Source organism: Papio anubis, chromosome 1, assembly GCF_008728515.1.
Source record: "Papio anubis isolate 15944 chromosome 1, Panubis1.0, whole genome shotgun sequence".
Lineage (NCBI taxonomy): Eukaryota > Metazoa > Chordata > Mammalia > Primates > Cercopithecidae > Papio > Papio anubis.
In genome coordinates, this window is record NC_044976.1 from 200,142,050 (window position 1) to 200,256,279 (window position 114,230).

The 114,230-nt window shown below is 46.1% G+C and overlaps 1 protein-coding gene and 1 long non-coding RNA gene across 4 annotated transcripts; one reads left to right on the forward strand and one right to left on the reverse strand.

Moving 5' to 3' along the window:
* Window positions 1–25,904: 25,904 nt before the first annotated feature.
* On the forward strand, window positions 25,905–78,420 carry CAPN9 (calpain 9). Of its 3 annotated transcripts, XM_003893778.4 has the most exons (20): window positions 25,910–26,353; window positions 32,984–33,053; window positions 37,143–37,261; window positions 40,317–40,450; window positions 45,165–45,333; window positions 46,526–46,609; window positions 49,349–49,434; window positions 51,895–51,972; window positions 55,985–56,145; window positions 57,155–57,312; window positions 57,476–57,684; window positions 62,967–63,003; window positions 64,512–64,592; window positions 67,102–67,159; window positions 68,808–68,872; window positions 69,370–69,438; window positions 69,787–69,865; window positions 72,110–72,226; window positions 75,094–75,152; window positions 78,002–78,420. In XM_003893778.4, exons 1-20 carry the CDS (start codon window positions 26,141–26,143, stop codon window positions 78,026–78,028), a joined length of 2,073 nt encoding a protein of 690 aa, XP_003893827.1. In that variant the 5' UTR covers window positions 25,910–26,140; the 3' UTR covers window positions 78,029–78,420. The 3 variants fall into 3 exon arrangements, with proteins under 3 accessions (XP_031515101.1, XP_003893827.1, XP_009196053.1); XM_009197789.3 differs by lacking the exon at window positions 75,094–75,152 and having other exon boundaries at window positions 25,911–26,353; XM_031659241.1 differs by lacking the exons at window positions 75,094–75,152; window positions 78,002–78,420 and having other exon boundaries at window positions 25,905–26,353; window positions 72,110–72,435.
* LOC103880763 lies at window positions 69,520–72,147 on the reverse strand. Its single transcript, XR_641967.2, has 2 exons — window positions 72,060–72,147; window positions 69,520–69,859 (listed from the first exon to the last, which is right to left on the reverse strand). It is a non-coding gene; the product is annotated as an uncharacterized LOC103880763 (long non-coding RNA).
* Window positions 78,421–114,230: the final 35,810 nt, after the last annotated feature.

The window sequence follows — 114,230 nt, forward strand, 5'->3', positions numbered from 1 at the left end:
CCTCTGTCAGTGTCAACATTAGCTGACATAATTAGCGAATCCAGTTTCAGGTACTTATAAAAAGTGGTGTTATCAAGCAAAAAGGGATTGCTGCCTGATGCACTAGAAGTCAATGCAATGACTCTGGGGTTTTGACAAAAGAGAAAGCTTTATATTGCAACAGGGGTCAAGCTCAAACCTGTCTCCCTGAGATGGCTTTAAGGTAGGGCGTAATTTTATTAGAAAAGGTTTAGGGGGTGAATTTTGGGATTGTAGGTGATTGGTGAAAGGAAAGGGGAGGCCTAGGAAGTCCTCTGGCTCGCACAGTTTTCTCTTCATGCTGCCTCATGAGTCCCATGAGAAAATTTCAGAGGATTAATATGAAACACATGGTAGAAATTCAGGCCGTGACTTCAGCAAGCTCACTGTGTGCAAACTCCAGTTGGCCATGGTGGTTCCAACTGATTTCTGCTAGTTTTACTCACAAGCAGAGGGAGTTTCAGCATTTGAGCAAGTTGTTTCTTACCTGCAAACTCAAGAATTTCTGTTAGTTACTGGCTACTTTAATTCTTTAGGGCACAATTTCAGTAATAATAAACTGTGGGAGGCTGACTACACCCCCCTATTCCCTGCCCCTTTCTCCTTTGTCTACATCCACAGAGAAAAGAAATTGAGAAAACTAAACACTCACTTTCCTACTAAGAGCAGGAGGAGGCAGCCAATTGCCTAAGTAGATGTGGTGGGTCCCCGGTGAAACCCCACCTCCAAGCTGAAGAGAGTTTAAAGCCTGAAAGCCAAGCTACAAGTTAAATCCTTGAATGGGATTGAGAACTTGTCCTCCTGTTTGGTGTGCTTTCCTCTGATTGATCCCCACCCTTCACCTATTTTACATATATCTGTCCTTTCCTAACTGATTTTCTGCACTATCATGCCCACATTTGAGTAGTGTCTTTGCTTTATTTAACCTTTTTTGCACACTCATAAACCAATCGACACGTACTCCCCATTCTGAGTCCATAAAAAGCCCCAGACCCAACCACATGGGGGACTTTCCCACCTTCTGGTAGACAGACCACCCCTGCGTCCCCTCCGCCCTGAAAGCTGTTTTTTGGTCAAAAAAATTCTTCTCCACCACCCTCACCCTTCAGTGCTCAGCACATCCTCATTCATTTTGGGTGTGGGACAAGAACTCAGGAACTGGTATACAAGCCAGACCTGGCCCAGGGGGGCCAACTGGGCAAGGCTCCTCTAGTAGCAGGTAGTGTGCCCCAAGTAAGGCCTCCAGCATCACCAGCCAGAGGTCCCCGACTGGCAATGGGACCAAGAAAAATCCTGCATCACTACTCTCCTCTGTAACGATCAGTGGTCAAGTAAGATAGTTCTGACCAATGAGACATAAGCAGAAATCTGTTGAGGGCTTTTAGGAGAGCTTTTCCTGTCCTTTTATCAGCAGAGTCAGTGGCTCAGACACTAACTCTTCTTCCTCCTTCAAATGTTGATGTAATGTCTGGAGACAAAACAGCCATTTTGCAACTATGAGGCAATAAGTGTAAGGACCAAAAGCCAACAAGCAAAAAATGATAGGAAACACCTGGGTTTTTGCTTGGCATATAGAGCTATTTAAACTAGTACAAATGATTGCCTCTCTCTGCACTACTGTGTGGGCACTATTTGCAGCATTTTTAGCCAGAGTAAATTGGTGCTGCAGAGAGTGGGGCACTGCTGTAAAGATATCAAAAAATGTGGAAGCAACTTTTGAACTGGGTAGCAGGTAGAAGTTGGAACAGTTTGGAGGGCTCAGAAGACAGGAAGATGTGGGAAAGTTTGGAACTTCCTAGAGACTTGTTGAATGGTTTTGACCAAAATGTTGATAGAGATGCGGACAATGAAGTTCAGTCTGAAGTGGTCTCAGATGGAAATGAGGAACTTATTAGGAACTGGAGCAAATGTCACTCTTGCTATGCTTTAGCAAAGAGACTGGCAGCATTTTACCCCTGCCTTTAGGATCTGGGGAACTTTGAACTTGAGAGAAATGATCTGAAATAGGAGCTTATGTTTAAAAAGGAAGCCAGAGCACAAAAGTTTGGAATATTTGCATCCTGATGATGGCATAGAAAATAAAGAACCATTTTCTTGGGAGAAATTCAAGCCACCTGCACAAATTTGCATAACCAATAAGGAGTCAAATGTTAATCACCAAGACAATGGGGAAAATGTCTCCAGGGCATGTCAGAGACCTTCACCACAGCCCCTCTCATCACAGGCCTGTAGGCCTAAGAGGGAAAAATGGTTTTGTGGGCAGGCCCAGGGCCCTCCTGCTCTATGCAGCCCCTGGACTTGGTGTCCTATGTTCCAACCCCTCCAGCTTTAGCCATGGCTAAAAGGGGCCAAGGTACAGCTCAGGCCATTGCTTCAGAGGGTGCAAGCCCCAAGCCTTGGTAGCTTCCACGTGGTGTTGGGCCTGTGGCCACACAGAAGACAAAAATTGAGGTTTGGGAACATAGATTTCAGAGTATGTATGGAAACGCCTGGATGTCCAGGCAGAAGTCTACTGCAAGGGTGAAGCTCCCATGAAGAACTTCTGCTAGGGCAATGTAGAAGGGAAATGTGGGGTTGCAGTGCCCACACAGAGTTGCCACTGGGGTGCTGCCTAGTGGAGCTGTGAGAAGATGGCTGCCATCCTCCAGATGCCAGAATGGTAGATCCTCCAACAGCTTGCACCATGCACCTGGAAAAGCCACAGACATTCAATGCCAGCCTGTGAAAGCAGCCGGGAAGGAGGCTGTGCCCTGCAAAACCACAGGGGTGGAGCTGCCCAAGGCCATGGGACCCCACCTCTTGCACCAGTGTGACCTGGATGTGAGACATGGAGTCAAAGGTGATCATTTTGGAGCTTTAAGACTGAATGACTGCTCCACTGAACTTTGGATTTACATGGGGCCTGTAGCCCCTTTGTTTTGGCTAATTTATCCAAATACCTGTAACCCCTTTGAATCTTGGAAGTAACTAAATTGCTTTTGATTTTAAAGGCTCCTAGGTGGAAGGGACTTGCCTTGTCTCAGATGAGATTTTGAACTTGGACTTTTGGGTTAATGTTGGAATGAATTAATCCTTTGGGGGACTGTTGGGAAGGCATGATTGGTTTTGAAATCTGAAAAAGCATGAGATTTGGGAATGGCCAGTGGAGAATGATATGGTTTAGCTCTGTGTCCCCACCCAAATCTCATCTCGAATTGTAATCTCCACATGTCAAGGGAGGCAGCTGTAATCCCCATGCGTCAAGAGAGGGAGGTAACTGGATCATGGGGATGATTTTCCCTATGCTGTTCTCATGATAGTGAGTTCACACAAGATCGGATGGTTTTATAAATGCCTGACAGTTCCTTCTTCACACACACTTTTCTGTCTCCTCCAGCCTTGCAAAGAGGTGTCTCCTTCCCCTTCCACCATGATTATAAGTTTCCTGAGGTTTCCCAAGCCATGAAGAACTGTGAGTCAATTAAACTTTTTTCCTTCATAAATTACCAAGTCTCAGGTATTTCTTTATAGCAGTGTGAAAATGGACTAATACAGGCAGCTATGTGCAACTGAAAACATTCTTAAATAGTACCACCTTTATTCTCACTCAGAGGCCAGAAGAACATTATTCAAGAATTCAATTATATTAAGCACAGTATATTTCTTGTTCAATTTTGGTTGCCTCTTTGTAATAGGTTTTGCTTTTTACAATTGTTTTAGTTGTTTTGTTTTTAGGGGAGTCATCAAAGTGCAGAGTATAATATTTTCCTAAGGCCAGAGCTTGTCTACTATACCCAGATGAGGCTAGTAACGGTAAGCATGACTGAATACCAAAGCTAGTGTCATGCTTTGCTTTCCTGTTAGTTTTTATTTTATCATCTAATATGCTCCATCTGTAATTAGTCCTGTGGTATGAGTCCGGGTGATTGTTCTGCTTCTGTTTTCAGTAAGACAGGAAAATGGTTATCTTCTTTGTGTCCACTACCAAGAGGTTTTATCATTCTTAATTTAAGTCCACAGGGTGTTGAGCTCCTCTAAGAAAACTGTATATGAGCCTGGTGTACACAGAGCTTTGTATGACAGCTGTGATCCTGAAAAAACTGGGTGGAAAGAAAAACTTCCAATGTACCTTCCAGGAGCTCTGTATTTATGGTAGTTCATGGTCAACCTGGCAACTAAAGGGTACTCTTACTAAATAAAGAATAGAATGAACATTTATCTGTTCCAAGGATCGGCAAACTACAGCCCATGGGCCAAATCTGGGCTGGACCACCATCTGTTTGTGTAAATAGGTTTTATTGCAACACAGCCATGCTAATTAGTTTATGAATAGTCCAGGATGCTTTTGTGCTACAACAGCACAGTTAAGTTGTTGCAACAGAGAACATATGAACTGCAAAGCCTGAGATATTTATTACATGTCCCTTTATAGAAAAAGCTTGCTAACCGCTACTCTGTTCTGTTAATTCAGATTGTCCGTGACAGAGGAGTTAGCTCTAGACTTATACATTGTCCTTTCTTTTAAAAATTAGCTTTAGAAATACCTACTGTATTTACAGCACTTATTTAACATACAATTTTATTATTCTATTCCTATATGAAGGGATGACTATGCTGGGAATTCTGAATACAATGACACCAAAATAATTAGACAATATGTTTTATCCAATCCATAATGATTATAGGTAGAAATAGTCACTTTGTCACCAACCAAAAATTGATTAAAAAGAATATTGCTGCTGGTTGGGCACAGTGGCTCACGCCTGTAATTCCAGCATTTTGGGAGGCTGAGGTGGGTGAATCGCTTGAGCCCAGGAATTTGAGACCAGCTTGGGCAACATGGCAAAACCCCATCCATACAAAATATACAAAGAATTATCTAGGTTTGGTGGCATGTGCCTTTAGTGCCAGCTTCCCCAGGAGGCTGGGGTGGGAAGATCACCTGGGCCCAGGAGGTCAAAGCTGCAGTGAGCCATGATCATGCCACTATACTCCAGTCTGGGTGACAGAGTTAGACATTGTCTCAAACAAACAAAAAGAATATTGCTGGCAAAATTTAGATACGCAAAATTTGAGCCTGAGACATTGGACTTGACTATAGTAGGGGAAAAATAAAACAAAAGGAAACTTTGGATCTGGCCATAAAAGAAAACTTGCAGTGGCAGAAGCTATACGCAGTAAAATCTGAAGAGGACAAAAGTTAATTGATTAATCAGCTCTTTATTATAAGCTTTAAATTGAAAAGAATCTATCCTGATGAAAATTACTTTTCAGAAATAAAAATAGAAAATGTTTCATTAATTAACTTTTAGAAAAATAAAAATGATTTAACTACACTACATAAAAATTGATTAAGGTATTAAATTGATTTAATGGATTTTATTCTGGAAAACACTTTTTTGATGAAAATTCATCAGCAGCCACATAAATCTGAGTAAAATACTGTTATGTAAAATGCGAATTCTCCAATGCCCTCAGTTTGTTTTGACGGGGGATGCCTGCCTAGTTCAGGGATGACCTGGGAAGGCCTAGGGTGCTATTTCCATGTCAGTAGAGGGAGGGATCATGAAGTAGAGACAGAAAGTACCGTTTCCAAGTCTGTTATCTCCATTCAGACTTATTTGCCCTTATACTACTGCAGCAACATGTCAGTGGTCCGAACTCTGTGTGTTTGCTTTGGCACTCAGGGTTGGGAAAAGTCTACATTGAAGAGTTCTGCTCATCATTTAATAAGTTTAGATAAGAAATAGCTATCCAAATGGAAAAATGTTGTCATCCTTTTCCCACCAAAACCCCATAGTTGCAATGATATAAATATTGCCCTTGTGGGACTGAAATGCTATCTCTTGCGAAAACTGAGTTCTAGAAATAATGTTTATTTAATGTTCAGTTCTTCTACAGAAAACATTGCAAAGAAATTTGGAAAGAGAAATATCAGTTAATGCCTTTTAACTGCAAAGAGAAGTAGAGAATTCAGAGTGGATCCAAGAGGGCAGTCATGGTAGGATTGCTAAGAAAGGCTTCCAACCAGAGCTAGTAGGGCAGTAGTCATTGGGATTTCTGTCACCATTAGGGCCACCTGCCAGCCACTGCACAGAGACCTAAATGACTGAACATCAATGTGAAGAGAAGTGCCCACAACAACGGCTTTGCTCATCTTAATGACAAGAAGGATCAACTGCCTTATAAATGGTTCAGTGGAAATGGTCAATTCAAAATGTCTGGGTTAGTATTTCTTCTGGGGACAAGGCAGTGTGTGCTATTTAGACCACAAAACTGGAATGACTTCACTTGGCATCATGGCAGCCAGAGCCAACTTTGAACGGATCCCTGGATCTTCCAGGTGAATGGAATTTCACAAGCACAATAATAAACAAGCTATTGATGACTATGTGCCAGGAGTTGTGTTAGACACTTTATATGCAATGTTCTATTTTATTCTTTCTAAGACACAGACAGTGTTATTTTTCCCCATTTTATTTATGAAGATGACAAAGAACAGAGAAGACAGATCTCAGTTAGTTATGGAGCCAAGATTTGAATCCAAGCATTTTATCTTCAGGTACCGTGTTTTTAAACCAACAAACCTGCTGGAAAAAATGTCTGAATGTCATTCCACTCCTTCCACATCTCCTTCACCCATAGGTGCCATTTTTGTCATCCTAATCCTCTAATCCTCCAAATTTAAAAACTAAAAGAACAACAACAAAAAAGATTTGACCTAAGGACCTAAGATGTCACTCTACTGGCTAAGGTGGGAGAGGGCTCTATTTAGTTTGCATTTACTATGTTTTTTTTTAAAAAAGTAGCTTAATGGATGACTTATATCAGTTCATTACATCCTTAATCAATAGTAGGAAATCTAATGGGTGAATGAATCTCTTCAATCATCCTTTCCAAGCATCTCTCCTCCAAAACTCAGCGAAGAGTCTTATTCAAACTGGGAGAATCATGATCTGGAGAGGAATAACACTCGAGTGCCTTTTGTCTCATTCTTCCTCCTGTCTGCAGATTTGTCTCAACCCAGCAGGGCCTCCCAAAGAAGCCAGATGCTATGTCCCCCCAACCATTTGCTTCCCACCCCACGCCACTCTTTCATATCTCGCAATGCTTCCTAAGAAGACATCTGGGCTAGCTGAGTGACAAATAAAGAATTTGGATAAAATACTGAAAGTTCTCCCTTCTCCCTTTCTCCTAAGCGGTCATGTGAATGGTGACCTGGAGTCAAAGTTACTGTCTCTGTTTTCTACACTGAGGATATGAATGGTGGGACGTTCAGGAATGGTGGCAGGAAATTAGCACCACAGTGGCCCTTGGAGAACTCTAAAATCACACCAGGGGTGCTCAGGGATGACCCTGATGCCTAGAAAGGACTCTCTCTCCTCCTAAAATGTTGAGGCAAGAGAAAAACACAACTCCCTCCAGCTTCCTGCTCCAGACATTAATGACTCCACTCTCGTCAGGAATTGTTACTTATGCCTTAACCCGTGGGTGCCCCCCGCCCCAAGCCAGGGCAGAGAGATTGTCTCAAGACACCAAGCATCCAGATTGTGAATCCCAGATGTCCTCCCAGGAGGCAAATATCCAACTGCCCTCACTGAGCTAGTCCAGATCCTAACCCAAAACTGTCAATCAGACTCAACAAATATTTACTGAGCACATATAAATAGACTGCAGTTACAGAGGAGATTAGAAAATTGAGAGGGAATATCAGGTACAGATTTACGCCATAAAGTGTGAAAACCTAAGTAATATGCGTAATATCTAGCAAAATTTAAGTGACAAATACAGCTTCCAGAAGAAATCAAGACCCTAAGTAAGTAACTAAGGAGGACATATATAGTTCAGTCAGCGCTCTGTCCCCTAAAAGGCACCATGCCTGGAATGGGAAAATGACTTCTAGGGAACCAGTAATTCTCATCTTCTATGAGTAATTATTGATAACTACTCTATATAACGTTCTGACATGGGAGACATAAATTATATGACAATTTCCTGCCTTCAAGAACCTCAGTCATACTGAAGAGGTAATATTGTAACCACCCAATTAGCTCATCTTCCCCACTGCCCAGATAGAGCTGATTTATCAAGACAGGAGAGTTGCAATAGAGAAGAGTTTTATACACATAGAGCTGGCTGAACAGGACACCAGAGTTTTATTACTACTCAGATCAGCCTCCTCAAAAATGTGGAGGCAAGGGTTTTTAAAAGATAGTTTGGTAGGCAGGCGGCTAGAGAACAGATGCTGCTGATTGGTTGGAGATGCAATCATAGGGATGTGGAGAAAATGGTCCTCATATGCTGAGTCTGCTTCTAGGTGGGGGGCCACAGGCATGGGTCACAGGTTGAGATGAAGTCATCTGGTCATCAGACATACAAAAGTCTGAAAAAGAATCTGAAAAGGCCAAACTTAGGGTCTACAGTAGTGATGTTAATTATAGGAGTAATTCAGAAAGTTGCAAATCTTGTGACCTCCAGAATAATGGCTGGTGATTGTTTAACTATGTCTACATCTCAGGAGAATTCAGGCCCTTCTCATCCTTTTGACCTGGTGGCCTTTCATTAGTTTTACAAAGGTGACTTAGTTTTGGGAAGGTCTATTATCATTTAAACTATAAACTAAATTTCTCCTAAAGTTAGCTTGACCCATGCCCAAAAATGACCAAGGACAGTTTAGAGGTTAAAACGCAAGAAGGAGATGGTTAGGTCAGATCTCCTCCGCTGTCATAATTTGCTCACTGTTACAATTTTCGCTAAGGAGGTTTCAATATTTATACCTGTTAAGATATAACTGGCAAAATGATAGCCACAATAATAAAATGCTGCCACTTAGAACTTTTGAGGTATGGGTTACCCTTTCAAGCATTTTGCATCTATGGCCTCATTTTCATGCTTTGTAACAGTGTCCACAGCAGTGTACAGAGAAGGGGAGACAGGGTTTGTGTGTACTCTTTGCACCATAGCTCTTTCAGCACATGCATTAGTTTTGCTCTAGCCTCACATCCTCTTTCACTAATGCCAGGAAACACATCTGACACATTTTTATACTCCCTGCAATTCCTGTCTCATGGGCTGTAGTGAGGATTGAGTTAGTTAACGCATGAAAGCAGAGCCTGCCAGGCAGTGAGTTAGTTAACATTCGGAGCAGAGCCTGCTAGGCAGTGAGCCCTGGGAGAGCATTAGTTGCTTTATCACTCGTGAAAAGCCTTCTGGAAATGTGGTTGTCCACTAGTAGACTGGGCAAAGAGAGTCAGGTACTCACACCGTTAACTCAGTCAGGGTAACAGCAAACAGAACTGCAAAGGCCACCTGACCCTCTCCCCTGACTCAGAAAGCCTGAGGCATCTGCCTGGTGCAGTTTCTCCACCATCTGCATGCAGGGCACCACCATGCCCTTTGACCCCCACCTTCCACTCTCTCTCTGGACTTTCATCCATGCTCAGCAACAGCCTGTTGGCGCCAAATGGCCTCCAACCCCAATTGTTCTTACTAGCTCCCGGGCAGTGTTCCCAACACCTAGTAGCCACTGTAAGGACAAATGCAACTTGAAAACAAGAGGCTTAATTCTCCCAGTTGAAAATGAGGGAAGAGATTTCCTTCCCTTCTTTATTCTCAGAGCATTTACCTTAGAAAACTTGTAATTATAAGCACTTTCTCCTCTCTTTCAAATGCATGTAACTTTTTTTTGAAGATCAGATAGGCCTTTTGTCAGCTTGATGACTCAGGCATGTCTCAGGGACCCGGGAGCCATCTCCTTGAAAGGCAAACATCAAGGGAGAGACAGTGGCTCCAGCTCCCAGTGTCTGTGGGAGGGTGAGAGCCTGCCTTTAATGGGCACCTGCCTCCAAGTTGCAAAACTGCCTCCCATCACAAAGATGTAAGAAACTTGTTTTTCTCTAGAGAAAGCCCATTAGCTAATACAAATGGTCACCTCAGTTACCAGGTAAAGTTAGAATGAACAGCGTGTGACAAATAGTGTTGTCAAGTTCTCTTACTACTTATGTCACCCAGTGTAATGCCTACCTGACATAGCTGAATTTCTACTCTCCTCTAACCTATCTTCTGTATCTTATCTTTAAGAAACAGGAAGACGGGCTGGACACGGTGGCTCAAGCCTGTAATCCTAGCACTTTGGGAGGCTGAGGCGGGAGGATCAGGAAGTCAGGAGATCGAGATCATCCTGGCTAACACAGTGAAACACCATCTCTACTAAAACTACAAAAAATTAGCCAGGCGTGGTGGTGCATGCCTATGGTCCCAGCTACTCAGGAGGCTCCTGACCTTGTGATCCTCCCCCGGCCCAGCTAATTTTTGTATTTTTAGTAGAGATAGGGTTTCATCTTATTGACCAGGCTGGTCTCAAACTCCTGACCTCAGGTCATCCACCTGCCTCAGCCTCCCACAATGCTGGGATAACAGCTGTGAGCTATCATGCTTAGCTACTTTTTTTTTTTTTTTTTTTTTTTTTTGTATTTTTAGTAGAGATGGGTTTTTACCATGTTGGCTAGGCTAGCCTCGAACTAATGATCTCAAGTGATCCGTCCACCTCGGCCTCCCAAATTGCTGGGGTTTTGGGCGTGAGCAAGGGTGCCCAGCCAAGATACCCTATATTTTAACCCCCTTGCCTCTCACTAGACAAGAAGTTGATTTGCGGCCATGCTCCCGCTTCTCCATTCCTTGGTCATTGAATAAAGTCTGCGCTGCTTGGCCCTCGCTTTGGGTTTCATATATTGGCTTCACGACGCCGCCTTTAGGGGAAAAGCTGACTCAGTTGGTAACAGTTACTGTCCGTCTTGAAAACGTGTGTGGAACGAGCTGTGTCTGCTTAGCTCCATAAACAGGTGAGATTCCTTCCTGTCTTGGCTGTCTCTTAGCAGGTTGCTTGTGGTGTGTAACACTTTCTGGTTTAAAGTGTTTTTCAGTAATGAGAGTGTTTTCTTTCTTTGCTACCTTTGTAGAGAGGATTTCTGGGTTGGGAGATTTTGTTTTCTGTTATACTTCTCCAACAGTGCCCACAGCTGTTGAAGAAGGAAAATAACTTTCATCTGAGGACTGTGAGCCTTTTCAAATTATTAGGCCCAGATAGGCATTAAAATGAGACGGCAATCACATCCTACATGCCCCTTTTGAGCTATGTATTCATCCACTGAAACTGCTTGCTATTGCTAAGAGTAGTTATGAATTAACCTAATAATGCCTCACTGGACAATGTAACCCACACGCTATTGCTTAACAATGTATAGCCAATCACTAATCAATGTTATTTCTGAAAACCAATGAGAATTCCTGACAGAACTTTGTATCAGGCCACTCCCTGACTCCTCCCTTTTTGTTCCTTTAAAAACCTTGTGACAAAAGCCAAATGGAGCTCATATCCAAGGTCACTTGTGTCTGAGGCTTCCAGGCAGCTGTCCTTATTCTGGCTCGAGTAATATTTGTAAACCACACTTTGTGCTTCAGGCTGTCCCATTTAGGTTCACACTGTTTACCTAGTGCAGGGATGGCTTCTAGGGGTCCCACAGGCTTCCCAACCCGACTCTCTGCTTCCCCTCCAGTCCCCTTCCATCTGTTATCACACAGAACACAGCCAGTTATTTCTTCATTATGAATCCATGAGAGTTCCTCCCAGAGGAAAACTCCACAAGGCTGCCCATTGCAGTAAGAGGAAACTCCTGAATCCTTGCAGTGTGCAGTCATTTACACAACCTGGCTGCTGTCCTTCTCTCTACAGCCTTGTACCATGCACCTCATTGTCCTCCGTGTTCCAGCTGTGCTGACTTCCTCTGTGTCCTGTTAACACAGAAACTCGGCCAGACACGGTTGCTAACGTCTGTAATCCCAGCACTTTGGGAGGCCAAGGCAGGTGGATCACTTGAGGTCAGGAGCTCAAGACCAGCCTGGCCAACATGGTGAAACCCCGTCTCTACTTAAAATACAAAAAATTAGCCGGGTATGGTGCCACGCGCCTGTAATCCCAGTTACTCGGGAGGCTGAGGCAGGAGAATCTCTTGAACCTGGGCGGCAGAGGTTGCAGTGAACCACGATCACACCACTGCACTCTAAACTGGGTGACAGAATGAGACTCCATCTAAAAAAAAACAAACAACAACAACAACAAAAACACAGAAACTCAAAGCTTCCTAGGGCACAACTCTTGCTGTTCCCTCTATCCAGCATCTTTGTGCAGCAGCTCCTCATCACTCATATCTCAGTTCAAATTTCACCCGTCTGATCACCCCCAAAGAAGAGCCCTGCCCCGCAACCCTATCTCACCTTATTCCACTGCACCACCCCATCTTCTCTATAGTGACTATCATCCCATGAAATTATATTACTTATGTGCTGGTTTATGTGCAGCGAGCATTATTTTTTGTTGTTACTTTGTTGGTTTGTTTGTAGAGACGGAATTTTGCTATGTTGCTCAGGCTGGTCTCAAATTCTGGGCCTCAAGCAATCATTCCACCATGGCCTCCCAAAGAGCTGGAATTATACGCATGAGCCACCGCACCTGGACACAGTGAGCATTTGGAGGGTTGATCTTGTTCATTGCAATATTTCCACACCTAGAACTGTGTCTGGCCAGAGGTGGGTCTCAAAACTCTCTGTGCCCACCAAGAGCAGGGTGGGGCTGGGATGGAATCAACCCCGGCTTTCGTGGTGAACTACAGTTGATCCTTTAACAACACTGGGGTTAGAGGCACTGACTCCCTTTGCAGTTGAAAATCCAAGAATGACTTGACTCTCCCCAAACTCAACTCCTAATAGCCCACTGTTGATCGGAAGCTTTACCGATAATGTAATGTTGATTAACACATATTTTTATGTTGTGGTTATTATATACTGTGTTCCCACAATAAAGTAAGCTAGAGAAAAGAAAATGTTATTAAGAAAATCGTAACAAAGAGAAAATATATTTACTCTCCATTAAGTGGGAGTGGATCATCATCAAGGCCTTCATCCTCATCATCTTCAGGTTGAATAGGGTTAGGAGGAAAAGGAGGAATTGGTCTTGCTGTCTCAAGGGTGGCAGAGGTGGAATAAAATCCGAGAAGTGGACCCGCATAGTTCAGATCTGTGTTGTTCAAGGGCCAACGGTATTTGAGGACTACACTGTATTAGCACAGTGAATGCAGACAGGCACCTACAACCATCCCAGGCGCAGAGGACAAGCTTAAATAACTGATCTGTTAAAAGTCGGTCCCTCCCAGTCATGGTGGCTCACACCTGTAATCCCAGCACTTTGGAAGGCCGAGGCAGGCAGATCACCTGAGGTCGGGCGTTCAAAACCAACCCGACCAACATGGAGAAACCCCGTCTCTACTAAAGATACAAAAATTAGCTGGGCGTGGTGGAACATGCCTGTAGTCCCAGTTACTCGGGAGGCTGAGGCAGGAGAATCGCTTAAACCCAGGAGGCAGAGGTTGCGGTGGGCCAAGATTGCACCATTGCACTCCAGCCTGGGCAACAAGATCTAAACTCTGTCTCAAAAACAAAAACAAAAACAAAAACAAAGTCAGTCCCTTTTTGCAAAACTCCTTTCTGATTGAAATGATACAGTATTACTATCAGCTCTGAAACTCAGTGTTTCCAAATACACTTTTCCACTTTTGCCTAGCAAAGTAACATCAAAGGGTGAAGCTTATGAAAGCAAGTGCTCATCAGAAATGCCACAGGGAGACTCCAGTGAGAGCCTTTGTTTGAGGTCAATTTTTACTGGACGAATGACTAAGTTACTTGTTTGCCTTTGTCTACACCCTGACAGTTATCTCATTTGCTACAACTTAACAAGTCATGCCAAAATGTCATCCTTGCTTATTGTGTGAAAACAGAATGTACTTGAAGGACAGAATTTTCCTCTGGAGAACTTGGCAATGAAGTTCATTGAGTTGGGATGAGCTAATCCAATCATATATTACAAGAGACACACAAACGGATTTCCACAACTGTTTTCACCCTAGTCTGTGCCTGGTCATTACATTTGATTTGATGGGGCCATTTGAGGACCGCTGCAAGGACTGCAGTAGTCTTCATCTCAGCTGGTCTACCAGTTAGCCACTTCCACATGACTGTCTTCTGCGTGGAGACCATTTCAGGGGCTTGTTCTGCCAGTCATTCAGGGACCACTACCCAAGGGCCCGGGCCCAGACAACAGTCCAGCCTCCACCTTTGTGATGCACAGAGGCCCAACTCAAGCCTCTTGAAGCTTCTCATCTGCTCTCTTAGGTTGGCACATGTATTTTATCTTTCTCTTTTATAGATGACCCTTTAACAAGTGGGGGTCCCTGGCACATATTGGAGTTTGTGTGTCATTGTGTATGTGTTATATTTGCAGAAAGTGAATGCAACCCAGTGTCCACCAACAGATAAATAGAAAGACAAAATATGACATATCCATACGTTGGAATATTATTCAGGCAAAATAGAAAGGACATTCTGACATATGCTACACCATGGATGGACCTTGAAGACAGTATGCTAAGTAAGATAAACCAGTCACGAGACAAGTGCTGTATGATTCCACTTATACAGGGTACCTAGAATAGTCAGATTCATAGAGACAGAAAACAGAATGGTGGCTTCCAGGGGCTGGGGGAGGGGAGAATGGGGAGATTTTGCTTAATGGGCACAGAATTTCAGTTGGGGAAGATGAAAAGATTTGTGGAGATGCATGGTGTGATGAGTCCACAACAATGCAAATATACTTGATGCCCATGAACTGAGCACTTCGAAATGGGTGTTGTAAATTTTATGTTATATGTATTTTACCATAATTTTTATATACGCATATATAAATACATAGATGGTGTGTGTGTGTGTGTGTGTGTGTGTGTGTGTGTGTGTGTGTGTTTCATCCCTATGTACAGGGAAAGACTGCTTCCGGTGAAACATTTAATTCATAGCTGGTGAATATAACCGGCTGTGTTTATCCCTGCAGGAAAGGGTCTGTGTTTATCCCTGAAGGAGAGCGTAGCTCATTGCCCCCGCGTTGCTCATGGAGGACTGTGCTTGATACTTTATAGGCCTCCCGCCCTCCTGCAGGAGAGCACTGTCAACATCACAACTGGCTGGCAGGGCCACTGCCTTTAAGGGCCTCTCTGAACACTTCCTTCCACCACCTCCCAGAGCGTGGAAATCTTCTCGCCCCAACTGCAGGGGAAGAAGCGGGCACAGTGCTGTCTCTCCTTCCTCCTCCTTCTCGCTCCTTCTTAGAGCGGGTGAGCAACCTGGTTTCACCTTCCAAAGTGTTATTAGTTACCTCAAGAAGGGTCATCAACTTCTCAGGAGATCCTCAAACTCAATGATTTCCAAGTCACGTTTAATATTTCTACACTTTTATTTTAAAATTACAGTGTAAATTAATACAATCTTTGGTAAAATCTCGATACAGAAGTATGTAAAGTGGCTTTTTTGTTCTCCTCTGCCCCCCTGCCCAACCCCACTTGGAGGAGGCTTGCCCCCCTTCTTAGCATCGGTCCCTCGGCTGACTCACCTGGCGGCCCCTCCTTCGGAGTGCACTTGTCACCGTGCTCCACCTCCTGGGAGGCTGACTACACAGATGGTGTCACGGGGCTCCCTGGCTTCCCTGGCTCCCACTCCACAGCTTCTCCTTCCCCTTAGGATGGCCTTAGGTGACTGCATCCTCCCCCATCAGCTCCCATCCCACCCTCCTTCCTGGAATTCTTCTTCACCCCCTCAGAGCTGGAGATTCTAGGGGTGCCCTGTTGCTTCCAGCTCCCACAACTGCTCAATCTGTCATGGTTTTCCTGCCCACATCTTTGTAAATAATTCATCGATTAAGCACTCCTCCGATTGCCCCATTCAAGTGTCTTCTCAGGACCCTGACTTCACTGTTTAAAAGAAAATAGTCCCACCCATCATTTAGGTGGGATTTGGGAAAGAATGTCAAAACACAAAGGTGATGTCTTAAATCCAAAGAGTTTGCACGTCTTTGCTATATTTCTTGATGCAGTTGAAAACACAGAGGCTGATTAATAATACTCAGGTCCTAAAAATTATTTTCTGTTTCCAAGCTTGTGAAACACATTTATGTTTAAGGCAAAGTTTGTGTGTGTGTGTGTGTTTGTTTTTTAACACAGTTTATCCCTTATCATTTTGATCTTGAACATAAGAATGATTTCATCCAGGCACGGTGGCTTACGCCTGTAATCCCAGCACTTTGGGAGGCCGAGGCGGGCAGATCACAAGGTCAAGAGATCGAGATCATCCTGGCTAACATGGTGAAACCCCATCTCTACTAAAAATACAAAAAGCTGGGTGTGGTGGCAGGTGCCTGTAGTCCCAGCTACTTGGGAGGCTGAGGCAGGAGAATGGCGTGAACCCAGGAGGCGGAGCTTGCAGTGAGCCGAGATTGTGCCACTGCACTCCAGCCTGGGCAACGATGTGAGACTCTGTCTCAAAAAAAGAAAAAAAAAGAATTATTTCAAACACTTTTGTTTCTGTAGTATTCTTGCAACATCTGGGGCATGAACACAGTTCTCAGACATAAATGGGGACTGAGCAAAGAAGAAATAGGTTATTCTGGGTGTTCAGGATTTCATTAAATGTTTTCACTACCTCAGCTTTTTTTCCCCCTAAGTAGTCAGCGACATGGTGGTATCCTATCTAATCCAATTCTTCTAGCAGCACTCTGGGGCAAAATTTCAAAGCTCCAAAGCTCAGTTTCCTGCTAGGCTGGGCTTCAATCTCTTAAAAGGGTAGAGGTGGTCACAACTGATGCTTCCCTGGACTCTGCGGGAGGCATCTGTCCCTTTTCAGCACCTGGATCCCTGTTGTTCTTGAGTGGAGGCTGGAAGCTCTGTGAATTGGAAGCTCTGTTCTCCTTGGGCTGAGAGGCGGGTACCTGCTAAGCCAACCACCCTGGAGCTGGAATCTGGAGCACCGAGGTTCGAATGCTGAAGACAGCTGACTTTCAAGCACAGGCATTTCTGACCCTGGTGCAAGACCATTTCTGCTCCTGCTCCCCAATCTCCCCTAGCTCCTGCGCATTTCCACACCTGGTTCTTAGCTTCCCAGTCCATTTTTTGAGCTCCCCAAACCCTTCATCAAAGACCTTTCTGCCTAATTTGCACTAATCAGACTGCATTGCTCGCAACGAAAACCCTGACATAGGCAGGAGTCATCTGTACAAAGTGCCATGCATAGGTGACTGCTAAGAATAATACTTAGAAGCTGTTTCGTATTATTATTATTATTTTGAGATGGAGTTACGCTTTTGCCCCCAAGGCTGGAGTGCCATGATGTGATCTCGGCTCACTGCAACCTCCGCCTCCCAGGTTCAAGCGATTCCCCTGCCCCAGCTTCCTGAGTAGCTGAGAATACAGGTGCTCACCACCACGCCTGGCTAATTTTTGTGTTTTTAGTAGAGATGGGGTTTTACCATGTTGGCCAGGCTGGTCTTGAACTCCTGACCTCAGGGGATCCACCTGCCTCGGCCTCCCAAAGTGCTGAGATTACCTGCTTGAGTCACCGCACCCAGCCTGTTTATTATTATTATCATTGTTGCTATTAAAATTTAAATCTCCCTTTTAGTACTACAACTTTACGAAACACTGTAGGAGGCAAAACGAGGAACAGAGCTTATTTATTTTTTTAAGATAGCTTTGAGATGTAATTCATATACTGTACATGCAATTCACCTACTTAAAGTGTACAATTCAATGATTTTTAGTTTATTTAGAGTTGTGCAACCACCACCACAGTCAATTTTAGAAGATTTCATAATCTCAAAAAGAAAGCCTTTAGCCATCACCCCCACCCCTCCCACTTTACCCCACCCCCAACCTTAAGCAACCACTAGTCTACTTCCTGCCTCCATAGATGTCCTTGTTCTGGACTTTCTATGAATGGAGTCACATAGTATGTTGTCCTTTGTGACTTGCTTCTTTCAGTTAGCGTAATGTTTTCAAGATTCATCCAAGGTGTAGCGTTAGTACTGCATTCCTTTTCATGGCTGAATAATGTTCCACTACGTGGATATACCACGCATTATTTATCCATTCATCAGCTGATGGACAATTAGTTGTTTTCACCTCTGGCTGTTATGAATAATGCTGTTGTAAGCATTCGTGAATACGTTTTGTGTGGACATCTGTTTTCAGTTCTCTTGACAGATACCCGGGAGTGAAACTGCTGACTCCTACGGTAACTCTGTGTTAAATTGTTTGAGGACCTGTCAGACTCTTTTCCACATTGGCTGCACCATTTGACATTCTCACCAGTTCATACTTTAAAAAATTACCCACGTTAAACAAGAAATGATGTTTATAAATCAGTCATCATAATTGAACCTCATACCATGGTAGTCTCATGTGTAAAAAGTGCTATAAAAAATAAGTGCTTATTATGTTACTTTATGTCTTCACAGCTATGATTGTCAGTGGTCTTATAAACTATTTTTTCCTAGAGACCCAAGCTAATAAATCTCTTCTGAAAGTTGAATCATAAAAATTGCTATGACACTTTGTGAAAGCCATAAGCTCAAAAGAGACAAATAGTTCTCTTCCTGAGCCTTCTATCCACACAAACATTAGGTATGCTTGCTGGCTAATGCTGCCTTGCCAAAGCGGGAGGCTGTGTCATTTATAAGAATCAGAAAATGGTGCATTAAAAAGAGAAAATGGAGAGTGGGAAAGGATGAGACGCATGAAGAGATGCTGAAAATAAACCTTTACCACAAAAAGATGGGAATTCAATTAGATGTATGTCCCATAACTAAATACACAACTATAGATGTAGGAGATAAATCAAATGAGATATTTTAAATTAAATTATTTTAATAAACCCAGTAATATTGTACATAGACAATATAAAAATCTCTGTAGCCAAAAGACTTTTTAAAAAATTACATCTCCTTCTGCTATAGAAAAACTTCACACACCTCCAGCAGCAAAGAATCTTATTTCTCAGTGGTAAGGCATGTTAGGGATACTCTTGCTACTATGTAACAGACTTTATCAATGTTCCCTATAATTAAAAATAACAAGGCCAGGTGCAGTGGCTCACTTCTGTAACCCCAGCACTTTGGGAGGCCAAGGCAGGAGAATCATTTGAAGCTAGGAGTTCAAGACCAGAGTGGGCAACATACTGAGACTCCCTCCTCTACAATTTTTTTTTTTTTTTAATTAGCTGGGTATGACTGTAGTCCCAGCTACTCGGGAGGCTAAGGCAGGGGGATGGCTTGAGCCCAGGAGTTGGAAACCACAGTGAGCTATGGTCATGCCGCTGCACTCCAGCAGTGTCTCTAAAATACTAATAATAAATATCCAATCACAATTTCCACTATTGGGTGGCGGGTGGCTGAGAATTAAGAGTCACCTTGTCCACCAGAGTGTTGCCCTGAGCAGGGCAGGAGATGGTGTGGCAGAGTCTGCAGAGCTGAGACCCCAAAGCTGGGGACCACTGAGAAGAGCGACTGAGTTTCTGAGATTTGGCAAGCACAGAGAAACCAGGTGGAGGGCTCATCATTAACGGGAAATGCTGGAGCCAGGCTGAGCTTCCCGGGTAATTATGGTGCATTGCCCCGATAGGAAAATGAAACACAAGTTACGCTGCTAGCTGTAACCCCTCCATAGCAAATACCATACGGAAAGAAGCAGGTTCCCAGAGACACCTCAACCAAGAGATCCCAGAGAGCCAGAGGTCCCTGCTCCAGTGGCAGGTTTGGTAAGATTCACCCTGACCTAGATGCCACTATCGGAAGGAGGAAGGAGGAGGAAGATCACTTATTTGGGGAAAAGTGGACCTGATACCGGAAAGGGGTCCTGATACAGACCCCAGGAGAGGGTTCTTGTACCTCGCACAAAAAAGAATTCAGGACAAGTCTATAGATCGGAAGCAAGTTTATTGGAGATATAAAGAAACAAAAGAATGGCCACTCCATAGGTAGAGCAGCAGTATGGGCTGCTCAACTGAGTATACTTAGGGTTATTTCTTGGTCCTATGCTAAACAAAGGGTGGATTATTCATGAGTTTTCCAGGAAAGGGGCGGAGACTTCCCTGAAACGTGGTCGCCCACAAGCCTGTGCGCCTCCAAGCTGGGACCTCTTGAGTCAGACAGCTGAGGCCAAAGACTGGGCATCACCCTGTGGAACAGTGGGTGTGGGAGAGATTTGGGCTGGGTGCTCTGTTGCCTTTCAGGAGATGGTTCTCACCCTATGGTATGATGCCTGATCACGGCTCATTCCCACCGAAGAAAAGCTTTGTGGTGCTTCATGAATGAGTGCCTGCTAGGACAGGGGTGAAATGAAGAGTGCTCCGGGGATGGACAAGTCCCCAGATGAAGAAAGTGAGACCCTCGCCTGGTGTCAGGCTTACCAATGACCATGGGAGGGGATGGATAGGGAAGCAAGGTCTGGGTGAAGATCTAGCTCTCAACTTCTAGGAAATGGGGGTGGCCTTCAGGACAGGTAAACTCCTTTGCAAACACACAGACATCTTGTGAGGAGAGATACACGGGGAGGGGAAGGCAGAGCCCACCTAGGCCAAAACATCATTGTGGGCTTTAAGTTTCAAACTAGACTTTTAAAAGTCAACAGCAGGCCGGGCGCGGTGGCTCAAGCCTGTAATCCCAGCACTTTGGGAGGCCGAGACGGGTGGATCACAAGGTCAGGAGATCGAGACCATCCTGGCTAACACGGTGAAACCCCGTCTCTACTAAAAAAAATACAAAAAACTAGCTGGGTGTGGTGGCGGGCGCCTGTAGTCCCAGCTACTCGGGAGGCTGAGGCGGGAGAATGGTGTAAACCCAGGAGGCGGAGCTTGCAGTGAGCTGAGATCAGGCCACTGCACTCCAGCCTGGGCGACAGAGCGAGACTCCGTCTCAATAAAAATAAAAAATAAAAAATAAAAATAAAAAGGTGTATAGAAAAGTCTCCCCACATTCCTCTACCCCCATCTACTCCACCTACCTCCAGAAAGCAGAACCACTATTACTAGTAGATCTTTGTGTAGTTTCTGAGAGATTTTTATGCAGATATAAATAAATATTTTTTGCCTTCTTTCTCCACAAATGCTGGCATACCCTACATGCCATTCTGTCTTTTGAATTTTCTTTTTTTTCAGACAGAGTCTCTCACTCTTGCCAGGCTGGAGTGTAGTAGTGCCATCTCGGCTCACTGCAACCTCCACCCCCCGGGTTCAAGCAATTCTCCTGCCTCTGCCTCCCAAGTAGCTGGAATTACAGGTGTCCGCCACCACGCCCGGCTAATTTTTTGTATTTTTAGTAGAGACAGGGTTTCACTATGTTGGCCAGGCTGGTCTCGATCTCCTGACCTCGTGATTTGCCTGCCCCAGCCTCCCAAAGTGTTGGGATTACAGGCGTCAGCCACTGCGCCTGGCCACTTCAGCTTTTCAGTTGAACACTGTGTCCCAGGGACCTTCCCACATCAGTGTATGCAGAGTTTCCTTGTTCCGTTTTATGGCTGTATACTGTTCCACTTCGTGATTAGCTGGACCATAATTTTCTTTACCATTCCCCCAATAGAGGACACTAAGTGCTTTCCAACTTGTTCTTTTAAACATAAACAATGCCACCATGAAATGAACAACCTGGTATACCTTTCACTTTTTGGGATGCGGCTCTATCGTCAGAATAAACATAAATTTCTAGAAAGGAAATATCTGGATCAGAGTGGGTGCATTGGTAGCTCTGAGAGGTATTCACAAATAGTTCTCCAAAAAGGAGACACCAATTTACACTCCCACCAGCAAGTAGGAGGGTGTTTTACTTTTTCTTTCTGAGATGGAGTCTCACTCGTCGTCCAGTCTGGAGTGCTGTGGCTCGATCTCAGTTCACTGCAGCCTCTGCCTCCCAGGTTCAAGCAATTCTCCTGCCTCAGCCTCCCAAGCAGCTGGGATTACAGGCGCCCCCCCCATGCCTGGCTCATTTTTTGTATTTTTAGTAGAGTCAACGTTTCACCATGTTGGCCAGGCTGCCCTTGAACTCCTGACCTCAGGTGACCCATCTGCCTCGGCCTCCCAAAGTGCTGGGATTACAGGTGTGAGCCACCGCGCCCGGCTGTCTTACTCTTAACATATCCAAAGTGTTCCACTTTTCTTCCAAGTCTGCCTCTCCTCCTCCTGTCACCACCATTACCCATTTGCTCAAGTCTGAAAGCAGGACGCCACCCTCACATCTCCATCCTTGCGCCCCAGCAGAACACCCTGACAGTACTTCTCCTAGAAGAATCTGTCCCCGTCCCGCCTTCACTCCGGTTACATCTGGAGTTAGCCTCAGCCCCTCTCACCTGGACACCTGTGCAGGTCCCCTGCCTCTCCACTCTCCCCCCTCCTCGCCAGCCCACCCCGTCCTCTACACTGCAAGCCAAGGGGCCACAAACACTGCAGCCAGGCAGGCTCACTCTCAGCCCATCATAGGGGTGGAAAATAGGACACTCCCCTCTGCAGGATCCAGGCCGTTTGGTATATCCCTCAAAACCTGGGCCCTGCTGTAAGGCCCGGACCGGCTGGAGTTCTAGGGGTCGTCTCCCTGCATCCATGTGAAACTTCCGAGCGTTTGTCCTTGGGGTTTTGCCTCATGGCATCCCAGAGCCACGCAGGCACTAGGTTCACACCCTGCCGCCCTGCGAGATGAACAAGAAGGAGAGCAACAAAGGGAGATTGCTGCAGGCCTGAGTGTGGAGGAGAGAGAAAGAACAGCACAGGAAAGAGAGGCCAGGAAGGCCCCAGCTGCAGGCTCAGGTTCACTTCGTGTAGAAATTGCTCCAGCAGATTGCTCTGCTAAAGAGAGGAAAATACACTTGACGTACGGTCCCTGCTTGGCTCAAAGCTGCGTGTGTCTCTAGGCTGGTGACAAGCGGGCAGAGCTTATTAAAAGCAGTGCACATGGTTCTCTGCCCAAGCTCAGAGCCCTTTCCCTTTCCCAGTGTGGGTGAGGAAGTGTGCAAGGCCTAGTAGGCCTCAGACTGTGTGGCTGCAGTTTCTGTAACTGTTGTTCATCCTGAGAAGCGAAGGTTTGGAAAACGAAACGGAGAGACCCAAGAACGCTATCGGCTTGGGGCATTGGTTCAATGTTTACTCGGCAAATGTGCATCGTGCTCCTGCCCTGCGCTGGGCTGAGCTGGGAGCAGGATTAGACACTAAGACAAAGTCACAGAGAAGTCCGGTGCCACGAGCTCTGCAGGAAAGATGCGCCCAGGGCTCTGTGGGCCGACTTTGGGCAGGAAGAATGATGAGGATGTAAATCCTGAGGATGCGCTGGCTCCCGCAGACATTCTCAGAATCCCAGAGAGCCAAGGGGCAGGAGGAATTCCAGCTGTGGTTCTGGAGGATTGTTAAACCTTTTTGGTGTGTTTCCTACTCTGAGGCATGTTTGCTTTACTCACAATGACGATGCGATTCTCTGATTACCTAGCAACTATAATAAAGCTCTAAAGGAAAAGACAGGTTCTTCCAATGCATAGAGAGTCCCAGGTGGAAGGACAAGACCCCAGCCTGGAGAGGAGTTTCTATCGGGAGGAGAATGAGAACGTAAATCCCTGAAGCTGGGAGTGGGTCCGGTGCTGGACCCACTCTGGACAGTGCTGAAATGTACTTCAAGGTCCTTTCTCAGTTGCTGGAGCATTTGAAGGGGATGTTCTCAGAGATCTGGGCTGGTAATCGTTTCCCTGCCGAGGTTTCACCAGATGGCCCTTATGTTGCCACACCTGTCTCCCCAGGTTGCGCTCCTTAATCACTTCGAACCAGAGCCATCTGCCAGGGCAGCGGGCAATGCGATGCTCGTGGGCAGCTCCATCATCTCTAGCCAAGAATCATTTGGATGGGCCAGAACTGCACTCTGGTCCCAGCCAGAGGACCCCAAGTTCCAAAGTCCCTCATTGTGCAAACAAAGAGACACAAGTTGAGGCAAGTCAGGCTCAGAAGGAGACCATGAAAGTCAGCATCTGTGGGAGGGGCAGGGGGTGCAGAGACGATAGGGGAAAGGGAGGAACCAGCAACGCCTGATCCCCTCCATGTGCCCGACTCTGCAAGTGGCTTTGTTTCCACAAACCTGCCATGCCTCTAGGAGGCAGCACCGATTGTCCCGATTCACAGCTCGGAAGCAGGGACAGACAGCATGGATAACTCGCTCAAGATCACTTCAGGCAAAACTGGGAATTTGTCTTAGTTCATTCAGGCTGCTATAACAAAACAGCACAGACAGGGTGGCTTATAAGCAACAGAAATGTGTTGCTCACAGTTCTGGAAGCTGGAAGTCCAAGATCAAGGCGCTGGCAGATTCCATGCCTGGTAAGGGTCTACTTTGTGGTTCCTGTGTCTTCACATGGTGGAAGGGAGGAGGGGGTTCTCTGGACCTAATCTTTCATTATGGCACCAATCCCATTCATGAGGGCTCCACCCTTCTGGCCTAATCACCCCCTAAAGGTCCCACTTTCTAATACCATTACTTTGCAGGGTATGGGTTCAACATACAAATCTTGGGGGGAATACAAGCAATCAGGCCATAGCAGAGTGAAAGCCAAATATCCCCAACTCTAATGTCTACCCCTCCCCTGTAAAACCATATGCAGGATCTACTAGAGAGAATGTGTGTCAGACTGAGTGCACATTCCTGGGAACTGAGAGCTTATATAAAAATTCACATCATGGCCTTTTAACTGCACCCATTAACTCAAGACCCCTTGTCTCCAAACCCCAACTTTGACTAGTTAGAGAATCACACAGAAATCATTATAAAGTGCTTAGAACATCAGGGTTTTCACACGGTGACTAATACTTTTGTTTACTTATTTTTATTGATACATAATATTTGTACGTATTGCTGGGGTACATGTGCTATTTTGTTACATGTGCAGAATGTGTGACATCAAGTTGGGGTATTTAGGCAATCTATCCCCTCCAGTATTTATCATTTCTTTTCTTTTATCTTTCTTTCTTTTTTATTTTTATTTATTTATTTATTTTTTTGACACAGTCTCTCTATGTCACCCAGACTAAAATGCAGTGGCACGATCTCAGTTCACTGCAACCTCCACCTCCCAGGTTCAAGGGATTCTCCTGCCTCAGCCTCCCGAGTAGCTGGGATTACAAGCGTCCACCACCACACCTGGCTGATTTTTTGTATTTTTAGTAGAGACAGGGTTTCATCATGTTGGCCAGACTGGTCTCGATCTCCTGACCTCAGGTGATCCACCCTCCTTGGCCTCCCAAAATGCTAGGATTACAGGTGTGAGTCACCACACCCAGCCTGTATTAATCATTTCTATAGGCAAACACATTTATCAAACCACCTCCATCCTCTAACATTTGTTTTTTCTCAGATGTGAGATCCTATTTGCGGGACTGTAACAACAAGGAACTTTATTAGAGAACTAGAGAGGCACATGTGCCCTAGAGGAGGAGCAGATGTCCTCTGTGAGTTGTCCTCTATCAGGGGTCAGGTTGGAAGAAATCTGGCCCCCACCTGCCTTTGTAAATAAAGCTTTATTGGAACACAGCCACACCCATTCATCTGTGTCACATCTATGGCTGCTCTGTCACTACAACAGCAAAGTTGAGCAGTTGCAGTACAGACTTTGTATGGCCCACAAAGCTGAAAATATTCATGGTCTGGGCCTTTACAGAAAAAGTTTGCTGACCCCAGCTCTTACTCACTATGGGATTGCCTGTGCAGGAGCTGTGCCAGCTGTGTTCACATAATACATCCTGTTTTCATTCAACAAGCTCCCTTCCGACTACAAAATTCTGCCATTCTCTGATGTAGGAGATGTGACTCAAGGCCACACCGTGCACTTCTCCATAAAGCCACCTCCTGGACCAGTTGGGTTTCTTGCTCTTTTTCCTTCTGAAGCAATCCTCTCTCTCCCACTAGGCCCCCTGAGTGCACTACGCAGAGGTGCCGCCTCTGAGTGGAACGTGCCAGGCCCCAGAGCTGCCTCTGGGTCTGCAGGAGCACAGAGTAGACAGAGGGCTCTCTCTGCTGTTTTCCATCAGGGCGTGTCCCATCTCAGTCTAACAGGGAGGTGCCCAGAAAACAGGTGGAGGTGAGGGCCACTCAGCCCAGGAGCCCTCTGAGCTGTTCCTTCTTGACCGGCACACACAGCTCGCTCCTTCACTTCCTTTTCCATCCACTGCCGGGCCCAAGCCGGCCTTCCAGGGAGCAGCTATGCCTTACCTCTACCGGGCCCCAGGGCCCCAGGCACACCCGGTTCCCAAGGACGCCCGGACCACCCACTCCTCAGGCCAGAGCTTTGAGCAACTGAGGCAGGAGTGCCTGCAGAGAGGCACCCTTTTTGAGGATGCAGACTTTCCGGCCAGCAATTCCTCCCTGTTCTACAGCGAGAGGCCGCAGGTCCCCTTTGTGTGGAAACGACCAGGGGTGAGTGGGGCGACCAGGGGAAGGAGCACAGATGACGCTGAGGCTCAGAAGCTCGCGCAGGAAGTGGAAACGGGAGCTGGGAGGGGCCGGCTATGCTCAGCGCAACTGAGGTGCATCACCCCAGTCTACTGTGGAAAGCTTCGAAGTTTGGAGGCAGAAAATGATATACAGGCCTGGGATACTCTGCGGTGGGGGCCTGGGGCATCTGGCTGTACTCCCTCCCCTGCCTCAAGCTCTCTGACTCCCACTGAGGCTGAGGACCTGGAGTCAGAGCGGGTCTTGTCAGCAGGTGATAGGCACGAATCAAAACCTTATTCACAAGGACAGGCCCCCACCCTGTGTGTGTGGTAACACTGAGATCACGTATGTACAGTGCTCTGTGGCTTCTGGCCCAGAGCTGAGGGTGCTCAGTGTGGATGGATGTTTAGCTCAGCAAGGTCTCAGCAACTGTGTGACAGATGGAATACAAGGGAAGCAGGAATCTTCTCCCCAGAATCATGCATCCCCCATTCCCAGAGATCAGGGTGAACAGTGCCCCACCTCTGACAGTCTGGAGGTGTCTCCCCAAGAGGTACCAGCTGGTCACTGGGTCCCAAGAGGTGCCAGCTTGTGCCTGAAACACCATGTCAATATTTGCGGTGCTGGATTAGTCAGGGCTCTACCTCTGACCCGGTGCCAGCTGGGCTGGCTTCCATTCCCTCCGGGTGGGTACGGGCCTGGGAGTGGCTACCGTGGGGTCAGGTGGCTTTTGGGCAAGGAGGGGCAGTACAAGGGATGCTGGTCCTACAGGTGAGATCCTGAGTGCCCGTCTTATCCTGCCAATTTGTCTTATGCATATAGTCATATCACTTAATTTCCCTGAGCCCCAGTCTCCTCACCTGTAAAATGGAAACAATAATGACTAACGCAGGCCAATGTCTAGCACACAGAAGGTTTCCAGTACATTACAGCTATTGTCACATTATTACTATCACTGATACTATTATTATCATTATGATGATGATTAGCTCTGAGTCTCATCTTACATATGAGTAGCAGAGGACTCACCATAACTACCTCCTCTCTATCTCCCAACATTAAAATAATGTTGATGATTTAAGGTTTTTTTTAATGCACATTCACAAAACCTCTGGGCTCTTCATGGGCAGGGCCAAAGTAAACCTAAGCGGCTGTTTCCGAAGTGGTAAGCGTTTTATTGTTGTTTCCTGCGGTAGGCAGTGTGGGGTGCGTGTGTGTGCATGCACTTGTGTGTGTAGGAATTTGACTATGTGTGTGCATGTGTGTGACTGTGCGCACACGTGCGTGGATATGCTTATGCATATGTGTGTGGGGGGGGCAGGGTGACTGCAGGCATAGGTACACAGGTGCCTTGATCTTCACCCACCAGGTAGTTGATCCCACAAGGTGCCATGTTCGTGGGGAAATCACAGTGAGCATTCAGTGGCCCTATCAGAGTTGGAGTGAAAGCTCCCAGGCACCTTCCTCACCACACCACAACCCAAAGCCACGCTGTGATTGGTTTTGGTTCTCTGCGTATGGCCAATTGCAGTGTGAGGTCAGGGCACTGGCAGATCATGTGGGGTTGCACTTTACAGACAGGATTAGTAGATCATGCTTTGCTAAGTAAGAAAAAGGACATTTCCAAAATAAAAAAGCAGAAGTTACAAGACATAAAACAGTGACCTCTGACCCTCTGCCCGTGACTGTTAGGTCTCCCTGGGCTTATTTCTGGCCTCAACACATGAACAAATGGGCGCGTGGGCAGCTGCCCAGGCTGCAGGCTATGGGTGCATTTTTAACTATGGGCGGAAATTTCCCTGCAGTTGATGTCAGGAGTCCTGAGAAGTAGAGTTCCAGAGAAACTGATTTCCTGGGCTCCCGGTGAGCAGAGCCCCTGACTGGAAGCAGCAGCTCTTTCTGTTTGATCCAGGGTGTTGTATAAATGTTCATGTTCTCTACAGGCGCTTGATATGAAAAGGTTGGAAGCATTTTTTCTCTTCCTTAAAATGGGGACAATAACGCAACTTACGGGGTCCTCATGAGGGTCAGCTGCGTTAGCATGAGTAGAGCACTTAGCAAAGAGCCTGGTGTGTAAAGAATCAGTGCCAGTCCTTGTTATTTCTACTGCTGTCATTGCAACCTAACACCACTGCCTCCTGACTCTAGGAGGGTCCCCGTCCTCGCAGTCTGTCTTGATGTCACTTAGTTTAAAGTATAATCTGTACTCTACAACTCACCTACTTTTTGTCAAAGTTAGAATTCTCCAAGATAAAAGCTGGGCACACAAGCCAGCATGGAGGGCATCTTTGTCTCCCCCTTTAGAGTCTCCCCTCCTGGGACCAGGGCCACCAAGGCCTGCCCAGTGACTCTAGAGTCCCAGATCTCCGCTCCAAGGGGCTGTCTTCCTTAGTGTTATCTCCTCTGGCATTGCCCCAAATGCTGGGTGAGGCCTTCATTCATAGGCCAGGGCCCTTGATACACACAAGCCCCTGCCAAGATGCACCCTGACCTGCCACCCAGCCCATGCCCCTGTACCAGCCCTCTGTCCCTTCCTCATCCCACTGTCTCCACCCAGGGCAGACCCTTTCCTGATCTTAACCCAGGTCTACTATGTTGCTGTTGTTCCCACGGACTCATTTTCAGAATCTGTTCTGCCTTTTCCTTTGTCTGCAACTGAGATTGTCCCTTTGGTCTGGTCCTCATTCCCGCACCCCTATCTGTTTCTTAATTAGGGGAGTTAGGGGCTTTACGTTGTATCTTACAGATTTCTGTAAAATCAGGAGCAAAAGGGCTGAGGATGAGCATGGAGATTCTCTCTGCAGCATGAGTCACAGGGGGTCGGGGGCAGCGGGCCATAGGGAAATCACAAGCGTTACCAAGTTCCCTGCAGACCTCTGTGGCTTGGGCATCGTTTGCAGTGGGGCTCAGCACTACGCGGTGCATGTCTCAGCAGCCCGTGGGACCGTGGGGCTGAGGGCCCTCCTCCCCAGCACCACCTTCTTGTCAAACACAGCTGTGCTTGGGGAGGGTGGGCAGAGCACAAAGCCAAGGGGACATTGGAGGGCAGTGGACAGCCAGGCTTGCCCTCCAGGGAGCCCAGGGCAAGGAGTGCACTGAGGGGGTGACTCAGGGAACTGGCCGGGAGGGGCTGGGAGGCAGAGAGGTGATAGGCTCAACCTGGAGAGAAGGTGACATCACCCCCAGGTCTCATGCAAGGAGCTGTGTACCTGAGGGTAAGCGGATGCACAGAAAGAAGAGGAGGGAGTATCGGGTGGGATCTCCCAGCCTGCAATGTGGAGACAGCCTACCATCGTCCTAGTACCAGGACTCTACCTTGTCATGTAACCCCATCTGTTTTTGGCCAGGCAATTCCTCTCCCAATTCTCAGTGTAAATCCAGGACACCTCCCTGAAAGTGCCCACACCCCTCTAGCCCGTGTGAACAATGCTCCCCAGTGCACAGGCATCTGTGCACACGTGTGGGAGCGTGCACAGGCACAGACCTCTACCTGCATGGTGGGCTTGCTGTTCCCTGTGCTGCTCCCCTGACCCCCAGGAGGGGTTGTCAGTTGTTCTGGGACAGCCCCAAAGGCCCCATGGCCTCCATAGTGCCAGGCACATGACAGGGATGAGCAGACAGCTATGAACAGCAGCGTCTGGCATCTCCAGACCTTGCTAGAAACAGTGACCCACAGAGGAATCGGTCACACATCCAGTCAGCTCCCCAGTTTATACCCGATGACTAATTTGTGTTTACTTGGAGAGAGTTTCTGAGTTTTCTCCTTTTGTATTTTTCTCCTCGTTGGGTGCGATTTGGTTTAAAACAAAAACAAAAACAAACCTCTCCTGAACAAAACAACCAATTGCAAGACAGGAGCTGGAGGCGGCGGCAGCTGCAGGCACAGTTGGTGCGGTTGGCTGGGCCAGGCCTGCAGAAGGCTGGGGGAGGGGAGGGACAGGAAGGATGGGAAGGAGGCGGGCATCCGGGAACAGCCCTGCCCCAGGAGCCGGTACAGCCTGCTGGGCAGGCATCTGTGGCTTTTGGAGTCCATTTTATGTCCACTTGAGGAGTGAGTAGCAGTGGCAGTGGGGGCATTGCTCGCCAGGGCAATCCCCTGGCAGGGACTGGGCAATCAAGACAGGGAGGGCTTGGGGGAATCCTGGGGTTCCCTTTGGGCAGGCACATTCTGCAACAAGTCCAGAATGTCTAAGCTGGCGACAGATGAGGATGTAGCCGTGAGAAGTTAAATGGTCCACCCTGAGACCCACTGCTGAGTGGGGCAGGCTATTGCTAGGACTCTACTGAGGCCCACTAACATGGTCCTGGTTTGCATTGTCCTTATGGGCTCAGCTCAGAGCCACCCGCAAACTCCTGCGCTAGCTGAGGTGCAGGAGGAAGAACAGCAGTGTACCTCCTACAGATGAGAGAGGTCTACCAGGACCCCAGAACTGAGCGCTGCCCCCCACCTTCACTCCCTTTCCAGCCACCGTGGAGATCAGAGTCATTTAATGAAAAGGCTCCAAGGCTACCTGGAGCTGGGGGTGGGAATGCAAAGACGTGTGAGACCTGGCAGAGGAGAGGCCAGCATTTAGGGGGTCCTTACTTCTGCTGGGCCTGGTGCATCTAAAAACACACCGTGTTTTTCAGAAATTCTCCTGGCCAAGCTTTCTTGAATATTCTAGACACTAATGCCGCACATAGCTCTCCCTGGGCAGGCACCCCTGGTGTCTGTCACTCCTCCAGGCTGTCACATCCTGGGAGATGCAAAGAGAGCACCAGCACTTGAAGCTTCTGCTCTTGGTCCTGATAATTCCCTTGACTTCAGAGAAATTTCTATCCTGCCTGTGATTCTTAGGGACACAAGATCAGAGGAGAAGCAGGGTCCTGAGAAGCCTGAGGAAGACAATTCAAAGTAGAGGTCTCTCGGGGAAAGTGGCGCAGCTTGAGCTCCCCACGCGGCGTCCGCCCAGACACTGCTGGAACCTTCCACCTCCAGCCCAGGCCCCTCCTCAGTCCTGGTGCCTGGAAAAGTGGGGAGAGGGGGGAAAAATCCTTCACTCCTCTGCAAGCCCCGGCCCAGTTAACTCACCACACCTGCAGGGTGAGCCAGAACGTGCCTCCCTGTCACAGGATTGGCTGTTTCCTCTTCCGGGACGGGCCCGGCTTCCTCCCTCCTTCCCTTTGTTTAGGTCTGTGCTCCTCTGCGTCCCCTAGAGACGCCTCCCCTGCAGCCTGCGGTAGCTAGCCTTGCCCCATCCCACCCCTTCCCTCTCCATCCTCGCTCTTTTCTCTCCTGGTTTATGGTTTGTCTCCTCCTCAGATGCAATTTGCAAAACTCTCCTGAACAAAACAACCACTTCTGGGAGGTGGTGGCAGCTGCAGGCACAGTGGGCACCGTGGGTGAGGCCAGGCCTGAGGCCGGCTGGGGGAGGGGCGGGGCAGGAGATGGGAGGGGCGGGGCTTCCGCGAGCACGGTCCACCGCATCCAGGGCACCTCCAAGAGGGCGGGGGCTTTCCCTCTCTCTTTGCTGCCATCCAATGCCAGGAATGAAGCCCAGCAACCCAAATGGTGGAAAAATATATGCATTTCGTAAGATTATTTTCTACCCTTTTTTGTTCATGAAATATCCCTCCATATTGTATATGTATATATTAATATGTATTAACGATTAGATTAATATAATGTATGTGCTTATGTGCAATATAGAATAATATATATATGTATATATAATGCACTTCGGTGAAACCATGTGAGAGATGCGTGGATATCTCTCTTTATATGGTATAGATACATATAATTTCACCTAACTGCATATCTAAAAAAAAGAAACACTGGGCAGGGTGGCATGTGTCTGTTACCTTAATACCTTGGGATGCCAAGGCAAGAGGATCACTTGAGGCCAGGAGTTTGAGACCAGCCTGGGCAACATAGCGAGACCCCCATCTCTACAAAAAAAAAAAAATTATAAATTAACTGGGCGTGGTGACTCATGCCTGTAGTCCCAGTTACTTGGGAGGCTGAGGTGGGAGGATTGCTTGAGCCCAGAAGGTCAAGGCTGTAATGAGCTATGATCACGTTACTGCACTCCAGCCTGGGTGATAGAGCAAGACTCTGTCTCTAAACCTATATATATTTGGAATCCACTGGCAGGGAAGGATTAAATTAAAAACTGGAGAAGCTGGGTGGGTGGGGAGTGTGTTTAGTCCAAGGCCCCAGCCTGTGGTGCATGCATTACTCAGCTCGTTGAAGCCCACAGAGGTCACAGAGCTCACAGCTGGGGTAGCCCTGGACTCCTAGCCCAGTGCCTGAGTGAGCACAGGAATCCTCAGCGTGTGGCTGATGTCCCACTTTGTGGCCAGGTGTGGCCTGAGTCTCTTGGGCTAGTGGTTGGTGCTGAGTGCTGCTCAGTAGGCAGGACTCCCCAGGGGAGGAGATTACCAAAGATGAGCCCAGGCTTGTCCAGAGCATAGAGAGGTGGCAGCCTTTTCCATTCCCGTGGCCCTCCTCAGGGAAAAGAATCAAGCATGACAAAAGCCCTCTGCACCAAGAAAGCAGAGACCCTGAGCCCGCCTTTCATGGTGGCTTGCAGCATGGCAGGTCTCAGTCTAATAACACTCTCTTTCCTCCAGGAAATCGTGAAAAACCCGGAATTCATTCTTGGAGGAGCCACCAGGACTGATATCTGCCAGGGAGAGCTTGGTGAGTGTGAGTGGATGGAGCATGGCGAGAGGGAGGTTAGGTCGCTGGGACAGGTGAGCAACCGCAGCATGGGGTCCCTGAGGACCCAAGAGGCATGGGGTTGGGGGAACAACACTGCTTCAGCCTCTGCTTCCAATCGTTCCCTCTGAATGGAGTCCAGTGGCCTCAAGCCCCTGTACCCCTGTTCCTCTAGAGTCAGACGTGCCTGTGATGTGGGGCTCTCAGCCCCAGAGTTTCCAGAGGAGAGTGACACCCAGCAGCATTGGTCGGGCTCTCCTACACCACCACGGTAGCTAACACCTGCACACATGAACTCAGTCACCTGCCAGGCACTCTCCCTAGCACACATGGCCTCATTCCATCTTCCCAACCCACCCTCCTAACGTCACAGATGAGAAAACGGAGGCTGAGGAAGGCTCAGTAACTTGTCCAAGGTCACAGAGGTGGCAGACAGGCAATCAGGATGTGAACCCAGACCTTCCAGCAGTAGAGCCCTTGCTGCTAACCATTATACACACTGCCTCTTGAGGAGCACACCCTGGGGAGCCGCTCCCCAGCAATCCAGTCTGCCTCCTGCAATGGACCTGAGTGCGCCTCAAGTCACTCAAATTGGGTCTTGCATTTTAGGATTTAATCCAAATGGGCTGGGTTTACCTTTAGTCTATCTATGAAAGAGCAAGAGAGAGAGAGAGAGAGACTTTCTTTTAAAAAACACCAGTGAAATCAGCCGAGAGAGCAAACCACTGCAAGCTTGTGTGGACCCTGACTTACTTATAGCTGAGGTTGCCACTGTGGTCTATTGGTTAAGAAAGGCCATGCTGGAACCTCCAGGCTGAGCAACTGAGCTACCCTAAACACAAGATCCAAAGTCACAAACCTAGACTGATAATAGCTAATTAGCTAGACAGAGAGACAATTGAGAGAGAGAGAAGCAGATGGATAGACAGAAACATAGATAAGAAATAGATGATAGGTAGAAAATGGGTGCATAATTAGATAGATAAAAAGATTGATAGGTTGATTGATTGACTGATAGACCGTACAAAATAAATAGATAATAATAGATAGATGATAGTAAATAATGATAGGAAGGTAGGTGGGTAAATACATGGATGGATAGGTATAGATAGATGGTGGATGACAGACAGAATTACAGTTGAGCCTTTAACAACTTGAGTTTGAACTGTGCAGGACCACTTCTTAGTGGATTTTTTTCAGCCAAACACAGATAGAAAATACAATATTCCAGGCCAAGTGTGATGGCTAACACCTGTAATCTCAGCACTTTGGGAGGCCGAGGCAGGAGAATCGCTTGAGCCCAGCAGTTCAAAACCAGTCTGGGCAACATAGTGAGGCCTCATCTCTACTAAAAATTAAAATAGAAAAATTAGCCAGGCTTGGTGGTGCGTGACCATAGTCCCAGCTACTTGGGAGGCTGAGGTGGGAAGATTCCTTGAGCCTGGGAAGTTGAGGCTGCAGTGAGCTGAGATCGTGCTACCACACTCCAGCCTGGACAACAGACTAAGACACTGTCTCAAACAAACAAAAAGGAAAAAAAGGAAGGACAGAAGGAAGGGAGAGGCAGGGAGGGAGGGAGTGAGGAAAAGAGGAAGGAAGGAAGGAAATATACTATTCCAGGGTTTGAAACCCGCATACACAGAGGGCTGACTTGATGGGCAGATTCCACAGGGCTTACTGTGGGACTTGAGTATGCACATATTTTGGTATACACCGGGGTCCTGGAACCAATCCCCCATGTGTGCCATATTCTAGATACAATGTAGACTTTTCACAATGTTTATGTTCAGGTGGTCCTTCTCCAGGAGATCCTCCCTGACACTACCTACCTCTCCCACTCCTGCTCTGCCTCCCTTCTCCTCGACCCCGTAGTCCTCCATTGCTATCTAATAGAAAATCATTCTCCTGGCTCCTTGTTTTTCAAAGTTTTGGTTTGTCACGTTGGCATAAACATATATTTGGAGTTACAACCTTATATTTTACCTTAGTGGATAGTTGATTCTAAATATTATTTTGAAACACTTACTACACCCAAAGTACTGTCCATGGCATATATACGTTATAAAGAATAAAAGAAAATGAACAGCCGTGATCTTTTGCCACCCACAATAAGAACTAGAACATCTGGCCGGGTGCAGTGTTCACACCTGTAATCCCAGTGCTTTGGGAGGCTGAGGTGGGAAGATCTCTTGAGCCCAGGAGTTTTAGACTAGCCTGGGCAACATAGCAAGACCACATCTCTATCAAAAAAAAAAAAAAAGAAAGAATTAGAACACACCTAGAATAGCATCAAGGCATGCTGTTATCTGCCGGTGGAGGTAGAGGGGAGCTGGGTGAGTGTGAGGGGATGGAGCATGGCAAGAGGGAGGTTGGGTTGCTGGATCAGGAGAGCAACCGCAGTATGGGGTCCCTGAGAACCCGAGAGGCACAGGGTTCTCCCCTGCATTGAGCCAAGATGGTGCCACTTCACTCCAGCCTGCTCCTCCCATAGTGCCCTCTGCTCTGCACCACCCAGACAGCCGAGCAACACACTGACCCGCAGAGGGCACTTCTCCCAGGCACAGCTGGGTGGCCAGCCCCATCCATCTGCCCAGGCCCAAGAGAGAAAAAAGCAATCTTGTTTTGTTGTGGAGTTTTTGTCTCTCTTTTAAATTGCATAAATAACATTGGCTTCTCAATCTCCCCCTGAAAAGCTCAGGGCATTTCTGGCTGAATACATGTGAGGTGTTGAGTTCTCAGGCCAGGAAACACTCATTTTCCTCAACTGGGCAAAGCTGAAACTGGGTGGAGAACTGGGAAAGGTCAGCCCACAGCAGAGGTTACTCTATCAGACTCCTGCTGGCCCCCGCCCTGAAGCTGAAAGCAGACACCAAGTCTCTCCTTATCTTTGTATCTTCTGCATGGCACAAGGTCTGCCACCCTAGAGGCACTTGGTAAAGTTTGCTGAACAAATGATCCTGCAGGCTCCAGTCATGTCACTTTCTAGTGGCATCTCCCAAAGCAGACCAACAGATGCATTAGAAACCAATCCTTCTGTGCCCCAGCTAAGGCTGGGGGTGGCTTGTACTCTGCTGGTGACATCTCCCAGAAAGCCAGAACCAGGGCGATTCGGAAGTAGCTTTCCCGATGTTCGGCCCTGGCGAGTCTCTCTTGCCTGTGTAAACAGCCAGAAAGGGCCATATTACAATGTCCTAAGCCCAGTGGTACATGGTGCTTTCCAGAAATGTGAACTCAGAAACTGCCAAGCTGAGTGTGATGGGCTCTTAGGTTCCGATGACATTGGTGTTGTCTACTGAAAACAAATGAATCTGGATAAAGCTGATTTGGATAAATGGATCTTCCCAGATACCTGTTTACACAGGCAACATCTGAGACACTGTCAGGCACACAGCAGACACAGCCCACGCTCAGTGTGGGCAAAGGAATGCATCCAGGAGTCTGGTACAGCACAGATAGCATAGATAAAATAGAGTTTGATGTTTGACTTCACTTTTTAGTTTTCCTCCAGATGTGTGTTAACGTAAAGACACAGCTGGGAAGTTCAGCAGGTCAGTCAATAAATCTTGAAAATGCAAGGTAATTTAAAGCAAATGGAGCCACCACGGACATACCACTATCTGTGTAATTAAGCTGAGTCTGGGTTGGGGCTGCAGAGGCGATTTCTAACCACCCTCCCCAGTACTGCCTAACTACTTGGGCGGCAGTTATGAAATGTCTGCTCGCGCAGCCCATGCTGACACTGATGTATGCAGCCTCAGTCCTCTGGAAAGGGAGTTGCTGGAATTCACAGAGCTGAGGCATCATGCAGCCATATGTCTCAAACCCAAGTAAGCATATCCTATAACAGTGCCAAGAAGGCAACCGCTGTTTATGATAGACTGGGCAAGAGAAGAGCAGGCAAGGGAGGCAGAAGGGGAGGAGACAGGTATTTGTTGGTGTCCTGTCTATTTTTAAACAGGTAGAAAAGATGTGGCCACATCTGAAACTCCTCATGTCCCCTTCTGACACCGAGTTTTCCTATTTGCTGTGAAATAGCAATGAAAATTGTGATTTATGGCTTTCATTTTGCAGGAGACTGCTGGCTATTAGCCGCCATCGCCTCCCTTACGCTTAATCAAAAAGCGCTGGCCAGAGTCATCCCCCAGGACCAAAGCTTTGGCCCTGGTTATGCCGGGATATTCCATTTCCAGGTAAGAGGGAGCTCTGGGCAAGTGGGTTTACCTCTCTGGGGTCCAGCATGATGCCAGGTGCATTTTCACACTGTCTAGTAACCCTGGAAAAAAATGTCATCAGATCTGTGTGACATATGGCCCTAAACCATGCTGAAGCCACATTTTATCACGGAATAACAGCTAAATGCCTCCGAAGAACATTAACGGCATTGCACAGCAAATCCTTATGGAACATACATGTAAAACTGTAAGTGATGTTTTGGCAGATCTGGGGTCCATATGTTAAGGGTTTTATTATTTGGAATTTCCTGTGCTTTAAGCACAAATTGACTAAACTGATTATGCCTCCAGGAAACTGGTTGATTTCTCATAAACACAGAGGTTCTCCTTATGGAAGAAATGTGAATTTGGACATCTCGAGGGATTTTAAAAAATAAAAACTGAGAAAAATACAGACAGCATCTGCTGGAGTCCCGGGTGACCCGCAGACCCTCAACCGAGGGTCACATTGGGTGAGGCTTGCCCCCCGGAGATGGTTTCCTGCTCCTTCACCTCCACTTTCTATCTCTCCACGCTCTCCTCTACCCTTGTCCTTATATAGGGTTCGACCAGATACTGAAACTTGCCCCTTGTACTTACTTAGGTGGGTGACCTCAGGCAGTTTTCTTAGTGACACTAAGCCTTTCTACACTCATCTGAAGAAAGGAGAGACTGACTGTTCCCCGCAGGCTTCCCGTAGAGCTAAATGGCATCACACATAGGAGCCGGCACAGAGCCAGGAACCAAGTAGGCATTCCTTGACCTTGCACCCCAGACAGTGTCACCTTCTCCTGACTCACAGGCCACCACTCAGGGCCAGCCCGTTTCTTCTGTCCCTGAGGCCTGCATTCTGATAAACAGAGGTACTCTCAAGCCCTGTCACCAATGGCACAGAAGCATTTCAAAGGCACAGACAGCGAGCCGACCACGTGTCGCTCAGGAGCATACAATTCCCAGGGGTCGGGCCTCCTGCGCCGGCGGGGGTCGGGGGTGGGGGATGGGGGGAGGTGGACAGAGACACTTTGGGTCCCAGGGAAACTCTACCCCTGCTCTCTCACAGACCTGCCACCGCCTGGCTGTCTCCCCTCCCCTCCTGTGACTTCTGCTGAGACCACAGTCTTGGCTTGATGGCACCCCCAGGAGCTGGTCTTTCTCCAGTCCTCTTGAGCACACCAGGGTGGCAGTGTTGGGGGTGGTTAAGCTCAGAAAATCCAGCGGAACTACTGCCTCTAAACCGGAACCATCACCATCTGATCTTGGGCTCCCAAGGGACCAGTGTTCTTGTCCCTTAAATGTCACAGCGGGGAGGAGCCTTGGCAATCCCCTGACCCAGTCCTTTCATTGACCCCCAAGGACACTGAGTCCCAGGGAGTGGAAGTGGTTGATCCAGGGTTACAAAACAATAAGTAGCCAAGCCAGACCTCTAACTCGGGGGTTTGGGATCCAGCATCCTTTTGTGCTGCCAGGGATCAGGTGGTGGGGAGGAATGAACCTGTTGGTGCCTGTCAGTCCCACAATAACCATACTCTGCCCACTCCCCTCCTTGGCCTCCTAGGAAGCAGAGCACTGGAAATAAATCCACCTCCTTCACACTCCTCTTCCACCCCTCAGCCACAGTACAGGTGTGTGGGTGCTAGGAAGTTAGCGGAGCTCTCGGGGCTGGTGGATACATCTCTCTTGACTCACAGGCCTCCTGAGCCAGCCCCTCTGCAAGGAAAGCCAGCACTGAGGCTCCTCCCCACCCCTACCCTGCTCAGGAAGCCCAGGGCCCAGGCCTGGACTTTAAACACCTAACCCAACTGTGCCTCAGTCCCACCTGAAGCTGTGGATAGCCCCAAGAGTGGGAAGCCCCGGAGGGGAGGCCCAGCTGGAGCAGGTGACAGGAATCTTCCTTAAAACACACACACATGTACACACACGAACACACACACCCTCAGCCACACTGTGGCCAACTCTTTTGATTGGGGTTGAATCACTGATGCAGCAAGATGCTCAGGATGACACAGCAAAGCTGTAAATAAATGGCTCCCAAAAGCACTGTGCCCACCCTCCTCTTTCGACCTCTATCTTCTTACTCTTAGAGGTTACCTTAGGATTGCTCTCAGGCCAACTGAACCAGAAGGAACGGGGAGGAGGTGGGTCACCGCAGGATACACAGAGAAACTACACATGGTCCTTGACTCATTCCAACCTTCCTTCCTGCTCCCAGCAGACCACACACAAGCTCACACACATGCATACATGTGCTCAAGCACACACGTGTGTAGAAGCACTTGCAAACACATGTGTGCATACACACACACACGTAAACATGCATGTGCTTGTATGCACACACTTGCACACATGTGAGCAAACACATGCTTGCACACATGCAATGTATAAATAAACCACAAAGAGTGCACATACCTGTCATGCCTGCCTGCATGCACGTGTATACACATGTGTGCACACATATGCATTCACACACAGCCACGCTCTCCTCACGCCTCCTCACCTGGCACACAGGAGATACTGAGTCCACCTGTCTCCTGTGTGAATGGCCAACAAATCAGTCTTAGGGGCTCCACTTATGGGTGAGGAGGAAGCAAGGTTAAGGCAAATTGGAGCTAGACCCTGAAACTGGGTGGGAGAGAATAATGGAGAACTGGGCTGCAAAACAGCAAACTCAAACACCACAATACATTCTCCCTCCCCCACAAAAACAACTTTCTTGTGAAGAAGAAAAACTAATTCAGAGCACCGTAGAGTGTCTACTTGTGACTCCTGTTCTGCCTCCCCCTCGCCCACAGCCTTGATGGGTTGACCTTGAGTCTTTGAACTGATGTCAGTGGTTGGTACTGGGTACAATGCTCAGCTTGTAACTTAGCGGACGAAGCCCAGATGCCCTACCATGGAACCTGTGTGTGATTTTCAAAGCTGTCTATGGGTAGCTTGGTCAGAGGGGAAAAAAGCAACAGGATCAACATTTACAAACAGGGCCTGGAGCTCCCATGTAGCTGACTCCCATCATTTCTGTCTTTTTCCTGGGCAACAGTTCTGGCAGCACAGTGAGTGGCTGGATGTGGTGATCGATGACCGCCTGCCCACCTTCAGGGACCGCTTGGTTTTCCTCCACTCTGCTGACCACAATGAGTTCTGGAGCGCCTTGCTGGAAAAAGCCTACGCCAAGTGAGTGACAGCTTCCCCAGCTCGGGCAGCCTCCCGACAGGACTCTCTCCACTGGCCTTTGGGCATCTAAGGGCTGGGAAAAAAACAGGGCTCTGGGTTTGCAGGTGAGGCTCAGCAGGACCCAACCTTCTCAGGGCTCAAGAGGGGATGGAGGTGGGTTTCCTGTCATGGCCTAGATGTGCCCATCTTTGGGAACGGTGGCTACATTCATGACCCTTTGTCTCCCTCGGTCGTGAATCTGACCTTTGGAAGAGCTGGGAAGGCAAGCGGAGGGGAACTCTGGCTGTGCCGACAGCACTTAGTGCTTCAGACTTCTCTCGGACACTGGCATGGCTCAAACATCTGGGCTGTCACCCACATGGATATAGAGACATCGATTGTCCATCCTACAGGATGCTTCTTTTTTATTTTTAAAAAATTGTGATAAAATGTATGTGACATAAATTTTACCATTTTTAAGTGTGCAGTTCAGTGGCATTAAGTACATCCACGTTGTTGTGCAGCCATCACCACCATCTATCTCCAGAACTTTTTCATCTTGCAAAACTGAAATTTTGTCCCTATAAACCAATAACTTCCTATTCCTCCCTTCCCCCAGCCCCTGGCTACACCACTCTACTTTCTGCTTTTATGATTTGACTAGTCTAGGAACCTCATATAAGTGGAACCAAGACATTCATTTTTAATCACCAGCCAAATGGCCTCAGTTTCCTCAGGCTGTCAATTTGCAGCCCACTAGCTTGTTAGTGAAAGGCCACAGCAGCCTGAATTCGATCCACAGATGATGGCAGAGCTCCTGGGAGCCACTTTCAGGTTCAGCCTGGATCTTCAAGCCATGAGAATCCTATCCCCAGAGACAGAAGCAAGGATGGTCTTGCTTCTACCTCCAAGTGGGGCATGAAAGTGGCAAAAATAGAGTGAAGGCATACTGTAGTTAAATTAATCCTGAATTCAGCAGGACAGAATTAAAACCATCAAAGAAGAACCAAAGATGCCCACGCTTGCCCTCTGTCCCGCCCAGGTCTGTGCAAACACCATCAGTGCCACTAGACAGGCCTAAGGGGACACAGGGCACTGTTTCTGAGTCCAGTGGGTGGAACCCAAGCCCAGCTCTGCCCTCTGGTGAGTGCCCCACACAACAGGATGCAAGCAAGGCAACAGAAACTGTGCATCATCTAGTTTCTAAACATAAAAAAGGTTTATTAGGGTCCTTTAAAAAGGCCAAAAATGGTTGGCAGAACAGTTCACACACACACACACACACACAAAAAAAAAAGATGTATAGATGGTGTTATGGTTAGTTTTATGTGTCAACTTGATTGGGCTAAGGGATGCCCAGATAGCTGGTGAAGCATTATTTCTGGGTGTTTCTGTGAGGATGTTTCTGGAGAAAATAGCTTTTGAATCTGTAGACTGAGTAAAGAAGATTGCTGCCACCAGTGTGGATGAGCATTATTCAAATTGTTAAAGATCCAAATAAAAGAAAAAGACAAAGGAAGGGTGAATTCCCTCCCCCACTTCAGCTGGGACATCCATATTCCCCTGCTCTCGGACATTGGAGCTCCTGGTTCTCAAACCTTTGTACTCAAACTTGGACTACATCATCAACCCCCTGATTCTCAGGCCTTCAGACTCAAACTGAATGATACCACCAGCTTTCCTGGTTCCCCAGTTTGCAAATGGCAGATTGTGAGATTTCTCGGTCTCCCTAACTATGAAAGCCAATTTCAAATGTGTGAAATAACCTCACCTAAGGGGTTGGAAAGAAAGGTGCTGACCTAAGTAACTTTGGAAATTAGTGGAATCTGTAAGATTAAAAGGAAAAGAAATTGTACGTGAGCGCTGTGCTCTAGTTGCTAAAGTGGTTTCTCGAAGGAGTACAAATGAAAAATTGATCTAATTACACACACATACTGAGTTGAACAATCGAGTGAATGGAGGGTGGACAGCAGGAACCGAGTTTCTCACTGTTGGATTGAGAGGTTACAGATAGGCAAGGGGAGGAGGCCAGAATGATCCATGCAGATTAGAGTTGGAGATTCCAGAATTAACTTAGATATAGCTTAATAGAGATGGTTACGTAGAGATACATGGATCTATACATGGGTTATCATACACATATATATTGATCTATACTTGGGTTATCATACACATATATATTTCCTTGCTTTGTCAGTGAGAGGAGCTAGAAGCAATGACAATCCTGTAGCAACAAGCCCACCTATGTCTCAAGTCTTGGTTTCTAAGATCATTCTTCAATCAAAGGAACTAGAGCTTCTTGGAGATAAGGCAAATTCTAGGACTGGGGCATACACACATACATACATATATATACACACATACATACATACATGCATACATACGTAAAATGAGCCTAGGTCATCTTATAGTCCCAGAAAGTGAGAATACATGCAAGACACACACACACACACACAAATAAGGCTATGCCAAAAGGACACAAGAGCATGCTGAAGGAGCTCCAAATAGCCAAAGCTAGAAGAATTCAACCAACAAAACAGACAAAGCAGTACTGGATTATGGACCCAAGTAGAGGCCGGGTGCCGTGGCTCACACCTGTAATCCCAGCACTTTGGGAGGCCGAGGTAGGTGGATCTCCTGAGGTCGGGAGTTCAAGACCAGCCTGGCCAACATGGTGAAACTCCGTTTCTACTAAAAATACACTAATTAGCCGGGCATGGTGGTGGGCGCCTGTAATCCCAGCTACTTGGGAGGCTGAGACAGGAGAACCACTTGAACCCAGGAGGTGGAGGTTGCAGTAAGCCAAGATCACGCCATTGCACTCCAGCCTGGGCAACAGAGCAAGACTCCATCTCAAAAACAAAAACAAAACAAAACAAAAAAACCACAAAATAAACCCAAGTAGAAAATAAATATCAATGGGTCCATACTACTTTGAGTAAATGATCGTATAAATAAATGCGGAAGAAGGAACAAATATCCTGTGTAGAATAATTCCAAAAGATTATGTTTATATTCCATCCTTGAGAGGTGGAGCATAACTCCCTAATTTTTTCATGTGGGCTGCACATAATGATTCCTTCCAAAGAGTTCAGTATGGAAAGGGGAGAGAAGGAGCAACTTTCCAGTGGAGAAACCTGAGTAACACTACCTTAGCCAGGTGATCAAGGCCAGCATCAGCCGTGGTAAGGCATGTGGACAGCAGGTGCCCTTGATATGATGAGATGAGAAGGGAGCTTTACCTCTCTGGTCTTCCTTCCACTAACCAATAGCTCTACTCTTTTTTTAAAAAAATTATTATTAACTTTTTTTTAGAGACAGCATCTTGCTCTCTCACCCAGGCTAGAGTGCAGCGGCACCGTAATAGCTCACTGCAGCCTGGAACTCCTGGGCTCAAGTGATTCTCCTGCCTCAGCCTCCGAAAATGCTGGGATTACAGGCACCAACCACCACACCCAGCTATTTTTTTTAGTTTTTAAAAACTTTTCATTTTTTATTTTTATGGATGCGTAATAGCGTACGTATTGATGGTGCACATTTGATATTCTGATTACAAGCGCACAATGTGTGATTATCAAATCAGGGTAATTGAGACACTCATCACCTTAAGCATTTATCATTTCTTTAATAGCCCTAGTCTTATCACGAGAAAAAACATTAGACAAATTCTAATCCTGCAGTATGCCTGCCCAGGACTCCTCAAAACCGTCAAGGTCATCAAAAACAAGGACAGTCTTAGAAACTGTCACAGCCACGAAAAGCCTGAGGATACGTGAGGACTCAGTGCAATGTGGGGTCCTGAGTGGGATTCTGGAACAGAAAAAAGACATTAGGTAGAAACTAAGGGAGCCCAAATAAGCTGTTAATTATTAAGTCTGTTTTCACACTACTGATAAAAACATACCCAAGACTGGGCAATTTACAAAAGAAAGACGTTCAATTGGATTCACAGTTCCACGTGGCTGGGAAGGATTCACAATCATGGCAGAAGGCAAGGAGGAGCAAGTCACATCTTACGTGGAAGGTGGCAGGCAAAGAGGGCTTGGGCAGGGAAATTCCCGTTTTTAAAACCATCAGATCTGATGAGACTCATTCACTATCACAAGAACAGTGCAGGAAAGACCCACCTCCCTAATTCAATCACCTCCCACCAGATTCTAAAATTCTACATCGAAAAGCTTATTTAACAATCAAGCAGAGCACTTACATGTAAAATGCCTATGAATAAAAGAGATGACTATGAAAGAAAATGGTTAGGGGTATATGAGACCAGAGAAGAGAAAGGGCCTCTCTCTGTCCACATAGTCAGGCCCTGCTCCATTCCATGGGAGACTGCAGAGCGAAACACAGCATTTGAACCTCACAGCAGTCCTAAAAGGGAGAGCACAACTCTCCCTCATTTTGCGTATAAGAAAACTAAGGCACTGAGTGACCTGGTCATTCAGATGGTAAGTCGTAGAACTAGGATTTGAACCTGCAGCCACTTAGGCACCAGGGCTGCTGCTCTACACCACCACACCACACTGCCTCCCTTGCAGGAAGCTCAGGATCTTTGGCTTCCTCAAAGGTCCAAGCAAACCCTGATGCTTGCTTCCCATCTTCCTTCCACACCACCCAGCCAGGACAAACCCTGGGAGATGCTTCTGGCTTAGTTAGAAAAGCTCTGACTGCAGGGTGCCCCCGGTGGCCTCCCTAGGTCCCTGACTGTCTCCTCTCTCTCCTGCCACCCTTGCAGGCTAAATGGGAGCTATGAAGCTCTGAAGGGAGGCAGCGCCATCGAGGCCATGGAAGACTTCACCGGGGGTGTGGCAGAGACCTTCCAAATGAAAGAGGCCCCCGAGAACTTCTATGAGATTCTAGAGAAGGCTTTGAAGAGAGGCTCCCTGCTGGGCTGCTTCATTGATGTAAGTCGCTCATGAGCTCCCATTCCAGGCAGTATGCTGGGGCTGCAGTCTGCACCAGGTACCCCAGCCACACCTAAGAAGGGGCATAACTCTTGGGGGGCAGTGTTTATTCCTGCTAATTAAAACACAAATTTTAACCAGGCATGGTGGTGTGTGTCTGGAGTCTGAGGCAGGAGGATCCCTTGAGCCCAGGAGTTTGAGGCTGCAGTGAACTATGATCTTGTCACTGCTCTCCAGCCTGGGTGACAGAGCAAGACCCTGTCTCTAATAAACAAATAAGAAATAAAACACAAGTTTTTATTTAATGGTTGTCAAATGACAAAGGTAAGATGTACTTGCTGTTATCAGATGGAACAATCTTGAGACCCATACAGGTGCATTTTTACCTCCTTCCCACCCGTTTCTCAGCTGCCTCTGTTCTCCAGCTCCACCCTGGGACTGGGATCACCTGGCCTGTACCCTTCCCAGCTCTCTCTCTGCTCGTACAGACAGGCACACACGTCCACACACAAACATCAAGGTCAGTTGGTTTGATTTTACTGAAATGCAATCTTTCTATCTAGTTTTCTGAAGTTTTTTTTTTTTTTTTTCATTTCATATACTATGAAAAAATAGCAGATAGAAGTCTAATGGTATTTTAACACACACATTTATAATTTTATCTCATCTTTTTAAAATTTTTTTGTTGTTTTTTATGGACTGCTATGACACTGTGTATTTTTTTTTTAATCAGTTCTAGTTTTCTGTTTCCTCTTAGATTAGCCATGGGGTCTGTTTTTCGCTAATGAATTAGCCAGTTCCTCTGCACTTTCAGGTTTGTGACGCAGAGCTGTGTGTCCTATTGTTATATGCTTCTTTTCGTCTCTGGGATGTATGTGATTGTGTCTTCTCTCTCACACTATACTACATGAAGGTGACAAGTTGTTCTGTTTGGGGACACAATAGTGAACTGTTCATTGGAGTCCACACTGGGAACGAGCACCTCCCCATCCTGGGAAGAGACTGGAACTTGCTGCATTTCACTGCTAAACATCCTAGGGGAGTCCCATGCATAGCCCACGCACATGGCCTGCACCTGGGGCAGCAGAAGGGGCTGGAGATTGTGACCAGGCCAGGCCTGTAGCCGGGTCTGATCCAGCAGGGGAGGCTTGACTTAGACGGTGCGTGTGACTCTGCTCTTGCCATGTTTTAGACCGGAAGTGCTGCGGAATCTGAGGCCCGGACGCCGTTCGGTCTTATTAAGGGTCACGCCTACAGTGTAACGGGAATTGACCAGGTAGGTGACTTGAATTCCAACCACAGGGTGAGGGGAGATGCATGATAATGCTAGTCTCTTAGGCATTTATTCAGTGTGTTGCAGTTTAAATGTCTGCCTTTCAGACATTTCAGGGACACCTAAAGAGGCAGGCTGGAATTCAAAACGGCAAGCCAGGAAAGAGAGAAACCGTGTGATTCCACCGCAGCACAAAACTCGTTTAGCAGGTGGAAGCGCCTGTTCTTTGTTTATTTTTAATTTCCTTTCTTTCCCAATTCTCCATCAGTCCTGTGTTAATCAGGATTCTTCAGAGAAATAGAATCACTATGGAACCAAATATACGTACATACAATTAAGCACACACACATATCTATCTATCTATCTATCTATCTATCTATCTATCTATCTATCTATCTCTCTATCTATCTACATCACACAGTTGACCCTTGAACAACACAGGCTTGAACTTATGTGGGGATTTTCTTCAATTTCTGCCATCCCTGAGACAGCAAGACCAACTCCTCCTCTTCCTCCTCAGCCTACTCAATATGAAGATAATAAGGATGAAGACCTTTACAACGATCCACTTCCACCTAATAAATAGTAAATGTATTTCCTCTTCCCTATGATTTTCTTGATAACACTTCTTTTCTCTGGCTTGTTTATTGTAAGAATACAGTATACAATATAAATAATTATAGAACATGTGTTAATTAGTTCTTTATGTTATCAATAAGACTTCTGGTCAATGGTAGGCTATTTGGAGTTAAGTTTTAGGGAATACGAGATTTTTTGACAATGCAGGAGGGTTGGCGCCCCAACCCCCCACATTGTTCCAGGATCAACAGTAATACGATTTATTGTAAGGCGTTGGCTCATGCAACTGTGAAGAGTGAGAGGTCCCGTGATCTGCTGTCTGCAAGCTGGAGGCCCAAGAAAGCCAGTGGCATAGTTCCGGTCTGAGTCTAAAAGGAAGGCCTAGCAACCAGGAACACCAATGGTAAAAGTCCCAGTCTGAGGGCAGGAGAGATTGATGTCCCAGCTCAGGAACCCAGGCAGAGAGAGGGAATTCTCCCTTCCTCTGCATTTTTGTTCTAGTCAGGTCTTCACAGATGAGATGAGGCCCACCTATACCAGGGAGGGCAATCTGTTTTACTCAATCAACTTAAATCTCGTGTCACCCAGAAGCACCCTTGCAGACACAACCAGAATAACCTTGAAGCAAATATCTGGGCACCCCATGGCCCAGTCAAGTTGACACATAAAATTAATCACCACAAATCCCATTCTCTGTAGCTGTAGCCCAGGTGGAACTGATCCTGAGAACACCCAGACTCCACACAGCACCACCCTGACTTCAAGGGAGTGGTTGGTTAGGAGGAGAGATCCTTGAGGGGCACAAGGGGAAGAGAAATAAAGAATAGGATGAAAGAGGAAGACACGAAGCCAAAGGTATCACTTTCCCAGACTCAAGCTCAGCAAAGCCCAGAAGCCTGCCTTGCCCACTCCATACCTCCCCTGGACCAGTCTCAAACCCAGCACTCAAAAGGCACAGGTGCCCCTGGTCTTCTGTAGCCACCCACATGTTGAATGACATCCGCTGAATGTATAGGCAGTAAAGAACACAGAAAGGAGGCCCTGTCCTTCCTCCTCACTGGAGCCAAGGTGTGAGATGCAGTTGGACTCTTTGGGATTCTTTAGAATGTTAGCTATTTGTGTTGGTTCCTTTGTCTTCCTTCCCCGTCATACATGACTTGCAGGTCGGTCACTCAAGTGGGCGTGTGATTTTCTAGCTTAGATCTTCTACGTATTCCACATAACAACAGAAACCCCCCATCATCTTAGTTTGCTTGATTTTGCTTCCTCTGCCCCTACAAGGAACTCACCTGCCCTGAACCTTTCAAATTAAATGAGCTCCTTAAATGGTGAGCCACAAGCCACATCTTGGACTCTGAAGAGTTGATGTTACTTGAATTTTTAATCATCCAAAATATAATTTATGCCAAATGCATGAGGATAAAATGTTCTGACTGCTACAGCTTCTGGTTAGTCGATAACTAGAAGTCTTTTACTTTCACTCTCTCCCTCCAAAACCCTTCTCAAATGCATTGACCCTTGTCCCTGCTCCCAGGCAGAGCCTGAGGGTACACTGGCTCAAGGATGGTTGAGGTAAACAGCAGGAATCCTCATAGATACCTGAAACAAGGAGAATATTGGGTTTCGAAGATGTAAAAGCTCTTTTTGTTTATTGTTGTGTTTAAATTCCCAGCATGTGCTTATTTTCTTATCATTCATCTGTGCATGGGATGCTAGGATGAAGAAAGTTCAGTAATAGTTCCATGAGCATCTTTGAGGACTACTTTTTACCATTCACTCTACTAGATGTTGAAGACGCCTAAGACTTGGCTCCTGCCTCTAGGGAGATCCCAGTCTAGAGAGAAACCCATCCATTTCTAGATTCACATGGACTAATTTCTTGTTAATTACAATTCCACTTTACTTCCCAGATGTGGCATAAGCATTTTGGTGCCTAATATAGTATCTTTGGCAATAGTAGCAATTATTCAATAGGAATTAGAAGGTTCCAAGGGCTGGTTAAGAACTGGCGAACTTTTACATACCTTCAGCAGCGTTTTAGGCAAGAGACTTTTCAACAACCAGTCCTGGATGGAGCTGGTCCACCTGGAGCTCATGGATGAATGTGGCCAAACGTCCACCATATTTATCATCTCACACTTCCCTCATGCTTTTCTCTTCTAGGTAAACTTCCGAGGTCAGAGAATTGAGCTCATCCGAGTCCGGAACCCTTGGGGCCAGGTTGAGTGGAACGGGTCATGGAGCGACAGGTCAGTCACCCTATCCCGCCTCTCTGGCTGGTTCCCGGGGCATGTGGGGCCAGAGCTGGCTTGTGCAGACATGTGAAGGAGTGACCTGTCTACCACCCTCCCGGGCTCTGACTCAGGGTCCTGTCCTGATTCTGGGGTGCCCCTTCTTCCTCCCCTTTCAGCCCTCAGGCCCACCTTGCATCAAGCTTGATTCTCAAGAAAGACTTACAGCAGTACTCTAACTTTCATGAATTGTATTTATGTCAATACATAAATGTGTTACCTCCCATGGTGATGTTTATAACCCAGTGATATGGTGAAAAGCTTTATCTGTAGTTGTGAGTAGCTCCAGTAAGCAGTGTGCATGTGCATGCGCGCCTGTGTGTTTTTGTGTGTGTGTGTGTGTGTGTGTTTAGAGTATGGGAATCCCTGAAATATTACCTAGTGTGTAACTATAGGATTCTCTCTGATGGTCACTAACCATGGCAGAAGACCAATAGGCCAGCAGAGAAATAGAAGTGGGACTGAGCGTGGTGGCTCGTGCCTATAATCCCAACACATCAGGAAGCCAAGGTAGAAGGATCACTTGAGTATGAGAGGTTGAGGCTGCAGTGAGCTATGATTGCGCCACTGCACTCCAGCATGGGCAACAGAGTAAGACCCCATCTCTTAAAAAAAAAAAAAAAAAAGGAAAAAAATAGAGGAAGTGGAATTGGATTTTCATTTATTACAGAGCTGTTAACTGGAGTATTGTTCTCCCAGTTATCAAGAAAGGTCTGCCTTTTCTGTGTGTGTCCCCACAGCTCCCCCAGCTCTGGTCCCTTGGGAAGCGGCCCAGGTGACTGGGAACCAGGGATATTTGGGTGGGTGCGTGGCAGGGTCCGCCTGAAGCTATTGCTCCTCCTCTGCTTGTTGGGCTCCTGAAGGCGTTTCTTGCCACACCCATGGCCCCTGAGCTTCTGGGGAAATCTGAAGCTAGTCTAGAACTTGGTTAAAACTGAGCCAGGGTTTGTCTTCAGTCCAGACACAGCTACCAGGTCACCAGGCATGGTGCAGCTGCTGCTCTGTAAGCCAGACCCCAGTGTGAGGGCAGAGCACACAGGCGTGTGCTCTCCAGGCTGTCATCGCCCCCGTGGAGGTTCTCATCCCACCATCCTCTGCTCTGGCCTTGGCTGCCGCCTTCTGAGAACCAAGAAGCATTGGCAGAGATGAGCTGAGATGGGTTGAGGAGGGAAGAGATTGGTCTCCCTCTCCTGGCAGAAAAGGAAAGCACAGAGAAATATTGAAACCAAAATTAGTGAGACTACATCATGTTGTAAGATGTGCAGTGCCCCTCAGCTTTGAGATAGTAGCCTATAAAGGGAAAATGGGCCAGTTTCTCCCATTTTCTGGGACTCACAGAGGTAGAAATAAAGAAAGTGCATTCTGACTGGGAGCCAAGGCTGGATTGAAGTTCGTCTTCCACTCATGCAGCCTCCATGGATGATGCACGGGGCAGGAGCCATCCTGACCCCCTGACTTCGCTGTGCTGCTGGCGACATGTGAGTAGGGTTGAAGGTGCCACATGGCCAGCCTGTCAGGCCAATTACCTGGGTGTAAGCCACTTAAGATAATGGCTCCAAAAGCAAATAATGGCTGCCAGTTCCACTCTTCTGATCCTGGCCCGAGCACCTGGAGACAGGTCCCTGCTGATCCTCCCCTTGGATCTCCGGAGCACTCCGCTGATTTTGAGTCAAGATCACAGGATGAGAGGGAGCTGCTACATTGGCTGTAGCACCACAACAGTGGTGACATACTTTGAACTATTTGGAGGTGACTATGGGGGTCACAGAAAATGCAATGAACTTGGAGTCACAAATCCTGAGTTTGGAGAGTGACGGGCAGCCACTCCCACCCCCACTCTTCCCTGAGCATGTGTCCATGGGCCTACCTGAGCCCTTTTGTCTGCAGGATGGGCACACATAGCTCACAGAACCCCACCTGGCTTGCTAGCGAGGTCACATACAGAAGGTGCCCAGTACAGACAATATCAAGCATGGGCAAGTGTAAGGCATTATCACCTTTCCAAGTGTCAGCTTATCCACTAAGGAGAGGCCAAGCACTGCTCCAGGTCACATGGCAAGTTGGAGGCCAAGCACGAAAGTCAGTGGACTTGTGGCTTCCAGCCGGGCTCTTCTGCTACCCCATGGGCATGCAATGCCTTGAGACTGTCCCAAGATAATCTTCCATGTCGGTGGTTCAAATCATCCTCAGGGGTATTTTATCAATCAGCAGCACTTGGAGATGTACTTTCTGGCCAGCCCTCTTATTTGGGGGCCAGTGGCTCACTGGCCGGTGCATCCCTGGGTGCATTTCTGGGACCCAGTGAGTAGTCACTGAGCAGGACTTATTTCCTCCATAACCACACACTGTGGGTTCCACATCAAGGCCGTTGTTGCTCTTCATGACCTCTGCCTGAACACCAATTTTGTTTACTCCTAGTTCTCCGGAGTGGCGTTCTGTTGGTCCAGCTGAACAGAAGCGTCTGTGTCACACTGCTCTGGATGATGGCGAATTCTGGTACAGTGCTTGTTCCTGTGTTAACTGCAGATATGAGCAAGTCCCATGGCCCAGGGGCGAAAGGAGCACCATGTTTCTCTCTCTCTCTCACTCTCCATCTCTCCATTTTTTTTTTTTTTTTTTTTTTTGAGGCAGAGTTTTGCTCTTATTGCCCAGGCTGGAGTGCAGTGGTGCGATCTCATCTCACTGCAACCTCCCCCTCCCAGGTTCAAGTGATACTCCTGCCTCAGCCTGCCAAGTAGCTGAGAGTACAGGCATGCGCCACCACACCCGACTCATTTTGTGTCTTTGGTAGAGATGGAGTTTCACCATGTTGGCCAGGCTAGTCTCGAACCCCTGACCTCAGAGAAACCACCCACCTCGACCTTTCAAAATGCTGGAATTACAGGTATGAGCCACCTCGCCCAGCCTTCTCTCTCCGTTTTTGGCAAATCAAATTCATCTGTCTCAGACCCCTCATATACACTCAGATTAGAGGGAAATTTAATCTCCCTCCTATTTTGGTGGGGGCTCACCCCAGCTCTCGGTTTGTTGAAGAGTCTTCAGGGGGTTGCTGCAGTCCAACAGAGGAAGAGTGTCTGGTCTCCAGCCTGACATACCTCCTTGGTGCTCTGTGTCATCCAGGTTTACACAGTGAATTTGAAGACAGGCAGCTCTGCTGCTCACGGGGTCCATTCCCTCCACACCCACTTTGGTGAGAGGTACCTTTGAAGGCAGCTGCCCTGAGAGCATCTAAAGATATTGATCTACGTGGGAAGGAAACATTTCTACTCTGGACTTTGCCTTGGCCTGAATCTCTTTGTTTAATTGAATATTTGTGTTGGGCCTTCATCTCTAAAATCTTTTTCAGGCTTATTTCTTCCTGTTTGGGATCTAGAAGTTGGCCCTTCTAACCCTGCAAGAAATAATTTCTGGTTTCTGGCTCTATTCCCTTTCATGTGCTCCAACCAGTCAATTCTTGCCTGAACTCATCTCTTCCTTGTAACAGCTTTTAAAATACAACAACCCAAAACCATAACTATTCCAGCCTTTTTCATTCTTTTCCCGTAGAACACAGCCTCAGTAGTGATTTGTTCTGCCTTCTGTATTTTTAGTTATCTTAGTCTATTTGGGTGGCTATAACAAAATACCATAGACTGGGTGGCTTATAAAGAACAGGAATTTATTTCTCACAGTTCTAGATACCAGGAAGTCCAAGATGATGACACAGGCAGAACCGATGTCTAGGGAGGGCCCTATTTCTGATTTACAGATGGAGCCTTCTCACTGTGTCCTCACGCGGTAGAAAGAGGGCAAGGTGGCTCTCTAGGGCCTCCTTTACAATGGCACTAACCCCACCCATGAGGGCTCCACCCTCGCAACCTAGTCACCTTCCAAAGGCCCCATCTGCTAACACTATTACTTTGAGGGTTAGGATTCAACATACAGATTTAGGGGAGGCCACAAACATTCAGTCCATAACAACATGCAACAGATTTACCCATGTTTTGCCACTGCATAATGTAGATATCCCCATTTTCCAGCTCCAACAGTTCCATGTTCCCTCTTGCCAAACTGCTAACATATTTTAGAATTTTGTTATGGCAGTTCCGTAATTCGAGGCACCGAAGACTCAAGGTAACACTAGCTGCAGTAGTGAATAGGCCCCAGATGTATAAAGGCTCAAACACAGTGAAGTTTTTTTCTCACTCATTGTGACAGTCCAGGGAGGATGTTCATATTCTGTGGGTGACTCTGTTTATACAGTGATTCTATTGTGTGGCTCTGCCATCTTCTAAGGTCACATGGTCATCTGCACGTAACCAGCAGAAGAGAAGAATAAAATATAAAATTGAAGAAGACACTCTCACTTTCTAAAAATCTTGACTCAGAAGTAAATGCATCACTGCTCACATTCTACTCCCAAATGGAAGGAGTGGGGTGCAGTCCTTAGTCCTGTGCTGGTGAATGCCAGCCGTCTCTGTCTCAGGAACCATGAGGGCTTAAGTTCCCCAGATTTGTGGGAAATGTGCAGGGTGCTTGAGAGATTCCCAAGCTGTCAAATTAGAAATTACAGATGAACTTTGAATTTTGAAGTATAGGGGACTTTGACATAGGGGGTTACAAGAGAGGAGCAAAAACTGCAGGAAGAAAGCTGAGTTCTGGAATTAGTATCATCACACTAGTTAGTGCATATGAGCAGGAGGTAGAAACCAGAGTTTGAGAGGCTACCTGAGGTCAGGCTAGTGGAAGGAAGGTCTGGTACAGAAGGTGGGAGAAGCTGGGCAGAGGAAACTCAGAAATTCACAACAGGAGGCTCCGCAAAGAAGAGCGTCCATGTAAGTGATCCGTTGCCCTGACCCTCTTGAAGGAGCTGCCCCGACACCTGGGCTGAGCCTGCCCGAGGTAATGGGTGGTGTTAAATCATGCACCCTGTGCATGGAGCCCTTCCTCCTGGAATCCTGACTCTGAACCCTGTGTAGCTTCTTTCCATCCTTCACCTGCTCTAGGATGTACCTCCTGCAGTTCTCTTCTCTCCCCTTATGTATGAATTCCCCCTTCTTCTGGATCATTCACCTTAGCACTCCAACACTATCATTTCTCCTACCTGCAAAGAAAAGAAAGCCTCCCTTGATCCACTCAAGTGACCGAACCAGCTCTCTCCTCTCCTCTATAGCAAAGCCCGCCAGTTCCTCTTCTCCCTTACTCTCTCGACTCCACTAAGCTATGAGTGTGCCCCACCATCCCACTGACCCTGATGTTGCCAGGGAGGCCACCGATTCTCACTTTGCTCAATTGGATCATTTTGATCCATCAGGAGCCCTTGATGTGCTGGATTGCAGGGGATCACACGCCCTGGTGGTCCTCTTCCTACCTGAGCTCCTGCTCAACATCCTGTCCTGGCCCCCTCTCATCTTCCTAACCTGTTAGCACTGAGGTGTCCCAGGGCCCCATCCGTGGTCCCCCTTCTTGCTGTCTATTCTGACTCTTTAGGCGTCTCGTCTGGTCTCATGACTTCAAAAACTATCTTTACACTATTTCTCAGGTTTCCATCTTCAGCTCCTTTGCCCGGAATTCCAGAGTCACATACTCAACGGTCCACTTAACATCTCCCCTTGAATGTATAATAGACATCTCAGATTCATGTGCCCAAACCTGACCTCCTGAGCTTCTCTCTGAAACTGTCTCACCACAGCCTTCCCCATCTCCATCCTTCCAGTCACTCAAACCAAACATCCTGATTCCTTTCATTCTCTCCTTCCCCACACCCAGTCCATTAGCAAATCCTGTAAGATTTGCCTCAGAATATGTCCCAAATCTGGCCACTGTTCCCACCTCCCATGCCACCAGCCTGGACCAAGCCACCCTTGTCTCTCACTTGGACACCAGCACTAACATCCTGGCTGCCTCTCTACTTCCACCTGTGTCCCCAAAGTCTGTTCTCAACACAGCAGCCATGGAGCATGTGACTCCTCCCTTTACTGCCTTCCAGTGGCTCTCCATCTTCTCAGAGTCAAAGCCAAAATCCCTATATCTACTTGACATACTGTGATCTCTTGATCTTATTCCTTACGGATGCCTCGTGCCTTCCTGGTGTTCCATGAGCACCTCAAGCACCTCTCTGCCTTGGGGCCTTGCTGTCCATCTGACTAGACCCCCAGAGAGCTGCTCTGCCCAGTACCTGGTAGTTCAGGTCTCCACTCAGAATGTGCCCCATCAGTAAGGGCTTCCCTTACCTCCCTGTTTAAAATAGCATCCCACCCTTACACTCCCATCCTTCAACCCAATTTGATTTTTCTCCGTAGCACTTAACATCTACAATAAATCTATATTTTTACCCCAGTTTTTACCTTTTTAACCTTTACTTTACTTTAAAAAATGTTTCCATCTCCCCACACTTTACAGTCGCCCCACTCCTTGTGAACAGGAACAAGATGATTTAATGAATAAGTGAATGATTTAATGAATGAGTGAATGGATGATGCCCTCACCATCGCCCTCCTGTGCATCGTGTCTCTCCACTTTGTTGCAGGATGGCATTTAAGGACTTCAAGGCCCACTTTGACAAAGTGGAGATCTGCAACCTCACTCCCGATGCCCTGGAGGAAGATGCGGTCCACAAATGGGAGGTGACGGTCCATCAGGGAAGTTGGGTTCGTGGCTCCACGGCTGGGGGCTGCCGCAATTTCCTGGGTAGGTAGGCTGCCTGTCATTCTCTCTGCCACTCCCAAGTGTCCATTCCAACCCAGGACACCAAAGGATAAGGGCCGGGTCCTCAGAGAAAGCCTGAAACATAGTAAGATTTCAAAAGTGACTGGGAAAAGAAGGCTGCAAAGATTTAGTTGGGTAAGAATTGTTTGGGGAAACTCCTTTGTTTTACCACTTAGGTTATTTTCCAAGTAATGGAAAGCATAACTCATGCCAGTTTAGCAATAGAAAGGATTTATTATCTCACATAATTGAAGAGCTCGGAGGAAAAGTAGGGTGGGCTTCAGGCACAGTTCTATCAGGGCCCTGATTCCATTTGCTTGTAATTCACTGTTCTGCCCTCTTTTCTGTGTTGACTTCTTTCTCTGTCTGGCTTTCTTTATAATCGCAGGAGGACTGGCAGCAGTATCCAGGGCTTCCTGAGCCCTCATTCACATGAACAGCAAAGCTCCTGGGGTTATCAAACAAAAGTTCTCAATTTCCCTCTAATTGGAAATTCCTTGAACCAATATTGCCTGGTGAATGCTATGCATTGATTGGCTTTGTCCAATCTTCGGTGGCAAGAAGGACTAGCGTAGACCAATCAGAATTCATGCTGGAGCAGTGATCGAGATCAATCCTACTCAAACTGCCCACTATCAAGTAGATGCCGGGAGACAACCAGAAGTCCACTGCACTCTCCTCTGAAATACTAAGTGGAAAAAAAAAAAAAGATGGAACAAGCTTTAGCAGACTAGACCCAGAAAAATGTCCTTAAAAAGCTGCATAGGAAATGGTTGAAGAGAAGGTGGAAATGAAAGAGAGGATACTTTGCATTCTCGTTAGGGATTATCAGAAGTAGTGTAGGAGGGCTTATTGAACAGGGAGAGAAGGTATTACTTTCTCATGTTTGGTAGGATATATAATGAGGGTGGATAGGTGTGTGTGAGTGTGTGTGTGGTCTTTGGGTGTTTTTTTAAGAAAGGGAAAATAATCTACCTCTCCCAAATGACAGATACCTTTTGGACCAATCCACAAATAAAATTGTCTCTGACTGAGAAAGATGAGGGGCAGGAGGAGTGCAGTTTCCTTGTAGCCCTGATGCAGAAAGATAGAAGGAAACTCAAGAGATTTGGTGCCAATGTGCTGACAATCGGCTATGCCATTTACGAGGTAGGTGGGAACCACATTGCATTTCAGAGTTCTCCATCTGAGTTCTAAATTCGCAGCTCCTCCTCGGTTTCACGCCTGAGACTCAACCAAGAGTCCATGAACTGTGTCCGAAAAGCCAAGAGGAACTTCCCTAGGAAATCCCTCCCTTTCTTGCCCATTGCAGTGCCCTGACAAAGACGAACACCTGAACAAAGACTTCTTCAGATACCACGCTTCTCGGGCCAGAAGCAAGACGTTCATCAACCTGAGAGAAGTCTCCGACCGGTTCAAGCTACCCCCTGGGGAGTACATCCTGATTCCCAGCACTTTTGAGCCCCACCAGGAAGCTGATTTCTGTCTGAGAATCTTTTCAGAGAAAAAAGCCATTACCCGGTGAGTCAGAGGAACGGCTTCCAGAATCCCACTTCTTTTAGTAGTTTATTCACACAGAAGTCATCCGGGAACTGCTGGAGCCAAGACTCCATTCTTCTGTTTTCCATGTGTACCTGAGAAACAAGGCAGGACAGTTTCTTTCTTTTCTATTATTTATTATTAATTTTTTTAGATGAAGTTTCACTCTTGTTACCCAGGCTGTAGTGCAATGGTGTGATCTCAGCTCACTGCAACCTCCGCCTACCAGGTTCAAGCAATTCTCCTGCCTCAGTCTCCAGAGTAGCTGGGATTACAGGCACCTGCCACCACTCCCGGCTAATGTTTTTTGTATTGTTAGTAGAGACGGGGTTTCACCATGTTGGCCAGGCTGGTCTCGAACTCCTGACCTCAGATGATCCACCCGCCTCGGCCTCCCAAAGTGCTGGGATTACAGGAGTGAGCCACTACGCCAGGCTGCAGGACACTTTGTTAACTCATCTGCAAGGCAAGGCACATATTCCTTCTAGCTCTGCTCCTCCCTCCCTCAAGCAAACCATTGAAAAGTTGCTCTTTTCTACTGGTCCCAGAGTCATGCTCACGGGACACTCTTGGGTGGAGCCCTTCATTTTTCAGACCCTATTACCAAGAAGCTTCTGGGGTAAGAGCCCCATGCAGGGATGCTAGACATTTCTGGGCATGATGAAGGCAGTGGCTACTGCAAATTTCAAGAATGACATGTTCTTTCACCTCCAATTCAAATAAATGTTGGCAAATCTGCCTCTCATTTTACATACCCAATATTCCACCGCATCTTCCTCACAGTGTCTTAGCGAAATTATTTTATATCAGTTACTTCTGTGGAAAATGTTTCCCTTTACTGCCCATTCACCGTGGTTGCTCTGTGGCACAGGGGGAAAAATGGTTCAAGATAGAGGAATCCATTTCTTTTCCCAATGACGATATTCTAAAGATTACGGAGAATGCTAAAATCTGCTAATTCTGTATTTAAGCTAGATAAGTCTCCAACAAAAAGTCAATCTGCACAGAGTTAACAAGAGAGACAGCTGTGAATACATGACTCACTCTAGTTTCATCTTTCGTTTAGTGAGATAGAATTAGATTGGTGGCATGCATTGAGAAGACTCAATTACAAAGTCTGGTGGGGTTTCTCAAGCTGATTACAAAAGGCATGGTTCTTTCTCTTGGCTAAATAGATGCTGAAAAGTCTTAAATTTTTAAACACTCTACCGGATAATTTTTCTCCAGCCTTCTCTCAGATACTAGTACGAGGTGGGGATGAGTATCCTAGTATCTGTTCACACAAAAGTACCCTGTATGAGATCCATGCAGATTGACATCTCTTACGGGTGGCAAGAACAAGAGAGACCCAAGTTATGCCAATGCCATGCCTCTTGTTCTCTATCCCATTAGTGGGGTGAGCTCAGAGTCACTGGCATGCATCAGGTGACTTGTACATGGCAAAAAAAAACCTCCATACTCAATCTTGCTCTGAACAAGATATTTTAGTCTGCTATGATACTGAGTATAAGAATCAGCTCTGTAACTTGGTAACAAAAATTCACACTGAGCTCTGTGTGCATTGGTTTAGCTCTCAGACAGGCTCCTGATTAAACAAACAAAAGTTCTAAAAGTGTTATGTCATGTATGCCCAGGGGATGAGGAGGAAAGGGAGGACTACCCTCATTCAACGTTAATATTTATTTGTATTCCCTTTGATTTTGATTTTGTATCAGTTTTTCTTTGAGAGTGCTTCAAGTTTTAATCTATAATACTGTATTCCTCCAAATGTTTTTAGCATCATCAAAAGCTGAAGCCTGCTCCTCCTGTTAATATTACTATTATCCAAATACTACAAGTCCCCCTAAATATGTGAATAGCAAAAAAACATGATTGCATCATTTTTCCTCTTTTTCCCTAACATAAGCACAGAGACACCCATCCCTCCCCAACCCCACCAGTGGAATCAGGAATTTACATCTGTGAGGAGAGGCAGGAGTTAGGGATGCAGCTTCAAAAGGTGGTCTTTAGGCTGAGCATGGTGACTCATGCCTGTAATCCTAGCACTGTGGGAGGCCAAGGCAGGAGGATCACCTGAGGTCAGGAGTTTGAGACCAGCCTGGCCAACATGGAGAAACCCTATATCTACTAAAAATACAAAATTAGCTGGGCGTGGTGGCACATGCCTGTAATCCCAGCTACTTGGGAGGCTGAGGCAAGAGAATCACTTAAAACCCAGGAGGCAGAGGTTACAGTGAGCTGAGATAGTGCCATTTTACTCCTACCTGGGCCACAGAGTGAGACTCCGTCTCAAAAAAAAAAACAAACAAACAAAAAAAGGTGGTCTTTTTGGTTCTGATTCAACTTTGTAATCTTTTAAAATGCACCCCCTCCCCAATGCCTCTCACTCAGTAGGCTGAATGGTCTCCAACAGATATGCATCCTCCTTGAAGATGCAGAGTTCATGGAGAGTGAATGTGTAATGCAACTGCACTGTTTATGGGTCATTGGAGGTGCTACTATTCTACAAAACACTTTATCCATTGCCTTTGTTAAAGTTCATCAAAGAAATAGGGAGTGACTGCTGGCTTAACTTCTTTTAGTTCCATAAACCCAGAATTCACAAGTTCTTAGTGATGGCTGATATAGTTTGAATATGTGTCCCCATCAAATCTGAAGTTGAATTGTAATCCCCAGTGTTGGCGGTGGTGCCTGGTGGGAGATGTTTGGGTCATGGATGCAGATCCCTCATGGCTTGGTGCTATCCTCATGATACTGAGTGAATGCTTGTGAGATGTGGTTGATAGTATGTGGGACCTGCCCCACCCCTGCTCCTGCTTTTGCCATGTGACATGACTCTTCCCCCTTCTGCCATGGTTGTAAGCTTCCTAGGCCTCCCTAGAAATCAAGGAGTCAAGTTAACTTCTAGGGAATATACCATGCTTCCTTGTAAAGCCTGCAGAATTGTGAGCCAATTGAACCTCTTTTCTTTGTAAATTACTCAGTCTTAGGTATTTCTTTATAGCAGTACAAGAACAGCCTAATACAGAAAATTGGTACAGAGGAGTGGGGCATTGTTTAAAAGATAACTGAAAATGTGGAAGTGACTTTGGAACTAGATAACAGGCAGAGTTTGAAGAGTTTGAAGATTTGGAAGAGTTTGAAGGCCTCAAAAGAAGACAGGAAGATGAGGAAAAGTTTGGAACTTCTTAGAGGCTGGTTAAATTGTTATGGCCAAACCGTTGATGGTGATATGAACAGTGAAGTTCAGGCTGCCGAGGTCTCAGATGGAAATGAGGAACTTATTGGTAACTGAAGCAAAGGTTATGTGTGTTATGCCTTAGTAAACATCTTGGCTGAATTGTGTCCATGCCCTAGGGATCTGTGGAAGTTTGAACTTCATAGTGATGATTTAGGGTATCTGGAAGAAGAAATTTCAAAGCAGCAAAGCATTCAGGATGTGACCTGGCTGCTTCTAACAACCTATACTCAGATGTGGGAGCAAAGATATGACTTAAAGTTGGAATGTATATATTTAAAAGGGAAGTGGAGCATAAAAGTTTGGAAAATTTGCAGCCTGGCTATATAGCAGAGAAAGAAAAAGCTTTTTCGAGAGAGGAATTCAAGCAGGCTGTGGAACAACCACTTGCTAGAGATATTTACATAACAAAAAAGGAGCCAAGTGCTATAACCAAGACAACGGGGAAAAGGCCTCAAAGGCATTTTAGAGAACTTTGCAGCAGCAGTCCCTCCCATCGCAGGCCAAGGAAAAAAATGGCTTCATGGGCCAGGCCTAGGGCCGCACTGCCCTATGCAGCTTCAGGACACTGTTACCTGCATCCTAGCTGCTCCAGCTCTAGTCTCTGCTCAAAGGCACCAGATACAGTTTGGGCTACTGCTTCAGAAGGTGCAAGGGTGCAAGCCATAAGCCTTGGCAGCTTCCATATGGTGTTAAGCCTGCAGGCACACAAAGTACAAGACTGAATGAGGCTTAGCAGCCTCCACCTAGATTTCAGAGGATGTATGGAAAAGCCTGGATGCCCAGGCAAAAGCCTGCTGCAGGGACAGAACCCTCATAGAGAACTTCTACTAGGGCAATGCAGATGGGGAAATGTGAGATTTGAGGCCTCGCACAGAGTCCCCACTGGGGTACTGCTTAGCAGAACTCTGGGAAGGTGGCCATCATCCTCCAGACCCAAGAATGGTGGATCCACTGGCAGCTTGCACCTTGAGCCTGGAAAAGCTACAGGCACTCAACAACCCATGACAGCAGCCAAAGTTATGGGGACAGAGCTCCCCAAGGCCTTGGGATCCCACCCTTTGTACCAGTGTTCCCTGGATGTGGGGCATGGAGTCAAAGGAGATCATTTTGGAGCTTTAAGATTTAATGACTGCCCTGTGGGGTTTCAAACTTGCATGGGGCCTGTAGCCCCTTTCTTTTGGCCTTTTGGAAGGGGAATGTTTACCCAATGCTTATACTCCCATAGTATTTTGGAAGTATAAAATGGAGTTTGCATATCTTGGAACTTGATTTTGATTTGACAGACTCATAGGCAATGGGACTTGCCTTATCTCAGGTGAAACTTTGGACTTTGGACTTTTGAGTTAATGCTGGAATGACTTAAGACTTTGGGTGATTATTGGGAAGGCATGATTATATTTTGCAGTGTGAGAAGGACATGAGATTTGAGGGGCCACGGCAGAATGATACAGTTTGAATATGTGTCCCCTTCAAATCTGATGTTGAATTGTAATCCCCAGTGTTGGAGGTGGGGCTTGATGGGAGGTGTTTGGGTCATGGGGGCAGATCTCTCCTGGCTTGGTGCTGTCTTCACAATAGTGAGTTTGCATGAGATCTGGTTGTTTAAGGGTGTGTGGCAACTCCCCTACCCCTTCACCTTCTGTGATAATTGTAAGTTTCCTGAGACCTCCTGAGAAGCAGAGCAGATGCCAGCACTGTGCTCCATGTAAAGCCTGCAGAACCGTGAGCCAATCAAATCTCTTTTCTTTATAAATTACCTAGTCTCTGCTATTTCTTTATAGCCATGCAAGAATGGCCTAACACAATGGCTGTCCCTCTTATTTGCATTCTGAGCAAGGGCTGAATGACTAAGGGTGGGGGTGTCAATGTATGGGGTCTGCAAACTCTGTGAAATGTAAACAGCACTGAACAATAAGGGATTCAATGGGACAGAACCTTCCAACAGCTCTGGACTCTTCACCTCTGCAGATCCCAATGAGAAGTTAATCCACAATTGAGGCTGTGTGTTTTTCTGCCCATACAGGGATATGGATGGAAATGTAGACATTGACCTTCCTGAGGTGAGTCTTCTGATGTTGCTATGGAGTATAGGATTCAGGTGATGGTTCTGGAAACCTTCCTTCTAATCACAGAGTCATGTAAAACTCTGCGGTTCTGGGAATGGTTATATGCCATCAAGTAAGCGTCTATGATTCTAACCTCCTGGAGACCAAGATGTGTGTCTTCTAGTCTGTGCTCCTCTAGTACACAAGGACCTGGCATGGAAGTGAGGTGGGTGCTTGGTATAAAGTTGTGTTCAATGTCTTCCTCTGTGCTACTGTCAACCGAAATAACAAACACAGAGACACTCTCTAAAAGAAAAGCTATTTATTTGGGGATAAAGCACTGCTATGGGAATATACATGCCACAGTAAACTATGCACATATTTGGGGAGGTAAAAGAGGACAAAGGTTTTTAAAGAAAAAAATGAGAAAGATTACATAATTGTTTTGAAATAATTATCCTTGGCTACAAAGATCAATAACAAAGGTGAGGCCAGGCTGATGTTGGACAGGCAGTTGCTACGCAGAGGTAGAAGTATTTCTGTGTATGGTTGCAAGGGCTCTGTGAAAGGTTGTGGTTTTTGCAGCCTTGGTGATACTTTTGTTATCAGGCAAATAAGCATGAGGACCTTCTGGCCTTCCCAAGCTCTACTTGTCAGGGTTTTCTTAACATTAGTGACTTCATTTTGATTGTTGAATAACTTTCACACTACCAACTGCACCTGAGAGGAAGCTGCCACTTCTGAAGGGGGTAGATTATCTTTTAATTGTATTTTAAGAAAACTCATCAGTGAAAAGAAAACCAGAGAGGCAGGGAGATGTTTTTTACTGTGGACTCAGGGGAACACATTACATCTCCCCTACATTATGTGTGTGTGGAGGGGGAGCCGTGGGGGTGGTTTTACCCTCATCCAAGGGCTAGAGGACTCTCCAGAGGCGCTGAGATGCTATAGCTGGAAACGGTCTGACATGTCCAGGGGCAGCAGAGATCTGCTTTTAGGAGGGAATTTGCTTCTCCATGCTGGGGCACAGCTTATTAATGGTGCTAAAAAACCAAAGAAACCAAAAACCACCCAAAACATTTACTGAGCTCTTTCTATATACCAAGCCCAGAGCTCAGTGCTAGAAACAGACTCTTGCCTTCAGTGATTTTACCAGCTATCAAAACAGATGATGAAGTGAGTCATTGCAGTCCAGGGTGGTAAGAGGTAAGCTAGAGGAAGTGCAGGAAGCATGAAAATCCAGTGGCCAGGACCTAACTTAGGCAGGGGTCAGCGTTCTTTGGCCTCCTCGTCTGTAAGGCAAAAGGGCACCACAGGTCCAGCTACTAGAGTCCTTCTAGTCTCACCTTCTAAAGAGCCTTCATGAGAAAATGTTCCTCACGCTACAGGACACAGCTTGTGCACACCGCATCAGGAGGGTGACATGGGGCTGGGCACAGAGGCTCCTGGCTTCTTTCCTGCTATTTTTGTCATGTTTCCTTTTTGTGGATCATTTTGTGCAAGTTTCTTCGGCTATTTTTTAGCCCCCAAAGCCAACTCCGCCTGACCAGGAGACAGAGGAGGAGCTGCGGTTTCGAGCTCTGTTTGAACAAGTCGCTGGTGAGGTAGGACACGCCCCGCTTCCATCTCCCCACTAGGCTGAGAGCCTGGGCCTGGCTTTCCAGCAAAGGGTTGCAGTTGTGGGGTTGGTCAGCAACATCGTCCCGAGGCATGATGGAGCTTATTGCAAAGACCAGCACTGATCACGGAAGGCCCAAAGACCACCCTGTTTACAACATCTCTTACTTACACAGTCTGCGGCTGTGGATGGGGCTAGTGAGCCCAAAGGAGCTCAGAATGGACCCAGACACTTTGTTTTTTAGTTATGTTTTGTTTTAGACAGGGTATCACTCTGTTGTCCTGGCTAGAGTGCAGTGCTATAAGCCTAAATCACTGCAGCCTCAAACTCATGGGCTCAAGAGATCCTATCGCCTCAGATTCCTGAGTAGCCGGGATTATAGGCACATGCCATCATGCTTGGCTGATTAAAAAAAAAAGAAAAAGAGTCTCACTGTGTCACTCAGGCTGGTCTCAAACTCCTAGCCTCAAGCAATCCTCTGGCCTCAGCCTCTCAAAGTGCTGGGATTACAGGCATGAGCTACCACACCGGGCCCCAGGTGCTTTCTTTGGGAGGCTAGAGCAAGGCTTGAAGAGGTGGCTCCTTTGAACTCTGCCTGAAAATCACTGCCATTAGAATACTCTGTCTGCTGTAGTAAAGGGGATCATGTTCAAGGAGGTTCCTATTCAATTGCAACTTCCTGTCCCCTACCCTATCCCAGTCCTTTCCACTGTTCAGCTTCTTTTTTGGGGACCCTGGATGGAGCCTCACACAGATCCAGGCTCTTCCTCCACCTGCTAGGCATGGCGGAGGGAAGTCTTTCTAGAAACTGCCCCACAGGTGCTCCCTTGGAGCCATAAATAAAATGAGCAGATGAACTAATTCATGTCAAAATGCTAATGACTCTATTAGCTTCCTGTGTTTCACTCAACTGGGGTTCCTGAATTATGAAAGGGGTCACCTGGAGTGGTGATATCTAAACCTAGGTGCTGTCTAATGGTAGTATATTAGGCACTGCAATAAATAGGCAAGGCAGGGAGGTTAGGGGACAACAGGATGGCATAGAGAAAAGGGGTGTCTCATGTGACTGCTTAAAGTACAGCAGGAAGGTGGCTGAGCGCAGCCCTGGGCGGGACAGAGCATGGTGAGGGGCAAAGGCAGTGGTGACCTCCCTGCTCCAGGCGCTATCTGGAGCATGCTGGGTCAGACCCCGCCTGACAGGCTCAGAGGAGTGAATGCGGGAGGGACAGGAGTTGTCAGATGGAGATCCAGGGTTTGTGAGGGAAGCGGGGAATGCTGCAGGAGTTTCAGTCGACCTTGATTAACAACCAAAAACGTACCTCTAGGGTTCAGCCCTCCTCGACTCATGTCCTGCTTTTCTTCCAAGTAGTTGGATAACTTGGGCACGTGGCTCCATTTCTCTTTCCTCCTCTTTCAGTGGAGGCCTGGCTGGTGCAGTATTTTCTCACCAACACCAAACATCCCAAATCCCCGTTCCCCAGGCCCAGAGGCTTCAGGGCGCACATGTGTTAGAAGCACCCCACAGCATTCCACATGGCTAGTGCAAAACCCTGACCAAAATGAGGTCTGTGTCAGTGCTACTCAAACATGCATGTGTATAAAGTGACCTGGGCATCCTGGGAAAAAAACACAGATTCCTCATCAATAGGTCAAGAGCAGCCTGGGCAACATAGGGAGAGCCCATTTCTGCAAAAATAATCAGCCCAGCATGGTGGTGCCTGCCTATAGTCCCAGCTACTTGGGAGGCTGAGGTAGGAGGATTGCTTGAGCATGGGAAATTGAGACTGCAGTCAGCTGTGGTCACAGCACTGTACTGCAATCTGGAGGACTGAGCAAGACCCTGTATCAAAAAAAAAAAACTGAGACTCTCCATTTCTAACCAGCTTCCGGGATGGGGGCTGCCGAGATTTCCTGGAGCACCTTAGATCCATGATTCTGAAATTCACCTTTATTCTTAATTCTAAATCATTCACCCTTATTCTTAATTCTAAATCAACCCCTAGATCTTAAAAATAGGACCATATTCCCAGGTCCTCTGATTTCAAGAGTCCCTGGGGTAAGCCCCAGATGTGGGACTGTTTTAAAGCTCTCCAGGTGGTTCTACGGTGCAGAGGAAGACTCAATCTGGCCTTCCCAAACTACCTCCAACATAGGAACCATCTGAGGAGCTTAGGACAATTCTAGGAGCGGTTCTGACCCTCAGGGAAGTTGGGAAACCACTGCCTTGCCCTGCCCAGCTTTCCAGGTGCTTTCCTGGATTGAGACGTCTCTCAAGTTAGGCTCTCTCCTAGTTGGGCTGGCATGTCCCTAAAACATGTGACATATGAGACATGTAGTTGCAGCCACACAGGAGATAGGTACATCTGCCCAGAGCAGGGTCCTGAAGGCTGGCCTGTCACTTGAGCCAAATCAAGCTCAGAACTGATTTAAAACAAAAAAAAACTAAAAAAGAAGGTGCTGAGGGCTATAAAAAGTAATTGTCTCCACTTCAACAGGACATGGAGGTGACCGCAGAGGAACTTGAGTATGTTTTAAATGCTGTGCTGCGAAAGAGTAAGTGCTGCCCACATCGGGGTCCCAGGGCGCCTATGGAGGGACCAGCAACTACACTGCCTGAGTCCCCCCCAACCCCCCAGGCTCCCTGCTCCTCCCAGCCAACTTTTAAAATAGCTTTCATTGTTTCCTGATTCCAGAAATGATGCAGGTTTATAGTAGAAAATTCTTAAAAATGCAGAAAAGCCTAATGACAAAGATAATCACAAATGATCTCGCTACCATAAATAACCACTCTTAACATATGTGTATCTGTATGTATGTGCATATGTGTCACATGCGTAGACATACAATGTTAGAACGTTTCATCACTCCAACAAGAAACCCTTTACCTGTTAACAGTGTTAGCCCTGTACCCATTTCCCCCAGCCCCAGGCAACCACTCATCTACTTTCTTTCTCTATAGATTCGATTTACATATTCTGAATATTTCATATAAAAGGAATCATAGGCTGAGAGCAGTGGCTCACACCTGTAATCCCAGCACTTTGGGAGGCCGAGACAGGTGGATCACCTGAGGCCAGGAGTTCAAGACCAGCCTGGTGAACATGATGAAACCCCGTCTCTACTAATAAAAAAAAAAAAAAAAAAAAATAGCCAGGCATGGTGGCAGGCACCTATAATCCCAGCTACTTGGGAGGCTGTGGCAGGAGAACTGCTTAAACCTGGGAGGTGGAGGTTACAGTGAGCCAAGATCACGCCATTGCGCTCCAGGCTGGGCAACAGAGCAATACTCCGTCTCAGGGAGAAAAAAAATGAATCATACGATATGTGGTCCTTTCTGACTGACTTTTTTCACATGGCATGATGTTTTCGAAGTCCATCCATGTATCAATGCCTCATTCCTTCTTATAGCCAAATAACATCGCATCGTATGGATGGGCCCTGTTCTGTTTATTCATTCATCTATTGGTGGCCATGTGGGTTGTTGCCAGTTTTTGGTCATTATGAATAATGCAACTGTAAACATTCCTGTACAAGTTTTTTGGGTGGGCATGTGTTTTCACTTCTCTTGGGTATATAGTTATGAGGATGGTTCCATCACCATGCCACAGTCTATGGTTACATGGTGGCGTAACCATCCTCTTAACTATATGTTTAGTTAAGAGGATTGTTTAATTCTGTGTTTAATGTTTTTAAAAACTATCCAACTGTTTTTCTAAAGTGACTATTTCACATTTTCACCAGCAGTAGTATGGGAGTACAAATTTCTCCAACAAAGTTAAATCCTGCCATTAAATAGTCTGCAAAAACATGATTCCTCAGGGTCGTATAATACTCCATTACATAGACATAGCCTAAAGTATTGACCATGCCTTTCTATTGGTCATTATTTCACTTCCAAATTTTTGCCACTATAAATAATGTGATGACAAAAATCTTCATATGTAATTCTTTGCTCGGGATTCTTAGAACTAGAATAAATGGATGAAGGCGTATTCCCACTTTTATTGCTTTTTTCACATTTTGCCAATTTTCCTTCTGAAAGGTCATGTTAACTTCTACTCCCACCAGCATCATAAGACAGTAGCTACATCACAGCCTCCAGCAGCCCCGGCTTTAGCCACATTATTGGGCTTTCAGCAGATGGGTACATAGGTTTATCTTATTGGAGTCAACCAAATTCAGCTTTCATGTGCAATTTCAGAAAAAGACATCAAATTCAAGAAGCTAAGCCTGATCTCCTGTAAAAACATCATTTCCCTGATGGATGTATCCTTCCAAATATTTGAACAGAAATAGACATGGATCCGGGCTTTAAGCACAGTAGAGTAATCTTTAATAGTTCAGACTCTCCAAGAACATGACATCCTTAGCCAGTAGAATAGTCTTCTTCGCAGAAAATAACCCAAAGCTGGGGGACCCCGAAGCTGAAATTGGATCAGAATCAAGATGCACAAGCCTGCCCAGGGGCAGGGGTGGGAAGCTTTTGAAGGAACTTGGGGGTCTTCTTGCCACTTTGGGATCCCGTCTAAGGGAACGGAATTCTGTTTTTGTGAACTTTCTGGGAGCACCCCCATCCCACCTCTGCCGTTTCCCCTCTTCAGAGATTTGTGGTTTAACCATTAAAACCACTTCCCCAGAGCCCCAAACCTGTGTCACCCAGGCCAGCCCATCAGCCCTTCCCGTCTGCAGTCCTAGAGCTGAGGTCCCACAAGGAGCCTCAGGCTGAAACGCTGCTCACGTCTCCCTTAACCCACACGGCACAGACCAGCGGGAATGGGAAGCTGGAGTTTGATGAATTCAAAGTCTTCTGGGACAAGCTGAAGCAGTGGATTGTATGTAACCTGGAGCAGGGCTTGGCCTCTAGGGGAACCTGTGCGCCTAGGGTGGAGGGGATTTAAAAAGGTGCAGCAGACTGCAGGCTAGAGGAGTTGTATTCAGACAGGGGAGAAGGGAAAACAGCATCATGCTATTCCGATGCTTATGGGAGTACCACCGTGTTTCCACCCAAGATGAAAAGGAAGACAAAAGGGAGACCCACTTCTTTTGGAAGGCCCAGTCCAACCGTGGCCTCTGCAGCCCCTGGAGGGTAGCTCCCCCAGGCTGGCTGTCACCCACTTGCTGCCATCGGCAATGCCTTTCAGGTGCGCTCCTCCTCAATGCCTCTGCTCTCCACCCTTTAGAACCTTTTCCTTCGGTTTGATGCTGACAAGTCCGGCACCATGTCTACCTATGAACTGCGGACTGCACTGAAAGCTGCAGGTAAAGAAAAGACTGGAATGCAGGTGGCTGACTGCATGCCAGGTACTGCCCATGGGCAACCTGAGCAGATGGCAGGTCTTCTCTCTGCTGCCCAGGAGGTGGGCCTCTGAGCCCAGTTGGTGCTTCTTAAGGTCATGGCCCTTGGAGTGGCAGCACCAGGGTTCAGACCCAAGATTCACTTGCTGACACCAGGGCCCTCATTTTAAACTGCTGTGAACACTGGTAGAAACTTTTTAAATGTGTCTGCTAAAACTGAGCTTGGCCTGCCCTCTGGAGGCCTCATAGCCTCTGACTGTGTTTTCTGGCCCAGTACTTAACACATAGCTGTTTGGTGGCAAGCTGCAGTGATTCCAAACGTCTCATTTCTGCTCTCAGATGGTTGTTATTGTGGATGAGACAGAGCATGCAGCGCCCACGGTTTGTGGGCGGCACGCCCCTCTGCCACCTGTGGCCCTGTCCCAGGCTTTATCAGCAGCAGACCCTGAATCCAAACCAATGACTGCATCATAGTTTACACCCTGCTCCCTTTCCCGAAGGCTGGGCTCCAGGTGGCGTTTCCCACCCTTGTCTGGGGTTGGATGGCCGTCGGCCTCTGTGTGGTCCCATGTCCTGCACACACAACCGTAGTTTCCATGGGTGCTCTGCAGACCTCCCGCCCGCCGGGCCGCCTGTGCTGCTCACCAAGCACACCTCACAGACAGGGGCCTCCTGAACATTTTAAAGTGGGTTCCCTCCCAGGGAAAGCAAAACCTGGAAACATGTCCAGGCTCAGGCCTGATAAAAGGATGGAGTATACACGGCCAGGACCATCTCAGGTCCTATGTCAGGGAGAAGAAAATCAGATGATTTACAAATGAGCAAAGTGCCAGGCTGAGAAGGGCGCCTGATTTTCTTAGGGGGTGGTGACTCTGTTTCCAGGGTAGGAGGAGGAACTGAGCAGGGGACAAAGGGAGCGCTCAGAGAGGAGGGGTATGGCTATGTCTTTCCTACCCTGACGTGGTGTAGGGGGGATCGCCCCTCATCCCCCTGCTCTAGCCCCACACACCAGGATTCCGGCCAAGGCCGGCTGCCAGCACTGCCGTGCAGGCTCCAGAGACTCTGCGCTCTGCGCCTGACCCGCCTGCTCCTCCGCTGGAATTACAAAGAAGCAGAAAGACCCCGGGTGGATTTCTGAACAATCCTGTGAACACCTCCTAGAAAGCGAACATGTAGACCAAAATGAAAGGGGGAAAGAAATCACCTCTAAGGGCAATGATGAGAAATCAAAGCACTGGCCAGGTGTGGTGGCTCACGCCTGTAATCCTAGCATTTTGGGAGGCCGAGGCGGGTGGATCACGAGGTCAGGAGTTTGAGACCAGCCTGCCCAACATGGTGAAATCCTGTCTCTGCTAAAAATACAAAAATTAGCCAGGTATGGTAGCGGGCGCCTGTAGTCCCAGCTACTCAGGAGACTGAGGCAGGAGAATCGCTTGAAATTGGAAGGCGGAAGTTGCAGTGAGCCGAGATCACGCCACTGCACTCCAGCCTGGGAAACAAAAGCAAAATTCCATCTCAAAAAAAAAAAAAAAATAGAAGCACTAAATATTGGATCTAGAAAGAACTTCACTTTGTCTAAACCCCTCACTTGACAATGAGGAAACCAAAGCCCAGAGAACTGAACCCGTATGCCATGGCTGGAGCAGTGCCAGGGCTCAGATCCAGGCCTCCTGGCCGTAGCCTGGCGTTCTTCCCCCATCGTGGGTGTGTAGGAATGGGCCCCTCACAGTGTCATTCACCGTGGGCAGCAGCATCCCCTCTGAGAAACGTTCTAGAGCCACAGCTGGAAGTGACCTGAGACATAGAACACGAGGGGAGGCTGGTGTAGGAATGAGTGTGGGGCTCAGACACCACCAGTGTTAAGTTCCCCCAAACGAAGCTTCCTGTAAAGTCAGCGAGACCCTATGGGTGACATGGGTGTCAAAACGAAGATCATGAACTCACTAAACTCGGAAGCCATTAAACACAGAAAGCATGCCTGAGAGTCCCCCGCACACTCGCCCCTGCACTGCAGATTCACGCTTTCACACTGCATTCACACCAAGGACAGCAGTCCCACTGGGTGTGGGGACCCCAGCTTTGAGGAGTGAAACAGTGGCTCCCCCTTCTGAGGCCTCTCCTCGGCTGCCTGGGAGCTCCCTCAAAGGTGCAGACTCACCTCGGGGCTCGGATACGGCGGGTCCTGGGTCTCCTCCTTCATCTCCGCAGGCTTTCAGCTGAGCAGCCACCTCCTACAGCTGATCGTGCTCAGGTATGCGGATGAGGAGCTCCAGATGGACTTCGATGACTTCCTCAACTGCCTGGTCCGGCTGGAGAATGCGAGCCGTAAGTGTCCAGCGAGGCTGAGGGTGCACTCGGGGTGGCATCTTCAGTCACCCTCCGTGAGCGCATGGGAAACAGCCTGGGGAAAGTAATGGCAAAGACAGACCACAGAGAGCCATGGTCTGATGTGTGCGGACCTGTGGGCCTCTGCCGTTAGCTAAAGAGCAGAATGTGCCAGCCTCCCCTGCAGCGTGTTTCTTAGCGTCGCCTTTCTTTATACATTCATAGTGCCTCTGGGAGGATGATGGGGTGGGGCAGGTTTGTGCCTTGTGTTTGAGGAAAGGTTCAATTTCAGGTTAAATCCCATCTTAACATATAGAAACAGGAGAGTCTCTGTCCCTCCTCCTCCCCACCTCCCCGCCCTGTAAGCCCTAGACATTAACCCAGTTACCTTAAACAAGATTTGTTACACCACAAATAGAGAGAGACTATGTGCCCGTGAGCTTCAGTGTTTGCGGTTTATTGTCCTAGCCATCCTGCCCCTCACAGGTGGCTTGGAAGGTGGGGCTGAATGAAGCATGTCCAGGGCCTGTAACTCACCACCGGGGTGACTACGAGGACATGCCCTCTGTGCAGGTGCCAAGGGACCGATGCCCCCAAGGGTGCCTCATGCTTGGTTTAATGCTCTAGCGTTTTCATCTTGAAAGTCTTAATAACATAGGAGCGGGAGGCCCCGCGTTTCCATTTTGCCCTGGGCCTCACAAATTATGCAGCTGATCCTGCTTGGTATTTTCTAATCTATGTTCCATAGGCCACTTCGAGGTACGAATACTTGATTTAAAAAAAAAAAAAAAAGGCAAGGGGCCGGGCACGGTGGCTCACGCCTGTAATCCCAGCACTTTGGGAGGCTGAGGCAGATGGATCATGAGGTCAGGAGCTCAAGACCAGCTCATAGTGAAATTCTGCCTCTACTAAAAATACAAAAAATTAGCCGAGCATGGTGGTATGCACCTGTAATCCTAGCCACTCAGGAGGCTGAGACAGGAGAACGCCTTGAACCTGGGAGGCGGAGGTTGTAGTGAGCTGAGATTGTGCCACTGCACTCCAGCCTGGGTGACAGTGCGAGACTCCATCTCTAAATAAATAAATAAATAAATAAATAAATAAATAAATAAATAAAATTAAAATTAAAAGGTGAGGGCTGTGACCCTCGGTTATCAGCATGACAGCTCCCTTTGCTTCTTTGGTAATAGAACACTAATTACTTGCTTGAAGCACAGCCCCTCTAGACTCTAAGCTCCAGGAGAGCCATAATTTATGGACAATCAATGAATATGTGTTGATTAAGAGATGATGAGAGAAAACCACAGAGAGATCAGCAGGCCCCAAAGGGGCTAGTATATCAAGCCAGGAGACTGGGCTTTCCCTAGGGGTTACTGGTAGCTAGTGAGAGGTGCGTCCTAGAAAGACCCCACCTGAAAGAGAATCACTCATTAGACTTACAGGGTGGTCAGAGCTGACCCTAGAAATAATGAGATTTGCTAGTTTCTCTTCTCTCAATTGCTCTTTCCCTTTCTAAACCACCCAGGCTTAATCCTTCCCAGCAAGAGGGGTGGGAGTGCCTCAGCTTGTTCTTATAATAGAGGAATATTATAGGCTTAACACCTTCCACCCTGGGATCCTCACATTAGATTCGCCTGGAGGACTTTTACAATTACCAAGGACGGAGCTTTACTCCAGTATTATTTTAACTTTTTATTGTAAAAATGTCAACCCTCCACTTAGATATAAAGAATCATAATAGGTTCCCATGCACCTCACACCAGCACTTCTCAAACTTTGCTATACATTACAATCTCCAGGGGTGCCTAAAGAAATGTTGATGACCAAGCTGCACAATTGACCAATGCTATTAGAATCTCAGGGGTGGCACACAGCATTGGGAGTTATACAAATTCGCCAGGTGTTTCCAGACCTTTACACCCAACCTCAAAAATTATCATCTTGCTGACTTTTTCCTTGTGCTCCCGCAACACACACTTTTTTCCCCTAAATAATTTAATAGCAGATCTCAGAAACTCTGTCCATTCATCTGACTATCTCAAGCTGACACACTTGTTTTTAGCATCATCATCATGCCATTTCCATGCCTAACAAAATTCTCAGCAAACCCTCAATGTTCTCTAGTGCCCAGCCCATGCCCAAGTCTCCCAGGCCACCTTTTTACAGTTGCTTGGTTGACTCAGGATCCACATAAGACCCAGTCACCGTGTTTGGTTGTTGGTTCTCTTCCATTTCCTGTGTTCAGTGACGGTCCCCCGCCCCGCTTTGGGTTGTATTGTTAAAGCTGCCTGTGAGATTCTCAAGTGAAGCCAGGGCTAATTGGCCTAACCTCATCTTCTGAAGGTGAGGAGGCTGAGGCCCAGAGACAGCAGTGACTTGCTCAGGTGACACCATGTGGTAGACCCAGCCTCCGGCTCAGTGCTGGCATGCTCTCCTGTGCCGCTGGACTCCTCCTGTCCTGTGACAGCACCCACAGCCCCTTCCTACAAGGGCGAGACTCACAACTTTCAGATTCATGCAAAACTTTAGGTACATGTGCTTTTTTTCTGAGGCCCATGGATTTCAAGGGCCCTGTACCCTGCAGAAGGTTAAGATAGGGGAGTTGCTTTGGCTCCAGGAGCTGCCGGCCGGCTGACTGGCTTAGGTGACCACTGGCTTGCTACAGGACTGGAGACCTCCATCCATTCAGAGAAGTTCCCCTTTAGCCGGCCTGAGTCCTGCCGCCATCCTTAATGAAAGTCCTTGTTTACCACCAGATGGAGCAGCTTCCCCACAGGCTCCAGTGAAAGGCCCTTTGGTCACTGGGAAACAAACTTGGTAAAGGAATTTTCTTTAAAAGGATGCCTTTCCCCCGTCTCTCCTATCAGGGGTGTTCCAGGCTCTCAGTACGAAGAACAAGGAGTTCATTCATCTCACTATAAATGAGGTACGGCCAATCCAGACCCTCTGCTCAGGGACCCAGCCAGGGCCCGGCAGAGTCCAAGATCCATAAATGTTTGCCGAACCCATGATTTCATGCGAGGCCTGACATCTAGCTGTGGGAGTGATTACAACAAAATAGCTAATATTTTTGAGATACTACTTATTAAGTAATCAATTGAGCTATTACAATAATTCTGTGAGCTAAGTACCAATAGTATCCCCATTTTGCAGGGTGGAAACTGAGGCATAGAGAGATTAATCACCTTGACTTGAGAGAGTGAGCAGACTCTGCCTTCTTGTCCTTCTCTTCCTTCTGTCATTTGGGTAACTTAGCCTGCCTGCCTTCCAGCTGCCAGTTTGCTCACTCTCACTTGCTCAGGTTGTCCTGTGGTTCCCATGATGCTCCCCCAAACTCTGACAAGTACAAAACTGGTCAGTTACCAGGGTCATCATAGCAATGATGGGGGTGGGAGACAATGGGTCCGAGTGTCAGAGGTGTGGGAGAAGGATTCCAGGGGGTTTCAATCACCCCCTCCCCAGAGGATCCCCGTGGACCCCGTCTGCTCAGATGGTGGTCCATGGGCCAGCAGCAGGGCAGATATCACTTAGGAGAGAGCGTTGGAAATGCGGAGTGCCAGGCCCTGCCCTAGACCTGCTGAATGGAAGTCGCCTTTCACAGGACCCTAGTGATTCCTGTGCACATAAAGCTTGAGAACGCTCTTGAGACATTCTCCTGCCCAAAGACAGAGGGAAACCTGTGGAGCAGCTTCCTTCAGTGGTTTCCGTAATTTTTATCTCCCTTTTCCTTCTTTCCCTCCCTGTATCTCTCTTTCTAGGTCTGCTCTCTCTTCTACCTAACAACACTAAAGCCAGGCAGCCCGTGGCTCCGACCCAATCTCTGGGGTTTCTCCTCTCCACCAGTTTCCATGCTCACACTCACAGTTAGCTCATTTCCAAATTCAGTAGTAACTTTGGGTTTGGATAACATTTTATTGAATATTTGAAGACGAAGAGCTTGATGACAGTATGTGTTTTAGAGGATTGTACCTCCTCCCCTATTTTGTGCTCTGATTTCGATTGATTAGGCTGCTCTGCACCTCGGTTTAACCATTTACAGAAAGAGACATAGGCCTTAATATATTACACCAAAAGTTTTGCTTTGTAATAATATCATATAATTTGGCAATTATGTTGACTCGTCACTAATTTTCTCAAGTGTGTATCTCAGATCCCTGGATGCATTATTATTTCATTGAGAACAGAAACTGGGCATTTTTCTTCTCTAGTTTTGTCTTTCACCTTCAGCATGTAGGACACATGTAATAACTATACCTCCTTTGATCACTCCAAGATTCCAAAGAAAGATGTGCACACTCAAACTATTCTATTATGAAAATAAGAGGAAGCTGGGCATGGTGGTGTGCAGCTGCAGTCCCAGCTATTTGGAAGGCTAGGCGGGAGGATTGCTTGAGGCCAGGGGTTTGAGGATGCAGTGAGCTATGATCTCGCCACTGCACTCTAGCCTGGATGACAGCGATAGCAAGACCCTGTCTCTTAAAAAAGAAAGAAAGAAAACAAGAGAGACCCCTAGGTCCACCTTTATTTATCATTTACTTTAAGGTAAATGATAAGTAATGCCACTAAAAAACATGAAAAGTGTGATGGCTGTCCCTGGTCCACAGTGGAAAGAGAGAGTGGGAAGGTTTGTTACTCAGTGGCCTCCTGGCTAGTCAAAGGCTCCAGAGCACCAGCAGCATGGAGGAAGTACTCCAGTGCTGCAGATTCAAGGTGGAAGTGTGGACATCTCCAACCTAAGTGTCCACAGGTGTAGGGACTGGAATGGGTTCCTGCTCTGTCCCATATCATCACTTTGCAGGACAACAGGGAAAACCATTGCATTCTCTCCCTCTAAACCTACCATCCTTACATCTGGCTGCATGCTAGCATCACCTGGGGAGATTTAAAAATTCTGATACCCCAGCCACTCCCCAGATCGATTAAATTTGAATCTCTGGGGGTGAGGCCCAAACATTGTTGTTGTTTTTTTTAAATCCCCTTGGTGAGTCCAGTGTGCAGCCAAGTTGAAGTATCCATGTTTTAAAGTCTCTCTCCTTCTCCCCTGACCCATCCCAGGAAGCAATAGGAGCTTTTCCTGGCTGAATTGGCCTCACCTACAGTCACTTTCCTAAAAGAGCCTGTGCACTTTTTGTTACAGTAACCCCCATACTATATATTCTGTGCCCAGGAAGGAGGACAGAGAAGGGAGAAAAAAACCATCTCATATAATCATGTTGCCCCAAGTCACCATGCTGTGATAAGCAAGCTGTTGGGAAGGAGGAGGCAGGGTGGACTCAGGAGGGAAAATGAGGAGGAATTCCATGCTACTTCTTCAGCTCACTTGTAACACCCACCGGCTTCAGAACCTGCTTCCACTTCCTGCAGCCCCTCCGTGGTGGAGGGCCACCTCTCTCCCAAAGGTGAGAGGACCCCTCATCAACCAGGAAAAGGCACTTAATACTGCCCTGCCCAAGATGCCTCAGCAAGGCTGTCTTCTTAACAGGGAGAAAGCACATTTTCCCGTCTCTGTCTTACCATCTGTGCTTGATGTGAGCTCACTCGGAAAGGACTCAGAACCTCCAGAAAATGTCAAGTGCTGAGAATTCATTTATTTTTTTTAAATGGTTTCCTGTTGAGACAGGCATCCAAGTTGGCAGGCAACATGATCAAACAGCAGATCTCCTGTGATGTCAGCAAATTGGGGCCACTCCTGAGGCTGAGGCTGGAAGGGACATGGAAGGACAACAACCCCTCATATCTCTCTCTCTCTCTCTCTCTCTCTCCCCACTCCCCCAGTTCATCCATTTGACAATGAACATCTGAGGCTGCCTTGTAGAGATGCAGCCTGCCCAGCTGAATCTTGGCTTCTGGACCTTGACCTTCAGAACTTCTGGTGTGGAACCATTACGCCCAGGGCTCACTCCCCTCTCATCGTCAGCCTTCTCCCTTCTCCATCTTGATCTGGGAAGAATGAAATGAACTCAGCTACACTCTCTGATTTTGTGCTACTCCTTTGTAAAGTCACTGCCTTAAGGTGGCTGATGGCGCCACCTATGCCTTACATCCAGGTTCAGGCATCGCTAGCTTTCCCACACTCTACTTTCCTTACTTCCTTCCATTAAGAATCACTCAGAGTTCTAATGCACAGAATCCTGGCTTCCATGTAGCTCCAGTCATTGTGATCAGACATCCTTTATAAATCATGTTTTTATAAATGTGTGTGTGGAATAAGATGAGGGGGAAGTGGGGTGAGGTCATAATTTAGCATTTCTGCATCATAAATGTGCTTCCTTATCGGGGAAGACATCAGGTAGTTCCGATAATTGGACAAGAGTGGATCTCTGATAAGAGTGGATCAAGGTGACAATCTCTATCTCCTCCTACAAGAGGTAGTAACTAAAACAGTCATTATCCAGTCCAGACATTCTTTGTGTCTGAAGACTTTGGGTCAGAAAAGCTGAATGCTGTTATTTCTTCTCAAGGAGTCCAGATTCTGGTGAGGTTTGATCTTACTCATCCTCAACATGATGGGGGAAAACAGAACAGAGAATCCTCATTATAGCTCATTAGTGCTAAACAGGAGAATTCACTGAACTGCAATAATGGGAGGTAACATGAGAAGATACTGGCCCAATACACGCCAAGCCCCGCATTCTTGCTGGTACACTTGTGGCAGATGAGGTGGAGGATGGGAGCGGGAGATGCCAAGAGGGAAGGAGGGAGAATTGTTGGGATGAAGATCAAGTTAGAAGTGGAGGCCAAGCGTGGTGGCTTACACCTGTAATCCCAGCACTTTGTGAGGCCAAGGTGGGCAGATCACCTGAGGGCAGGAGTTCAAGACCAGCCTGGCCAACGTGGCAAAACCCCATCTCTACTAAAAATACAAATATTAGTTGGGCGTGGTGGCGGGCGCCTATAATCCCAGCTACTTGGGAGGTTGAGGCAGGAGAATCACTTGAACCCAGGAGGCGGAGGTTGCAGCCTGGGCGACAAGAGCGAGACTCAGTCTCAAAAAAAAAAAAAAGAAGTGGCGCTTCATCAGAACCCTGTCCCTGATCGTGGCCAAGGCACCATGATCTTCTCCTTTACCTTCCAGCCCTTCCCTGGGTTCACACAGCAGTGGATGCAAGACAAGCACTCTCTCTCAGGAGCAGGCTTAGGACCAAGGTTCTGTGCTGGGGCATGCCAGTACGACCCCAGACATGCCATCTCCTGTGCTCGGCCTGTGCCCACTCTCATCGGTGCACACTGCTGCCATATTGTTTGTTAGATGTTGTGAACACTAGCCCTGCTCACAGGTAAAACTTGGAAGGGGACTCACCTTCTGAGCTCCTTTTTCTAGTGTCACTCCCACAGGGTGCTTCTCGGCCTTTATATCCAGGAGCACATAACTGTCTCTCACTGATTTTTCCTGTGCTTGAAAGGTACCCAGGAAATGAAGTTTATGAACTTGGTGTCCTGTTTTCTTTCCATCCATATGTCCCTGGGAAAGTTATTAACCTCTCTGAGACTTAGTTTCCTCCACTCATGAGGATGGTAATTTCTGCCTCACTGAGGTCTTATGATGAATATATGAAATTGTAAGTAAGTAGAAGGTGCCTGGCACGGTACTTGACACATAACAGGCACTCAGCGCAACTAAGGCCCACTGTTGTGAACCAGTGTTTTCTTAAATGTCTAAAAGAGTTAGATACTATCACATGCTTTCGGTTTATCTCTGTTCTTCAATGCAAGAATTCAAGAATTATAGAACCATCAGTCTTGAAGGACAGTTCAATAGGGCTCTAGAGAATATTATATGATCATGAGTTGAGAACAAAAAACGCGTATGAATTTAGCTTCTATTTGTTTCTGAATTATATGGTCTGATACTGATACCCAGAAACAAAAGAAGATGTTTTACATGCATGAGTTTGATTGACTATAATTAGAGTGATTTTGTAGCTTATAATTCAAACCAACAGCTTTTGAGTGTGAAAGGAATAATATTAGTTATTACACCAGGACAATAGATGTAAACTGGAGCTGTCTTAGGAAAATTGCGATTTATGGCCATTCACATTATATCTATCACCACCTGTGTAATATATGCTTTAGGTCTTGGCACCAAAAAATTCATGCCCTGCTACCTTTAAATTAAACAGTGGCTGGGCATGGTGGCTCCTGCCTGTAATCCCAGCACTTTTGGAGGTCAATGCAGGCAAATCACGAGGTCAGGAGTTCAAGATCAGCCTGGTCAATATGATGAAACCCCATCTCTGCTAAAAATACAAAAATTAGCTGGGTGTAGTGGCGCGTGCCTGTAGTCCCAGCTACTCGGGAGGCTGAGGCAGAAGAATCGCTTGAACCCAGGAGGTGGAGGTTGCAGTAAGCCAAGATGACACCCCTGCACTCCAGCCTGGGCGACAGAGCAAGACTCCATCTCAAAAAAATTAAAAATACAATAAAAAAAAAAGAAAACAAAACAAAATTAGCTGGGTGTGGTTGTGCAGCCTGTAATCACAGCTACTAGGGAGGCTGAGGTACGATCACTTGAACCCAGGAGGCGGAGGTTGCAGTGAGCCGAGATCGTGCCACTGCACTCCAGCCTGGGTGACAGAATGAGACTCTCTCAAAAATAAAAATAAAAATTAATTAATTAAACAGTAGTATACGCGAGCTATCTAACGCTATTGCTTCACACCAAAATCACACGAAACACAAAGAGAAACACACCTAGACACATCAAAGTCAAACTGTTGGGGAAAAAAGAGAAAATCTGAAAAGCAGCTTGAGAAAAATGACTTATCATGAACAGGGAACAATGCAATTAGCAACTGACTTCTCATCAGAAATGATAGACGAGAGAAGGCAGTAGAATGACATTCCAAGTGCCAAAGGAAAAATCTTTCAATCAAGAATTCTATTTTTCCACTAGAATGGCAAAAATGAAGGCATGATAAAGATATTCCCAGTTAAACAAAGACTGAGAGAATTCATTATTAGCTGACCTGCCACTGAAAGAATATTAAAGGATGTATTTCAGGGTGAAAGGAAATAAAACTAGATGAGACTGTGGATCTGTAGAAAGAAATGAAGAGCACTCAAAAGGATATCTCTCGGTAAATATAAAAGACTATATAAACACGTGTTATCTTCCATTCTAATTTTGTTTGAGGGAAGACATTAGATTATATAAAGCATTAATTATTGCACTGTATTGTTGGATTTATAACAATAGAGAGATATAAAGGAGAGGGGAAGAAACAAAGTATTGAAGCAATATTTCTGTATTTTCTTAGAATTAAGTCAGTATTACCTCAGGTAAATTAAGATGCAGATTGTAATCTACAGAGCAACCACTAAGAAAATAACTCAAAAATACAGTACAACAGCAGAGGAATCAAAGTAGAATACTTAAAAAAAAAAAAATGTTTAGCACAAAAGCAGTAAGGGAAGAATAGATTTTAAAAATAAGACATAGAAACAAAATGGCAGACCTTAATCCAGCCATGCTGATAATTATATTAAATATGAATAAACACTACAATCAAAAGGCAGTGATTGTCAAAATGGATAAAAAAGCAAGATTCAATTGGATACTGTCTACAAGAGATACTTCACACAAAAAGACAAAAGTTGAAAGTAAAAGGATGAAAAAGAGAGTACCATGCAAATACTGGCAATAGGAGAGCTTGAGTGCCTACATCAATATCTGAGAAAATAAAATTTAAGACAAGAAATATAATTGGAGACAAGAAATGACATTACAGTATTATAAAGGGTCAATTCATTAAGAATATATAATAATTGCAAGTGTAATGGTACCTAATAGCAGAGTCTCAAAATTATGAAGCAAAAATTGATATAATTAAAAGAAGAAATAGATTATTTAGACTTAACAATTATAGTTAGAGAGTTCAATAACCCATTTTTAATAACTGATAGAACAACTATTCAGAAAATTAACAAGGAAATAGAAGACATGAACAACACTATCAACCAACTTGACTAACTGACATTCATAGAACACTCTTCCCTCAAGTAATGAATGCACATTTTTTCGAAAGCACATGGAACATTCTCCAGGTTAGACCACATACTAGACCATAAAACTAATTTTTAATATATTTAAAAGAATTTCAATCACTCGGAGTATGTTCTCCAGCCACAAAGGAATTAAAATAGAAACAAAAATAAGTTTGGGAAATCCTCAAATTTTAGAAATTAACACATTTCTAAATAACTATGGGCTGAAGAGAAAAATTACAATGGAAATTAGAAAGATTTTGAACTGAATGAAACAAAAATAAAATATACTATGTATTTACACATGTCTATACACATCAACATTAATAGGATGAAGCTAAAGCAGGACTTAGAAAAGCCGAATGTTCTCAAAACAATAATTTAAGCTTCCATCTTAAGATTAGAGAAAGAGAGAAGCAAATTAAACCTTAAAAGGAAAGAAATAAAGACTAAAGCAGAAATCAATTGACTAGCAAAGAGAAAAATAATAGAGAACATCAAAGAAATGAAAAGGTGATTCTTAAAAAAGATTGCAAAATTGATAAACTTTTAGCTAAACTGACCAAGAAAAAAAAGAGAAAACACAAATTAACAATCAAGAATCTAAGAGCAGGCATCACTGCTGACCCATCAGAAATTAAAAGAATGATAAGTGAATGTTTTAAACAACTTTATGTCAACAAATTAGACAACTTAGATGGAATGGAAAAAATCCTAGAAAAAGATAAATTACCAGAACTACCTTCAGAGAATACTGAAAAATCTGAATAGACCTATGCATTAGTCCACTGTCACACTCTAATAAAGACATACCTGAGACTGGTTAATTGGTAAAGGAAAGAGATTTAGTTGACTCACAGTTCAGCATGGCTGGAGAAGTCTCAGGAAACATATAATCATGGTGGAAGGTGAAGGGGAAGCAAGGTACCCTCTTCACAAAGCAGCAGGAAAGAGAAGTGCCAGCAGGGGAAATGCAAGACACTTATAAAACCATCAGATCTCATGAGACTCACTCATTACCATGACAACAGCATGGGGGAAACTGCCCCCATGATTCAATTAATCTCCACTTGGTCCTGCCCTTGACATATGGGGATTATAAGGATTAAATTCAAAGTGAGATGTGGGTGGGGACACAGAGCCAAACCATATCAACCTACAACATGAAACATATCATACCATATCAACCTATAACATTTTGGTCCTGAGACCAAATCCTTTGGACAGTGCCTGGAGAGAACCTCAAGTCGTAGTCATGTTTATCTGAAATACAGAGCCTGCCTCCAGGCTTCTCTCCACCCTGTGCTGTGCAGAGCTACGCAGTGCACTGAGGGGCCAGGGCTTCAGAAAGCACAGAGCGTGTGACCTGGTTGGCAGAGGTACCCGGGTCATTGGTGCCAGCCCAATTCAGTGTACTGGATCATTAGTAGAAACAAAGAACCATTCTACTGAGAGCCAAGACCGCCTGCCAAGTACCAGTGTGAAGGCTGCCTCGTCACCACAGCTGTGAATCAAGAGTAGGCTGTGCTTGCTACTGATGCCAGCCTGGGGCATTTTCCCAGCCCCACAGTGCCTTTCTGAGTGGGAGGAGAGGCAGAGGGTGAGACTCTCCTTGGCGCCTGAACAGTGCCTCTGATGGAAGAACGTAGCTCAGTGATAGTCCCGAGGAGGTTTATTGGTTCATTATCAGTAGGACTCTCCAAGGAAAGGGAACCGCTGAACCATATGGAGCAACTGCAGGATCATGTAATGGAAGCAGCATTGAACTTAGAGTTTGAGTCCTGTATTCCAGTCTAGAACTTACCTCCAGCTAGCTGTGTGGACTTAACCATATCACTTAACCTCTTTGGGCCACCGTGCACCTTGCAATTGTGTGCCTCTTTCTCTCCCTCTGGGCACTAGAAGGCCAGGTCAAGTGTGGCTCAGTCCTGGTCTAACTGGACGGATGGAGAGAAGGTAGCAGAAGTGGGGCCAGCAAGCCCGAGAATTCATCTGATTCTCTGACAGAGCTCAGAGTTCTGAGAAGAATGTGGTCATGCAGAAGATTCTCTGTAGACCACATCAGGACCTGGATTCTCAGAAAGCTGTACTCCTCCTGTCTTTCAACATCTCAACACACTCAGCTCCTACATTATACACACTTAACCGGAACCCGACTTATCTGTATGGGTTTAGCGTTCTCTCTTGTCCTTCCCAGCCTACCTTCTACATTCTAAAAAGAGAGTCACCCACCCGGACGATCTCCTTGCAGTCACTTTTCAATGCACTTTTCAATAAGGAAGCAGAAGAGCTTCCTTAGTCAGAACAGTGAACAGTATGTTTTCAAACAAAAGGGGCTCACTGCCCAGTGTGCTAGAAGCCAATGCTATATGACACCGCATTTCTGAGAAAAGAAAAGCTTTATACTGCAAGCTGATTCACAAGAAGACTAGAACGTCAAGCTCAAATCTGTCTTCTTGTGCTGGCTCCAAAGCAGCATTTTTATTAGAAAAAATTCAGAGGGTGCATTCTGAGATTAGTAGGTGATTGGTGGAGGAAAGAAGAGGTCTAGAAAGTCCTTGGGCATGCGTTTTTATCTCTCCATGCCTCCTCATGGGTTCCCTATGCAAATTTCAGGGGAATTAGTATGAAACATGTGGTGGAAATTCAGGCTGTGACATCAGCAAGCTCGTCCTGCACAGACTCCAATTGGCCGTGGTGGTTACAACTGATTTCAGCCAGTTTTTAAAAAATCTCGTAGGCAGAGGGAGTTTCAGTGTTTCAGCAAGTTCTTTTTTTACCTGCCATGCTGCAAACTCAAGAGTTTCTGTTAGTCATTGGTTTCTTTAACTATCTGGGGCATAGTTTCAACAGTTCCCTGAAAATGGCCCAATTCAGGGGACAGCGTCAGCCAGCATCCTGTGTGGGGTGTCTGCAATGTGAGATGCCATGGACCACGCCTTCCCCCATAAGACTGATTCCTACTCTGCGCCTGACCCTGCCCTGGCATTCCCCTGCCTCCCTGGCTGCCCTTTCATAGTCTCATCATGCTTTCTCCTTGGGTTTACACCTAGTTTTTGGTGTTCTTCTCATCTCACTCTATACACTGCTCCTGGTTCATGTTTGCTGTTCTAGTCTCCTTGTGAGCCAGCGTGCAGTATAAAACATGTATAAAGGATTATAAAGCTGTACTCCTCCTGCCTTTCAACATCTCAACACACTCAGCTCCTCCATTATACACACTTACCAGAACCCGACTTGTGTGTATGGGTTTAGCGTTCTCTCTTGTCCTTCCCAGTCTACCTTCTACATTCTAAAAAGAGAGTCACCCACCTGAATGTCTCCTTGTAGTCACAGGCATGGGAGGAAGCATGGAGACTTTATGTTTCCATCTCTATGTCACTTCCTCCCATGCCTGTGTCTTCACCCTGACCTCTTTGGGCTCCTTGACAACACATGGTAGAGGAGAGTTGGGGCTGCTCTCACTCGCAGCTCCACCAGGTCTTCCCCAGCGGCCTCTGCTTGTGCACTCTGCGGATGCTGGATGCCCACTCTGCCAGCACAGGAAGGCTGCTGAGTAACCCCGCTGCTTACAATAGTTCCTGCCTCCCTATTGCTCCCAGAAAAATGCCAAGAACGCCAGCAAAGTCCTGGTTACTTCTAGCATGGTTAGACAAGCCCTTCAGGATGCAGCCCTGGACTGGGACTGACAGGTCTCTCATTTGGAACCGGGCCCGTAGCCTGGCTGGGTCACAGCACTGCCCTTAGCCTCTCAGCGCTCGCCCCCTGCAGGTCTCCCCCAGGAATGAGGAGCAGCTCAACAGCGGGGACGAGGTCAAGCCACATTCATTGTCATGTATCCTAGGTGCCCAGCACAGCTTCGGACCCACGGGACGTGTTGATTAATGTTTGTGAAACAAAAGTGTGGATGAAAGGAAATCTTGGATTCAGAATATATTCCTGTCCCCTTCAGTCTCTTTGAACGGTCAGAATAGGCTTGTGTTTTGTGGCTCTGTGAAGCGTTGCTTACTGAACAGCCATTTGCTGGCACATATAACTGGCTCTGTCACTGCTCCAAAAGCATCCAGGGTGTTTGGCTCTGGAGATGGCATTATGCCTTCCAGATAGAAATTGCAAGCACACAGCGTGGCCCTCATAGGAGCCATGAGCATTATGGTTAAAACCTTTGAGAGAAAACAGGTGCACGCCCTTTTGCTAAGCAAAAGAATCAGTGCAATTCATAGAACATGCCTGCTGTACACAATTATTACAACTTTAAAAACATCACCAATCCAAGCTGCACTCAGTTGGTGTGAAGTCCCTGGAAATGTTAGAGAATGTGGGGTTGAGATTCCCACATAAACCCTATATTACGTTTACCATGATCTATTATTTCATTTTCTAGAAATATAAAACAAATCAGTTATTTACAAAGCTGATTTTATTTTTTTTTGCTAGGAATTGGTCACTGTATTTGCAGCAACAGAACTTTCCTTAGCTGAAATCACAGAGCTATGTATTACTTTGGATGGCATATCATGGCACAATAATAACTCATGAAGTCCTCATTGAGCTCTATCCATCAATTATAAGTCCTGCTATTTCTAAACTGCTTTATAAACAGTGGGGTGTTTTGTGATATATTTATTATAATGAGTTTAAGTCATAAAAATGTAAGGAAAACACTGTAAAATCTTCCCAAATATCATCATCAGTTTCGACAATCATTTTGTAAATCTTATCGTGGTAAAATATGTACAACAAAATATACCATTTTAACCATTTATAGATATACAGTTTGGTGGTATTAAGTACATTCTCCATGTTGCACAACCATCGCCGTCATCCATTTTCAGAATGTTTTCAACATGCCAACAGAAGCCATGTGATCATTAAACAATAACTCCCCAGTCCCCCCTCCATCCAGCCTCTGGCAACCTCTGTTCTACTTTCTATCTCTATGAATTTGCCTATTCCAGGTATCTGACATAAGTGGACACATACAATATTCATCCTTTTGTATCTGGCTTATTTCACTTGGAGTAATGTTTTCAAGTTTCATCGTGTTATGGCATGTATCAATATTTTCTTCCTTTTTCGGGCGAAACAGTATTCCACTGTACAGATATCCCAAGTTTTGTTTATCCATTCATCTGTTTATGGAATTTAGGTTATTTCCACCCTTTGGCTACTGTGAATAACGTTACTATAAACATTGGCGTACAAGTAGCTGTTTAAGGTCCTGTTTTCTTTTGGGTACATACCCAGCAGAGAAACTGCTAGATCATATTATAATTTTTTTAACTTTTCAAGGAATCACCAATTTTTTTCCACTTAGCTGTATCATTTTACATTCCTACTGGCAATGCACAGGGTTCCAATTTCTTCGTACCCTCACCAACACTTGTTATTTTTAACAATAACAGCTATCCTAATGGGTGTGAAGTGGCATCTTGTTGTGGTTTAGATTTATATTTCCCTAATGATAAATAATGTTAGCACTTTTCAAGTGCTTATTGTGCATTTGTATGTTTTCTTTAGAGAAATGTCTACTCAAGTCTTTTGCCCATTTTGGAATTGCCTTGTTTTTTATTTTTGAGTTGTGGTTCCTATATTCTGAATAGTGATCCCTTAGCAGATATATGATTTGCAAGTCTACTCTCATTCTATGGGTTGTCTTTTTATTCTCTTAATAGTGTCTTTTGTTACACAAAAGTTTTTAATTTTGATGAAGTTCATCTATTTTTTTCTTTTATTGCCTATGGTTTTGGAGTTATAACCAAAAAACCATTGCCAAAACCAGTGTCATAAAGATTTTCTCCTATGTTTTTGTCTAGGAGTTTTATAGTTTTAGCCATTAAATTTAGGCCTTTGATCCACTTTGAGTTCGTTTTTGTGTACAGTGTTCAGTAAGGATCCAATTTCATTCTTTTGCATGTGAATAATCCAATTATCCCAGTACTATTGGTTGAAAGGACTGTCTTTTCCCCCAATGAATGGTTTTGGCAGTCATCAAAATCAAATGACTGCACACATGACAGTTTTGTTTTTTTTTTTCTGGGCTCTTTATTCCATTCCATTGGTCTATATTTCAGTCTTCATGCCAGTTCTACACTGTTTTGATTACAGTAACTTTATAGTAAGTTTTGAAATCAGGAAGTATGAGTCCTCCAACTTTGTTCTTCCTTTTCAGAATTGTTTTGACTTTATTATTTTATATGGAATTCTTGGAGATGTCATATAAACTTTAGGATAAGATTTTCTATCTCTACAAAAAAAAAAAAAAAAAAAACTGCACCTAGATTTTAATAGGATTGCATTGAATCTGTAGATCACTTTGGGAAATATTAATATCTTAATGTCTTTCAATCATTAACATAGGATGTCTTTCCAGTTATGCCTTCTTTAATTTCATTCAGCAATGTTTTATAGTTTTTGGTGTACAAATATTTGCCTTTTTGGTTAAATTTATTTCTAAGGGTTTTTTATGTGCTTGTAAATTAAATTGTTTTAATTTTCTTTTTGAATTGTTCATTACTAGTGTGTAGAAATGCAATTGATATTCATGTGTTGATTTTATATCCTGCAAGTTTGCTGAATTCATTTTTTGACAGATTTTTGTGGAATTGTTGTAGTTTCCTGCATATAAGATCATGCCATCTGCAAACAGAGATAATTTTACTTCTTCCTGCCCATTTGGATGCCTTTTATTTATTTTTCTTGCCTAAGTCCTCTGACTAGGACTTTGCAGTACTGTGTTAAATAGAAAGTGGTGATAGCAGGTGTTCTTATTTCTGATATTAGGAGAAAAGTTTCAGCTTTTCAACATGGAATATGAAGTTAGCCTCAAGTTTTTTATATATGGCCTTTATCATGTTGAGATAGCTTCTTCTATTTTTACTTTGGTGGGTGTTTTTACCATGAAATGGTATTGAATTTTTTCAGATGTTTTTTCTTTTTTTTTTTTTTTTGTGAGATGGAGTCTCGCTCTGTCGCCCAGGCTGGAGTGCAGTGGCTGGATCTCAGCTCACTGCAAGCTCTGCCTCCCGGGTTTACACCATTCTCCTGCCTCAGTCTCCTGAGTAGCTGGGACTACAGGCGCCCGCCACCTCGCCCGGCTAGTTTTTTGTATCTTTTTAGTAGAGACGGGGTTTCACCGCGTTAGCCAGGATGGTCTTGATCTCCTGACCTCGTGATCTGCCCGTCTCGGCCTCCCAGAAGTGCTGGGATTACAGGCTTGAGCCACTGCGCCCAGCCTCAGATGCTTTTTCTTCATCAATTGCTATTATACTGTAGGTTGTATCTTCATTCTATTTATATGGTGTGTTACATTGATTGGTTTTCATATGTTGAACTATCCTTGCATTCCAGGAGTAGACCTCACTTGATCATGATATATAATCCTTTTGTTATGCTGCTAAATTCAGTTTTCTAGTATTGTGCTGAAGCTTTGTACATCAATATTCATCAGAGATATGGGAACATAGTTTTCTTTTATTATCTTTATCTGACTTTGTTATAAAGTTAATGCTTGCCTCATGAGTTAGGAAGTGTTCTCTCTTCAACTTTTTGAGGAATTTGAGAGTGGTTGATGCTAATTCTTACTGAAATGTTTGGTAGAATTCACATGTGATACTGTCTGGTACTGGATTTTTTATTTGTTTCATTATTCATTCACTCTCCTCATTGAGTAGAGGTCTGTTCAGATTTTCTGTTTCCTCATGAGTCAGTTTTGGTAGATTGTGTTTCTAGGTACTCATTTATTTTGTATAGGTGATATAAAATTGATTATAATCCCCCCTTTCATTTCTGATTTTAGTAAATTGAGTCTTCTCTCTTTTTTTCCTTGGTCAGTCTAGCTAATGGCTTGTCAATGTCATTGATGTTTTCAAAAAACTGCCTTTTGGCTTTGTTGATTTTCTCTATTGTTTTTATATCTCTATTTTGTTTATTAATGTTCCAATGTTTATTATTTTATTTCTTCTGCTATCTTTGGATTTTGTTTTTCCCTTTTTTGGTTCCTTGAGGTGTGTAGTTCAGTTATTGATTTGAAATCTTTCTTATTTTTTAATGTATGCATTTATAGCTATAAATTTCCCTTATAATGCTACTTTCACTGCATCTCATCAGTTTTAGTATGTTGTGTTTTTGTTTTCATTTACATCAGTGTATTTTCCAGTGTTTTTGAGATTATTTTTCTTTGTTATAGTATCTTTGATATAGAGTACAGGTTTCTAGATTGACTGTTCTTTTTTCTCTCAATATTTTAAAGACATTGCTCCACTTTCTTTTAACTTACAATATTTTTTATGAGAAATCCGTTACCATCTTTTAAGATTTTTACTTTATTCCTGGTAGTTAGCAATGTGATTATAATGTGCCTTTGTACTTTCTTTGTGTTTCTTGTGCTTGGTGTCCACTGAGTTTCTTGGATTTGTGAGTTTATAGTTTTCATTAAATTTGGAAAATATTCTGTCATTATTCATTCAAATATTTTTGTTCCCCTGCTTCTGCTTTCTGCTTTGGGCAATTTAATTACATATATATTAGACCACTTGAAGTTATTCCATAGCTAACATGCTCTCTTAATTTATTTTTCAGCCTTTTTTCCTTCTGTGTTTGATTGGCTAGTTCGTCTTCAGATTTACTAAATTTTATCTCTAATGTCTACTCTGCTGTTAATCACATTTTCTGTATTTTTTATCTAAGCCATTGTGGTTTTCATCTCTAGAAGTTCAGTTTGGGTCTTTCAATCTCTTCCATTACTTTTTTCTTTTTCTTTTTTATTTTTATTTTTATTTATTATTACTATTTTTTTTTTTTTTTTTGAGATGGATTCTCGCTCTATTGCCCAGGCTGGAGTCCAGTCAGCTCACTGCAACCTCTGCCTCCCGGCTTCAAGCAATTCTCCTGCCTCAGCCTCCCAACTAGCTGAGATTACAGGCATGCACCACACCTAGCTAATTTTTGTGTTTTTCATAGAGACAAGGTTTCAACATGTTGGCCAGGCTGGTCTTGATCTGCTGACCTCAGGTGATCCACCTGCCTCAGCTTCCCAAAGTGCTGGGATTACAGGCATGAGCCACCATGCCAGCCTATTTCTTCTATTTCTTTATTTAACATGTTCAGTATTTTTTCTAGCTTCTTGAACACATGGAATACAGTTATAATAACCATTTTCATGTCTTTGTCTACTAAATATATTGTCTGTGTCAGTTCTGGGTCAGTTTCAACTGACTGATTTTCCCCCTCATTATGGGTTGTGTTTTCCTGCTTGTTTGCATGACTGGTGATTTGTGACTGAATGCCAGACAATGGTTGCTGGATAGTTTGTATTCCTATAAATATTATCAAGCTTTGTTCAGGGACACAGTTATCTGAAATGAGTTTGATCCTTTTGAGCCTTGCTTGTAAGTTTTGTTAGGTGGGACCACAGCAGCATTTAGTAGTTTTCGTTTTCCCCACTGCTGGACTCATGCAGAAAATTCAGAAATTCAGAAAATCTGCCTATTTTAATGTCTATAACCTTAATTACATATTAAAATCCCTTTTTCCAGATAACATAATGCACTCACAGGTTTCTCGGATTAGGGCATGAATAATTTAGAGGGCCATTAGTAGGCCTTACACAGTTCACCCTCAGACTCCCTCCCCCCTGCAATATTCATGCCTGTTCCATACACAAAAGAGAGTTGTGCTCCTGAGTCTGTACCGACTGCTGCATGATTGAAGGCACCACAGAGATTGGAAATTGTCAAAAAGATACTGCCTTTGCCCAGGATTGAGCCCAGATCAATCCTACTTCTGCTCAGGTGTTACCCTGTTCTTGCTGGTGTTACAAACTTCCAGAAACTACCACACTGTCAAACCCGAAAGAGAAGATTCTCTCTTCTTTCTGTGTTCTGATCTTCTCTCAGGCCCTCTCTCCTATTCACAGTACCTAACAGTAAGCCAGTTGGCAAAGTATCTTTGGTTTGCAGACACCTCACTTGGCAGTATGGATCATAGGAAGGTCAGTGTGAGTGAATTTGGCTGCACTTACCTCTCCTGCTGTCTTTGGTTCTGACCAGTGGAGTCAATGCACAAATAGCAATAGCCAGTTGGTGAACAAAGAATCAGATATATTCATCACTGGGCAAACTCCTCTGAAGTGCTGCTTAAATCTGGATTGTGGAGAATGGGTTAGTCATGAGGGCAATGTAGCAGCTCTGAAGAGGGTGGGTTTAGGCTAACTCTACAAGGGTTAGAAAAACTGCAAACTGACTTTGCTGCAGCTATAGGAAGGTTCTACTGCTGCTGGGGTGGAGAATTCAGGGTGATGGTCATAGCAACAGTAAGTGGACAGAAGGCAGACAAGAAGGAGCAAGTCTCCTCTTCCTCCTCAAGCCTCCCAGTCTCTTTTCAGGCCTCTTACTGTCACAGCCTCACAGGGAGCAGCTACAAAACAGAAATGGGTTTTGCAGAGAACCAGCCTCAGTGCCGCAGAGCAGGGCATATGTGGATAAATGTGGAGCTGAGAGATTAGCACCTAAGACTGACAAACCCTGTACCTGGGTGGTGCTGAAAGTGCATAGAACACATGCATGACCTCTCCATGCAGATACAGATCTGTGGAGTAGCTATTCTCCCAGGGAGGAGAGAACTTGAGGCTGCAGGGAGGCCAGAATATCCTCTCTAGTATGTCTCCATGTGGGAAGAGTTAGTCCTCCTACCACTGAGCCAAGACAAAACCTTCCTTCCCTTGCACAATGGCACTGGGCCAAGTAATAGTGACAATTGCTGAGGACAGTGGTTACACAGACTTTTGCAATCTGAGAAAGCAAAGATGTAATTTGTGCCATGAATATAGGTTGTCTAAAGGTAGCACGTAATGTGTTTTTAGTAAAAAGTTATTTCCCATAGAAAAGTATATATGCATACGATTAATTGTAATGATGAAATTCTTACTAAGTGCCTGCTACAACTCTTATAGGAAAGACCAGAGTTAATGCAAATTTTATACTAACACATTGCACAGAATAAATCTTTCTAAAGAATATATAATTCAGATTAATAAGTAGTCAATCACCTTAGCCATTTTTCTAAATATAAAGTTTTTTTTCCTCTAAATTAACTTCTGCATTTTTCCACAAAAATCAGAAGGTGCTTTTGGAACTCTACTCCTTCACTATAAATTCTCACTTTTCCTTGTTGTATTCAGAGTTGAGACCAGTCTCTCCCTTGCACTGCAGAACACCACTGCTGTGATCCCTACACCTATCTCGATGTTTCTGAATAAATAAAATCTCCCTTACCATCTTTTTTTTTTTTTGAGACGGAGTCTCGCACTGTCACCAGCTGGAGTGTAGTGGCATTACACTAACTCGGCTAACTGCAACCTCCTCCTCCCGGGTTCAAGCGATTCCCCTGCCTCAGCCTCCCAAGTAGCTGGGATTACAGGTTCGTGCCACCACGTCCAGCTAATTTTTGTATTTTTAGTAAAGACGGGGTTTCACCGTGTTGGGCAGGATGGTCTCCGTCTCTTAACCTTGCGATCTGCCTGCCTTGGCCTCCCAAAATGCTGGGATTACAGGCATGAACCACCATGCCCGGCCTCCCTTACCATCTTTACTAAATGTCATGATTATTTTTTTTATTTAACATTATCTCCTATCCCTGCCCTTCCCACCCTACACATGCTTACACCCCAGGGTCTCCCCTGTCTAACTCTGTTTGGAAGAGGCAGTACAGGATCATCTGCCAGATAGTCTCCCTCTCAGCCCCTGCTCCTAAGTCACAGGGCATTGATGTTCTAGACTAAAGTTTTTCTGAAATGAAACCACAGCCACACACTGCCCAACGTGTTTTTATTACCATAGTGTTGAAAAAAATATATAGAGATTCACTGAGGCCCATATAGGAACTGGAGAAACACACGGAATCACCATGCATGAAATCACTTAGAAGGAAGCTGCAAGACATTATGTGCCTATTAAATAATGGAAAATGGAATGTGCATTTTAAAAATAAGCCTTTCACCAAGACCCAAGACAAATGAGATCATCTTCTTGGAAAGAGCTAGCCAGGCGTGGAAGAAATCCCACTATCCTTGTTCATGCCTTTACATATGAGGATGTGAAGAGGCCGGAGGCCAAGGCTTCTCACATACATTCACCAGGGGTGCGGGGTTGGTAATACTTTTGGTTCTCAGACAGAATGAAAGAGAAGCACAGAGAATTTTGTTTCTCAGTCTGTCTCTCTCATCCTCTTCCCGTGTCTGAAATATCTAGACACTGCCCTTAATTGTGCCGGGGAACATGTGGCCCAGACAAATGAAAACCAATCAGTGCCTCATTTCCTCACTTTACAAATTCAGGAATTCTAATGTTGTCTTTGAAAGAAGGTAGAACAGGCGCAGAGAGAGGAATACTTACTCACTTCCACACAACCTTCCGGAGGAACAGTGGTGGCCCAGCCTAAAGCCTGACGGAAAAGAAAGAATGGTAGGAGCCATGAAGAGGAAGGACGAAGCAAAGATGGCTGACGTGACCATGGGACAGACGGAGGAATGGTCCCGCTAACACAAGTGAGTAAACTGGAAGCAGGCGTGGTGGCACGAGCCTGTAACCCCAGCTACTCCGGAGGCTGGGAGGATCATGTGAGTCCAGGAGCTGAAGACCAGCCTGGGCAACATAGTGAGACCTTGTCTCAAAACCAAAAATAAAATGGGTCATTGTGACGAGTTTGAGATTTGAGGTCACTATGGAATATCAATGTAAAAACATCCTGATCGAAAATGAGAGTGTGGGAGTGGATTCTTCGTGAGATTTTGGAGCTGGTGATTTGAATTTAAAAGGCGCCAATTCAGATAAGTCATTTAAAAGCCAAGATTTCACAAGAAAGCGCGTGTGAAAAGAGAACATGTAAAGGTAGAGAGCCTTACAGGAGCCTGGTGTTAGGACAGAGAAAAACGAAGAACTTCTAAAAATAATAATAAAAAAGTAACATACAACTCCAAAAAAATGATAATAATAATAGTAAAATAAAGGAGATGTCAGAGATGTTCTGAGATGTGTCATATGGCCCAGAATTTTGTTGGCATGGACTAGAGAGAGATTTGAACTCTGGTCTGTTTGAATCTGAAGTCTATTCTTTTCCCACCACTACTTCTAAAACAAAAACACATCCCCTCAACCCAAACCCTCTCTCTTCTTGGGCTCCAAAGGCTTCCAGAAGTGCAGTTACCTTCTAGGTCTTCAGAAAAGAAGTTTGATTCAAGGCACCAGAGAGGAGATGGAGAGGGCCAATAGCTAAGACCCAGAGAGAAGCCAGCTCCGCAGTGGAGTGAAGCAGACACCTGGCCTAGAGCCACACCACCAAAAGGTGGTGCAACCTGGGTCTCTCTGAGGCTGAAGGCCAAGTTCTGTCCATGGTCCTACACTGCTTGGTGGAGAATGTTCTGAAGAAGAGATACCCGCTTGTTACTGAAAAGTCAGAGAGGCTTCAGATGCTGATGAATGGCTTAGTTGTGCTCCAAGATTACCAGTGGCTTTCAAAAGTACAGATATGGATGGGTAAGGATGTAGGGAAGAACAGTTGTTATAAATGGCTCCATCAAGCATCCTGACCACAGGGAGCACGAGCTTGGTCTATAGGGGGCTGAGTGGGCCCTGGAATGAGGGAAGGCATTTGATTACAGAGGAAGAAGGACAGCTGTTTAAAAGCAGAGCACAGTCTACGGCCTTACCACCTTGAATACACCTGATCTTGTCGGCTACACAGGGTCGGGCCTGGTTAGTACTTGGATGGGAGACCACATGGGAACACCGGATGCTATAGGCTTTAAAAAAAAATGCATAACGAGCTCCTTGAGACTGAGTTTAAGATGAGAGGAAACATTCAATTCAATCCACTACCAGTGAGGGTCTTCTATGAGCCAGGCACGGTGATAAATTAAATGCTGGGGATACAGCCTGGAGTTTGATGCAGTTCCTGCTACTAGGAGCTGCAGCGTGGAGGAGTGAGGCAGCTGCAGGAACAGACCTCTGTGATAGAGGAGTGAGTGCTCCTGGTGTCACCTGTGATCGATTGATTGCATGTGGCCCTACCCTTCTCCTGGCCTGTGCCATAGTCCCTGCCCCATCACTTTGGAGTGCCTCCCCTTTGACTCTGGAACCAGCCTTAGGATTTGCTTTGTGTCGGCCAATGGGACACAACTGGTATATCGAAAAACCTCGCTCTTGTTCTCAACCACTTCCGTGAGATTGTAGCAGTCTAATTTGACCAGAGTACAAGAGGGACACGCAATTCAGTCACCCTGATGGCCCCGTGCCAGCTGATTGCAGACACATGACGGAGAATGAGTCCAGAACAATTCTGCTGAGACCCCCAATCCCTGGCCCAGGGATCTAGGAGCTAAATAGATGCCTATTGTTCTAAGCCATGGAATGCTGATGTTGTTTTGATGCAGGGTTGTGTGGCAATAGATAACTGATACACTATTTGAACAGAAGGGAGCATTGTTTCAGTTTACTTTGGGGTGGTGGGGATGACAAAAAAGAGTAAAAAAAAAAAAAAAAGAAGGGATTCAAGGCTACACAAGGAAGAGCCTGGGGCAGTAGAGCCCCCATACATTTGCATAAATAAGGAAAATAATACATAGCACGTAAGGCAGGGCAGAAGGTAGAGTAGGGGAGCTCAGGCATGAGATGGCAGGTGGGTGGGTGGCTTCTTGGGGCTAATGGGGAGAAGCCGTCCTCATGAATGGGAGAGAGAAGCTGAAGAGGCTGCATGGAGGACCAGCTTTGAACAGACAGCGCTGTGTCCAAAGGTGGCCCCAATAAAGCAGCTGTTGTTCTTGGAGCCAGGCCTTTCTCCTGCTTCCTGTGTGACCCTCCCAAGAGCCCAAGAGTCGGAAGCATCATCACACCCACGTTCCAGATGAAGAAAGTGCACCATGAGAAGCAAGGCAGCTTGCCCAAGTCACCCAGTGCAGGCATGACAGAGAGCGCCAGAGCAGGAGAGGAGGGCCCAGGCCGGTCTGGAGCCTCCATTTCTAGAGGAAAGGTGAGAAGAAAGTCCTGGAGAGAGGACGCTGGGGGTGGTATGGGGGCTTAGGAAGGACACGAGAGACCAGCTGCCATGGAAAGTGAGGCTAGGAACAGATCAGGGACTGCAAAGCCTTGGCCACACCTCTCTCCAGCTCTGCTCAGCAGCCAGGAGGCAGGAGCAGGCAGACAATGGGAGTCAGGGCATGAAACATTCACGCTAAGCTTTAGCAGGAGACCCCGGCAGCCAAGGGATTTCAGATGGAAGGAAAGACATAGATGCGGAAAGAAAGAAACCAGGAAATCCAGGAGAGGATGGAGGGCCTGGCAATTGAAAGAAGATGAACCAAGGGTCTCAGAAGAGCCAAGCGGGTGTGGGGGAGGGATGAGGCCCTGAACAAGGAGGATGTGGGCAGAGGGGACTTCTGTACCATGAGACGGTTATAAGGCCCCTGCCTACTACCAATACTGTCCAAGTCACAGGAAGGCTGTCATGGCAAACTGCACAGCTGTCTACAAATACCAGGGATAATGACTCTCCAGCATCCCACTCCTGGGTCCAGGTGACAGCAGGCATCAAGACACTGGCAATTTGTCTTTTCAAGATCATTGCAAGATCTTTTGCAATGATGGAAATAGGAAAATTCATCCAACACACAATTATGCCCATGTGGTGGAAAAGCACTCATTCCATTTCTTTTCCTCTGAAACTTGGCTCCTCCTTCTCCTGTGACTTGGCCAGGGCCAGGCCAGGCGGATGGAAAAGCCAGCCTCAGTGATGTGGAGGTCGTTCATGGCACAGGGCTTAGGAGCCTGGATGTTCTGGGAGAGCCCTGCTCGTTCATCTCATCCAGGGAAAATATTGCCTCTGTCCACGGGAAGAGCCGGGTTCCGGCAGCGAGGGAGGCTGCTTGCAGCTGACAGGGTATTAACTGTGAAGCCTTTGGGTGGGAAAATAAAACTCCCCACCTCTCCTGCCAAATGAATATTTAAATTGGGGCCAGGTGTGGTGGCCAGGCACGGTGGCTCATGCCTGTAATCCCAATACTTTGGGATGCCGAGGCAGGTGAATCCCTTGAGGTCAGTACTTCAGTTCGAGACCACCCTGGCCAACGTGGTGAAACAGCATCTCTACTAAAAATACAAAAATTGGTCAAGCATAGTTGTGTGGGCCTGCAGTCCCAGCTACTCAGGAGGCTGAGGCAGGAGAATCACTTGAACCCAGGACCCAGAGGTTGCAATGAGCGGAGATCACCCTACCGCACTCGAGCCTGGGCAAAAAGAGTGAGAATCCATCTCCAAATAAATAAGCAGGCCTTTTTTAAAAGAGGGGAGAAGAGGCCCGGAAGAAGCAAAGTATATACCAAAAAATGAGCTGTCCAAGAGCGTGAACCCTTCAGAGCAGCAGCAGCCCTGGCGGCGGTTGCAGTCCAGCCCGGTGGGCCAAGGATGGGTTTGGCCTGGATTTCTAGAAATAGCCTGTGGTGAGATCTGCTCACAGGGACCTTTATCTCCGGAAAAGCCGGGGGACCACATGCTTCAGGTCACTTGCCTCTGGAGATTTAAGCATTTCTTTTTCTAGCTCCACATCCTGGTGGCTGACCTTGGTGGCCTGGTCTGGGTCTTCCCCCGAAAAGGTTGGCGGTGCCTGGGGCAAGAGGGCAAGAAGTCAAAGAGCTCCATCAGCAGAGATTTGTTGCCTACCTTGCCCAGTTCGTTTGACTGAATTCCCCAGGACCCAAACTGCCCATTTATGAATTTCTGACCCGACCTAAAGACAATAAGGTTTCGGAGAGAAAGCTGACAAAACTGTCTCTGTGTATCTAGAAGACCAAGAGTGTCATGGACTGTGAAATGTCACAGGTGGTGTCTTTTTCCTCCAGCAAATGGGCCCTGAGGCTTGGGCAGCCACCACCCCTGATATGGTGCCAAAGTTGGACCAGATCCTGCCCAGTAACGGGGTGCTGGAGACGTTGATCCAGACTGCATCCATCCTCGGAGACGCCCAGAGCCTCTGGACAGCGAGCCAAAGGAAACGGTTCTAACAGGGCATCTGCCTCCGATTAGGAAGAGCACAGCACATTGGAGAACGCGTTTTCTTCCACAAGCCAGGGAGGAAACACATGTGGGATCCAACAGGAACCCCATCCTGGCTTCCCCTCTCAGTCACACTGCCAGGCTCAGGGCAGGACGAGGACACATGGCTTTGCCTCTACAGCATAGAGCCCCATGGAGGGGACTGACAGGAGCACCATTTAGAACTTCAGAAGGCTTGTGATGGTCAGAATCTCAGCAGGCCCTCTGTGGAGTGGTTCTCACTTTTCTGAATCAGGGACCCCTTTGAGAATCTGGTTAAAAAAAGTTATGAGTCTGTCCCTCCAGTACATGCACAGACACATAAGAACGTGTGTGTCATTTCAGAGCGTGCGCACACTCCCTGACCACCTGTGGACTGCGGGTTAGTTCCTGTCTCCTCTGTCTCCCTGAGCAGGTGACACGTGGCTAATAGTGTGCAGAGCAGGACTGGACTTCAGAACTCCAAACCCAGAGCTTTTTTATCTCTCTTCCACTGCCTCCATCTGCCTGATAGATTTCAGAGCCTTTCGAGAGCCTTGGAGAATGGAAACTTCCCTGTGTTGATTCTAATCTGGACTTCATTCACCCCTGAATCAAGAACTCCAGTGAGGCCCCTGCCGAATCAAGAACTCCAGTGAGCACCCCCCCTGAATCAAGAACCCCAGTGAGACCCCCTTGTGCCCCCTCACACTTTTAAGGCTTGCATCCATGGCTTGAAGTCCCATGCCCCTGGGAGAGTGGCTCAGGGTCAGCCAGGTATTGGATGCCAACAGACTTGTCTAGGAACTGCTGCCTCCACGAAGACACTGGGCTTGGAGAGAGAGTAGAAGGCCTCGTCCTCAAGGTCTCATCTCCACCAGGCCACAGGGTCCCAAAAAAGTCACATAGTAAATAGAAGGGGTATTTTTCAGGCCCAAATTATAGCCTGAGCTAAACTAATGAAACCGGTTTATTAGGTCAACTGTATTCACTGGGGAAATAATGCTCTTTTTTTTCTCCAACCGTACTACCTCTAAAATTCCTCTTCCCTTCTTTGGACAATATCTTCACCATTCCCTAAGGCCTTCTTCTTAGGGGCAATGACTCACTTTCTGGCACTAAATGTCCAGCTCAGGCCCAGCTAGCTTCTGGGTGTCCAGTTTGCACTCCAGGCAGTGGATGGGCCAGTGGCTCTCATGATGGTCTCTCTTGTTGCCCTGCCATGGAGATAGCCCCAGATAGCCCCCCACAAACATATGGGGTTTTCAAGGATGTGCAGAGGGAGGACATGAATTGCCAGAGCCATCTGGCAGCAGCAAGGCCAGCAGAAGTGATGCCTACCAGGTGCCAGACACTGCCCCAGAGACCGGACATTCTGCAAGCCTGGCAGAGCCTCGACTCTCAAGGAGCTGGTGGTCTACTGGACATGCAAGTCAAGGATGCTTTTATCTGGCAGCCGGAAGATGAATGTGCTTTGTAAAATGACTTGATTATTAAGATCATAGAGAGCAGAGACGGCTATCTATGTCGATTTTTATTACAGTTTAATCTAGAAAATCCAAAAATAGCTATATGAGTCACCAGTCAGGAGATGTGTTTCAGGGTAGATGGCAGTTTGCTGAGCAAAGAATCAGGAGGCTGTGGGGAGAAAGGACATGTTGTAACCCTAATGCCTGGAGGGCATTAAACCTCTATCCCTGCTTCTGATTTGCATTTGCTACATAAGACAGACACTGATACAACAAAACTGTAAGCAACTCTCCAAGCTATAGGATGCAGCTGTCACCGAGTTTCAGGGGAAGGAAAGGGCACCAGAGTTTGCTTTCGGGCTGCTTTGATAATGAGCTCCCTGATAATGACAAACAACACAGGTGAGGTTTCCGCTACGTGCCAATCTCTGTTGACTGTGCCTGCCAGTGTTATTCCTTTTGTCCTCATACCAACCATATGACACAAAACTATTGTTTTACCTGTATTACAGATGAGGAACTTGGGAAAAAGAAAAGTTAAGTCACATGTCTTATGTGACTTACTGATAAGAAGGCACTTAGAAATGGAAACTCTTTCTGGGGTAATTGAAGCAATTTGTAATTGCGCCCCTGACAGGACATAACCAATGGGTAGGGGAGGATTTTCATGAGTGGTCCAGTTCTAGAAAGCAGGTCATTCACGTAATAGCACATTTTCCTAAATGGCATTGCAAAAGTGGCTGTGGCTAGAATCCCAAGGGATTTGGGATTCTGGCAATGAGGAGAAGTGGAGAGAAACTGTCCAAAGTGCAGGCTATTTATTGATCACAGAAACCCTGCATCACCGCTGACTGAGTCTGGGATGCAGGCTGATGCAAGGAAAGTGAGTGATTCCAGGAGAAATCAGCTGTTCTGCCTGCCTCCCATGGGGCCCTAAAACTGCACCGTCTGCCTCAGTACACTACCTGTGCAAGAGCCCATGTTGGAGGAGGGCAAAGGCCCCAGGGAGAGCAGAGCTGGATATGCAAGGGCTGGAAGACAGAAACCAGAGTATGCAGGGCTGGTCTGCCAGGAGCAACACTGGGCACCTGCTTCTCCAGCTGCCCAAGGCCAGGAGGGCTTCTCAGCCACTGTCCTCATCCACTACCCCTGTTCTGGTGCTGCCAGGCACAGAATGCACCTGGAGGAAGACCTGAGTAGAATGAGAGCTGGAGGGTGGGAGCTGGCGTGTTGGAGGGAACTTGAGCATAACTTAGGTCCAGGCACTCGACACCCCCTCTGGAGTCAGCCCCTGGGGAGTCAGAAAAACAGAGGTAGCGAATCCCACTGCAGGGAGCTGGCAGAGTCAGGTGGCATGCACAAGAAAGAGCACAGCAAGAGGGGCCTGGAAATGGGAGCAAAGTCATCAAAGGCATGGCACCCTCTTCAGTGGACAGGCATGGCCTCAGAGGTGGTGGCAAAGAAGGAGGACAAGAGTCTGGCTAGCTATGTAGAAGCCTTTTGGGGCACTGGCACAGGGAGCCACCTTCTGCCCCCTCACCTCCAGCTGCCCCCGATTCATTGTGCAACTGCTGATAAAATAACGACTGTCACTGATGGCACGCTTACTGTGTGCCGGGCGTTATGTTAACAGCTATTTTATTCAATCCTCTCAGCAACCCTGTGAGGTTGAGAGAGATGATAGAATCCATCACATCACATGGCTGGGAAGGAATCTCAGTCTGTGCAACTCAAAGTCCATTCTTAACCCCCCACCCTCCTGCACACCCTCACCTGGAGCTCCCCAAGCTGAGACTAGAGGAGCTGTCCAGGAGGGTCCCACAAGCAACTGAGGATTGGAGACTCCCGTGTTCTTACTCTTGTGCTCTAGAAGGAAAGAGAGCTGAGTGTGGAGCAGGCACACACCGTGCCAAGGCCCCTGGAGCTCAGATCTAAGATTCAAGATGTGTAGGGCCCAGGCACTTTTTGGTCACTGAGACTGGCTCACCCCTCCTGCCACTCCCTGTGTCTTCCCATCCATGACCCCACCCCTACCCCAAATGTGAGCAGTCAGTGATGCTCTTTTAGAAACCACACTACAGAGAATGTGGCTGTTTTCTGGATGGCTTCAACCTGCTTTCCGGCAACAATCAAACCCACATCATGCTCTGGCAAGGCCACGTGATCCTCCAGGCCCTGACACTGGCACAGTCAGTGGTCAGCATTGCCATTAGACATGGGAGAAGCTGAGTGCAGCATGAGGCCTGAATCTACCACAGGGAAGCCATCTCACCCAGGAAAAGGACTTATGACCCCCAAAGCAGAGAATGTGCCCAGCCTATCTGTGGTTAAGAGACCGCTCATTCATTGACTGAGAACTCATTCATTGAACTCATTCATATGAAAGTCATGGCCACTCATCTGTGCACCATGTCTCTGAAGAAGCCCCTGGGTCTGGGCAGCAGCCAGCCTGTCCACCCCCTCCCCACGGGCTGCTCTCGGCCAGCTGCTCCGTCTCTGCCTCCTGCATACAACCCTGCTTTTTATCTCACTGGTCCTACTCCCCTGGCCCTGGGATGCTGCTCTTGGCTCTGCAGCTGTTTGGCTGGATGCCTCTGAATAGAACATTCAGCCTCTATGTTCTTCTGTTTCTTCAACTGGAAAACAGAGAGAAATATGGTCATCATTTTTTGAAGGGGTGAAGGAGTCATTGGAAGAAATAGCCTGGTAAAGATTCAAAACCCATCAGCTATTTGGAAGAAAAGCTGCTGCATAAATAAGCTGCTTGACCCAAGGCCCATTTTGTACGCTTCTTTGAGGTCGATCTTGTTTATTTTCCTGGCTCACAATCCCCAAAGGTTGGGGTGGGCCAAAAGGCAAACCTGCCCTTTGCAGGGGCCTCTCCTGTCAAATTAATCTGATGACTTGATGGAGCAGTGGGTGGAAGGGAACATGGCCCTGAAAGGTTAGCGGTGGAATCCCTGCTGGAGAGAAATGACGCTGGCCCAGGGGGATATGCTTTGTGCCCAGCCTGGACAAGCTAGTTCACTTCTCAGGGCATATGCTCTCCCTTCCCCTTCATGAGAATAAGAACACCAACTCTACTCCCTGAGAGTCTCCTAACTTGGTCTCCTGAGAACCCAATGGGGCCGGCAGGGAAGGGATGATTACGTCTGTGTTATAGAGAAGAAAACAGACTTATTCAAAGTCGCAGAAGTAAGTGGGGACAAGACTTCAGTCTTCTGCCTACATGACTCATTTTCATACAATAGGTACCTTAACCCTAACATAGAGCCGTGATACGAGTCAAATGAAAGAATGTACAGAAGGCCTTCCAAAAGGGGGTGAAGCTCTATGCAGTGCTGTCCAGCAGAAATATAATGCAAGCCACATATGTGATTTTTATCACATAGGTGTAACCACATTTAAAGTGTAAAAAGAAACAAGTGAAATTAATTTTCATTGATGTTATATTTTATTTAATCCCATATATCCAGAATATCATTTCAACATGTAATCAACATAACAAAAATATCAATGAAATATTTTGCCTTCTTTCATACTAAGTCTTGGGAATCTTGTGTGTACCTTACACTTCCACACACTTCAGTTAGCACTAGTCCCATTTCAAGTGCTCAGTAGCTGCATGTGGCCGGTGGCAACTCTTTGGGACAGCTCGGTCTGTCAAATGGCAGGACAGGTAACTCCTGCCAGCCTACTCCTAAGCTGGGGCAGCTATGAGGATCCACAAGGCCGACTTGAAGGAGCTAGAGAACTGCTCAGAGACAGAGAACAAGAACCGTGGAAGCAACTCGAACACTTTCACTGCCCAGGGGTCTTCCACCTTTATGTCTTTTCACCAGAACCTTTTCCCAACAAAAACTGGATGCAAACCCTCAAGGTGGGAAAGAAACGAACCCAGAGCTCTCCAGTTGAAGGGCTCAGACCAGCCAACAGGCCTCTCTCCAAGGTGTCCCCCGAAGCTCCCACTTGAAATGTTAAGTGTTTTTCTTGTAGACATCAAATAGTAGGCTTTTAAAAATTTTTTTATTTATTTTTGTCAGAGTCTTGCTCTGTCACCCAGGCTGTAGTGCAGAGGCATGATCTCGGCTCACTGCAACCTCCGCCTCCTGGGTAAAAGCAATTCTCCTGCCTCAGCCTCCCCAGTAGCTGGGATGACATGCATGCATCACCATACCTGGCTAATTTTTGTATTTTCAGTAGAGTTGAGGTTTCACCATGTTGGCCAGACTGGTCCCAGGAGTTTGAGACCAACCTGGGCAACATGGTGAAACCCCATGTCAAAAAAAAAAAAAGAAAAGAAAGAAAGAAAATTAGCTAGGCATGGTGGTGTGTACCAGTAGTCCCAGCTACTTAGGAGGCTGAGGTGGGAGGATCACCTGAGCCCAGGGAGGTCAAAGCTACAGTGAGCCATGATCATGCCACTGCATATCAGCCTGGGTGACAGAGTGAAATGTTCCACTTACTTTAAGCTTGTATATTTGGGGGTGAAACATCTGTAGTCATTTTTGTATTTTTTTTTCCTTCTCTGTACTTCATACATCTTTTTTTTCTCTAGCTGTTCTATAGATTTTCTTTATTATTGATTTTCAGTTATTTGTAGCATGCTTTGGTATGTTCGTGTGTGTGTGTGTTTGTGTGTGTGTGTGTGTGTTTGTGTGTGTGTGTGTGTGTTTACCCTACTTCAGGTTCATTGAACTTCTTCTGTAAGTTTATAATTTTTATCACATTTTGAAAAATTTTGGCCATTATTTCTTCAAATTTTTTGATCCCTTCCTCTCTCTCTTTTCTTTCTGGAACTCTCATTACTCATACATTAGATCTTGTAATATTTCCCCACATGACAATGAGGATTTATTCCTCTTTTTCCCAGTCTTTTGGTTTCTGTCCTTCACTTTGGACAGATTCTATTGCTATGTCTTTTAGCTCAATAATTTCTGCAATGTGTCATCTAATTTTAATCTGATACAGGAAATTTTTATTTTATATATTGCTTTGTCCTTTCAGCTTTCATTACCCTCTTCATCATCTTCACATTTTACTTCACATCCTTGAGCATTTGCATAATGTTTATCACAGTTTTTTAATCTCCTGTGTGCTAATTCCTCATCTCTGTCACTTCTGGGTTGGTCTATCAGTTGATTTTTCTCCTGTATATGAGTCACATTTTCTTGCTTAGTAAGTAAGTAATTTTTGATTGGTTGCTGAACATTGTGAATTTAATGTTGTTTAGTGCTACATTTCGTGATTTTTTTTTGAGACTGAGTCTCACTCTGTTGCCCAGGCTGGAGTACAGTGGCACGATCTCAGCTCACTGCAACCTCCACCTCCTGGGTTCAAGCAATTCTCCTGCCTCAGCCTCCCTAGTAGCTGGGATTACATGCACCTGCCACCAGGCCCAGCTAATAATTTTTTTTTTTTTTTTTTTTTGTATTTTAGTAGAGACAGGGGTTTCTCCATGTTGGTAAGGCTGGTCTCGAACTCCTGACCTGAAACAATTCACCTGCCTCGGCCTCCCAAAGTGCTGGGATTACAGACGCGAGCCACCATGCCCGGTCCATTGTGATATTTTTATAAAGAGTTTTGGGCCTATTCTGGTAGCAACTAAATCATTTGTGAGTCGGTTTAATACTTTCATGCCTTGTTTCAAAACTCTTTTAGGGCAGATCTAGACTACTCTTTATTCTAAGGCAAAGTTAACCCCACTTCTAATGCATGGCCCTTCTAGCATCTCTGATGAGAGCCCCACATATGCAACCTGGTTTGCACTGTGGCTGGAGGGAGGTTGAGTGATTCTTGGCCTCATGTAAACTCTGGGAATTATTCATTTTTGTAGCTCCCTGATAACTGTTGCTTCGTTGGAAGTTGATGTTGTCCAGGCACTAAAGTTTCACACATGTACAGATTGGTCTTTGGCCAAAGACTTAGGAAATCTCCATGCAAATTTCTGGAAACGTTCCTTTCTGGAACTCTGCCCTGTCTATTCTAGCCCCTTTGGCCTCCCCAACTTCAAACTCATCCTCCTTAGCAAAGCAAAACTGCCAGGCTCTGTCTGTACTTCTCCCCCACTCCTATGCTACAGTCCAGAAATTACTGCCAACACTCTCAAGGAGACTCCAATGCATATTTCTGGAGCTCTTTTTCTGCACAGTTCCCTCATGCAAATCCCAGCCTCCTTTTTGTGCCCAAACTCATTCTCCTCAGCTCAGAGAAACTTGCATGCTGTGCTTAGAATCCCCACCTCCTACAACACAATCGAGAAAATGTCTCAAGCCAGAAAGCCGTGACAATCATAAGGCTTATCTCATTCATGTTCTCTCTCCCAAGGATCACAGTTCTACATTGTCTGTTGTCCAAAGTCTATAAACAGTTGTTTCACATACTTTGTACACTTTTCTAGTTGTTTATAACAAGAGGGTAAGCCTTGTCCCAATTGCTCTGTCATTGCCAGAAGCAGAAATCCTCTTTTAAGGACTTTCAACTATAAAATTGTTTGTGTAGTCATATATTTAGTCTGTCTCCTCCACTAGAATATAAGCCCCATGAGGGTAGCAACTATGTCTGTATTATACACGGCTGAATCCCCAGTACCCAGCACCAGGCTGCAACACAGTAAGACTATGAATAAAAAATACATTACAATATTATAATTCTGGGGCTGGATGAATCAGGGAAGGAGAACGAAATGAGGGGGTTGAGGGAGGGAAACAGAGAGCATGACACAAAGAGAACTGCCAGGGCCCATGTGGTTTCCAGATTTGCATTTGGATCTCATTTCCAATCTGGGCTGTCCCTGTGAGATACATGCCTTTCATTTGGACTTGACTATTTTCATAATAAAATGCTTTAAAATGCTGGTATTGTGTTAACGCACTCGACTATATTTTCCAACACGTTCTGTAATGTAGTTAGAAAACTTAAAATAATTTCAGAAATCCTCACACATTATTGTCTATGATTTTATTGCATGACAAACTTCGTTGGAGTAAACTTCAGGTTGCTGTGGTGAAGCCACTGGCCAATTGATGAAATCATTTCTTCCTTTGCAGAGTGCCCTGCCTCACCTCACACAGCCTGTGTGACTTCTGTCCCCAAGGAACAGGCACCAGGTCCCACTTGCATTGATCCACTAAGCTTTACACATGTCAGCTGATGAACTATAGAGTCACACAACTATCGAGAGTGACACCAACTGCAGCCAAACAGCCAAGTCACAAAATGTTGAATCAATGTCGGCCAAGGACCACCTCTGATCTAACAAGCTGGCTAAATAAATGAGACTGCTGTCTCATGTGAGAGCTCAGCAACAGACTTAGGTGATGCACAGTATCAAACTTCTTTGCAAGTGGCCGCCTACTAGCACGTGATTACCATTGGTCCAGTTAAGACCCCTCTGTTACATTTTTTTCCTGCCACCTTTATTTCCACCCCTATTCCTCCCATAGGCTACCATTCTATTCTGTTAAATATACCTTGTTTATTTGCATATATTTAAAATTACACAAGTGGTGTTGCTATATATACTATGATTTTAATGTCTCCCCCCCGACCCGAAACTCATGCTGAAATTTAATCCCCAATGTGGCTATATTGAGAGGTGAGGCCTTTAAAGGATGATTGGATCATGAGGGCACTGTCCTTATGGTGGACTAATCTCATGGATTAACAGATTAATGGATTAATTTAATGGGTTACCATGGGAGTGGGACTCATGGTTTTATAAGAAGAGGAAGAGAGACCTGAGCTAGCACACTAGCACACTCAGTCCCCTCACAATGTGATAGCCTGCACCACCTCGAGACTCCGGAGAGAGTCCCCACCAGCAAGAAGGCCCTCACCAGATGCAGCCCCTCAATCTTGTACCTCTCAGCCTCCATATCTGTAAGAAATAAATACCTTTCTTTTATAAATTACCCCATTTCAGTTCTTCTGTTATAAACAACAGAAAAGGGACTAAGACAATATTCCATTTTGTGTTTTCCTTTTTCCAATAATATGCTTGTTCAGATCCATCCATATTCCTATGTATACATCGAATTCATTGCTGTTAATTGGTACCTAATACTCCATGGTGTGGGTGCACCTAGCCCTCCTTCCTCCCATCCAGCTTGCTTCCAACTCCCACAAACGAACAGCACTGTAGTGAACAGCCCCGTACAATGAACAGGTCCCTTAAGTAGCTGTGTGAGAACTACTAAGGGATATATATGTGGGAAATTGTGGGGTCACAGGATATACGTATAAATAATCCGGCAAAATAGTACCAGATTACTCTTGACGTGCTAGCTGCACAGTTCCTCCACCTCAGGATTTCTCAGCCTTGACCCTATTACCCTGCGGAGCTGGATAATTCTTGGTTGTGGGGAAATACCCTGTGGACTGTAGGATGTTTAGCAGCATTCCTGGCCTCTATCCACCGAATGCCAGTAGCACCTCCCTCCCCAGCTGTAACAATAAAAAATGTCCCCTGACACTGCCAAATACCCTCTGGGGTGGGGGAAGTCTCTGCAGTTGAGAACCATTGCTTTATCCCATTTTTGCCAAAACTTGGCATGATCCAGCTCTCTATTTTATTTTCTCTACCAGTTATTTTTAGCACCTTTTCATAGACTGATGGTCTTTAGGATTTTCTCTGTTAATTTTCCATTGAGATCACTGACCTCCTTTGGTTAATTTACAGGAGTGCCCTCTTATGTTCTTGATGCTTGTGCTTTATCGGAATTGACATAGCAAACATCTTCTCCATTCTCTCAGCTAATTAACTCTATCCATCTTCACTGATAAAAATCTAAACTTTTATGTAATCAGGTTATTTTGCTTTATGGCTTGTGCTTTTGAAGTTTCATTAAGGACCTTTCTTGCCCTAAGTCACAAGCTTTTTTCCTCTATTAGCTTTACAGTTTTACCTATGACAATCTGGTCTTTAATCCATAGAACTCACTTTCTACATAGTGTGGGGTAGGAACCCACATTTACAACTCTCTGTGCAAATTCATCCACCCATATAGTGAGAATCCTTCCTTTCCCCTGCCAGTTTGTGGTGCCATTTTGATTGTAAATTAGGTTCCCAAAGACACATGGCTTTGTCCCTGAGCTCTCCATCCTGTTTCATTCCACCAGTTGTCTGTTCTTGCACCAATACCCACAAACTGAAATTCCACGGCCCTGTAACATGCTTTCATCACAGAGCAAGCCGCCCCTCCCTCACTTCTTTAGTGAACTAGTTCTCTGTTTATAACTTACAGTAATTTATCCTGTTTCTCAAACTATCCAACTGGAATTTTTATTGACGTTGCACTAATTCTCAGGAGGCTGAGGCAGGAGAATGGTGTGAACCCAGGAGGCGGAGCTTGCAGCGAGCCGAGTTCGCATCACTGCACTCCAGCCTGGGCGACAGAGCGAGACTCCACCTCAAAAAAAAAAAAAAAAAAAGAAAAAGAAAAAAAGTTGCACTAACTTTATGAAATGATTTGGGAAGTAACTTTTCAAATATTGTTACCCATCCAAGATTATTCAGATCGTCTTCTAATTTTTCTATTTAACTTTTAGAGTTTTCCTTAAAGAAGTCTGTGCGCTTACCCTGACTCCTGGACGCTGTATTTGTGCCTGTCATTATGAGGGGTATTTTTTTGTTTCTAGTTCAAATTGCTGCTTGTTAGGAACTGAATTGTCCCTCCTCCACCCCAAATTCCTTTATGTTGAAGTCCTAACCCCCAATATCTCAGATGTCACTATTTGGAGTCTGGGCCATTAGACAGGTAATTAAGTTACAATGGGGTGGCTAGGGTGGGTCCTAATCCAGTACGACTGATGTCCTTATAAGAAGAGATTTGGACACAGACAGCACAGACTGAGGAACGACCTTGGTGAGGACACAGCAGGAAGAGGGGCCTCAGAAACCAACCTTGCTGACATTTTTATCTCGAACTTCCAGCCTCCAGAACTGTGAGAAAATAAGCTTCTGTCGAAGCCACCCAGCCCGTGGCTTTTTGTTATGCCTCCCTAGCAAACCAATACCCTGCCCTTAATTTTAAAAGTTTATCTTATATCCAGGGTTGCCCACTTGTTTTCTACCCAAGTTTGGGTGTGATTCAGAATCACTGATTTCCTCCTAGGGAGCTCCCTCTTGGTACCCATGTTCCCAGAAAGCTGGCAAGTTCATCAGAAGACTGCCTTGGAACAAAAAAAAAACTGCCAGAAAAGGCCACGAATAGTCCCACCCCGCAACAACTAGCATTCTCGCACCCCCGGATTCAGCATTTTCCCTCCCTGGCTGCAAAGTGCTGAATACACCCAGGTAGGTTTGGCCTCTATGTTAGTGGCTCCTCCCTCTTGCATAGAAACACTTTTTTAAAAGATGTGTTAATAACACATACCCAGTTACTGCCAAACCTAGAAGCTTGGGAGCTATTTTGTTTCCTCTCATAATGTGTAGATAGAATCATCCAACACTGACAACCCACAAACTTCATCACAAATACTATATGCTACTAAGTCGGCAGGTGCAATTACTCACTCTCCCAAAAATCTCCAGTCCCGAAAGCAGCAAGGTCCCACTGTGCATAAGTTAGGAGAAGTCTGCCAACCTAAGTCAGCATTTTTCACCATTTTTAGCCTTAAAAGCTTATTTAATATGGGAAACTGACATCTCCTTAATCTATAGTTGGTAATTTACCATCTACACTTTAATGAATGGAATCGGACTGACTGGCCATATTTTATTTTGCATTTCTATTCCCCATCCTCCCACCAAAAATCAGCTTTAACTAGATGCAACATGAAAGCTTTCAGGGAGGCAGCTTTTCAGAGCCACTCACCCAATACAATAAGCTTGTCTGGAAAGCCTTGCCAACGCTTCCATTTTGCCCGAGGGCTGTGCAAGCGCCCCCCAGGACAGAGCCCACCCCTCCTGCTAGGACCCATCACCTCCCACAAACCTGCAGAGAGGACCACGCCAAGACTGCAAAGCAGGCTTCGGGAAGTGGCTTAAGCTAGCTTTCACTAGCACGAGCCCCTTTTTCTCTTTTGCGTTCAACTGCAATCATCTCCACAGGGTTCCTGACACCAGCAGAGGCCCATCAGAGACACAAATAGCATTTTTTAAATGGCTTTATTAAAGGCTATGAGTATAAAATATGACTAAGTTACAAGTCGTCAGTAAGAATTTATTATTTTTGAAAACGTTAATTAAAGAAAGGGAGACCCAAAGAAAGAGAGGCTGTTCCTGACATCCACACAGAGGGTGCGGCTCAGACAGGTGACGGACCCCCACTGTTCCCAGTGGGGCTGCACCCCCAAACCCAGGGGGCCAAGGGAGGGGCCCCCAGATGAAACAGAGGCTGGTTGCTGATTTCTTCGGGGAACTTTTGTAAAAATGAAGACACTGAATCCTTGAGCTGAATCCCAGGTGCAGAGACCGGGGGGAGGTGGAGAATCCAAAATCATGCTCAGGTTTCTCCTGAAAAGTGTGTATTTTCTAAAAAATAAATATAAACTCCTGGATTTAGAAACTCCCTCCTGATGCATGGGAGGAAAAACACGGCAAATGTAGAGCTAAGAAACCATCTTTGCATAGACTTTGCCCAAGGTGCAGAGGAAGATCTGCCGGTCAGGCAGGATGAAGACCCACACACGAGCCTGTGTCCTCCGGGTCATCCCTTCTTCAAAAAGCAGAGCAAAGCAATACAACTTGAGGACTCCCTCCAAGATTTCCTAATTTTTGATTTACATTTAATCTCAGGAGGCTATTCCATTAAGAAACATTGTTATTAGAGTTAACATTGCTAGGTGCTGGGCCCCAGTCGGTACTAAGTGAGGCAGAAGCTTTCAAAAATATCCACAGCCCTCAGCACCAAGAAGAACTTGGAGAGAATATTGGGCTTTATGAGAAAGTGGGAAAGAAATTAGAATTTCTGGCCGGGTGCGGTGGCTTACGCCTGTAATCCCAGCACTTTGGGAGGCTGAGGTGGGCGGATCACGAGGTCAGGAGATTGAGACCATCCTGGCCAACATGGTGAAACCCCGTCTCGACTAAAAAAAAAAAAAAATAGCTGGGCGTGGTGGTGGGCACCTGTAGTCCCAGCTACTCAGGAGGCTGAGGCAGGACAATGGTGTGAACCCAGGAGGTGGAGCTTGCAGTGAGCCGCGATTGCGCCACTGTACGCCAGCCTGGGTGACAGAGCGAGACTCTGTCTCAAAAAAAGAAAAAAAAAAAAATCAGAATTTCTTCCAAGAGAAGAGGCAGATAACCTTGGCCTAGTGTCTAAGACACAGGTCTTTCTTCTGTGCTACAACAACACTACAGAATACAAACGCATACATATACATTTGCTACCATAGATTCTGTAACAGCCCCGTGCTCTCCAGGCAGAAGGTGGAGGCAGGTGGCCGCTGATTCTGAGGATCCCTGTGTGAACAGTGCCGTTAGCCCCAAGGGGAGCTGGCGCCTGCTCAGGCTGTGCGAACTGGGATTTCTAAGCTCCTTTTCCCCTCACCACCGTGCTGAAACCTTTTTTGCCTCGCATATATCGACTATACTTAAATGGTACAGAAAGAACCATATTTGAAAAGTTACAGTAAATCACTGAAGGAGAAAGATAAAATACACCTCAAGGAGCCAAATGAGGTTTAGGGACATAAAGCAATTGGCAAGAACCAAACCAAATGTTGGCTATGCCACAGCTTTGGCAGAAACTTTCCTGGAGGTGATGAGGGGTTGAGGTGAGTTGCGATGTGCTTTATTTTGGAGCCCGATAAAATATTCTGGAAATCATTTCAGAAGGTCCTATGAAACACGCATTTACAAAAAAAAAGACACACTTTGGTATTGAAACCAAGCGCTCACTGGCCGGGGTCGCCGAGATTAAGGCTTCAGGTGAGAACGCAGTGATGGCGACGTGGAGATGGCGCCATACCGGGCTTGAGGCTCTGCTTGGATGCCTCCTGCAGGCTCACACAGCTCAAGGGCCACTGGGCAGGGCAGCCTGTGAGTGCAGCAGCTTCCCTAGGGGAGGTGGGCCACCTTGTACCACTGGGCAGCCTCGGCGTCTGCACCAGCTCCAAGAGATACTGCTGCTATGACACCACGCAGGTCTCCACGGGTGCTGCTGAGGTGATGACGAACTCCACTCTTCTGCTTCTGGTGGTGGTCAGGGCTGGGGAAGGTCCGTCATGATGCAGCCTGGCTAGCCCTTAGGAAAAAGAATGCCCACTGCTCCTACCAGTCCCACGCCGGAAGACTTGAACACAACTAAGCAGAAGAGCCCTGTCCTCCAGCCACGCCTGCCATCTGCCCTGACTCCTGCAGGTGCCCAGTCCAAGGAACAACCAACAGGTCACATAAGCAACAAGAACTTCCAAGAGGAAACGGATACAAAACCAAAGAAAGTGGTAGCCCCACTGCTGATCATCTAGATACAAAATAATGAAAAGTTAATACAAAACTCTTTAAACATGCAACTCTTTTTAAAAACTACGATCCATACTCTG

Excerpts from the sequence above, each read along its gene's own strand:
- CAPN9 (XM_009197789.3), top strand. The coding sequence starts at position 26,141 with ATGCCTTACCTCTACCGGGCCCCAGGGCCCCAGGCACACCCGGTTCCC. Across the intron at positions 26,354-32,983 it reads TTGTGTGGAAACGACCAGGG|GAAATCGTGAAAAACCCGGA; the intron begins GTGAGTGGGGCG and ends TCTTTCCTCCAG. Across the intron at positions 69,866-72,109 it reads GACTGCACTGAAAGCTGCAG|GCTTTCAGCTGAGCAGCCAC; the intron begins GTAAAGAAAAGA and ends TCATCTCCGCAG.